Here is a 144,179-nt window from a genome sequence, read left to right on the forward strand (position 1 = left end):
GATTTAGAGCTCCCCTAAAGCCTCATCCCCAGACAGTTATCATTACCTGAATTTTCTGGCCATTCCCTGGAAATCTCCACTCAGAGGTTCCTTATTTGATCTGATGCACAGTGTCCTGGTTTACTGATTGGTCTGACTGATGTCATATAATGGGTAGGCTTAAACAATGGAGATTTATTGTCTCATAACTTTAGAGGCTGAAAGGCTTGTTTATTCTCAGAGTAGAGAATATTCTGGAATCCTTAGAGTTCCTGGCTTTACCATTATATGGCAATGTCCTCTCCTTAGTCTTCCAAATTACATTGTCTTCTGGCTTCTGACTGTCCCCCATAGCTTTCTTTCTCTTAGGGTCTCCAGTAATAGGATTAATGCACATCCTGATCCAGTTTGCCATATTTTAATTTAAAATAACCTCTTTAAAAGGTCCATTTACAGTGGGTTCACAACTATAAGAATGGTATTAAGATCAAGAACCACAGTCCATCCAAAAGAGAGGTGTTATTCTCATATGAAATACATTCCTTAAAAAAAAAAAAAAAATTCCGAGAGCCTTAAATCATGTCAGTAACAACACTAAGTACAAAGTGTCATCAAAATCAGTTATGGGTGTGGCCCATCCTGGGGCAAAATGCATCAGTCTGTGGACGTGTAAAACATAGAAAAAAAAAGTTATTTACTTCTGAAAAAACAAGTGTGGGACAGGCATAGGAGAGACAAAATAGGTTATATACACAAGAAGTACACCACCAGAGGGCACATGTGGTACCCCAGAAACTAAAAGTTTAAAATGATTGTGGCTTGCTAATAAGGACATACAATAGAGAGGCAGTCAGGTTTAGCAGGGCTCCCAGTGCAGACTTCCAAAATGGGGCCTCCAGTCCTGGGGTTCTCAATCCATTCCAAATAATTCAGTTCAGAGGGACTGACAAATGCAGTCGGTTGCAAACAGTTGTGCTTGTCCATGACAGCAGTTTATCCTCCTCCTGAGTATGGAAGTCATCTAAAGATGTTCTATACAGAAAGTTTAGGAGTTGGGTCTACCCACTGCTATTTCTTACTCTAAGTCAGTTGTTCCAGTTTGTATATTTTACGTCCCACAGAACAAGCCAATCTTGTGGGAGCAGATTGATTCATCTTTTTGACTAGGGTGTGACATCTTGATTGGATGTTTCCATGGAGATTTGACCCTGCCCATTCAGGGTAGGTATTGATTAGTTTACTGGAGACCTTTGAAGGGAGCTTGCACAGAGAGCAGAGAAATGAAAATGCCCAGGGAAATGCGAAGCCAGGAGATGCAAATGCTTTGCTGACGCTTTGAGATGCTAGCTCAGAGTTTGCTCCAGAGAAGCTAAGAGAGGACAAAATGCCCAAGAGATGCTTGCTGATTCTTAGAGATGCATGGAGATGCAGAGGAAAGGACATTTGGAGAAGATAGGCTAAGAGAAACCCAGAGACATTTTGGAGAATGCCATTTTGAACTGCAACCTGGGAGCAAAGGAACTACAGACACAAGCCACATGCCTTCCCAGCTGAGAGAGGTGTTTGGACACCATCGACTGTTCTTCAGTGAAGGTATCTTCTTATTGATGCCTTAGTTTGGACCCTTTCATGGCCTCAGGACTATAAATTTGTAACCTAATAAATCCTCTTCATAAAAGCCAATCCATTCTGGTATTTTGCATAATGGCAGCATTAGCAAATCTGAGCAGGTATAATCTAAACTCAGCAGTCAGTTTGAATTCAAAGCTTAGAAAAATAGCCCAGGAAGTTTTCCTTCAGGATCAGGGGAAATCTTGGAGGAATAGTTCTGAAAAACAAAGTTCATTCCTTTCTTCCCTTTTCTTCAACCTTCTCAGGTGCTGGGGATTTGTTTTATTTTGTTTTCTCCCGTATTATGTCCCATCTAGCAAACATATAGCTATATATATTTAAATCATCTTCTACTCTAATCCAGACCTTTCATTTGGAAGAGATGTATGCAGGAGCGACAGCAGCATTTTTATAGAAAAATATCTTTATAAAACTTAAACAGAAAGACACATTATGCTCAGAATTGGTAGAATGAAATACTGGATTTTCAAAAAAAACAAAAAACAAAATGGGTTTACATAACCTCCCAGCCCTTTGGTCATGATCATTTATCCAGTGAGCAAACCCATAAAAGACAATCCCTTTTTGGGAACAGATGCATTAAATAATCAAATTGTCTTACTAAGGTGTATGTACCAGGAGAAAGATAAGGGAAGTAGAGTCAGACTATCAGGCCATTGTTTCAAATGCAACTAAAATAAAAAGTCAAACACAATAAGTCAACAGTTTGTATGTGGGGGTATTTCCAAAAAGGGATGGGGCATTTGGTCTGTCGGGCATGGGTGAAAGGGTGTTTGCAATATCCCTTTCCCCAACTCGCAGCTTTCAACATCAACCATAAATTAGGACTGCAAATTTTTTCTGTATCAGAAATATAGAGCTGATGAGCAGCTCAGTTTTAAATGGTATCATCAGGAAGAAGCCCTCTCCAGTGAACATCTGCAAGTAACCCAGATAGCCCAGCCAGCATCCATGATTTCATAGTTTGGGGCTTCACAGAGCAGTGACTTATATCTGCAATGATCTGAGGAGAAGTCCTCTTTATTTAACCTGTGCCTGTTTTCGGTTTAGCACAGGTCATGCTGCAGCCAAAGCAGCTGACAACAGACAGTATCAAGGCAATCTGTGGATTTAGAATTCTGAAAGAAGCCAGTGGCTTTTCTTAAGTGACAACAAAGCCAACACATGTCAGGACCAGACATCTATATTCTAAGTCCAAGTGAAAAGCAAGGCTTTCCTAAGCTCATTTTGTCATGGCAGTGTTCGAGTCCAAATTGAACCACTCAGAAATATGCATCTCAGGCTGGAAAAATCATCAGCCTCTAAGGGTCAGCCAACTGATTTCAAAAGATGTCATTGCAACTGGAAACTGCTTAGTTTTGGCACTTAAAAACTCCAAAAGTGTATCTCTATTTAGAGAGAGCCTCTATTTTCAGGTTGCCTTCCCTTTCCACTTTTTTCCTTTTGTTTTAGCCAGCCAAAAGCAGCCAAGGGATCTAACAAGTCAAATCTCATGAAGTTATGCCATAATTTTAAAATCCATGGTTAACTTTTACCTCTCACAATAGAAAACAGCTCATACATGTATGACTCCTTAGCCACTCAGGCACTGAAAGTTATCATTCCACTGCCCCTTCATTTTTCCTTTTCTCAAATAATAGTTTCACCATGTTTTAAGTGAGTCTATAATATCATTCTAGAAAATCCCACTTCTGACAAGACTACCTCAAGTTTCAATGAGTTGTTAGGAAGACTCAGAAGACTCCGCATGTAGTTGTATGCATGGCTATCATTTATTATAACAAAATTTATGTCTTTATTAAATCAGAAAATGGAAAAAGTGCATGGGGTAAGTCTGAGGGAGCCCAGACACAAGATTCCAAACGTTCTTTTTCTAGTAGAGTCACACAGCTTAATTCCCCCAGCAATGAGTGGAGACAACAGGTGAGAAATGTTTCCAACCGGGGAAGCTGTTGGATGCCGTGCCCAGGTTTTTTATTGGAGGCTGCTCATATGGTCACCCCCTTCCTGACACAAGACTAAATTCCAGACTCTCAGAATGAAAACAGATATTTAACATAAACCATATTTTTTGTACAAGCAGTATAGGCACACTGATCCATTCTTATCAAGGAATGGTGAGAACCGTCTCAAAATCCAAGTTTCCAGGGACCAGTGAAGGGCAAACCTTATAAGCTGGCCTTTCAAAGATAGCAGTCAGGGCTGCTAGTAACTTTTCTGCAGAAGTAAAACCAAGCCCCCAAATATATGAAGCCCAAACTGACAGAACTGAAAGGAGAAATAGAGACTTCAACAACAATATTTTGAGACTTCAATATCTCACTTTCGATATGGATGAAAAAATGAGGCAGAAGATCAACAAGTAAATAGTAGACTTGAACAATACTATAAACCAATAGGCCTGACATCTACAGAATACACTCCCCAACAACAACTTAATACACATTTTTCTCAAGTGTACATGGAACATTCTCCAGAGTATATTCTATTGTAGGCCACAAAAAAGTCTCAATATATTTAAAGTGATTAAAGTGATTATACAGTATGTTCTTCTACTACAATAGAATGAAATTTTAAATAATTAACAGTTGAAATTTTGAGAATTTAAACATAATGTATAGAGCTCCTATTTGGAATGTTGGTAGTGTTTTGATAATCAATGGTAATGATGGTAGCACAACATTGTGAACATAGTTACCACCAAGGAAATACATATCTGAATGTGATTAAAAGGGTAAATGCTAGATTGTATATATGGTAACAGAATAAATGTTAAAAAGAAATACATGTAACTACGCTACATAAAGAGTGAACCTAAGTTAAACTGTGGTATAGTTAATAGTACAATTATAAAAGTGTGCTATAATCAATTATAACAAATATTCTACACCACTACAAGGTGTTAATAATAGAATGGTATATGGTCATCCTGTATTTTATGCGTGATTGTTCTGTAAATTCACAACTTCTATTATAAAGAAAAAAAGAGTTGGGCAGTGGGAGGGAGTAGGGGAGGTGAGGGAGTATGTTGGAATTTTCTGTATGGGGTTTGTATTATTTTTTAACTGTTTTGCAAGTTTGAAAATATTTCAAAATAAAAAGTTAGAAAACAACAACAAAATAATGTGACAATTAACACATTCCTAAATTACCAATTGGTCAATGAAAAAATCATGAGGGACATTATAACATACTTTGAAATAAATGAAAACAAAACACAATGTTTCAAAATTTATAGGCTGCTGCTAAAGCAGTGTTTAGAGGGATATTTATAATTGTAATAACCTATATTTAAAAAGAAGAAAGACCTCAAATTAGTAACTTGGACTTTTGTCTCAAGGAAACAGAAAGTGAAGAACAAACTAAAACAGAAGCAAGGAAAGGGGAAGTAAATAATAAAGACTATAGCTCAAATAAATGAAATAGAGAATAGAGAAACAATAGTGAAAAATCAATGACACAAAAAGTTGGTGTTTTGAAAAGATGAATAAAAATTGATAAAGGTTTAGCTAGGCTAACCAAGAAAAAAGACAGAAGACTCAAACTAATAAAATCAGAAATGAAAGAGGAAAACTCACTACTATATTTATGGAAATTAAGTAACTATTTTAAGGGAATATGATGAACAACTGTTTGCTTGCCAACAAATTAGATCACTTAGATGAAATGGCCAATTTCCTAGAAAGACAAAAGCCATGGAAACTCATGCAAAATGAACTAGAAAATCTGAGTAGACCTATAATAAACTGAGACTGATTCAGCAATTTAATATATATATTAATATATATTATATATATATATACACATACAAAAGCCCAGACCCAGATGGCTTTTCTGGTGAAGTCTCTCAAAATTTTAAAGTTTAAAGAAGAATTAACATCAACCTTTTACAAAATATTCCAAAAATTAGAAGAAGGGAACACTTCACAAAGCATTCTCTGAAGCTAGTATTATCTAGATACCAAAAAAAACAGACAAGATATCACAAGGAAAGGATTCTACAGGCCAATATCACGTATGAATATAGATGCAACAATCCCCAACAAAATACTAACAAAACTAATCAGCAACACATTGAAAGAACTGGACACCAAGACCCAATGGGAATTTTCCCAGAATTGCAGGGTTAGTCTACTAGTTTTCTATCGCTGATATAATAGATTATCATATACTTAGTGGCATAAAACAACACAAATTTATTATCTTCCAGTTCTGTGGTTTAGAAGTCCGACATGGTGTTTTATTAGGCTAACATAAAACAGGCTTCATTCTTTTCTGGAGGCTCTAGGGGGGAATCCATTTTTTTACAATATCTAGTTAGGTTTCTTTATTCATTCATTAATTCAAACATATTTCCTCGGTTAGTAACCATGCCAAAGAGTGTTTTGGGTACTTGACGTAACTGAGGGACCAAATCTTACAGAGTTTTTATGCTTGTTGGAAGACTTAAACAGCAAACAATAAACCTAAAAATAAATAATAATTTTTCATTGTTGTTGTTGGAAGGTAGAGAGTGCAGTGGCAAAGGAAAATGGAGAACAGGGTAAATGGATCACTAATGCCTCAGCCTGGTGTGTGAGCAGTTTTAAATTTGTTTTTTTATTTTTTATTTTTTTAAATTGAAGACAGATTCATTGGGAAAGTGGCGTTTGATCCAAGACTTGAAAGAGATAAGAGAGTCAGACATACGTCAGGAGATAAGAATTCTATGCAGAGGGAACAACCAGTTTCCAACTCCATACATGGGAGGATACACAGTGTACTTATGGAGTACCAGGGTGTCAGTATGCCTGGTGCAGGCTGGGTAAGACTGGGAAATAAAGAAATGAGGTCAAGAGAAGTAATGGGGCAGGACAATATAGAGTTTATACATTTATTGTAAGAGTTTTGACTTTACTCTGAGTGATATAGGAAACCATCACAGGATTATGAGCAGAGAAGTGATGTGATCTGACAGTCTTAATAGAATCACTCAGTGTGCTATATTGAGAATAGGCTGCAATAGACTCCTAACCGGCCTTTTCTCCTTTTACTAATTTCTTCTTTCAATTTATTCTTCACCTTTTTACTAGAATGGACTTTATAAAACATTAGGTAATTCCAGTTTCTACTTTTTGGTGGCTTCCCATTGAAATGAAATCCCAAAAACTCATTTCCTATGAAGTCCTGTTAACCAGCTCTTGCCTCTCTCTTTAGCATCATCTAGGGTCACTGGCCCTTCTCTCATTATACTCCACCCACAAGGATATTTCTTTGTTAGGAAATTCAGATATTTCATACAGATATTTCATAAAGACTTTTCCTCTGTCAGAGAGCAATTATCCCTACTCTTTTCCTGATGAAATCTTACAATCTCTTCAAGTCTTTGCCAATGCCACACTCTCAAAAAGGCCTTCTCTGAATGCCTTACTTGAGTTAGGTCTCCTGGTACAATTGTTTAATATTGGTCTTCTCCGCTGCGGCATAAGTGCCATGAGAGGAAGCTTTATGCTTGATAGTTTTATCACAGTAGCTGCACCTGTCATCTACTTAGAAACTAAGCTGTTAGTTTCTCCTTTATCCAGGGACAGTATTCCAGCACAACTTACTCTCACACTCTACACCTACATGAATCGGTGGCTTCACAAGAACGAGGAATGGATGGAGTTTTGCTCATTTTATCAAGACTCATTGAAGTGTACTTTAGGGATGTCACTCAATTGTTCTGAAAATTTTGGTTCACTTTTCAGTAGTATATGACATGCTTTTGTGAAGAGTACTTGGTTTTTACATAAAAGATGTGTTTGAAAGGTGAGAACATATGATAAACGTCAAAGTATCACATTAAGTTGGTTTTAATACCATTTCATTCTACATTTATATGGTGATTGACTTGACTTTCTCTAAGAATAGTCAGTACTGGGCAAAGCCTTTCATAATTTTATGGGCCTACTTATATGTTCTTTTTCCTGGAAAGGCTTGTAAAGAATGCAGGCTAAATAATATCAAAAAGCATGCCTTTCTATTTTATGAATATAATTGAAATATAACTGCATCTCACAAGTGATAGGAAGGATGAGTCACTATAAATCTGTTTTTGCATATTATAGATACAATTTTATTGAAAATGACCAGAGTGTTGCAGATACTCATACATGCATCTTGAATTAAATTTGTTTCCATGTGGACAGGATTTTAGAAAGTTTGTGGGCTTTGAATATCATGTTCAATGACTGTTCTCTTTTGACACATATATTTTAAAGGATTATGCTATACAATTTTTTAATCAATAAGTAATCATCATGGTTCTTTCCAATCAATACATATTGACTGAGAAGGAGACATATGCTTTTTATCTATTTCTGAGAAAGAATGCTGCTATTGCTGTTTGCAGTCATTTAACATTATATAAACTCATATATTTGTTAAATGGAGTGATACAAAGCATTTAAAAGAGATGCACACTGAATTTATAGTGCTTTACTGGGAGTTATAACATAGATTATTCTGGTTCTTTTCTACCTGTTTTTTTTGCATATCAGTCTGTAAGAGATATATTTGAGCAATATATTAGTGTGTTTATTAGAGGCATTAATACCAAAGCCTGGCAGCATTATTTCTAGAGTTTATATGACTATAAAATTGTTTTATGGGGATACAATTAGTAATGTTAAGCCTGGTTATTATAAGGAATACTGCTGATTGTTCCACAGTAAAGTTCACTTTATAGTGACATAAATGAACAATATTTGTGCCATCATGCTTTATGGCATTAAGTAATTGCACTGTAAGAAAATAACAGTTATCCTGAATATCTTAATCTCACAACTGAACTTTGCATTCATGGTACATTTTAATCTGTTATGATGATTCACAGGCTTTTTGATCTAATAAAACTATGATTTTTTTAGCAAAGTAATCATGAGCTATTTACTTTGAAATATTTTATGTAAATAGAATTAATTTTAAAATATATTTTTATTATTCTGAATACTACTTAGATATATTCTGGTTAGCATGTAAGTATACAGCATGAGCACTTTAGACTTGAGGATTTTGTTTTGTGTATAAGCCATTGTGTGATGATATTGTAACCTGCATTTAAAATGCATACAAGGTTAACAATTGAAGTTATGGATGTCTAATTACTTATAATAAATCAACTTGTACTTACCAAAGCATAATGATGATTAAATAACAAATGGGTTGATTTACTATTTTTCTATTGTACTAGTCAGGATTCTATAGGACATGCCTCGTTATTAAACAATTCCCAAATACCACTGCCACAGCAGGACAAAGATTATTTCTTGTTCATACAATTCCAGGAAAATCCTTGGACATATGTCCTCCGTCTGGCAATAATGGGACCTTGGAACGCCTTCATCATTCTGTCACATCATCATGTTGAACAAGTGTCCTTCTCAGTCAATGTAGCAGGGTACAGCATTCTGGAGGCTCTCAAACTAGCAAATACATGCTTTGGCTAGGAAGCATTTATTTCTGTTAACAACCCATTGGCTAACACTTGTTCACATGCTATTCCCAACTGCATAAAACTGGTAGATGCAGTTTTCCCCATGCCCCGAAGATGTGTATAGATGGTATTGTATTAGAAATATCAGCTATCCAAGAAAGCATCATTCTATGATATGTTGAAATGGGCATATATCTCTCCATCATTATTTGTTATAAAACAAGAACCCATTACAAGAACCCATTATTACATAACTAAATTATCATCTTATAAATTGAATATGAACACTTAACTGATTTTTCAATTCTTTCTAGACAAAAGATGCCATTATATTTATTGCATTATTTATGAGTAAACGGAACAAACACATTTAGAAAGAATTAATTTACTAAAAAAGACCCCAGCATATTCACACACCTGGTAGCATGTCACCCATTAAATTAAATTACATTAAAGTGTTTTTTTAAATGAGGAAAAAATCATATATCTAAAATTTGGCATTAATTCACTCAGATAAGGAACAGTAACTATAATCTGAATCATATATTAGTTGCACTAATTTCTTTTATTGTTGATTCAACCCTTTCATTACTTTTTCTTTATAGTAATGATTTTATTGCTCTTAGGCCCTTTTGTTCCAAAGCCATAAATTATCTATTTCATTTTGGTGTAACTATGGTACCAATAAATTGAAAAATCAGAGAGACTGTGTTCTGATTTTAGCTGGCTAAATTGGGAGAGAGAGATCTATTTGGTAGTGAACTGGACTACATAAACATCAACAGAACTCCTTAAGATTACCCAAGGACAGAAGAAAATTTAAGACCAACATGTTTAATATTCTGTTCAGTGTCAAGCCTGGATTAAAAAAAAAAAGACTCATGGAGAAATTTACATATGTCCTTCTTGTAAATGATCTGATAGAAGGAAAAAAAAGAGAAAAATTGTGGACAGGCCATGGAAGGCAGTTTCCTAGCTGTTCATACAAGCCTCAGAAAACTTCCCTTCTGTTCTGTGCCATGTACTCCTAGGCTGATAGGAATGGGGGAATAAATGCCTGTTTTGTCAACTCTTTCATAATATAAATTCTATGGGAAGGTTATGAGGAATGAAAATGTTCAAAGTTTGTTCTCAATAAGTAAAGAAATGTCTAGTTTTTCTTTTCATATATTCCATCTGACTTGTGTTTAACCCAAGAAGCAACTTATTCAAATTGTACAAAATATTCCACTTGTTCATTAAATCCCTTATGTGTTTCTGAATGCAGTTCTTACTGAGTTTTTCTTATGATAATATTCATTTTGCACAAGTTCATTTTTTACTTTACATTCTCTGGTTCTTTCAACTTTAATTTCTGCACTGAATACAGCTGTCCTGAGGAGCAAAAGATAATTCATGAGTGCGAAATGTCCTAATGTTGATGCTAATCATCCTACCATTTGGTGGATAAAGAGGTGCTTGAGTTTTATCTAGTACTTTTTAAAAATTCTGTTCAAATTATTTTTAAAGATAAAAAGCAATGTTCCATGATATTTTCAACACAATTCTAGAGACAGGAACCCATTTATTCCCATTTTATGTTCTTATTGATGTTATTTATTATGTTTTATAAATTTGTAAGATATTTAGCTGTTGACACATAATCACAAATAAAGCTCTGATATTTTCATGAGTAAGTATAATTATAAGTCTTGAAGTTTGCTCACAATTATGCCAAAACTAATTACGTGACCTTGAAATAAGTCACATATTTTCTACGGAATTCACTTTTTTATCTGAAAAGTGAAAATAAAATTGCAATATTATCTCCAAGAGTTCTTATAATTCCATTATTTAATTCATATTCCAGTGAATGGATGTTTTCTTCAACATGTCTCTGAACAAAATTTCAGCTTTAATTGCACCTGATTAGAGCAATGCCACAGGAGTCAGCATAGATTATCAGCTAACAATCAATGAAAGATGTAATCTGTGCTGGTTTGGATATATTATGTCTCCCAAGAAACAGCCATGATCTTTTAACCCAATCTTGTGAGATATTTGGATTTGGTTGTTTCCATGGAGATGTGACTGACTCACCCAACTGTAGGTGATAACTTTGATTAGATTATTTTCATGGATGTGTGGCTCTGCCCATGTCTTGATTAGTTTACAAGAGTCCTTTAAAAAGAGCTCCAGACCCAGAAGCTGACTCTGATGCTTAGAAGTGCTTGACGAGAAGACAGAAGGAGCTCAGTGCTGCAGCTGAGAGAGACATTTTGGAGGAGGCTGTTGAAAGCAGAGTTTTGCTGACGCTTTGGAGAAACTAGCCCTGAGTGTTGCCTGAAGAAGCTAAGCCTAGAGACATTTTGAAGAATGCAATTTTGAAACCCAACCTGGGAGCAAGCAGATACCAGCCATGTGCCTTCCAAGCTAACAGAGGTTTTCTGGACAACAAAGGCCTTTCTTCAGTGACAGTATATTCGTGTTTATGCCTTGGTTTGGACACTTTTATGACTGTAGAACTATAAATTTGTAACCAAATAAATCCCCTTTATAAAAGCCAACCTATTTCCAGTAGTTTGCATAATGGCAGCATTAGCAAACCAGAACATAATCATATATGAGAATTTTTATTATCCATCCTAGAAGATGCTAGAAGGAATTATTAACATATTTATAAGGGGAACATAGAGCAGAATATAAAATAAAGCTTGAATTTAATTCTCAGAATAGGTAGCATTTTCTTCAAACATATCCCTGTTTCCTGTGGTGTTGATTTGGTATTTATTTTTAATTTCCTTATGACTAACAATTTTGTTATTTGTATTATGAAAGTTGTACAGGTTGCGTAGCTCTTCTTGGTAAGTTCACCTTTGGTCAAAAAGCAAATTTGAGTTGATTGGAAAGCATGGAAATCTGAACATGAATTCTGATGAGTGTAGAACAAAGGAAGAGGGTGATGGTGCTAGAGGGCTTTTTGTGTTGTCTTTTCCTTTTTGGAAGGACTAAAACATTATATTCAGGAAAAGACATTTATCACTTTCTTGATTCTCCACACAATTTTCAAATAGATTTTTAGAATCTCTCTCTCTCTCTCTCTCACACACACACACACACACACACACACACACACAGAGTCGGTGGAGAAAATAAGAGAAACCAGTGTGCATACCATTCACTTTATTTTCTTGTTTAATAAGACCACTAAGTGAATGGATGAAAGTGAGACTGTAACCATGTTACATATATATTTTACAGAGAAATTTGCAAAACCCATCATTACTTTCCCAACTGAGGATGTGTGAGATATGGTATGATAACCAACTTGATGGGGAAGCTGAAAAGATTCCATGGTATATGGACATGGAAGGTCTGCTAAAAGTGTCTTCCACCTCTGAGATTCTGTAACAGACTTTTTTTTTTTTTTTTTTTTTGGTGGCTAGTTGAACCCTGAAGTCTATACTTCACTCATAATTTCCACCTATCAAAAATCTTACCATAAGAAAGCCAGTTACTTTCACAGCAAAATATATTGACATAAACTAAAGGGCCTTGTTGAAAGTCTTTCTTTCTGAAATTTTACTCTGAAAATATCTATATGACTATATCCTCTCCACAGGACCTCACAAAGGGAGCCCCAATTTTCATCTGGTAATTTCAACCTCAGTCTGAAGTATCACATTTGTGTTTACATACCTTTTAAATTTTGCATTTAATTTTATTTCTTATTTGGATATAATAAATTATTACATGTATTTGAAATTAATATGCTTTTCTAAATGTTAAAATATTGGTTTATGATTTGGTTTGTTTTATCTCACTAAATGCATGTTCTTAATCTTTGACTTGGTATTTTATGTTATTCTCATACAATGTTCAACTTATTAGGTTGATTTTTTTAAAATATTATTTTTAAGATAAACTTTATTTTTAGAACAATATTAGATTTATATAAAATTTGTGAGGATAATACAGAAAGTTGCCATACACTACATACTCAGTTTCCACTCTTATTAACCAATTACATTAGTATGGTACATTTGTTATAATTAATGAACCGATATTGATACATTTTATTAACTATTAAGTACATAGTTTATTCAGATTTCCTTAGGTTTTACTTACTGACCTTTTTCTGTGCCAGGATTCCACACAGAATACCATATTATTTGTTGTTTCTCTTTAGACTCCTTTTGGCTGTGAGATTCTCAGACTTTGCTTTTATTTTAATGACCTTGACAATTTTGAGAAGTACAAGTCAAGTATTTTGTAGGATGTTCCTTTACTGGGATTGCTCTGAAATTTTACTCATGATTGTACTGGGATTATGGGTTATGGGTTTTGAGGAGGAAGATTACAGAGGTAAAGATCCATTTTGATCACATCCTGCAATGGTACATACAATCAACATGACTTATCACTATTGACATTGACCTTGAACACTTGTCTAGGATAGTGTTTGTCAGTTTTCTCCTCTATAAAGTTACTTTTTTTAACCCCTTTAGCTTGTCTTTATATTGTCTTATTTCCCTTTTCCTTTTAGTAATCTATTTCTATATAGGATATTGCCTTAGGTTTATTATCACTTATTTTATATCTGTTTCCCTTTCTGAAGAAATGCTGTGGAATATGTAATCATATGAATTTTAATCTGGATTATGTCTTCTCCACATAGATGCTTTAGCCTGATAAACTTATGTAAGAGTAGGGAAAGCATAAAGCTCTGATTTCAAAGTTTCACATATATAATTTTTGTAAAGAAAATACATATTAGATTTCACATTATGGATTTTACATAAATAAAAATTTGCTAATATACAGGATATATTATACTAAATCAGTTCTCAAACTAACAGTCTAAAGATCATCTTTAAAATACCGACTCCCTGGCCCTCACTTCAGATAGTTAAGTTCAGTAAACCTTGTGCAGGCTCTGGAAACAGACATTTTAATGGGAAATTCAGCTGACGTTGTATAGTAGACGATATTATTATTTTCAATGTTAAATTCCATGCCTCTCAAAACTCAATAATAGTGATCATAAAATGTTTCCTCTAATATATGACAATAAGGGTACACATTTTAATAATACTAAAAAATATTTGGAATAATATTTTCTTCACACATCCTTTAACAATCAGTATTTCTACAAGGGAATATGATTTTACTAATTAAACAATCAAAGCTGTGTGTTGTAAAGACAACCTTCTAAATAACATTGTCCCAAGTCATTGCATATCCCTTAAAGTGAGGTAGTACAAAGTCTCTGTTCTCTATGACAATAACATTACCTGATATCATTTAATGTCAGTGTTGTGGGTTGATTTGCGCCCCTCAAAAAAGTGTGTTGAAGGCCTAACTCTTGGTACCTTTGAATGTGACCTTATTGGGAAACAGGGTGTTTGCAGATATAGTCAAGTAAAGATGAAGTCATATCATATTTGAGTAAACACTAAATCCAGTGACTGGTGTACTTATAAGGAGAGGAAAATTTGGGGACACAAAGGCATACATGCACACCCTTACAGACACACACATACACACACACACAGGGAAGGAGGTCATAGGATGACTGAGGCAGAGATGAAGTGGTCAGCTGCAAGCCAAGGAAAACCAAGGATTGCCAGCAAGCACAAGAAGCGAGGAAAAGGCAAGGAAGAATTCTGAGAGCATGACCCTGAGGACACATTGATTTCAGAATTCTAGCTTCAGAACTCTGAGAGAATAAATTTCTGTTGTTTTAAACCACCTAGTTTGTGGTATTTTGTTATGTCAGCTATAAGAAAATAAAAGAGCCAAGAAGAGAGAATACCCATTTTTCTTTTTCCTTTTTTTATTCAATTTTATTGAAATATATTCACATACCATACAATCATCCAAAGTGTGCAATCAGTTGTTCACAGTACCATCATATGGTTGTGAGTTCATCACCACAATCAATTTCTGAACATTTTCATTATTGTATGCAAAATAAAATAAGAATAAAAATAAAAGTAAAAGTAACAAAGAACACCCAAAATATCCCATCCTCCCATCCCCCTCTATTATTCATTTAACTTTTGTCCGCATTTTTCTACTCGTCTCTTTAGTCTGGTAACAGAGAATGGTGATATCATTAATTAAAATACTCTGGTCAAGAGACGCAATTTGGGGGAAAGTACAATAAGCTCGATTTTATGATTTTATGTTTGGACATTATTAATTTGAAGTGAATCTGGCATATCCACATTATTACTTCTTAGTATTTTCCTTTGCCTTTGGCTTTATTACATACAATGAAAATTTTAGAAAATAATGGATTGCTGTAATAATCCATGGATTATAGTATTGATAATAATGCATTATAGTAATGAAACATAAGTATTGATGTTGATTTATAATTTACCTAAGTGTATTTGAAAAATGCTTTCTTAACTTTGAGATTTATTTCTTTTTTTTTCTATTTTGAAATTTCATTCACATTGCATAAAATTTTTATTGTGAATCTCATTTTGGCCTTAGTAATAACCTCCTGAAATACATTATTAAAATACTAATTTGCAAGGTTGAAAATATTTTATTTATGCTCTCTTCCATGGAAATATATTGATATTTACAAATATTTGCATTTTAAACAAATTGAGATATTTTATATAGGGAGATATTTTGAAGTATAGTTTTAAATATCAATATTTCTAAATATAGATGTAATGTAGATTATAGGTAAAATGATGTGGCTTCCAGGTAAGATTTTATATTTTATTATTTTTTATTTTTTTAGTTTTTTAGGACAGATCTACTTTTGCAATGTCCCTCTGTAGAGCAAGTTGCCACAATGGTACATCGTAGGAACACAGGTTCAGGCATAACAGAAACTTTCAGCAAATGATTCCTTTATTTCTTGCCCAGGATAAAGAGTATAGAAAGGGCAAATAATCTCCTTGTCACTTAAGTGAGACAAAGAGATCAAAAGATCAGGGTAAGAAGTCCCATCATAGTCTCCTGGGATGGCCAAAACTGCTCTGTGTCAGAATCCATAGGGGGCAGCTCTGCACAACCCCATTTCACATCAGAGAAGAGACACCAATCTATACTGAATGCGATTTTTATCCACCTTGTCAGAATTCCTGTTCTGATAAGCTTCTGGGTTTAAGGTCTGGCAGGGCCTTTTTATTAGGCTTAACAGCTCCCTCAGGTCATGGAATGGCACACAATAGAAAAGGAGGCGGGGGTAGTGAAGACCAGAGGAAGGCTGCTTGGAGTGTGTTCATGACTTCCACTGAGAAGATGGCCGGGTGAGTGAGATCTAGGCATGAAGTTTCTGTGATTTCCTTAATATCCTCTATCCTTTGCCAATATGCTGTTATGATCTGCTAATATGAAACAGCATTTCTTAGTTTGTTTTTCATATTTTGGGATGCACTTTAGAAATATAAACTCTCATTTGTTAACATTTATTTTCATGTTATGTTTTCCCTAACCTCTATTAAGACAAAGGAAGGATATACTATGATTGGTTTTGGAAGTAGCATAATACAATGAAACTGCCTATCTGAGTTATAATTTTGGCAGCTAATATTCTGATAACTATGTGATATGTGTTAGCTTAAGAAAAGGTTTGGAAACTTGACCAAGTGTATGGTCAAGTCAATGTTTTGAAAAAATACAAGCCTGGGATTTCACTGTGTTCACTACGGCCTCCACCACTCCCCAATAATACTCAGGCATTAGGTGTCTCACAGTTATTTTCCCAGATTAGCTACAACAGAATTTTGAATTTTCTACACCTAGTTTGGAATCTCTAAATCAATGGATTCTCTAAATTTTCTCTAAATACTGCAAAATTTTCTCAGATAGTTTGAAGGGCTAACATTCCTTCTAGATTTCACTTTTACTTAATTGCTTTATAATTAGTAAATGGAGAAAAATATTTGAAAATTATTAATTATTTCAAATTTCAAAAATATTTTAAGTATTGAGTTGAATTTTATTCAAAATTGCTCCACTCAGACTTGAATTTTATTATGTGAATGATTGGCCTATATAATAAAGTGTTCTCAGTCATTCTTATTATACACTTACCTTTCCCCTTTTCCTGTCACTTCAATAGTACCATCACCAACATGCTTTAGAATGTTCTCTACAGCTATTCGCGGTAAATTAATAACTTTTCAAAGATATTAATGCCGTCATTAATATGAACTGCTTATTTAGTCAGTGCTTCTTACTGTGAATACAAGAAACTAGTTTTCTTTCCCATATCTCTCTAATAATACTTCCAGATCACTTATATTGAATACCTCTGAAAGAAGGAAAAATAACGAAGCTCATTCTTCCATCTTTAAATCTTCTTAACACACACACACACACACACATACATATCAAGGTCAATAATATTGTCCACATGCTAGGTTTGCTATGGGGATTAATACATGTAACATATTTGGAAAAGACCTAGAATATAGTAAGCTATGTAACAATAGTAAGGCTATAATCAACAAGCAATCATTTTTCTCTCTAACAGTGTATAATATTTTTCTGAGTGATTTCTAAATGTTAGTTGAAAAAGCATATAATTTTCAGCTCTCAAATTTTGGACATCCACATGCACAGTTTCATTTACTTATACGCATAATGACCTGTTCTCACAATGGCTAAATTCTGAACTTGGCCATCAGCTGTAATTGCTTAGTGGTAAAGATTTAATGTTGAATATCTCACTCTCTAACATCTTATTTTTCCAGAAACTTTTGCACTCTCTCACTCTCTTTCAACTCTCATCTCTCTTCCTTTCTCTTCTTCATTATCCCAAATGGTCCAGTTCTCTGTTCTACCTTGTCAGGAGCACATTGCAAAGCACATATTTTACTCTCTCCATTATCCTCAATTTATGCAACTTTGCATTTTCATTTTATACTGTAGAGAACTAAAATACTGAATCATGAATGTCAATGTGGGCAAAAAAATGCGAAGAAAATTGAAATCTTCGTAAGTTGCAGACACCCTAAGCTTAGGATTTCTGAACTAATTTGAATGCTTCTCAACCACCCTATTGTTAACTTATTGCTTCAACTTTTATTTACTCTGATTTTCCTTTCACAGTTTTTACCTCTTCCTGTTCTAGAACCATCCCTAATCCCTTTACTCTAGACAAAACCCTTTTTCCTACTTCCTGATTATTACTTTTCCATGAAACAATTTCTCATATCCCACATATAAACTTATACCCATCCTCCATTGCTGTCTCAGAGAAAGTCCTTAATTCAATAAAAATATCTTCTTTCTACTCCATAAACTTAACCTGACAATTATCCACTTTCAAACAAAATTATTCCATCTTTTCCTTCCCTTAAACATTTAAAGGACATGCTTAAAGTAATTTTTAAAAATATGCTGGCCAAAATCAGCTTTAAAATCAGTATTAAAGTCAGTAAAATGCATACTGGGGATTATTTGTGTTGTCAGAATAAAATTCTTGTTCTATGTACCTCCTTCTTATTTTTGAAAAAATTAAGCAATTATACAGTTCATTAATAAAATTCATTAAAGGGAGCACTGATCCAAATGCTTATTTTCTTATCAGGAAGTACATATATATATATATATATATATATATATATATATATATATATATATATATATATAATTAGCACATGCATACATAATATCTAATTTATATAATTTATATTTAAAGAAGTTTTAGGTTTACTGAAAATTGCACAGGGATTACAGAGAATTCCCAAATACTACCCCTCCCCTTTTACAATTTTGAATCAATATTGATTAGTAACTAATGTATATAGTTTATATTAGGACTCATTTTTAGGTTGTTTAGTTCTATGGGCTTTGACAAATGCGTAATATCTTGTATTCATCATTACAAGACAATGCAATTTAGTTTCACTGCTTTAAAAATTCCCTTTCCTCCACTTATTTGTCCCTCATCCCTCCCTCTGAATCCACAATAACTACTGATATTTTTATTATTGCTATAGTTTTTCCTTTTCCAGGATGTAATATAGTGGGAATCATATAGTATGCAGCCTTTTCTGACTCACTCCTTTCAATTAGCAATATGCATTTAAAGTTCCTCCATCATTTTCATGACTTGATAGCTCCTTTCTTTTTTTCATGGCTTGATAGCTCCATTGTAGGGATTTATTTACTGAGGGTTATCTTGGTTACTTATAGTTTAGGGCAATTATGAATAAAACTGCTATAAACATTCACATGCAAATTATTGTGTGGACATAGCCTTTCAACTCCTTTAGGTAAGTTCCTAAGAGTACAATTGCTCAATCACATGGCAAGCACAGGTTTAGCTTTGTAAAAACTGCCAAACTGTCTTCCAAAGTGGATATACCTCTAGCATTCCCAACAGCAATGGATGGCAGTTCCTATTGCTCCACATTCTTCTTTGCATTTGGTGTTTTTGATGTTTTGGATTTCAGCCATTCTAATAGGTGAGTAGTGTTACCTCATAGTTACTTTACTTTCCAACTCCCTAACAACATATACTGTTGAAAATCTTTTCATGTGCTTTTCATCTGTATATCTTCTTTGGTAAGGTATCTTTTCAGCTTTCTTGACATTTTTAAATCAAGTTGTTTGTTTTCTTATTATTGAGTTTTAAGATTTCTTTGTACACTTTGGATGCAAGATCTTTGTCATATATGTGTTTTGAACTATTTTCTCCCCGTCAGCACCTTGTCATTCCATCCTCTTAACCATGTCCTTCACAGAGCAGAAGTTTTTAATCTTAATGAAGTCCAACTTATCAACTTTTCTTTCATGGTTATGTTTCAATTGTATTGATGAAATCATTGCCAGATCCAAGGTCACCTAGATTATCTTCCATGTTATGTTCTACAAGTTTTATAGTAGGGAGTTTTACATTTAGGTCCATGATTCATTTTGAGTTGATTTTTGTGAAAGGGGTAAGGTCTATGTATAGATTAATTTTTTTTTTTTTGCATGTAGATGTTTGTTCAAAAGTGTGTGTTTTCTCCATTGAATTGCTTTTACTCTCTTGTCAAAGATCTGTTGGCTATATTTTGTGGGTCCATTTCTGGACCCTCTATTCTGTTCCATTGGTCTATTTGTCCATTATTGATCACAATAGCTTTATAGTAAGTCTCGAACTTGAGCAGTTAGTCCTCTGATTTTGTTCTTCAGTATTGTGTCGGCTATTCTGGGTCTTTTGCCTTTCTATCTAAAATTTAGAATCAATTTGCCAATATCCACAAAATAACTTGCTGGTATTTTGATGAGAATTGCATTGAATCTATAGATCAATTTGGGAATAACTGATATCTTAATAATATTTTCTTTCTATACATGAACATGGAATATCTCTCCATTTATTTAGATCTTATTTGAATTCTTTTATCAGAGCTCTATAGTTTACTTCTTTTAGATTTTGTGTATATTTTATTGTATTTATACATAATTTCATGATGGAAAGTGCTGTTGTAAATGGTGGTGTGTGTTTAATTTCAAATTCCAATTATTCATTGTTTGAATATAGGAAATCAATTAATTAACCTTGTATCCTATACAAAATTGCTCCAATTGCTTTTTAGTTCCAGGAATGTTTTTGTCAAGTCTTTTGCAATTTTTATATAGATAGTCATATCATCTCTGAGAAAACATGGTTTAATTTCTACCTTCCCAATCTGTATACTTTCATTTCCTTTTCTTGTCATATTGCATTAGCTATGACTGACTTCTAACTTGATATTAAATAGGATTGATGAGAGGGGACATCTTATCTTCTTCCCGATATTAGAGGGAAAGCACCTAGCTTCTCACCTTTAAGCATGATGTTGGCTGTAAGCTTTTATCAGATGTTCTTTATGATGTTGGAGAGGTTCTATTCTACTCCTAATTTACTGTGAGTATTTTTTTCTTATTTTATCCTAAATAAGTGATGAATTTTGTCAAATGATTTTTCTACATCTATTTTTAAGATTATATGTTTTGTCTTCCTTACTCTTTTGATATAATGGATTTTATTTATTAATTTTTGTGGCTGAACCAACCCTGAATACCTGGAATAAATCCCACTTGGTTGAGATGTGTAATTCTTTCCAATACTATATTGAATTCAATTTGGTAACATTTTGTTGAGGAAATTTTGCATGTATGTTCATGAGAAATATTGGCCTACAATTTTCTTTTCTTGTAATGACTTTATCTGCTTTTGGTTTTAGTGTTATGCTGACCTCAAAAAAATGAGTTAGAAAGTGTTTCTTCTACTTTTATTTTCTGGAGGACATTGTAGAGAATTGGTAAAATATCTTCTTTAAATAGTTGATAGAATTCTCCAGTGAAGTTATCTGGACCTGGTGTTTTCTGTTTTGGAAATTTATTAATAATTGATTCTATTTCTTTAATAGATATATTATTATTTCTCCTTGTGTAAGCATTAGAGATGGTGTTTTTCAAGGAATTTGTCCATTTTATCTAAGTTGTCAAATTTGTAGATATAAAGGTGTTCATGATATTCTTTACTACCCTTTAAATGTTTATGTACTCAGAAGTGAGGGTCCTTCTTTCATTTCTGATATTAGTAATTTTTATCTTCTCTCTTTTTTTGTTGTTTATACTGGCTAGTGATTTATCAAATTTATTGATATTTTAAATGAAATAGCTTTTGGTTTTTGGTTTTATTGATTTTCTTTATTATTTTCCAGATTCTGATTTCTTAATTTCTGCTCTAACTTTATTATTCCTTTTTTCTTATTATTTTGGATTTAATTTGCTCTTTTTTTCTAGTTTCTTAAGGTATAAACTTAGATTATTGATTTTAGATCTTTTTCTAGTATATTATTTCAATGCTATAATTTTCCTTTTAAGAACTGATTTTTGCAGCATCCCACAATTTTTCATAAGTTGTATTTACATTTTCATTTTGTTCAGAATATTTTTAAATTCTTTTGAGATTTCCTTAATTACCCTTGTGTTATTTGAAACATGTTTTTCAATGTCAAAATATTTGGGATTTGATAGCTTTCTTTCTGTTACCAATTTCTAGGTTGATTCTATTATGATCTGAGGGCACACTTTGTTTAATTTCTATTCTTTTAAATTTGTAGAGATGTGTCTTATGGCCCAGAATTTGATCTATCTTGGTAAATGTTCTAGGTAAGCTTAATAAAGAATGGATACTCTGCTGTTGTTGGATGTAGTATTTTATATCTCTCAATTAGATGCAGTTAATGATAGTGCTATTCAGTTCAACTATAATCTCAATTTTCTGCCTACCGAATATGTCAATTACTGACATAGGGATGTTGAAATGTTAAATACTTATAGTGGATTTGTCTATCTCTCCCTGTAGTTCTATCAGTTTTGCCTCATGTATATCAATGGTCTTTAGATAGTCATATGCACATTATGGACTATAGAATTGTCTCCTTTACCATAATTTAATCTCCCTCTTTATCTCTGATAATTTTCCTTACTTGGAGATCTGCTTTAACTAAGCTTAATATAATTACTCCATATATTTTTCTTTTTTGTTAATATGATTATGTTTCTCCATTCCTTTAAGTTTATTCTATCTTATTTTTATATCCACTCTGATAGTCTGCCTTTGAATTGGTGTATTTTAGAACATTCACATACAAAGTGATTATTGATATAGAGTAATATCTATAATATCTATCATAATTTCTATTCCTTACCCTTGTCCTTTGTTTCTCTGTCTTCTTCTTCTATCTCTCCTCCTCCTTCTCTTTCTCCATTTCATCTTCTTTGATTTTCCCCTTTTTGCTCCCTTCTCTGGTTTCAGTCAAGCATTTTATATGATTCTATATTCTCTTATCTCTTAGCATAAATATTATACCTCTTTAAAAAGTTCTTTTAGAGTTGCTCTATATTTTTCCATATTAATTTATAGCTAATCAATCCTCTTTTAAATAACATTATACTGCTTTACAGATAGTTAGGGAAATTATAATACAGTATACATAATTCCACCCTCCTATTCCATGTACCTATCACTGTCATTTATTTCACTTGTCCATAAGTTATAACCATCCAGTATATTATTGTTTTTACGATTTTAAACAAACTTATTTGTTAGATCAGCTGAGAATGAGAAAAATAAAATATTGTATTTTTCATTCAATCCTTCAGTTGCTTCCTTTATATAGATCTACATTTCTGACCCATATCATTTTACTTCTTTATGAACCTATTTTTTATATTTCTTTCACAGCAAGTTTCCTGGTAACAAATTCCCTCTTTTTTTTTTTTTTTAATGTCAGAAAATCTTTGTTTCTCTTTCACTTTTGGAGGAATATGTCACTGGATACAGAATTCTGGGTTTTTTTTTTTTTCCCAACACTTTATATATTTTACTCCACTCTCTTCTTGCTCATATGCTTTTGAAGACAGGTGTTCTTTAATTGTTTTGCATCTTCCTCCATAGGTAAGTTGTTTGTTGTCATTGTTTTTGTTTTTAGTTTTCTCTGAATTCTTTCAAGGTTTTCTCTTTCTATTTCATTTTCTACAATTTGCTTATGATATCCTGAGGCGTAGTTGTTTTTTGTTTGTTTGTTTTTCCATATTCATCTTGCCTGGTGTTCTTTGCACATCCTTGCAGTTCATTTCAGTTGTAATTGCTTGTTCTCATACAGGAGCCCTATTGATGTCATGGTAATATGTGGGAGGCAGGGAAGTGTTCTATAACCATAAGATTTGTTCTCAGTCTTTTAGTGAGACTGTGCCTCTGGGCGTCACCTTCAACAAGTGCTTCTCAGGTATTTTCTTTTTCCTCCTACTCTCTTAACTGAGACAAGAAAGCTGGAAGGGACTGGTATTGTATTTCCCTTATGAACATCAAAGGCTAAAGGGGGCTGGAGTTCAGTATTTCCTTTCTCCCATGTAACATGGACTCAAAAAATACTTTCTTCTGAGAGCAGTCCTTTGTTAAGGGAAACAGACCAGTCTGGGCATATTTCAAATTGTTTACTTGTCCTCTAAACCTGCTGTAAGCATGAAGGAAATTTTTATATAAGTAGCATGTATATAGATGCTTAGGAAAACATCTGAATGACACATCAAATTGTTAAGATTGATTATTTCTTAAATTGATATTGGTGGCTAGAACTTTTAAGACAAATCAAATATTAGTTGCAAAAGCAGGCAGTAAATGTGACCTTGCCATGCTTGGCTTTTTAATACTTTCTAATATTTCTTTTAATACAAATTTGAAAATTTTTAATGATTTTCTAATTTATATAACTATTCAAATTTCAACTCCTGCTTCTAGGTAATTTTATCTCTTTCATACCCCTGTTTTATATATACATACATATATATATATATATATATATATATATATATATATATGTTCAATATATATGTATGTATTTTTCATCTCTTGAGTAAATTAGTCAACTTACTGGTATTTTTGAACCAATAGGTAAATTATAAATATTAGTAAAATTTATTTTTGAGATTTGCATTTACTTTTATAATCAAATACACAAAATCCATGTATTACTCTTTGGCTAGAAAGGTCTTCAATTTTATTCCTCAAGATTCAAAATTATATACCACCTCAGGGCCCTTGCCCTTTCCTCTCCTGTTATGTGTAATGCCCCAGTTCACCTAGCCAGCTTCTTTCCATCATTCAGATCTCTCCTTCAAGAATAGACCATACAAGATTACTGTATATAAGTTACTTACTTTGTCCTCTGGCTCAACATCAATCATGATCAGATACTTAGTTGTATTTTTTACCTAACATTTATCATTACCTATTCATTAGCTTCTTTATATTTATTTTTTGCTATATATTAATACATTATTTATTTGCTTGTTTTCTTATTTCATGTCTTCTCCCATTTAAATGTAAGGCATACAGAGCAGTGTCTTTCCATATCTTGTACATTCCTTTATGCCTTATTTTTTAGAATTTAACTTGATATTTGATGAAGCAATCAATATTTTGAATTAATGTCTAAGCTATTTTGAGATTGCTATTTTTTTAGAATCTAGTCTTTTTGTAGCATGATTTAATTTTACTGATTTTCTTAATTGTTTGATGAAACATGTTAAGTTTTATATACAAAATGAGAATTTTTTACTTTTTCTTAATGCAGGAGGCTCTTTTCCTTTTTTGCTCTTTTCCCAATTACATTCCTTTCCTCTTATCTTCTTGAATTAATGTGTGAATATTTGAATCCATAGTTTCTTGGAAATTTTTGAAAGATAATTTAGATTCTACCTAGAATTTACTATTACTTCTTTCAGGTGATCTTTCATTTTGCAGTGATCAACATACAGCCCTCTTATCCAAACAATTTAATAAATTTGAAATAATTGTACATGAGCATCTGTATGCCCACTGTCTAGGCTCCACCACTTCCATTTTACCATAAATGTTTTATCACATATCTACCTATTCCAAGAACCATATATTAATCTATATCATTTTTAAAATCATTTCAAAAATAAGTTACAAACATTAGTATCCATTTACCTATAAATATCAGCATGAATATCCTAAACAAGAATTCAATATTTGTTTGAAGTAATATCCCCCTGTTGTATGTAAAATTTGTACAGAATAAAGTACACACACTGTAGGTATACTTTTTCTGGCTTTGAAAAATGCACACACTTTTGTAAAACAAACTCTTATCCAGTTATAGAATGTTATAATCACTCCAGAAAATTTCCTCATTTCCTTCCTAGTCAATTCCTGCTCCCATTCCCCAGAGCAACCACTATTCTCATTCCTTTTCTACCACAGAATAGCTTTGCCTCTTCTAAAATTTCAAATAAATAGAACCATATTTTATGTAAGACATTTTTACTCGCAACATAATGTTTTTGAAGGTTCATCCATGTCATTGCATATTGATAGCTTGTTCCTTTCTATTGTAGAGTACTAATTCATAGCATGAATATGGCACCCTTTGTTAGTCCATTCTTGTATTGATGGACCCTTGGTCTGTCCCCACTTTGGGGTTGTTGTAAACAAAGCTTCTATAAGCATTCTTGTATATGTCTTTTTGTAGCATACATTTTCATTTTTCTTTGGCAAATACCTAATAGTGGAATTGCTGGATTCTCAGGGTTGTTCTGTATTTAGTATTATAAAACATCACCAGAAAATTTCCCAACAAGCTTGTTAAATTTTGCATTCTCAACAACAGTTTTTAAGAGTTCCAATTGTTCCACATATTCACAAGCATTTGCAAAAGGCTTCTTAATTTGAAACATTTTTGATGGTGTGAAGTATTATGTGACTAATGGTGTTGGACTCTTTTTTCATATGCGTATTTGTATATTTTATTTTGTGAAGTTTCTGTTTAAACCTGCATCTCATTTTAATTGGATTTTCTTACTTTTTTATTGACTGTATGGGTTCTTTATATATGACAAATACTATCCTTTTGTCATATGTATATACTGCAAATACTTTCCCCTATGTGTGATTTGTCTATTCTTTTGTGTTTTTTGATGAATAGAAAATTGTAATTTTGTTCAAGTCCATTTTATCCACTTTTTAATTTATTGTTACTGTTTATTGTGACCTGTCTACAAAAGGTTTTTCTAATCCCCATTCAGGAAAATACTTTACTGATTTATTTTAAGTATTTTATGGTTTTAATTTGGGTTGCTTTGGCACCATTGATGAAAATCTAATGACTGTATTAATTTGGGCCTATTTCCCAGATCTCTATTCTAAAATCTTACTGATCTAACTGTTTATCATTATTCTAATTCCACATTACCTTAATTGATGTAGGTTTTTTTTTATTAAGTAGTGAAATAAGTCAGTGCAAATCTTATAACATTTTTCTTCTTTTCAAAGATGAATTTGTATATTCTAAGCCCTGGCTTTTCTGCATAAACTTTATAAATAGCTTGCAAAAGCCAACAAAAACTAGTGCTGCAATTATATTTAGGATTTTATTGGATTTATATATTACTTTGCAAAGAATCAATATTATAGCAAGAGTGAATGCTCTAATCCAATAAATATTCCATTCATTTGGGTCTTTTTAATATCTCTCAATAGGAGAGGCCTTAATAAACACCTTAGAATTTCAGTAAAAAGACCACAAAATCATGCCTTAGGAGTCGAGATCATACCTAGGCTGAAAGTTCACCCTAGAATTAAGTCATCACTTGAGGAATAAAGTAACACTCTAGGAGTAATGGCAAACTGAAATAGACAAGCCATGTAGTATCTAAAGCTCACGGTAAACAAGAGGATTGGCTTTAAACTCAAATTAGGTAGATCAAGTGTTGGCAAGTAAGGGGAGCTACCGTGCTTTGGTGGCAAGGATATAAACCATTATAGCTGCTCTAGAAAACTCTTTGTCAGGATCTAATAAAACATATGTATTCTGAATCTAAAAAGCATATTCATACACTATGAAGACAAAATTCTTATTCTGGATATATAACCCAAAGACATATATTCATATGACCATCAAAATGTAAGTGCAAGAATGATAGAGTTTTATTCAAAAAAGCCCCAAGTTCAAAAAAGGACCAAATGTCCATCAACAGGAAAATGGATGAATATGATTTAGAACATTCATACATTGTCATACTATAAAGCAGTGAAAAAGAATGAATTACTGCTACACAGAAAAGAATGGCTTATTTTAACAAAATTAATGTTGATTGAGAGAAACCAGATGTATTAGTTGGGGTTCTCCAGAGAAACAGACTATATATATATGAATTTAAATATTAAATTATTTATTATATGACTGCCTCATGCAACCGGGGATTGCCAAGTCTGAATTTCTTAGGGTACACCACATTTTGGAAACTTCAGTGAGGTGAACGTGAAGATGAATTCCATTGGAGAAACTGAATGACTGAAGTACACTTAGGAATTCTTCTTTCTGATTTCTGAAATCCTCAGTTTTGGCTTTTAGGCCTCAAAATGGTTGGATGAGGAAACTGCCCTCATTGCTGAGGACAACCTCCTTTGTTGATTGTAGATGCATTCAGTTGTGGATGCAACCAACTAACTCTATGTGCAAATCCATCTATGAAATAACTCAGAGTAACAAACAGGCCAGAGCTTGCTTAACCAAACAACTGGATACCATAAGCTATACAAGTTGGCACGTGATCTTAGTCATCGCAACAGGCATAAAAGTATATATTGTATAATTGCTTTTATATTATATACAAAAAGGCAAAACTAGCCTATGGACATAGAAGTCAAAAAAGTGGCTAGAGTGATAAATTGCTTCGAAAAAGATATGAGGGAGCCAGCTTGAGTACTGAAAACATTCTTGATGGTGAATATATGAGTATATAGATATATAAAATTTTATTGTGTTCTACAGTCAAGTATACATAAGTTAAACAGAAAATCATGTAGAATGGATTATCTTATCTTCCACCCCATCCAGAAAATAAGTAGTACTTTCCTGAGTACTTTCCTAAGCAAGTGATCATATGATTCTTACGAGTATGAAAAGTACCCTAGAGAAAAAATCTTCCATCTACTGAAATCTAGGAGGTCCCCATTAAAATAGTTAATGTTTCAGCAATTATTGTGAAATCAACTCAGCCAGTTAACTGGTTTTATGCACAGGTGCAGAGCTTTGATTTTCATTGTAGTACTTTCCTCTTTTCCTTACTATAAAGAGCTAAATGAGGATCATATATAATACAAGAGAAATCCTCCAAACATGAAAATCTTCAAAATGCAGAATAAATGATTCCTTAGGAAACAATGCTATTTGAAAAAGCAGGAGAAAATTTTTTAAACATCCTGTTAATATTCTCAGTATGACAAAGGAAAGTATTATATCAGTCTTAGAGAAAATAAAGTTTTCTGTTAAAAAAAGGAAAAGGAATAATAGAAAGCTAAAAGATGCTCCCAGGGGGAAACAAAAGTGATAATGAAAATAGACAAACCTTTTCAATATAAAGATTGAAAGACAATGTCAAGTTAAGCTCCCCAAAGATAAGGAATAGTAAAAGACAAGTAGAAAATATAAGATAATTAGAAACTGATTCCAAGAGTTCTAGTATCTCACTGATAGGTAGAACCATAAAATAAGAGAGAGAAAAAAAATATATCAAAGTAGTAGTATAGCAAATCTTTACACGTATCTCATGGAAAAATGACCTTCACTGGAAGATGGAAAGCAAAGGAGGCACTCTGGTAAAGAGATTTTCTGACTAGAACTTAATATCTAGTTATACTCTGCAAGTGTAAAGGCAAAATAGACCTGGAATGATTCAGGAAATTGACCTCCGTACATTACTTCCTTAGGAAAAGAAGAATGTAGTCTAATAAAAGATGGAAACATAAAATAAAAAGTTCAGTAGACAGTTGTCCTAACAAATCACAGCAGATTAGAGAAATTCCAAGGTCACAGCTGTTCTTCAGCCATAGAGAGTAAAGCAGCCATATGAGAGCAGGAGACTCTAGCTTGATTCCAAAATGCCAACTACGCACCATTGATTCACTGACTGATATGCTAGACAAGTTCAGCCATAAATTTACATCAGCAGGATATACATGGCATACCAAAGCCCAGGCCTGTCTGCTGCCACTTAAAAGGATGTATTTGTATAGCAATCTGGAAAATGAAAAGCTTCAAGGAAATAAATCCCTGCTCTACGGTTTATTAACTATGATTCTGCTATATTGTAAATCTTAACAAAAATTATCAACATTTAAGTAGGCATTACTTTAGTAATATGATCAAAATAAACAAAAATGAAACACAAATCCTACTCTAAAACTTCACCTTTGACTTCATTTAATAGAACATTTGTAACTGTAATACAAAATAGTGGCAGTGGAGAAAAATAGAATAAGAAATAAAAATTTTAAAAATATTTAAAGTTTCAAAGGTAACTTAAGGGGAGAAATGAAAAGACGATATATTGTTGAAAGATGGGATTTTGAGCACAGGGAAGTTGACAAATCAACAAATAGATGTTTAAGCATATTATTTGGGAATATGTAGGTGACTACCTGAAGTACTACAAACTTTGCTTTAAGTGGTTGCTCTGAAAAAGAAGTCTGCTATGAGATATTTGGTTCACTTTGCTGATTTGGATTGTAATCAATTCATACAGTGACTTGTAAAATAATCTGTGTGCACTGTAATTAGATTTTTTAAAATAAACAAAAAATATCATGTTAGTGGTAGAGTCTTACAGAAGGGTGCAAAGGTTGCCTTTATTTTATAATTGTATATTTATGTAATATTTGAATTTTGTGATTTATGTAATTTATTACTTAAACTGTTAAAAATTAAACTTATATAGTGCCCCCTTGTCTTTTAGCATGGATCACAAACTACAGCTTAAGGGCCAGATCTGAACTACTGCCAGTTTATATACGGCCTGCAGGCTACATTTTTTTTTTTACATTTTTAAAAGTTTGAGAAAAATAAAAAGATTAATAACATTTGTGATAATTATATGAAATTAAAGGTTTCAGTGCATGTAAGTTTTATTGGAATATATCCACTCATTCGTTTACATATATTCTATGTCCGCTTTTATACTATAATGGCAAATTTGAGTAATTGCAACAGATGCCAAATAGTTAAAACACATTTAAAATATTTAGTATAAAGTTTTCTAGCCCTATCTTAGAGGATATTTCCTTCTAAGTTTAAATAAAATCACCTTTTGAAAATAATGGTACACAATGAATAAATTCAGAACTCAATATTTAGAGGAGAAAAGATGGTGGCATAGAGAGAAGTGGAAGACTGTTAGTCCCCCCAGGAACAATTCATAAATGACAGAAAAACTAATAAATAACCAGGAATAACTGTGGGGAGACAAACGTGACGGTCCACTCATCATCCACCAACCTGAATTGGGAGGAATGCCCGAGATCGCAGCATAAAATCTGTAAGTAAAACTGCACACCAGCACTGAGAGCGGAGAGCCCAGAGCCCCTCCCTCATGGAAGCTGCGCAGTATTAGAGAGCAGCACTCTCCAAACAAGCTAGTGTACCGCAGCCCAGCTCCATCTGGGATTTTAATGTTAACTGCTAAATACAGACAGTGAATCCTCAGCAAGCAGACAGAGGCTTTTGGGGACAACTGACCTTGGGAGAGTCGGGGGACACATCTGTCTCAGGACAAGGAGCCCAGAGGCTGAGGAGTGAACCTGGGAGCTTTTCTGTCCCTTTTGCTTTCTGTGAAAAAAACTGCTGCCACTTTCAGCCCACAGCACTTTGCAGTAAAGACAGACTCAGCTATTTTAAAATCAAAACACTTTGATCAGCAGAGTCATAGAAACAAAGAACTTCCTGATAGGCAGTGACCTCTTTGAAGGTGGCATAGCTTCCCAAAGGAAAGGGAGGGGCCCAGCTTTACCGCCCGCCTTTCCAGAACCAGACCCCAAAGCCTGGGGGAGGAGAACCACAGGCCACACCCCCTTGCACAGGCGGTGACAGACTGCACCTGCCACACAGAAAAGCACAAGTGTATTAATCCTCTAAGAAAAACCATCAGGGGAATGAGATACTGAATATTTCCTCCTTCTGTGACCTGAACCTGTTCTCATCTGGGAAAACCTGATTGGGGTGGCCTGGGAGGTCAGATGCCTAGACAACAGAAAACTACAACCTACACTAACAAAAATGAAGCTATGACCCAGTCAAAGGAACAAATATACACTTCAACTGAGATACAGGAATTTAAACAACTAATGCTAAATCAATTCAAAAACTTTAGAGTATATTTCACAAAAGAGATAGAGGCTGTAAAAAAAACACTGGGCATACATACGGCAGAAATTGAAAGTTCAAAAAAACAACTAGTACAATCCATGGAAATGAAAGACACAACACAAGAGAGGAAAGACACAATGGAAACATAAAAATAGCAGACATCAAGAGGCAGAAGAAAACACTCAAGAACTGGAGAACAAAACACCTGAAAGCCTACAGGCAAAAGAGCAGATGGAGAAAAGAATGAAAAAATATGAGCAACATCTCTGGGAACTTAAAGATGAAACAAAGTACAAGAATCTATGTATCATTGGTATCCCAGAAGGAGAAGAGAAGGGAAAAGGGGTAGAGGCAATAATAGAGGAAATAATCAATGAAAAGTTCCCATCTCTTATGAAAGACATAAAATTACAGATCCAAGAAGTACAGCATACTCCAAACAGAATAGATCTGAATAGGCCTATACCAAGACACTTAATAATAAGATTATCAAATGTCAAAGACAGGAAGAGAATCCTGAAAGCAGCAAGAGAAAAGCAATCCATCACATACAAAGGAAGCTTAATAAGACTATGTGTGGATCTCTCAGCAGAAACCATGGAGGCAAGAAGGAAGTGGTGTGATATATTTAAGACATTGAAAGAGAAAAACCTCCAACCAAGAATCCTATATCCAGCAAAGCTGCCCTTCAAATATGAGGGAGAGCTCAAAATATTTTCTGACAAGCAGACAATGAGAGACTTTGTGAACAAGACACCTGCGCTACAGGAATTACTAAAGGGAGCACTGCAGAGTGATAGGAGAAGATGGGAGTGTATGGTTCAGAATACAATTTTGGGAGATGGTAGCACAGCAATGTAAATACACTGAACAAAGATAGCTATATATACGGTTGAAGAGAGGAAGGTTGAGAGCATGTGAGACACCAGAAGAAAGGAGGAAAGATAAAGAATGGGACTGTGTAACTTGGTGAAATCTAGAGTGTTCAACAATTGTGATAAAATGTACAAACATGTTATTTTACAAGTGAGAACAAGCAAATGTCAAACTTGCAAGGTGTTAAAAGTGGAGAGGCATTGGGGGAGGGATGCAATCAATGTAAACTAGAGACTGTAACTAATAGAATCACTGTATTATGCTTCCTTTAATGTAACAAAGGTGATATACCAAGGTAAATGCAGATAAGAAGAGGGGATAGGGGAGGCATGATAGACACTTGACATTGGTGGTGGTGTCTGACTCTTTACCCTACTTTGATTTAAGATTAGTTTTCCTTTTCCTACTTCCTAGCTGTCATTTTTTTCCTCTTTCTTTTCCCTTTCTACCTTCTTTGATGCTCCCTCCTGCCATGTGGAAGAAATGTAGATGTCTTTTTATAGATAGTGGTGAAGGTGGTGAACACATAAATATGTGACCATACAGAGAACAATTGATTGTTTACTTAGGATGGAATGTATGGGGTGTGAACAAAACCATCTTAAAAAAAAATGAGTTGAAGTCAAAACCTCAAGGGCAATATACTGAGTGAAATAAGCCAGCCACATATGGACAAATATTGCAGGGTCTCACTGATAAGAACTAATTATAATACGTAAACTCATAGACATGAAATATAAAGTACCAAGATAGAGGACAAGGCTTAAGAATGGGGAGTGGTTGCTTAGTATGAGCTGAATGTTCAACTAGGATGAACTTAAATGTTTGGAAATAAACAGAGGTATAGGTAGCAAGATGTGAGAATAACTAACAGTGCTGAATGGAAACAGGAAGCTCAGAGTCATATATGTCACCAGAAGGAAAGTTAGAGATCAAAAAATGGGAATGTATAAAACTGAATCCTATGGTGGGCAATATCCATGATTAACTGTACAAATATTAGAAAACTCTTCCATGAACCAGAACAAATGTATGACAATACAACTAGAAGTTAACAACAGAGGGACATATAGGGAAGAAATATATACCTATTGCAAACTATATACTACAGTTTGTAGTATTTCAACATTCTTTCATAAACAGTAACCAATGTACGATACCAACACTACGAGTCAGTAATTGAGGGGGATTGGTTAGGGATACGGGAGGATTCGAGTTACCTTTTCTTTTCCTTTTTTTTTTTTTCCCCTATCTTTCACTTTATTTGTTGCCTGGAGTAGTGAAAAGGTTCTAAAAATTGAACAAAAATTAAGTGTGGTGATGGATGCACAGCTATAAGAGGGTACCAGGGGCAACTGATTATACACTTTGGATCTTTGGATAATTGTGTGGTATCTGAACAATCCCAATAAAAATTAAAAAAAAAACTCAATATTTATATAATTGAATCTTCAATTAAAAATAATGATGTAAAAGAGCATGAAAATAACACAAATGATGCAGTGTGAAATAAGGAGAAAATTAAAGCTACTAGAGCCAATTGTACAAGGTGAAGACCACATGGCTCCTAAACCTTGGGGATCACTCAAATCTATGGGGAGTGTAAAAGCTAAAAGCTAACTTGGTGCTCATGAAAGAGATGAAATGACTAATGAGCCAAAGGAGGGATAGTTGACTATCCAAGGGTATATATATTGAAGCATGTTAAGAAGTACATACACATATGTTCTGGTTTGCTAATGCTGCAGCTATGGACTGGCTTTTATAAAGGGAATTTATTAGGTTACAAATAACTTAAGTTCTAAGGCCATAAAGATGTCTGAACTAAGGCATCAAGAAGAGGATGCCTTCACTGAAGAACTGTCAATGGTGTCCTGAACAACTCTGTTAGCTGGGAAGACGTGGCTCGCATCTGCTGATCCTTTGTTCCTGGGTTCTGGTTTCAAAATGGCTTTCTCTGAAATGTCTTTGGGATCCTCTTCTCTCAGCTCCTCTGCATCTTTACTTTTTTCTCCTAGCGCATTTCTCTCAAAATGTCTGTGGGTCCTCTTTCAGCTTCTCCGGGGCAAACTCTGGGCTTCATGTCTTAGCTTAACATCTCCAAACATTCTTCTGCCTGCATCTCCAAGCATCTCCAAGTGTCAGCAAGTGTCTGGGTCTGTGTTGGCTCCAGTGAACTAATGAAGACACACCCTGAATAGTCAGGGCCCACACTTCCATGGAAATAATTTAGTCAGAAGTTCCACTCTAATCAACAGACTAATCAGTCTGCCCCCACAAGTTTGCATTAAAGAATATGACTTTTCTGGGGGGCATAATATATCTAAACTGGTACAGCATGTATCCTTATTACTGTCCTGGGCAGCAAACCATGTTATAACCATATTATAGTTATTCTACTTTAGGCATTATGCATGTGGGTTTTAAGGAGAATAGGGAAAGATGTTGAAAAAAGAAAAGTTTCAAGATTTGCATTTATTTTAGTGATAACTATTATGTTACTGTTTATGCCTTTTTTGTTCCTTTCAATATTTTTGTTTGTTTTCTGGGTAGTACTTTTATGACTTGTTTTGTTTCCTTAACAACATCTAATTTTATACTAAGAAATTCAGGAGTTAAAGGTATGCATTAGTGCATATACAATTAAAGAAAACAATGTGCAGTTTTTGTAAGATGAAACTGGTTTTATTCACATTTTATCATGAAGCATTCTCTATTAACTGGCACCTTCAAACTTCTATATTGTAGAGAAAATTAAACTTCATGATAATGATGCCAATGTTCTGTAAATTTTGGATGTACCTTCAGAGGCACTACATTCTCTTAAAAATACACCCTAGAGCTTGCCTATTACAGCAAAAGACCACTGTAAGTAAGGATCTAAACAGAACAATGAAAACATTAAAAAATAAAAGTAAACAGATTTATAAAAGCAGCATTCCTCTAATTGTAGATATCATTACCTTGAAAGTCCTGAATGGCTTCTCATCATATAAGGAGCAGTGAGAGGGAGAGGTCATGTGTGCATAGATGTAGTAATGAATAGTTTACTGGAAATAGCATTGAGCTTGCATCAAACTCCCATGTGATTTATCCAATTAAATGCTGAGTATGTTTCTATTATAAGTATCTTTTATTACCATCTAATTATTTGATCAAAATTCAAATATAACAATATGATAATTTTATATCACTGAAATAATTGATTTACTGGATATCTCATGTTTCAATAATTTCTGATAGCAAAGCATTTATACAACAATGTATTGGACATAATGTTGGTATCATAACACAATGTTGGTATGTGGCAATGCTATCCTTTCCCTGTGGCTTCAAGTTTCGTAAGTATGCCATAGAACTAATTCACAAACTCTCAGAAACCAACTGCATCAGGGCTCTCCAAAGAAATAGAACTAACAGGATATTAGTTATGAGCACATGACTCAGCTTTATCATTAAGAGCTTTTCATCTCCAAGGCCATGGCAATTGGGTTCATTAAGACCAATGCCCAAAGCTATCAGGAAGAATCTGCATGTAGAGACTTATGTGGGACATATGGGAAAGAGAAGCCCCCATCTCCCACAATACATTTGTCAACTATAGGAATGATATAAGCATAGGGTTGTCAGAAGTCCTCAAATGCCTGAGAATCAAGCCAACAGAGATGAACATTGGGAGCAAGAAACATATTTCTGATGATATTGAGTATGAGGTCCTCAAGCAAGGCCTGGAGTCAGCCATTTCTAAACTTGTGCCCCTATACCTTTCAACCGAAAGATCCAAACATAAGGGTTTCTGGAAGTGGAGAGTGCCATTAACAGCTTTCAAAATGTGGAATTGGCTGAATTAGGAAAGTAGACTGCAGTATCAGTGTACACATTTCAAGCTGTGAAAGTAACAATAAATTTTACATGGAAGCCAAAGAACATAGAAAACGTTTATACCTGTTCTACCCTGGGATTTATATTCTTAAAGCTCTTATCAGGTAAGTATTAGAATTTTGGAGATTCTTACTAATTGTTGAGTTTTTCAGTAAGGTCTTAAAATAAATAGACAAGTTTTGATTGAAAGTGGCCATGTGAATGCAGAGGGAGCACATTTAGTTTTACTAATTTTTACTGAGAGTCTATTGTAAAGTTTTATGATGAGCTTGCAGGGCCTCAAGCTAAAATTGAAAGGAGGAAAACTGGGTAGGTTAGAAACAGCATGCAGTAAAACTGGAAGCTGAGAGAAGCTTGACAACACTATGTATAATACTTTTCTTCATTCTACTTTCAGCCTGACCAAAACAATGACTATTAGGCTCACTGTAAGGGCCCATCAACATGGGAGAGATTCCCTAATTGCTCAAAATTGTTCACATTGAATAGCTACTGTTTGCATTGTTTTTATGTAGGGGCCAAACAGGAGAGCATTAAAACTGGAGATAAGGGGGCAAGTTAAGCAGATAGGCTTGTTGTTAAGAGAAAACAACGGCAACAACAACAAAAAACCCACGGTTCTAATCTAATTTCAAAGACCATGAACCTTGAAATCTCCACATTATTTGATATCTCAAGTAATTGACTTGATGTAAATGAATCAAAAATCTAATAAACCTTAAGATACATTTGATCCAGAAAATGTCAGTGTGTATCAAGCAGAAAGCAGCATTGGTTTCTAAGCATTCAAGTACAAGATTCACCCCTTAGAAAGGCCATCTGCCAAATGTCCATCTCAGATGTAGCCACGGAAAACGATGGATAAAGGAGATTCCTCTGGAGAGAAGAAGAAAATGCAGGCAATTCTGTGGCCCTGGGCACTCTCTACACACCCAGGGCAGGAATCTTTGCCATTCATATGGATCCAATTTACAATATGGGTAAGTTACCACTGCACATTATTTTTTCCTCAAATAGAAGTTTTTATTCAACCATTATGCATCATACCTAATGAAGACAGTTAAATTGCTCACTTAACATACAGATAGCCAGACTGGATAAGAGAAATGTGCAACAGCCAGCTGGATAATTTCTAAGAACTAGACAAAAGTGTGGATTATATCACTTTGGGAAAGTTGAGTATGGTTTTCACTTGACTATGTTATAGTAATGTAATGAAAGGCAGATTTGAAATTTTAAATAGGAAGATTGTATAAGGGTTTTGGGTAGCTTAGGGTATTAAGGTTTCCTTGCAAGCATGATAGACAGTTCTCCTTTTCCTGGTAACAGTATCCCAGTTTTAGGCTGATATCTTCCTAAAAATTCTTATTGAAGAGACAGAGAGGAGACTCAGGCTCAGAAACAACATATTCCATCAACTTGAGCACTGGCCATACTTACCAGTTTGTGATCCAAGATATTCCAGTAAAGCATGACCCCAGTTGAAACTCTTTTTCCACAGGGATTGCTAGATATAATAATGAGGGTAGCATAGGTCTACTGGACAAAAACCTGTGTGTGAGCATTGGCTGATGGCTTCCTTTCATTATGTAAATCAACTATGTTTGAAACTAGATATACCACTTATTTTTAGTTAAATTGGCAATAAATTCCATTTTGGGCTTGAACCATTATAATTTTTTTCACTTACAAGCAAGGGTTTTCAGTATTACAATTTTTAAGGCATAATTGTTGAATAAATGACACAAATTTGGTGGTTACTAAATTCTTGCAGGATAAATAAACTTGTAATAAAAATTATATAGAATTCAACATGTAGTGAGATTCTATTCTGGGGAAAATGTTAAATTAAGTTTTATAATATTAAAAAGTTACAATGAAAAAGTTATGTTCCTGTTCTCCAATAATTTCATGTAAATATATATGTAATTGTTCATAATGTAAAGGATATTACTATCATTGAAAAAGTAAATTTTATAATAGAAATAATGTGACTTGAAGTGTTATAAGATACTAATTTAAGTTCCATACATAGGTTTGTCCCTTATCTATACGGCATTTGACAAGTCAATTAATTCATTGTATTTCAGTTTACACACTATTAAGTTATGTATAAAACATATACCTCACAATATTGTTATGCATATGAAAATGAATAACATTACATTGTATTCTAAATAGTTCTATAAACATGGAAATCACTTATATTATATGGATTTTGGAGTCATAATAAAGGTACAGACTGGGGGTGTAGAGAATGGAAAGATTCATAAGTGTATTAGGTATTGTAGAAAGCTCAATTGAAGGTGTGGGACTTTATCTGGGTCTTAAAGATGGGTATGATTTTAATAGGAGAAAAAAAAATGGAAGAAGAAAGAAAATTCCCTAAAGGTAGGTGAAAAAATTTAATGGCATTTAAAGCACAAGTATATATATATCTACCTGTGAATGGTGTTGTGAGGAAAGGGAGGATCTAGAGAAAAGGATGGCCCACAAAGACTTTCTTCAATAATTAAATTCCCCTAGTTTCTGGACACAAGAATTAATCATTGATTTTAGAGATTCCCTCATCATGCTTATTTATTAACATTTCCTGAGAAGCTATTCAGGACTTCAGTGAAGAAAAGGCTAAGCATTTTCCCCAAAATTTCACTTGTAGCATTTAATATCCTAAGTTCCTAAGATAACTCTATCAAAAAATGTTTCTCTTGATAGAACATTTAGACAGAAGATCAACAAGGAAATAGAGGACCTGAAAACACTATAAACAACTGATATCTAACTTGCATATATAGAATGTTTAGCCCAACAACAGCAGAACACTCGTTATTTTCAATTGCACATGGAACTCTTGCCCATAAGAGAAGCCTCAGTAAATTTAAAAAATATTGAAATTATATACTTCTCTGATAACATTGAAGTGAAGCTGGAAATCAATAACAAAAGGAAAATGTATTAAAGTGCTTAAATTAAATAGCATATTCTTAAACACAAATGGGTTAGGGAAAAAATTACAAGCAAACTTAGGAAATATTTAGAAATGAATGAAAATGAGGACACAACAAAATGTATGAGAAGCAGCAAAGGCAGTGCCCAGAGAGAAATTTATAACTATGAATGTTTATATTAAAGAAAAGAAGAAAGAACTCAAATTAATAACTTAATTTCACATCTTGAGGAACACTTAAAGTAAAGCAAATGCTTACAAAAGGAAGGAAATAAAATTAGAGTGGAGATAAGTGAAATGGAGAGTAGGAAAACAACTGAGGAAATCAACAAAACAAAAAGTTTATTCACTGAAAAATTCAATACAATTGTTGAACTTTTAACCAGACTGACAAAGGAAAATTAGAAGATACAAATAAAATAAGAAATAAAAATGATGATAACACTACCGTTCTTACAGAAATTAAAAGAATTGTAAGAGAATACCATGGAAAACTAATTAGATAATTTAGATGAAGTGGAAAAATTCCTAGAAATACACAAATTACCTGAGTTGACCCAAGAAGAAGTAGAAAACCTTGGAAAACCTCTACCAAGTACAGAGATTAAATCAATAATCAACAACCTTTCAGTAAAGAAAAGTCCAGGACCAGATGGATTCAATGGTGAATTCAACCAAACTGTTAAAGAAGAATTAACACCAATCCTTCTCAAATCTTTCTAAGAATCCAAGAGGAGGGAGCATTGCTAATTCATTCTATAAGGGAAGCATTGCCCTGATATCAAAGCCTGACAAATACATCACAAGAAAATAAAATCACACACCAATTACCCTTATAGATGTATATGCAAAAATACTTCAGAAAAATACAAGCAAACTAGAGTGACATCACCAACATGTGACATAACACATTCCCTGAAAAAGTGTCCCCTCTGGACCAGCAAATAACAGGACAAATCCCACTTGGTTAGAGGTCTGGTGGATGATGGTGACTGAAGAAGGACTCCACAAATGTTGAATTCAAGAAAAAGAAAAAATAATCTCACAGATCAGTTAAAATTTTTCTATCCTGGATATATCAGTCTAGACTCCTCCTACTCACTTGGTCTCACATAGAGGCAGCACAGGCAGGGCCTGCCCTGGCACAGAAGAAGATGATAGAACCATTCACAGTAGGAGTTGGAACCCCATACATATCCAGGCACAAAGATGCAAGTCCAAAAGGGTCCTGAGAGGAACACAAGACACTGAGGCATGTTGCACACAAAAGGGCACCAAGAGAAAAAAAGAGAGGCACTGTATTAATCATGGTTCTCTAGGGAAACAGAAACAACAGGAGATAGCTGTAAATATGAGATTTTATAAAAGTGTCTCACAAAGGGATACATGAATCCAAAATACATATTGGCAGAGTCCAAATTCTATAGGGCAGGCTGTGAGCTGGCAACTCTGATGAAGGTTTTTGATGAACTTCTCAGCATAGGCTAGCTGTCTGAAGAAGAAATGAAAGTTTTCTCTTGTCCCTTAAGAGTCTTCAAATGATTGGATTTAATCTGACTGATTGGATTCCCTCATTACAGAAGAAACTCCCTTAGCTGAGTGTAGATGTAATCAGTCACAGATGCAATCAATTGCTAATTTAATAAACCAGCTTTCTGGTTTATTAACCAGCCATGAAATGTCCTTGCAGTAATGGTCAGTCCATTGCTTGCTTGACCAGACAACAGGGCACCATCACCTGGCCAAACTGATGCATCAACCCAACCATCACACATGCCATGGCAAAACTTTGGCAAGAAGTGTGCACACTCAATCCAGTTTCTGTTGGCTGGATTGCCTAAACACAAAATAGACATTTTTGGATTAACCCACCTTATTGGATCAACTCTATCTGGGTCCCTGGGTTAGGATACACTCACTGAGATGAAACCAAAGACAGAAAAACCTCACAGAAAAAAAAAAAAAAAAAAGGAAAACCTGAACTGTTGTAAGACATGACAAGACCCAGAACTGAAAAGCATAAGGAAAAGTGGGCAATGATTGAGAGAAAGAGTATCAACAAATCATAGGAGCTGGTGAGAAAATTCTGTCTGCATATACACACAAACAGATAAAGATAACCAGAGAAGGGGCAAAGGAAAGGAAGTTTTCTCCTGGAGGTGAAACAATTGTTCCCAAAGTGCACTCTTAAAAATTCTACTGCATATCCAGAGTAAGAATTAGATGATGAAAAGCTGAATAAATCTTAACAGTTAAACATGGGCTCCTCTAAAAGTCCAGAATAAGTTGGAACAAGCATTAAAAAAGAGCCTTAACACAGAACCAATCAACAATAAAACCCTATGCAAAAGGGAGGAACAGACGAACAGAGTTAACTCATCAAGATAATCAGAATCACAGACATCAACAAAAATTACATGACACGCTAAGAAACAGGAAGATATAGCTCAATCAAGGGAACAAATTAAAATTCCAGAGGATATACAAAATTTGGAACAACTAATCAAAGAAGTTCAAACAAATTTCCTAAATCAATTCAAGGAGATAAAAGAAAATATGAATATAGAGCTAAAGGATATTAAGAAGATAATGTATGGGCATAAAGAAGAATTTGGAAGTATAAAAAGTAAAATAACAGAAATTATGGGGGAAAAGCACACTAATGAAATTAAAAATGCACTAGAGGCATTCAACAGCAGACTTAAATTGGAAGAAGAAAGTATCAGTGAATTAGAAGATAGGACAACTGAAATAATGCATTCAGAAGAATAGATAGAGAAAAGAATAGAAAAGAATGATTAGTGATTCAGACTTTGAGAGACAGCATGAAGTGCACAAACATGTATATATATATATATATATATCATGTATGTCCCAGAAAGAGTTAAGAAAGGAAAAGGGGAAGAAAGTATATCTGAGGAAACAATGGCTGAAAATTTCCCAACTTTTAGGAAAGATATAAATATATAGGTCCAAAGAGTACAACATATGCCAAATAAAATAAATCCTAATAGACCTTCAGAACACATACTAATCAGAATGTCAGATGCCAAAGATTAAGAGAGAATTCTGAAAGAAGCAACAGAAAAGCGATCTGTCACGTATAAGGGATCCTCAGTAAGACTAAGTTCTGATTTCTCATCAGAAACCATGGAGACAAGAAGGCAGTAGTATGAAATAATTAAGTTACTGAAATAGAAAAACTGCCTACCAAAAACCCTTTATCTGATAAAACTGTCCTTCAAAAATGAGGGAAACTTTAAAATATTCACAGAAAAAACAAAACTGAGAGTTCATCAACAAAAGACCTGCATTACAAGATCTATGAAAGGAAGTTCTGAAGTTTGAAATGAAAAAAAAAAAAATGAGATAGTGGGTTGGAGTGGTATGAAGAAATGAAGATCTTCAGGAAGAGTATAACTAAAATGGTAAATATAAAACCCAATAGTACTGTATCCTCAGTATACAACCCTAATCCTTAATTCCTATAAGAGTCAGAATGCAATTGAACAAGAAAAAGATGTATTTATGGACATGCAAAATAGAAAAATGTAATATGGGAAAAATCAACATAAAGAGGGGAAACAGATCATATGGGAACAGATAATGTGTATGTTATGGAAACTATGTGGATATCTTTTAAAATTAGTGGGTTATGGATGTAGGTTGTGCAAGATAAATCCAAGGGTATCCACAAAGTATTTTGAAAATATACAGAAAGAGAAATGAGAAAGGGATCAGTCGACACATCACAGAAGAGTAACTGTACAGAAAAGGAAGTTGCAATAAAGGAAAAGAATATATACAACATATACAAAAAATATATACAACACATAAAAACAGAAAGGCAAATAGCTGAAATAAATATTGCCTTTATGGTAATAACACTGAATGCTAATGGATTAAGTTTCCCAATCAAAATATACAAATTGGCAAAACAGATTTTAAAAAGCATGATCCAATTATGTGTCATTTACAAGACACTCACCTAAGACCTAAAAACACATATAGTTTGAAAGTGAATGGATGGAAAAAGATACTCCATGCAAGTAGTAACCACAAAAGGACTGGGGTTTCAGATAATATTAGATAAAATAGACTTTAGGTCAGAAGCTATTGGTAGGGCATATGCATTCATAAAAGTGGCAATCCACCAAGAAGAAATAACAATCATAAATATTTATGCACATCAACACAGTGCCCCAAAATACATGAGGCAAACACTAGCAAAACTGAAGGAAGAAATAGACACCCCCACAAAATATTTGGAGATTTCAATACACCACTCTCATCAAAAGACAAAACATCTAGAAAGATCAACAAGCAGAGAACTTGAATAATAAGATAAATGTACTAGGCCTAACAGATATAAACAGAACAGTGCACACCAAAACAACAGATATATGCTCTTCTCAAGTGCACATGGATTCGTTACCCAGGATAGGCCACATTCAGGACCACAAAATAAGTCTCAATAAATTTAAAAAGACTGAAATTATACAAAGTATCTTCTCTGACAATACTGGAATGAAGCTGGAAATAAATAACAGGCAGAGAACTGGAAAATCAACAAATATATGGAAGTTAAATAACAGCCTCTTAATCAGTGGGTCAAAGAAGAAATTGCAAGGGAAATCAGTAACTATCTTGAGACAAATGAAAACGAGAATATATATCATAACTTAAGCAAATGCAGTGCTTAAAGGGAAATTTATAACCCTAAACACTTACATTAACAAAAGAAGAAAGAGCTAAAATCAAAGACCTAACTGCACACCTGGAGGAACTAGAAAAAGAAGAGCAAACTAAACCCAAAGTAAGCAGCAGGAAAGAGAGAACAAGTATTAGAGCAAAAATAAATGAAATTGAGAATACAAAAACAGTAGAGCACAATTACAAAATCTAAAGTTGGTTCTTCAAAAGGATCAATAAAATTGACAAACATTTAGGTAGACTGATAAAGGAAAAAGAGCAAAGACACAAAAAAAATCAGAAAAAGAGGGCAAACATTACTACCGACTCTACAGAAATTAAAAGGATCCTGAGATAATACAAAGAACATCTGTATGGCAGCAAATTAGAAAATCTAGAGGAAATGGAAACATTCCTAGAAATACATAAAAAACCTACACTGACTCTAGAAAAAATATATCAACAGACCAATTACAAGTAAAGAGATTGAAAGAGATCACCATAATCCTTCCAACAAAAAAAAGCCCAGGACTTGATGGCTAGGTGAATTCTACCAATCATTCCAAGAAGTATTAATATTAATACTGTCAAACACTTCCAAAAATTGAACAGGAGGGAATGCTATACACTCATTTTATGAGGACATTACCACCTTCTTACCAAAAAAACAGATGAAGATAATACAAGGTAAATTAATCTTATGAATGTAGATCTAAAAATCCTCAGCACAATACTGACAAATTGAACCCAATATGTGTGGTCAAGTGGGTTTTATCATGGGTATGCCAGAGTGGTTTCACACAAGAAAATCAATTAATGTGACACACCATATTATCTAAACAAAGTAGAAGACCCACATGACCATCTTAATTGATGCAGAAAAAGCATTTGACAAAATCCAGCACCCATTCTTGATATAAACTCATAGAAAAAGAATAGAGGAAAATTTTGTCAACATGATAAAGAGCATAGTTGAAAAACACACATCAAACATCATATGTTAAGGTGAAAAGCTGAAAGCTTTTCCTCTAAAATCTGGAACAATACATCATGTCCATTGTCACCACTGTTATTCAACATTGTGTTGGAGATTCTAGCCAGAGTAGTTAAGAAAAGAAATAAAAGATGTCCATATTGAAAAGGAAGATGTAAAACTTTCACTATTTACAGATGACATGATCCTATGTAGAGAATCCAGTCAAAAGGCAGAGATTGGCAGAATGGGTAAAAGAATGATCCAACTCTGTGCTGTTTACAAGATACACCTTACATTCAAAGACACAAGACAGTTGAAAGTGAAAGGATGGAAATATATACTATGGGAATAGTATCAAAAAGATATCTGGAGTAGATATACCTATGTCACATAAAATATATTTTGATTCAAAAATTGTAACAAGGTTATTTCTCAATAAGAACAATAGCAAAGGTGGAAGCAATCCTACTTTCCATCAACAAATGAATGGATAAACAAAATGTGGTACATGTGTACAATGGAATACTATTCAGCCATAAAAATGAATGGAGTTATGAGAGATATGCTGCAAGATGGATGAACCTTGAAAACATTATGCTCAGTGAAATAAACAAGACACATAAGTACAAATATTGCCTGATGTCACTTATCAGAGATGTCTATAATTAGCAAATCTGCAGAGATAGAAATTAGCTTATTAAATGTCTAATTTTATACAAGAAAGATATTTGTCTACAAACACTTTAATATACTTGTTTTATGTTGTTTTAATAACATATAAGTTGTAATAATTTGGTTAGATGAGGTACTACAGATGGCTAATCTACATCAGATAAGTACTACTGATTTAGTTAATGTATTGCCACATATTGTATTGTCTTTCATTTTCCTCGTTCCAATGACATATCACATAACTTTTCAAGACCTTATTTAAAAAATTATATGAAGGATTGTTGGAACCTAGAAGAAAGAATGAGTATTTGATATTCTCTATGAGCTAATGTAATAACCCAATACAACCCAGAATATTTTGGGCAGAAGGTAAAAATGTATTTGCAAAGCCCCCTTGAAGGACTGGGAAAATGTGGAACTATTAAACTTCCCCTACTGGAGAATTCCTGCTATTCTCTTAAGCAGTTAGGTCTTCCAGTTTGGTAGGCTAAGCCCTTGACCTGAAGGCTTGCCCTTATGAAACTTCTCGCTACAATAGTAAAACTAACCTTACTTATAACAATGCATGAGTCACCTCCAGAAAACCTCTTTTGCCATCTCTAACCCAACTCTGCACATTAACTTGTTGTCCTCCCTTCTACATGGGACATAACTCCCAGGGGTCTAAGTTTCCCTAGCAGCATGGGACATGACTCCTGGGGATGAGCCTGGCTCTGGCATCATCAGATGGAGAATGGTTTCTTGACCCAAGGGGGAAACCTAAATGAAACAAAGTTTCAGTGGCTAAGAGATTTCAAATGGAGTCAAGAGGTCATTCTGGAGGTTATTCTTATACATTATATAGGTATTCCTTTTTAAGTTCTAGTGCATTAGAATAGCTGGAGGGAAGTACCTGGAGCTATTGAATTGTAATGCAGTAGTCCTCATTCTCAATGATGAGTGCATGGCTATATAGCTTTTATTGTGTGACTGTGTGATTATGAAAACCTTGTGACTGACACTCTCTTTATCAAGTGTATGGGCAGATGAGTAATAAAATAAAGACAAAATATGTAAATAATGGGGGTGATGGGTGTGGGTTGTTTTGGGTGTTCCTTTTTACTTATTTTATTTTTATTTGGGAATAATGAAACATTCTGAAATTGATTGTGATGATGAATACACAACTATATGATGACTTGATTGTATACTTTGGATGGATTATACGGTGTTGAATATATCTCAAAGAAATTGCATTAAAAATAAAAAAAAATAATATGGAGGATTGGACTGTGGAAAGATGGCAGAATAGGAAGCTCTAGGAATCAGTCCTTCCACCACAACATTGAGAAAATATGAAAAGACTGTCTAAATCAACTATTTTGAAACTCCAGATCCAGCAGAACACTATACAGTATCCATGGAAGAGCAGGAGGAAGATGCTGATAAATTATGGTAAATTCCAGTAAACTGCTTTCTCTCTGTGGTGGTTACTGTCATTCAGCCCCCAGCTTGCAACAGCCAACAGGGGAGTCTCACATCTTCTGTAGCATGCTTTTGTCAGAAAGGGATATAGAAATACACTTCCTCATGATCTGGGGTGGGCACTGGTCAATCACAGATCACAGCTTTTGATTAGCTACTTTGGATTGGAGGGGGCACCACTCTGAGGGCAACCAATGTTTCAGCCAGCCCTTGTGAACAAGAACAAAGGTGGTAGAGATTTAAAAATGGGTTGCTTCCTCAGAGCTGTGGTGTATAGTGTAAGGGCTTCATTTGCTTGGCAGATAAAGAAAGCACAGATTCAGGGAGCTATGGAAAAAGTTCCTGGCATTTTCCCTGTCCTTTCCCTCAGTTGGCACTTCCTTTCTGATTTCCTGACCTTGTTCCAGCTAGGAAAGACTGACTTGAGAAATTCTTCTCCAGTGTGCTCCCTCTCCTGGAATTTACCCTCCAGACATAAGCAACTTGAAATAATGAAATCAGTGTAAGAAAGAGTTGAGGCCAATTATGGCCTGGGAAAAAAGACTACATGCTTTAAGTCAGGCAGTGGAAATCAGCTGAAAGGAGAAGGACTGCCTACTAGGAAGTAGAGGAGGTAAACTCCAATAAACAAGAGAAATTGTGAGGCTACTAGCAGGCATAAGCCCAGGACAAGACACAGGCTCAGAAAAGACAGGGAAGAACCTGCATTTTGCATTCACCTTGGTTGGACCTTCATGAGAGAAGACCTGTCACCCAAGAAAGTCTGTGTTATTAATACTTGGTTATAAACTGTAGAAACAGATATATCAGGGAATGAAACCCAGAGTTAACATTTAAAAATACTAAAATATACAGTGTGCAACAAAACATTACAGTACAAAGAAAAAGGAAATGATGGCCCATCCAAAGGAAGATGAAAATATCCAGAAAACATCAATGAAAAAGACCAGATTGTGGACATATCAGACAACATTTAAACAAATGATCTTCAGCATGCTCAAGGAGCAAATACTGAAAATAAAGGATAACAGGAGAACAATGAATGAACAACATAAGAGTCTCAATAATGAGATAGAGTTTTTGAAAACTAATAAAATGGAACTACTGGTGTTGAAGGCCACAATAACTGACCAAAATAACTGAAAAATTCACAAAAGGGTTTCAACAGCAGATTGGAGCTGAAAGGAGAAAGAATCAATGAACTTGAAAACAAGACAATTAAAATGAGTCAGGTAAATGAACAGAAAGAATAAGAATAATAGAAAGCAAAATTCACCTAAGAGACATCTGGGACACTATCAATAACACCAGTATACACATTATGTGACTCCCACAAGGAAAAGAAAGAGATAAAGGAATATCCATAAAAATGGATAGAAAACTTCCCAAACATAGCAAAAAACACAAATATGCACACCCCAATGCCCAGAGAATGCCAAACAGGATAAACATGAAGAAAATGCACCCTGTAACATAGAGATCACACTGTTGAGTGCAAAGGATAAAGAGAGAATTCTGAAAGCTGCAGTGAAAAACAACATGTTATGTACTAGGAAGTCGAATTAGATAAAGTTCCAATTGCTGGATGAAAGACCATGGTTGAATACTTAAAGTACTGAAAGAAAATTATTGCTAACCAAGAATTCTATATCCACTGAGACATTCTTTTAAAAAATGAGGGGGAGATTAAGACATTCCAAGATAAACAAAAGTTGAGAGAGTTTATCTTCACTAGACCTGCCCTACAAGCAAAGCTAAAGGGAGTTATTCTGATGGAATGGAAAGGACATGAGATAGTGGTTAAAAGCAACACAATGCAATGTAGACTCCTGGTAAAGGTAACCATGTGGGTAATTATGAGTGCCAAGATTAAAGTATCTTATTTTTTGGTATGTTGACCCCACTTCTTACTTCCCACAGGTGCTAAGAAGTAAATGCACAAAACTAATGAGAAATCTATGTTTTTAGACATTTGCCTCATACCAAAGCCAGGTAAAGTTACAAGAAAAGAACATGATATACCAATAGTTCTTATGAATATAGATACAAATAATCCCAACAAACTACTAGCAAAACTGATCTAATGGCACATTACAAGAATTACACAATATTATCAAATGGGATCTATCCCAAGTATGCAAGCATGGTTCAATGTAAGAAAATCAATTAATACTATACACTGTATTAAAAGAATGAAGGAAAAATAACATCACTACTGTTATTCAACATTGTACTGGAAGTCCTATCCAGAAAAATTAGGCAAGAGAAATAAATAAAAGGCATCAAATTGGAAAGTAAGAAGTAAAACTTTCCCTATTTGCTGGTAACATAATCTTATATACTGATAATCTTGAAACATCTACAAACCTCCTAGAGCTAATAAAGGAATTCTGTAAAGTGGTGGAATACAGTATTAACACCCCCAAATTAGTAGTGTTTCTGTGCACTAGTAATGAACAATCAGGAGAAGAAATCAAGAAAAAAAAATTGATTTACAAAACAACAAAAAATCAAATATAGGATAAATATAACCAATGACATGTGTAGAGAAAACTGCAAATCATTACCCAAAGAAACTAAAAATACATAATTTATTGGAAAGACAGCCCATATTCATGGATTAGAAGACTAAATATTGCTAAAGATATCAGTTCTATCCAAAATGATTATCAGTGTCAACACAATTCCAATAAAAATTCCAAAAATGTTTTCTAAAGATAAAAGAAACTCAATTATCAAATATGGAAGGCTAAGAATCCCCAATATGCCAAAGCCATCTCAAAAAAGAGTAAAGTTGGGGGACTTACATGTCATGATCCTAAAACTTATTATAAAGCCACAGTAATTAAAATAGCATCATAGCGGAACAAAGTCAGACACATAGACTAAAGGAATTGAATTGAGAGGTCAGAAATCAACCCTTACATTTATGGCCTATTGATTTTTGTTAATGGGGCAAAGACCACTCAATTGGGAAAGAATTGTTCCTTCAGCAAATCGTTCTGGGACAACTGGCTTTCCATTTGCAAAATGATGAAGATGGACTCCTACCTCACACCATATACAAAAATCAGTTCAAAATTAACCAGACCTAATTATAAGAGACTGAGTTATGAAATTCTTAGAAGAAAACATAGGGAAATAGCTTCAGGACTTTCATTAGGCAATGAAGGTAATCTTAGAATTTATACCTAATATACAAGCAAAAAAAATTAAAAACATACATAATGGGACTGCATCAGAATTAAAACTTTTCACCTAAAGGACTTGATCATGAAATTAAAATGACAATTTACTCAATGGGAGAAAATATTTGGAAACCACAAATTTGATAAGGGTTTAATATCCATAATACATAAATAAATCTTATAATACAACAATAAAAAAAGAAACCACTCAATTAAAAAAGGAACAAAAGACTTGAAAAGATATTCTCCAAAGAAGACATAAAAATGGCCAAAAATCACATGAAAAGATGCTCAACATCAGTAGCTATTAGGGAAATGCAAATCAAAATCATGAGATACCATTTTAAACCTACTAGAATGGCCACTATTTTTTTTTTTAAATGGAAAATTTCAAATGTTTAAGAGGATGTGGAGAAATAAGAATACTCATTCATTGTTGGTGGGAATGTAAAATGGTCAGCCACCATGTAAGAGAGCTTTGTGTTTGCTCAGAAAGTTAAGTATAGAATTATCATATGACCTGGCAATCCCACTTCTAGGTATACACCAAAAGGAATTAAAAGCAGGTATTTCAGTTTGCTAAAGCCACCAGAATAAAATATTCCAGAAATGGATTGGCTTTTTCAAAGGGGATTTATTAGGTTGTAAATTAACAATTCTAAGGCCATAAAAATGTCTAAATTAAGACATCAAGAGGTGAATACTTTTTCTGAGGAAAGGTCGATGGCATCCGGGCTTCCTCTGTCACATGGGAAAGTACATGGCTGGCTCTGCTGATCTTTCTTTCCCAGGTTTAGCTTCTGGTTTCCATGGCTTTCTCCAAAGTGTCTCTAGGCTTCTGTCCCAGCTTCTCTTGTGGGAGCTTCTTGCTTCTCCTGGGGGTGTTTTGGTTTCTTTTGTTTGTTTGTTTGTTTGCTTTGTTTTTTTCTCTCTCTCTTAAAAGTTCTCTTAAAGGACTCCAGTAATGAATTAAGACTCCCCTTGAATTGGGTGGGTCACATCCCATGGAAACAACCTAATCAAAAAGTCCTACCCACAGTAGGTTTGCCCCCATAAGACTGGGTTAAAAGAAAATGGTCTTTTCTGGGACACATAACAGATCTAAACCAGCACAGTGGGGCCTTGAATAGATATTTGCACACTGATATTCATATTCACATTATTCACAGTTGCCAAAAGAGGGAAGCAACCCAAATGCCCATCAACTGATGAATGGATGAAGAAAATGTATATATACACCCTGTAATATTGTTCAGCTATGAAAAGGAATAGTATGTGAATATATCTCTATAAAACTGAATTGAAGAAAAAAAAAGGAATGAAGACCTATTACATGTGACAACATATATGAAGCTTGAATACATCATGTGGAATGTAATAAGCCAGACACAAAAGAATAAATATGGTATGATCTCACTGATATGAAATAATGAGAAAAAGCAAATTCATCGAGTCAGAATATAGAATATAAGTTATCAGTGGACATTATGGGGGTAGTAGATAGGAAGTTAGGACCTAAAATCTACAGAGTTCCTATTTGGGATGACGGAAAACTCTTGGTAAAGGATGGTGGGGATGGTAGCACAACATTGTAATAAACAGTATACTATATTATGTATTCAAATGTGGTTAAAAGGGTAAATTTTAGGTTGTATATATGTTACTAGAATAAAAATTAAAAAAAAATAAACATGTAACTGCATAACAGAAACAGTGAACTCTAAGTTAAACCATGGACTATAGTCAACAGTACAATTATAAAAATGTGCTTTTATCAATTGAAACAAATATTCCATACCAATGAGAGGGTTAATATAGGACTTTATATAAAATTCCTGTATTTTATGCATGATTGTTCTGTTAACCTGCAAAATTTCTAATAAAAAGTAATAATATGGGGGCATTGTAACCTAAATATTTGAAAATATTAATGTTGGGTGCCCTTTTGAAGAAAAATAAATAAGCAAAATCGATGCTTGTCTGTGCTACACATGACTAAACAGAGCAAATGACTATCTGCAAGTTTCTTATAAGGGATTTTCTGTTCGGTTCTTGATGGATGATAGGTGGATAAACAACTGGATTTATCTGTTCCACTTACTTAAATGCCTGCATATATGAAAATTCATTTTTGTTATCTCCTGGGGAGAAATTACATCTCTCAATCTCCCTATATTGAGGCCTCTCCAACTGAATGTCAGATGTGTTATGGACAACTTCCAAGCCTGGCCAATAAAATGCTATTGTATACTCTCTTCTGTAACTTTCCCTCCTCTTTCCTTTGAACTAAAAAACTAATGGAGAATGAAAGATACTTGGAAAGCTATGTCTTGAGATAGAAGCCATTATCAGCCAGGGTTACTGAGTAAATTCATGGAGCAGAACTCCTTTCTGCTCTAACTTCTGCAATCCTGGGTAGTCATTACATTTTGGGTTTATGTATTAGAAAAGTTTAGTCTAGCTAATATAAGCTGGAGTACTGAAGTTTCAGTTCTGGTTAATATGGAATAAGCATATTCTAACCTGTCTCTTACACTTATTGTAAGTATTATTCCTGAATTGGTGATCAGAAATAAATTCCAATATGACACAGATGTTGAAATTATCAGAAAAAATCTTTAAAGCAGCTATTAAAACCATGTGCCATGGTGTAAAGAAACATACATTTGAAAGGAAGAGAAAGAAATTCTTAGTAAAAAAGAGAGAGAGAATCTATAAAAAGAACAAAATGGAAATTTTAGAATTGAAAAATATAATAATGGGAATAAAATATTCACTAAAGATGATCATGAGCAGAATGGAGGTAGCAGAGGAAAAGGTCAGAGAGGTTTGAAATAGATTAATAGAAATTATCTAATATGAGCAGTGGAGGGAAAAAAGATTGAAAAATTAGAACAGAGAACATGAAGGAAATCTTTTCCTGCTGAACTAAAAGAGATCTTTGAGGTTAAGCTGTCTTGAATTCTAATACAGTATAAGACGTAATCTCCAAAAGTCCTAGAAACACTGTGGTTTATTTCTGGGTTCATAAAGGACCTAGCTATGTTGTCAAAATTATTTTGTAAATAGTCATAAAAACTTGAATTACGATAGAATGTCTCTCTTCCTTGAATCCAAAGAATTAGACAAAAATGGCGGTAAATGTTAAAGAAAAAGGTAATTCTCATTTTATCTATACAATTTGCAATACTTACCTCTGTGGCATAATGAATTTATGGAACTGCTTCAATTGTCTCATTCCTGAATGGAGGCATTGTGTCTTTTGTTTAGATGGTGAATTCTTGCTTATCAGAAAAATGTAACCTGGATGGCTATGATTCCAATTGGTTGATATGAGAATATGTTATAAGCTATGGTTGTTGATATAATTCATTTGAATATGTGCAGAATTCATTATATGCTCATTCCTAACACAGAAAACAGGCTCTTTTCAGAAGAATGTCAATATTCTGGCTGCATTTCAAAACCGGCTAGGAGATCATGAGTGTTCAGTCTACCACTTATCTTTCCTTTAAACTCCTACTGTGCTAAATGGGACTTTTGTGCCTTAGCAAGCAGTGAATTAGGTTTCCAATGATGTGAAGAGAGGAGGGCAGACAGTTCCAGATGGCTGGTGTCACAGAAGATAACGGTCAGTATTGGCAGAGGAGGGAGTGGGTATAATATACAATCTCAATTATTAAAAGTCAGTAGACAGGAAAGCAACCAAAATGGTAACAGATGAATGAAATAACTCTGTTGGCATGAGCACTACTACAAGCTTGATAACAGCTCCCAAGGGCACATGCATTATTAGCAGGTTTGTATCTATTAGGGACATGCCATGGGATTATGTGCTAAATGGGCTTTTCTTTATTCTTTCTTTCCATCTTCTATTTTTTAAAGGTTGAAGTAGCAGAACTTTGTAGTTAACCCATCTTTCATTACTTGAATGTAATGTTCTATAAGAATTGGTTTTAAGTTCCACTGAATGTAGCTTTTTACCTTTACACTTTTTCCTAATTATACTGCACTGCATTAATACCATTAGAATAGAAATAATATTACTTTTCTTTCCAAAGTAACTGAAATTATCCAACATTGCTTGCAGTGTAACTTTTTCCCCCATTGACTATTTATAATACAATAGATATCAGCTTTGTTTCCAGAATTCTATTGTTAATGCTTCATGCAGGATTCATGCATGATTATATCAATTTAGTGTTTTTAATTTAACACAAACATTAGCAAGAAGAGCCAATTCACCAAACCTAATGACTGGTCATAATGCAATACAATAAAATGTTATTTGTACACCAATTTTTAGGCAAAATTCATATAAAACACATTTTAAAGTTAAATGATGTCATTATAGAATTAAATATCATCTCATCACATAACCTAAAAAACAAAAGCAGAAAAAGAGAAATTAACTTATCTACAAATCATCAGTTGAAAGGTTTAGGGATTTGTATTTCAGTTGGGTGCTGAGAGATTATAGAGGAGTGATAAAGAATGAAACCACTGGGAAGTCTCTGGGAGCCACGGTTGGGAGCTTTATGAGACAGAGGTTGTAGTTTTTGTGTTTTTGCTTCATGAACTCTGAATTGCCTCGTGAACTTGGGTAAGATACTTAATTGTCTTTAACCTAGGTTTGCCTGGCCATTAAATGAGAACAGAGCCCCACTTCAGAAGGAGGGCTGCTCCTATTAAAAAGGAGTGAATTGCTGTGTTTTAGGAAGACTTTTTTATCTTTTACTGGGCAATAATGTTCCAGTAGGAACCATCATAATCAATTTTTTTTAAAAAAATAGATGAATGCTTGAAAAGAGAACAGGGTATTCCCTCATCTGAAAACCAAACTACTGTAAAACTTATGTTCTATGTTATTGATGTATGCCTATATGGGTAATTGGGCTTTTTTAAAAAAACAATGTTATCTAACATTAATTACAAAAATAATGTTCTCCTCACTGTACTAATATTAGAAAATTACTGAATTTCAGAAATTCAGAATGTCACCCTGTCAAGTTGTTTGAATAAAATTTGTATGCGTATCCTGGCCAAGGCACCTCATGAAAATAGAATGAATGACAATAGGAGGAAGCACGACGAAGGATTTTATATATATTTGTATACACACACACACACACACACACACACACACACACACACACACACACACACTAGAAGACTTCTATTCTATCCTTCTCTACCACCATCCTCCTTTGTGACTTTACCTGTCCTTAACTGTAATTTTATTCTACTTTCTCACTTGTGAAATTAAAGGATTGGTTTGAACTTGAATCATAGATTCAAATATCCACAGGGGCAACAGATAATTTAAATTAATTAAATTTATCAAGTAAAAATTTCAGCAAACTGAAGAGTGACTATCCCTTCTAGAAATAATCTCTCACAATTATTACCATGCATGAATTTGGGCCAGTAGAGGAAGTTTTCCAATTTTTCGCAAGTATAGAATTTTTAATTTACGATATCTAATTTTTAAATGTAATTCCATGTATATTTTAGACAACCAATCTAAATATTTATGTGGTACAAACTTAGACTGAAACCCATCATTTTATAATTACTACAATAGATGAAATTATATATTTCTCCTAGTTCTTAACAATATATTATTTTATAAATTATAATGTAGGAGTGATAGAGATGAATAGGAAATTTCATGTTAAATGAGCATAAGTGAAAGCTTGCACTTATAATGTACAAATAAGTTAGTCAGTAAAGTTTGTACAAAAAGTAATTACTATTTAGAGGAACATATTTTTTCCTCTCTTATATTCCCAATTTTTGCCTTTCTAACATCTCCTTTTAATCCAAGGAAAATGTTTCCAAATAGTGTTTCTAACCTATACTCGGGTATAAACTGGATACTAAGCTGTTAATTAATGTTGATTTCAATCATAACCGTGTCTTCTTTTATTAATAAAGAATTATTGATGATTAAGTTCTTCATTAATCTCCATCCCACCCTCATACCCAAAGAGGGATTGGTATGAATCTGGAATAAAAATTTTGAAATGTAGGAGTAACTCACCTGGTAAACCTTTCCCCAGAGGATATCAACATCTTGAGGTTCTCTCAAAACTCCAGGATCTGTTCTTTACCATTGGAGGATTAGAAAATCAACTATTATTTCACCAAGAGGGAAAGAAGCTCCCAAATGCCTCTCATGGTAGCTGGACCCACTATGAAAAATATGCAGTTTAAAAAGGAATGCATTTTTCTATTTAAAAAGAAATGTCCTAAGCAAATAAAAAATTTGTGCTCATTTCTTAGCATATCTTATCTTTGAATGTAAATCTGACTGCCTGAAAAGCCAATTTACAATCAGAATGTTGCTCGAGTTTTGAAGTAGCTAATTCGAAGTACTTTGATGATTGTTGTCAAAAGGCTAACATATACAGATATATTCATCTTCACTGTAATGATAACTCTACCACAATGACTAAACAGCCAAGCCATGATGGGGCATAATGGATTCTCAGGTAAATCACTCCAGAGCTATGCTATCAATATGAGCTTCTCCCTCTTGGACCCTGACATTTAAACTCTAAAAATTATAAGACCACAGATGCAAAAAGTTGATTAAATCACAAACCTCAGAATATTTACTATCATTTACATATGCAAAGTTCATTTATTCAGTTATTTTTTTCTTTCATTCCTAGAACCAATTCCCATATCCATCTACACGTAACACCTACTTTGACCTATTTAAGATGTGGCCATAAGACATAAAAGTCTTCTAAAAGTATGGTTTGAATTACATTTTCATTTCATAGCCAGTATTGTATTATGAATCACATTATTTTTCATATATTTTAACTCAACACTAAATTTTACTATTTTTCTACACACATCTAGTTAGCTATTTTTGACAGTTGCATGGTATTCTAGGACATATATATATATCTAGGACACTTTATTTTTCACTATACTCCAATTTATAGACACTTATGTTTTGTCCAAATTGCTGCTACCACTCTCAATACTTCCATGAAAACATGTTACTATCTAATCCTATAAAGATCTATTATCAAATTTCTTAGTGATGAAAACACAATTTTGAGATTGCTAGAATGTAGAGAATTCACATTAATGTTGATGTATATTACCAAATTCCAGGTAGCTCTACTCATACCAACCCAGGAAAAGTGTTCTCAAATCCCCATATCATTGAACGTATTTGGTGTTACTAAACTTTCTAATTTCTGCCAATCTAACATGACTGGAATGCTATGTTTGTGTTTGTGTTGCTTAAGTTTGTATTTCTCAAATCATTAAGACTATTGCTAGCCATCTCTTTTTATACTTGTTTGCGTTCTATGAATTGTCCATTTATATACTTGAGATATTTTTCTAGCATTCTTCCTCTCTTTCCTTAGTTAATTTTTAGGATTTACCTGTTTATTATGGATAGTAATATCTTATTAGGTTTATACATTGCACACATTATTCCCTAGTCTCTTACAAAATATTAATGCATGCTGTCATATGCAGACTTTTCTTAGCTTTTTTGTTAAATGCAATTTTATTGAGATATGTTCACATACCAAATAATCATACAAAGTGTACAATCAGTGGTTCATGGAATCATCATATATATTTGCATTCATCACCATAATCAATTTTTGAACATTTTCATTTCTCCAAAAAAATTTTTTTTAAAAAAATAAAAATAAAAATAAAAAGGAACATCTAAAGCATCCCATACCTCTTATCCTCCCCATTATTTATTTATTTTTTCATCTTTGTTTCTTACTTATCTGTCCATACACTGGATAAAGAGAGTGACAGTGACAAGGTTTTCACAATACACAGTCACACCATAAAAGCTATATAGTTACACAATCATCTTTAAGAATCAAGGCTACTAGATTACAGTTGAATAGTTTCAGATATTTCCTTCTAGATATTTTAATACACTAAAAACTAAAAAGGGGTATCTATATAAGGCATAAGGATAACCTCCAGATTGACCTCTCAACTCTACTTGAAATCTCTCAGCCACTGAAAACTATATATTTTTATCACTTCTCTTCCCTCTTTTGGTTCTTGAAACCTTCTCAATCAAATGATGTCAGAGCCAGGCTCATCCCCTGGAGTCAGTACCACATTGCTAGTGAGATTTATACTCCTGGGAGTCATGTCCCATGTTGGGGGAGGGCAGTGAGATTACCTGCAGAGTCAGCTTAGAGACAGAAGCCACATTTGAGCAACAAAAGAGGTTCTCTGGGGGCGACTCTCAGGCATTATTATAAGTAGCTTTAGCTTCTCTTCTGCTGGAAAAAGTTTCATAAGTGCAAGCCCCCAGATCGAGGTCTTGGCCTATTAAATTGGTAGTCCCCAGTACTTGCAAGAATATCAGGAATTCCCCAGGTTGGGATGTTTAATATTTCCATATTTTTCTCCAGTCTCTCAAAGAGACTTTGCAAATATTTTTATATTCTCTGCCCAAATTACTCTAGGATTTATCAGGGCATCACAGTATCCTATACAAACCAAGAAGATTTCACTCCTTATTCAAGGTCCCATGTAATTATGGTGTTCAAATAAACTGACCATTCAAGTTAAATTAAATAGTGTGCTAAAGAAAATATAAATTTTGTACAAAATAAACATCTTGTTCTTTGGTCTCACACAAAAGTTGAAGTTTTAAAACACAGTCAATATCATCCTTTACCCTTTAGTCTAATTTGCCTTAGTCCTAACCAGATCCTCTTCATTCGTATCTCTAATTGAAGTCAGATGCCTTTTACAGGTTTTTTAATGGTTGCTGTATGGGGTAATGTTTACTTTCATATCTGCAGAACTGTAGCTATGAGTCTCAGAAACCCTAAAATTTACCCTCCTGGATAGGAGGCTGACTGAATAATAAGCTCCAGAATGCAGAAATGGACATCTCTTCTTGGAGCAAAGCAACACACAATTACCCAAGCCCTCCAAAAGAAGCTGTCTTGAAATGGCAGCAAAAGATGCTTGCTGAACCAGATAACAGAAAAGGAATAACTTTCTGAGCATACCAGGGAACATACACCAGAGGCCCCTCCCTCTCAGCTTGGTCAGGAACCAGCCTCCAGGTTTACCTCCTCCTCAACCTGAGCTCAACTCCATTTGCTCAGCTGTAAAAACAAACAATCAAAAAAACAACCCCCCCACCGAAAAAAAACTAAAAATCTCAGGAATAGATGTGACTGCTGTAAGAGCTTACAATCTAGGTACCTTTACAATAAACTTTCCCCTGATAACCTTTGCTCTCAAATTCAATCATCAGTTTGCACATTATAGTTAGTCATTATTACTGAGGTCTTATAATACTTGTCTTTTTGTTTCTGGCTTATTTCACTCAACATATTGTCCTCAAGGTTCATTCACCTAGTTGCATACCTCACAACTTCTTTCCTTCTTGCAGCCATTCAATATTCCATTGTATGTATATGCCACATTTCACCCCTCCATTCATCAATTGATGTACCCTTAGGCCCCCTCAGTCCATTGCAAACCATGAATACTGCAGCCATAAACACTAGTGTGCAAATGTTCGTTCATGTCTCTGCTTTAAGTTCTTCCAAGTGTATACCTAACAATGGGGTTGCAGGATCATATGACCACCCTATATTTAGTCTCCTGTGGAACCACCACACTGCCCTCCAGATGGGCTGCACCCTTCTACTTCCATACCGAGAGTAATAAGTACATTCCTCTCCACATTTTCTCCAGCAGTTTATTTTTCTGTTTATTTTTAAACAATTTGATTCAAACACCATACAGTCCATCCCAAGTAAACAATCACTGGTTCCTGGTATAATCACATAGTTATGTGTTCACCACCTCAATCTATATGAAACATTTCCATATCTTCCAGAAAGAAAAAAGAAAAAAAAATGAAGAATAAAAATAAAATAAAATGAAAAGGAGAAACAATTACAATAACATCAAGAATCCCACAACCCTCCCTATATCCCCCTCATTGATATTCAGCTTTTGTATATTGCCTTTGTTACATTTCATGGAAGTATATTACACTGTTACTATTAACTATAGACTAATTTACATTGATTGTATTTTTCCATATACCATTCCATTTTCAACACCTTGCAATGTTGACATTTATTTGTTCTTTATCTAAAAATATTCTTATATTTATACATTTAATCACCATCATTGTCCACTCTTCAGTTTCACTAAGTTATACAGTCCCAGTCCTTATCTTCTCTCTTTTCTTCTGGTGTCATATATGCCCCAAGCCTTCCTCTTTCAACCATACTCTCACTCAGATTTTTTTGTTTACTTCCAGTATTGTGCTACTATCAGGTATTGCGCTATCTATTTTTGGATCTTTACAGTCAATCCTGTTGAACATTCTTTAAACCTTCAGCATCAAATGCCCAATCTCTACCTTCTTTCTAACTCCTGGCAACCTGTATTCTCAACTTTATTTCTCAAAGTTCTCTTATTAATGTTAGTTCATATTAGTGAGAACATGCAGTATTTATCCCTTTGTTTCTAGATAATTTCACTCAATTTACATGTGGCATTTCCTTAGGAAGCTAAGTACAGAATTGCCATATGATCCAGCAATCCCATTACTAGGTTGTTATTCAGAGGAACTGAAGACAGAGACATGAAAAGACATTTGCACACCAATGTTTATAGCAGCATTATTCATGATTGCCAAGACTTAGAAATAGTACAAATGTCCATCAATGGATGAGTGGATAAACAAACTGTGTTATATACGTATGATGGAATATTATACAGCTGGAAGACAGAATAAAGTCATGAAGCATATAACATGGATGAACCTTGTACAAATAATTTTTAACATGTCATGTCCAATAAATATTTTTCCTTATGATTTCATTGTTTCATTCATCATTAATTTATTGACTCTATAAATACTTGTTAAGTGTTATTATGGCCAGACCCAATTTGAGGCAGTAAGTTCATGAAAATGAGAATAACTAATGATAAATAAATAAATAAAAAGTAAATAAAAATAAGTAACAAGGAGAAAACCTTGTTTTCCATAGTGCTTACACACTTGTAAGGAAATAAGCTATTACTAAGCACATGAACTTATAAAATATCATGTTGTTGTAAGTGTATGGCAGAAAATATACACAGTAAATTATAGTGAGTGATACTGGAGTGTGATAATTCATAAAGGGAGATAAAACAAGGTGACATTTCAGCAGAAAACTGTAAGAGGGTAATACACACATTTTACCCCAGATAATATGAGGCTATCTGGGGTAAAAATAATTCCAAACCAAAAGAAAAGTATGGACAAAGCTCAAACTTTTGGCATTTAAAAATATTATTTAATAAATTCTCCCTTATCCTAAAATGGCCTGCTATTATTTTAATCTATCTTAATAAAGTTCAAAGTCCACATTGCTTTTTAATTCATTTGACTATTGTGTGTTGCTTTATTAAAGGTTACAGTTATACATTCATAACATAGAGGCAATTTTGTCACACAATCTACTATAATCTTTATTCCTCTATTTAATGACCTACAATATGGTATTATGAATCAGGATACCATATATACATTTCTGGATCATGTATGCTACAATGTTGATTTACTTGGGTGCTTCTATATTAACAGCACATTACATTTCTCAATAAATCTTGTAACCTGTGTCTTAATATCAGAATTGTAACTTCATTATTGCTCTTTTTTAAAGAAATTTTCAGCTGCTATTCTGTTCATGTAAATTTAAAAAATGAGTTAGATATATTTACCAAAAAGCCCTACTGTACACAATAGAATTGTAGATATTATTGGATAGTTTAATTTCAAGAAAGAATATATCTTTTTACATTTTCCCATTCTTGAATAATCTATATGTATTCATATAATCAATTATTTTAAAAATAAAGAGATATAAAATATACTACATAAACATTCAATGCTTACACTGGGAAAGAAGAAAGTTTTCATACCAATTATATAAGGTTACACAGTAAAGATCTATACAGAGATGAGCAAATTAAACAGAACACAATGAGAAGGAAGGAAATAATAATACCCTGTAAGAGGGTATTATTCAGAAAGCAAGACAATTGAAAACAGAAAAACAATAGAGAAATTCAATTAACCCAAGTTTTATGAGTATCTAAATAAATTGAGGGATATATTTTCATGGATGGGAAGATTCAATATTTTTAAGACATCAATTCTTCTTTATCTATAGATCCAAGAGAATCACAATCAAAATACCAGCAGGAAGTTTTAGAAATCAACAAGCTGATTCTAAAATTTATATAAATAGGTAAAAGAACAAGAGAAGTCAAATAATCTTGAAAAAGAAAAACAAAGAAGGAAGACATTGATTTATATAAGATTTTCTATAAATCTGCAGTTTTCAAGGAAGTTTGATTATCAGCAGAGGATAGATTTAAAATAACAGACCAAAACAGAACCTCTAGAAACTGAGCCACACATTTTTGGCCAATTGATTTTTAACGAAGTTACAAAGGCAACTTGATGGAAATAGGATAGCCTTTTCAATAAATGATGCAGGGATCTTCGGACATCTACATAAAAAGGTATAATGTGACTCATGATTTTTATCATATAAAAATTAATTGAAAATGGTATAACTCTACAGTTGGTTTGTTCAAACACCACAATTACATGGAACTCTGAATAGGAAGTGAGATACAGTAGGTTAGTATAGGTAAGAGTGAAATAGTGACACATCCCAAAGTAATTTGGGCAGAGAATAAAAAATATATTTACAGCCTCCCTCCCTCCACCCGGAGGAGCTGGGGGAAGATGCAGAAGTGTTGGACTTCCTCACCTGGAATGGTGTTGATATCACAAACATTGGGACTGGCGGTTTGATGTGCAGAGCCCTCAATCATGGGACTTGCCCTTATGAAGCTCGTTACTGCAAAGGAGAGGCTAAACTTGTATATAATTGTGCCTAAGAGTCTCCCCCTGAGTACCTCTTTGTTGCTCAGATGTGGCCTTCTCCCTCTCTAACTGAGCCACCTTGGCAGGTGAACTCACTGCCCTCCCCCATATGTGGGACCCGACTCCCAGGGGTGTAAATCTCCCTGGCAACACAGGATATGACTCCCTGGGATGAATCTGGACCCAGCATCATGGGATTGAGAATATCTTCTTGATGAAAAGGGGGATGCAAAATAAGATGAAATAGTTTCAATGGCTGAGAGATTTCAAATGTTGTCAGGAGGTCACACTGGTGGACATTCTTATGCACTATATAGATAACACCTCTTAGGTTTTAATGTATTGGAATAGCTAGAAATAAATACCTGAAACTACCAAACTCCAAACCAGTAGTCTGGACTCCTGAAGATGATTATATAATAATGCAGATTACAAGGGGTGACAGTGTGATTGTGAAAACCTTGTAGATCACATGCCCTTAATCTAGTATATGGATGGATGAGTAGAAAAATGGGGATAAAAACTAAAGGACAAATAGGGTGGGATGGGGGAGATGGTTTGGGTGCTCTTTTTTTTTTTTTTTCTTTTATTTTTTATTCTTATTCTGATTCTTTCTTATGTGAGGAAAATGTTCAGAAATAGATTGTGGTGATGAATGCATAACTATGATCATACTGTGAACAGTTGATTGTATACCATGGATGATTGTATGGTTATGTGAATATATTTCAATAAACCTGAATTTAAAAAAAAATTAATTGAAAATGGATCATAGACCAAATGCAAAACTGAAAAGAAGAAAAAGGAGGAGGAGGTGGTGGAGGAAGGGAGGAAGAGAAGAGGAGAGAGAGGATGAAGAGGAGGAAAAAATCTTTGTGATCTTGGACAATTAGGCAAAGATATCTTACATATGACAGCAAATGCATGTTCCACAAACAGAAAACTAAAACCATCTGGTATTCAAAAGACATTCTTAAATAACTGAAAAGTCACATTTATATTGGAGGACATATTTTTATAGCACATATATGATAAATTACTTAGATCAAGAATACATTAAAACCTATAACACATTCAATATTAAGAAAACAAATATCCAATGAAAAACAATGGACCAAAATTCTGAACAGGTACATTACCAAAAAAAGCTATATGGATGGCAAATAAACACATACAAAGCTACTCAATATTATTAGTTATTACAGAAATGCCAATTAAAAGCACAATGAGATAGTATTACATCCCTATTAAAATGTACAAAATTTAAAAAAGAATGAATGTATGGTTTCAATAATAATAATACCAAGTGCTGGTGTGGATGTAGAGAAACTGACTTCTCATGTGCTGCTGATGCACATGCAAAATAGTACAACTACTTAGGCAAACAGTCTGATGGTTTTTTTATAAATGTAGACATACACTTACCATGAGGTCCAGTAATCCTTCTCCTAGGTATTTACCCAAAGGAAATAAAAATGCATGTTAATGCAAAAAACTGCATATAAACATTTATAGAGTCACCTCTATAATCATCACCAAAATTAAACACACTTTTATTTCAAGCTATTGCTATATTCTCATCACACAAACTGGGGAGATGGTATTTTTCCCTTGCTATCTTCAGATGGTACTGGTCTGATTTTGCTGATTTTCTACTCTTTAATAAATGTGGAATAGACAGTGGCTCAAGGGAATAAGGAAAAAATAAAGTGATTCAAACTAGAAAATTATCTTTGAGCATATCTATTAGTTTGGGACTTCTGATAGTTTTCTCCTTAGGCTGATGCTCATCTGCCCCAATGACATGCCCCTCCCCACACACACAAGCCCACACTACAGCTCCACCACCTTCTCCCTATCCACATTTTGTCACAGCTTCTGAATTATACATAGGCTTGAATTTATGCATGAATATCTGAGAATAAAGGGTTCTAGACTTGGAGTAAGCTTTGATTCTGGCAAAATGTGGAGTAGTTGTTCTGAACAGAAACACTGGGTTGAAGTTTCAGTTCTGAATGTAAGCCCATCATGTAGAGATACTAAGAATTAAGTAATAAGATGTATTTAAGGACACTTTATCAATTATCATATTATTGGTGATACTGTTAATGGAAACTTTCCCAACATTTTCTGTATAAAGAAAACCTTTAAATTTCCTTTTCAACTTCAAAATATAATGCCACAAACATCACTTTGTCAATATCTTTATGCTGAAAATATACTCTAAATGACAGATGCATTACATTGGTACCTAGTGACTGAAGCAATACGCATTTCACATATGAATAATATTGTCAGCATTGCTCTTTGAAGGAGTTGCAGATAATATACCAAGTCTTGGTGCCTAGATATATCCTGTTCTTTCTTTTATTTTCACAATTCCATGAGCACATTTTAACACTCTTTTAGTTTTTAAATGTTTAAATTTTTCTGACTTGGATGAATTATACTAAGCTCAAAAATTCCTCCCGTCAATATTATAAAGCCTAGTAGCCCTTTTGGCTCATGTTCCCAAAGACACAGTCTAATACTTTGACTCTATATAATAATACTTCACTACTAAAATAGGAGCAAGGAAAGGGAATTCCAGGGAAAATATTCCAAAAAAACATAATTTCTCTCTAAAATTCAAGAGTAAATCAGCTATATATCTTCTGCATCCAGACCATCCCAGGACAACATTTTGGGTAGCAGCTGCAGGATAATTTTACAACTACAGCATTTTTAAAGAAACTGATCCCAATATGCTATATTATTTCAAAAGTTTTAACTCCCTTGCCACCAACCTCATCTGATAAAGTCCTTGATTCTTAGTATAACACCTATCAGTTCTTCTCATTAATGAAAAAAATTTGTTGGGAAGCAAGAATTCAAGAGGATGTAAATAGAGAAGAGTCCAAATGTCTGACTGTGGCTGAAGATTGTCCTATGAGTCATAAAGTTTAATTTGTTCAGCAAATGACATAATTCAGCATTTTCACTGAAGGAATTTATTGACTATGTTAGTTATATTGACTATTAAAAAAAAAGATAAGAACAGAAACTGGAAGTTTCATATTCTCTTTTGCCTAAGAAGTATACTTTAGTAGTATCAGTGAAGATAAAGAATTTTAACATGAGTCCCTATTTAGTTGAAAGAGCATTCAACCCAATTTTAAAGAGAAATTCTTATCTTAGAATGAATGAATTCCATACATATTTAGAGTTTTCAGGTGTTTTCTTTCTTTTTTTTTTATTTCAGGGGTTAATATTGTTTCCCGTGCAGACAGCCCAATTTTGCTTTCTCTGTTGTTCTACTTATTTAGCAATGATGTCACTATTAATAGGACTAGGGGCTTGAAATCACCAAATTTAAATTATTTGAATTAACTCCTATGCTTGAATTTGTTCTCCTGGAAATTGACTCATATCGCCACAGGAATAGTCTTGGTAATTTGTATTTATTAGGTTCAGTGTTGAATATGGAAGAAGGTTACAAATGTGCCCATAGATTGGACTGGAAAAAACATATATATATATATATATATATATATATATATATATATATATATACACACACCACATAACAGAGAAGAAAAGAATTATGCTTATAATTCACCAATGTAGTATATACTTTTACTAGATAAAATGTGATTTAAAATATGCTCCCTAAATCAAAGGAGACCTAAATAAGTGGAAATACACCTCATACTCATGAACTGGAAGACTGCATATTGTTAAGATTTCAATTCTACTCAAAAGGATTTACAGATTCAATGCAATTCCATTTAAAATTCCAACTACCTTCTTTGCAGAAATGGAAGACAATCATCAAATTTATTTGGAAGGGTAAGGGGCCCCAAATAGCCAAAAATGCCTTGTAAAAGAACAAAGTTGGAAGACTCATACTCTCTACTTTAACTTGTACAAAGCTACAGTGCTCAAAACAGCATGGTACCACACAAGGATAGGTATAGACCAACAGAATTGAATGGAAAGTTCAGAAATAGATACTCATTTTCATGGCCAATCATTTTTTGAAATGAATGCCACCTCCACTCTATTGGGAAAGGATAGTCGCTTCAACAATTGGTGTAGGGAGAACTGGATACAAATGGTGTATGGAGAACTGGATATCTACATGCACAAGAATGAAGGGGACCCCTATCTCACACTATAAACAAAAATTAACTCAAAGTTGATCCAAAGACCTAAATATATGAACCAGGGATATAAAACTCACAGAAGGAAATGAGGGGAAACATCTTTTGGACATTGTGTTAGACAGTGGTATCTTAGACATTACACTCAAAGCACAAGCAACAAAAGTAAAAAAAAAAAAAAAATAGACAAATGAGGCCTAATCAAAATTAAAACTTTTCTGCATCAAAGAATCTTTTCATGAAAATGAAAAGACAACCTATTCAATAGGAGAAAATATTTGAAAACTACCTGTCTAACAAAGGTTCAAGAACCATAATACATGAAGAAATCCTGTAACTTAATAATAAAAAGACAAACAACCCAATTAAATAATGGACAAAAGACTTGAATAAACATTATCCAAAGAGCATATACAAATGGCTGAAAAGCACATGAAAAGATGCTTAACATCATTAGCTATTAGAAAATGCAAATCAAAACCACAATACAGCATTTCACACCTACTAGAATGGCTACTATATAGAAAAATACAGTGTAGGATTGGATGTGGGGAAATAGGTGGGAATGTCAAATGGTACAGCCACTGTGGAAGACAGTTTGGCAGCTCCTTGGAAAGTTAGATATAGAATTACCATATGAACCATAAAACCCACTTTTAGATTTATACTTGGGCTGGTTTGAATCTATTATGTACCCCAGAAAAGCCATGGGACAGACCTATTGTGGGTGGGATCTTTTAATTAGGTTTTTCCATGGATATGTGACCTAACTGCAGATAGGACCTGTTGATTATATTATTTCCATGGAGATGTGTCCCTTCCCATTCAAGGTGTGTCTTGATTAGTTTACTTGAGTCCTTAAGAGAGCTCAGGGAGAGAGAGAGGACTCAGAGTCAACACAGACACAGAAGCTTGGAGATGCAGACAGAAAGATGTTTGCAGATGCTAAGCTAAGACACAAAGCCCAGAGTTTGCCCTGGAGAAGCTAAGTGAGAACCCATAGGTTCTTAAAGAGAAAGACACTGAAATCAGAAGCTGAAAGCAATGTAACCCAGTAACAAAGGACCAGCAGACACCAGCCATGTGCCTTCCCAGATGACAGCAGTGTTCCAGATGCCATCAGCCTTTCTTCAGTGAAGTTATCCTCCGGTTGATGCCTTAGCTGGGACTCCTTTATGGCCTTAGAAGAGTATATTTTTAACATAATAAATCCTCTTTATAAAAGCCAATCCATTTCTGGTATATTGCATTTGGCAACTTTAGCAAACCAGAAAAAATACCCAAAAGATTTGAAAGCAGGGGCTTGAACAGATATTTTCCCTCCAATGTTTATAGAGACATTAGTCATAAGTGCCAAAAAGTGGAAGCAACCCAATGTCCATCAACCAATGAATGGATAAATAAAATGTAATATATATATACACAATGGAATATTATTCAGCCATAAAAAGGAATGAAGTTCTGATACATTGTGACAACATAGATGAAACTTTAAGACATCATGTTAAGTGATATAAGCCAGACAAACAAGGAAAAATATTGCATGATCCCCATGATTTGAAAGAAGTAGCATAAGCAAACTCATAGAGTCAGAATCTAGAGTATAGGTAACCAGGGTTGGGGTGGAAAGTAGGAAATTGGGATTTAGTGCTTAAATTGTACAGAGTTTCTATTTGGTTTAATTTTTAAATTTAATTTTTAAATTTTGGTAATGGATGATGGTGACAGTAGTGCAAATTGTGAATGTAATTAACAGCACTGAATTATATATTTGAATGTGGTTAAAATGGGTTATTTTCAGTTGCATATATGTCATCAGAATAAAAACTAAACAAACAAGTACACAAACATAGGACTGTAAAACACAAAAAGTGAAATGTTCTTTCATGAATTGTAGCAGATGCACTACATTAATGCAAGGTGTTAATAAATAATAGGATGAAGGCAGGGCAAGATGGTGGAGAGGTGAGGTGTAGGTTTTAGTTACTCCTCCAGGGCAGTAGGTAGAAAGCCAGGAACTGTGTGGACTGGACACTGCAGAGCAATTTGACTTTGGGCATACTTCATAAAATACTCACAGATGCATGGAACAGCTGAGGTCAGTGAAATCTGTAAGTTCTTGTGGCCAGGGAACCCATGCCCCTCCCTGCCAGGCTCAACCCTGCGGGAGGAGGGGATATCTGTACTTAGAATGAGGTGGGAGAACTGCAGTTGTGGCTCTGATTGAAAACTCAGGCTGCTGATCAAAACTCCAAACATAGATAGATTGAGACCAGACACCAGAGAATAGCAAAAACAGCAAAAAAAAATTTAAAAATAAAAAAATAAAAAATAAAAAAATAAAAAAAATAAAAACAGAGACTTTTTGGAGTTCTGGTAAACATAAAACAGAGAAGAGCAGGGCTCAGGCAGAGTCAGACTCGTATGCAAATCTAGAGAGCAAGGTCCTTGGTCTGAAGAGCTGGTTTCTCTGCTTTCTTGATTGTTCCTTAATGGCCCCAATCTCCTTGTCTCTTAGCATTTCAATAGCCCATTAGATTTGCAAGGAGGGCCCTTTTTTTTTAATTTTATCTTTTTCTCTTTTTCTAAACAATTACTCTAAAAGCCCATTACAGAAAGCCTCAAAGACTTGCAAGAGCAGAGCTATGATAGCTCTGAGAGACAAAGCAATAAGTCTAGTGGCTGAGAAAATGCACTAAATATCACAACTCCCAAGAAAAGGGGGGCGTCCCCTTACAGACTTCTTCCCAGAGGGCTGGGAATGCTCCTGCCCAGTGCCAGTGCCACAGCCCAGAGCTACCCCAAATAACCCAGTGTGATGGGAATGTTTCCAACAACCACAAACACACACACCACAACATAGGGCATGGACAAGAGACTTTGGTGCACCTGCAGCTAATTGTCCCAGAGCTTGGAAGGTGGAGCTGTGTGAAAAGGGAGAAATTAACACATCCCATTCAGCCATCCTTTCAGCAGACTGGGAACACCCCTACACAGACCTGCAACCCAGAACTTCCCTTGGGGGATGGTGCTCACCTGTGATGTAGCACAGTCTTCCCTCAGCAGGGTACCTAGGAGGGCATGGCTTGGAAGAGGGCCCCACATGCAAGTCCCAGGGACTGTACTCCAATACCAAGGACCTGTGGGTCAGCAGCAGAGACAAACTGGTGAGACTGAACTGAAGGATGAGACTACTGCAACAGCTTTAAACCTCCAGGAACACCTGGGAGATTTGATTATTTTAAAGCTACCCTCCCTCACTAACCGCTTAGACATATGCACAACATTCATGGCAGGAAGCACCAACTACACATACAAACTTGGTGCACCAATTGGACCCCACAAGACTTACACCCCCACTCACCACAAAGACAAAGTTAGGGAGAACAGGCTTGAGGGGAATAAGTGGCTCATGGATGCAACCTGCTGGTTAGAGAAAGTGTATTTCAGGAAGCTGTAGATCTGACAAACTGAAGATAAGTGTTTGAATCAGTCAGTGCATCCTAAAAGAATCCTATCAAGCAAATGCCAAGAGACTAAAAACAACACAGAATTTTAAAACATATTAAAAAACCAGATGATATGGATAACACAAACCCAAACACCCAAATTCAAAGATCAGAGGAGACACAGTACTTGGAGCAATTAATCAAAAAAAATAAAGACAAACAATGAGAGCATGGCACAGGAAATGAAGACATGAAGAAGAGCATGGAACAGAATATAAAGGACATGAAGAAGACCCTAGAAGAGCATAAAGAAGAAATTGCAGGAGTAAATTAAAAAATAGATTATCTTATGGAAATAAAAGAAACTGTTGACCAAATTAAAAAGATTCTGGATACTCATAGTACAAGATTAGAGGAAGCCAGACAATGAATCAGTGACCTTGAGGGCCACAGAATGGAAAAGGAAAGAACAAAAGAAAGAATGGGGAAAAAAATCAAAACAATAGAAATGGACTTCAGGGATATGATAGATAAAATAAAACATCCAAATAAAGGACTCATTGGTGTCCCAGAAGGGGAAAATAAGGGTAAAGTTCTAGAAAGTGTATTCAAAGAAACTGTTGGGGAAAACTTCCCAAACCTTATACACAATACAATACACAAAGCATAAATGCCCAGCAAACTCCAAATATAATAAATCCAAATAAACACACTCCAAGATATATTCTGATCAGATTTTCAAATACTGAAGAGAAGGAGCAAGTTCTGAAAGCAGCAAGAGAAAAGCAATTCACTACTTACAAGGGAAACAGCATAAGACTAAGTAGTGACTACTCAGCACCCACCATGGAGGCAAGAAGGCAGTGGCATGACATATTTAAAATTCTAAGAGACAAAATTTCCAACCAAGAATTCTTTATCCAGCAAAGCTCTCCTTCAAATTTGAGGGAGAGCTTAAATTTTTCACAGACAAACAAATGCTGAGAGAATTTGCTAACAGGAGACCTGCCCTACTTTAGATACTAAAGGAGCCCTACTGACACAGAAACAAAGAAAGGAGAGAGAGATATGGAGAAATGTTCAGTACTGAAGAGATTCAGTATGATTACATTAAAGGACATTAATAGAAAGAGGGAAAAAATATATATGACAAACATAAACCAAAGGATAGTATGGCTAATTCAAGAAATGCCTACACAGCAATAGCATTGAATGTAAATGCATTAAACTTCCCAAATAAAAGATATATATTGGCAGAATGGATTAAAAAAAAAAAATGAACCATCAATATGTTGCGTACGAGACTCATCTTAGACACAGGGACACAAAGAAATTGAAAGTTAAAGGATGGGAAAAAATATTTCATGCAAGCTACAGCCAAAAGAAAGCAGGAGTAGCAATATTAATCTCAGATAAAATAGATGTTAAATGCAAGAATGTTATGAGAGACAAAGGCCACTACATACTAATAAAAGGGGCAATTCAACAAGAGTAAATAAGAATCATAAAAGTTTATGCACCCAATGAAGGTGCCGCAAAATACATGAGACAAACACTGGCCAAACTAAAGAAAGCAATTGATGTTCCCACAATGATTGTGGGAGACTTCAACACATCACTCTCTACTATAGATAGATCAACCACACAGAAGACCAATAAGGAAATTGAAAACTTAAGCAAACTGATAAATGAATATGATTTAACAGACATATATAGAACATTGCATCCCAAATCACCAGGATACACATTCTTCTCTAGTGCTCATGGAGCTTTCTCCTGAATAGATCATATGCTGGGACATAAAACAAGCCTCAATAAATTTAAAAAATATTGAAATTATTCAAACACATTCTCTGACCACAATGGAATACAATGAGAAGTCAATAACCATCAGAGACATAGAAAATTCACAAACACCTGGAGGTTAAACAACATGCTCCAAAACAATCAGTGGGTTAAAGAAAAAATAGCAAGAGAAATTGTTAAATATAGAGAGATGAATGAAAATGAGAATACAACATATCAAAACCTATGGGATGCATCAAAAGTGGTACTAAGGGGGAAATTTATAGCAATAATTGCATACTTTTAAAAGTAAGAAAGACCTAAAATCAAAGAACTAATGGATCAACTGAAGAAGCTAGAAAATGAACAGCAAACTAATCCTAAACGAAGTAGAAGAAAACAAATAACAAGCATTAAAGCAGAAATAAATGACATAGAGAACAGCAAAAAAAAATAAATAAATAAAATAGAGAGAATAAATAACACCAAAAGTTGGTTCTTTGAGAAGATCAACAAGATTGACAAGCTCTAGCTAGATTGGCAAAATCAAAAAGAGGGAGGACCCATATAAACAAAGTAATGAATTAAAAAGGTGACCTTACTGCAGAACCTGAAGAAATTTTAAAAAATTATAACAGGATACTATGTATGCCTGCAAACTGGATAATGTAGAGGAAATGGACATTTTTCTGGAGCCATATGAACAATCAAGACTGACCAGAGAAGAAATAGAAGACCTCAACCATCCAATCACAAGCAAAGAGATCCAATCAGTCATCACAAATCTTCCCACAAATAAATGCCCAGGGCCAGATGGCTTCACAGGGGAATTCTACCAAACTTTCCAAAAAGAACTGACACCAATCTTACTTAAACTCTTTCAAAACATTGAAGAAAATGGAACACTACCTAACACATTTTATGAAGCTAACATCAGTCTAATACCAAAACCAAGAAAAGATGCTATAAAAAAGGAAAACTACAGGCCAATCTCCCTAATGAATATAGATGCAAAAATTCTCAACAGAATACTTGCAAATTGAATACAAAGACACATTAAAAAAATCATACACCCTGACCAAGTGGGGTTCATTCCAGGCATGCAAGGATGGTTCAACATAAGAAAATCAATGTATTACACCACATTAACAAATCAAAAGAGAAAAATCAAATGACCCTCTCGATAGTTGCGGAAGAAGCATTCAACAAAATCCAACAATGCTTTCCAATAAGACTACTTCAAAAGGTAGAAATTGAAGGAAAATTCCTCAATATGATAAACAGCACATAAGAAAAACACACAGCCAGCATTGTACTCAATGGTGAGTGACTGAAAGTCTTCCCCCTAAGATCAGGAATGAGACAAGGATGCCTTCTGTCACCACTATTACTTTACATTGTGCTGGAAGTGCTAGCCAGGACCATCCAGCAAGACAAAGAAGTAAAAGGCTTCCAAATTGGAAAGGAAGAAGTAAAGCTGTCATTATTTGCAGATGATATGATCTTATATCTGGAAAACCCTGAGAAATCGATGATACAGCTACTAGAGCTAATAAACAAATTTAGCAAAGTAGCAGGATACAAGATTAATGCACATAAGTCAGTAATGTTTCTATATGCTAGAATGAACAAAGTGAAGAGACATTCAAGAAAAAGATACCATTTTCAATAGCAACTAAAAGAATCAACTACCTAGGAATAAACTTAACCAAAGATGTAAAAAACCTATACAGAAAACCACATAACTGTACTAAAAGAAATAGAAGAGGACCTTAAAAGATGGAAAAATATTCCATGTTCATGGATAGGAAGGCTAAATGTCATTAAGATGTTAATTTAACCCAAACTCATCTACAGATTCAATGCAATCCCAATCAAAATTCCAACAACCTACTTTGCAGTCTTGGAAAAGCTAGTAATCAAATTTATTTGGAAAGGGAAAATGCCTTGAATTGCTAAAACCCTCTAAAAAAGAAAAACAAAATGGGAGGACTTACACACCCTGTCTTTGAAGCTTATTATAAAACCACAGTTGTCAAAACAGCATGGTACTGGCACAAAGATAGGCATATTGATCAATGGACTTGAATGGAGAATTCAGAGATAGACCCCCAGATCTATGGCTGACTGATTCTTCAATAAGGCCCCCAAAGCCACTGAATTGAGACATAAGAGTCTTCAACAAATGGGGCTGGGAGAGCTGGATATCCTTATCCAAAAGAATGAAAGAGGACCCCTACCTCACACCCTACACAAAAATTAACACAAAGTGGATCAAAGATCTCAATATAAAAGACAGTACCATAAAACTCCTAGAAGATAATGTAGGGAAACATGTTCAAGATCTTGTATTAGGTGGCCACTTCCTAGACCTTACACCCAAAGCACAAGCAACAAAAGGAAAAAATAGATAAATGGGAAGTCTTCAAGCTTAGAAGTTTCTGTACCTCAAAGGAATTTGTCAAATAGGTAAAGAGGCACCCAACTCAATGGGAAAAAATTTAGAAACCATGTATCTGACAAAAGACTGATACCTTGCATATATAAAGAAATCCTGCAACTCAATGACAATAGTGCAGACAGCCCAAGTATAAAATGGGCAAAAGATATGAAAAGACAGTTCTCTGAAGAGGAAATACAAATGGCCAAGAAACACATGAAAAAATGTTCAGCCTCACTAGTTATTAGAGAGATGCAAATTAAGACCACAATGAGATACCATCTCACACCAATTAGAATGGCTGCCATTAAACAAACAGGAAACTACAAATGCTGGAGAGGATGTGGAGAAAATGGAACTCTTATTCATTGTTGGTGGGACTGTATAATGGTTCAGCCATTCTGGAAGTCAGTCTGGCAGTTCCTTAGAAAACTAGATATAGAGTTACCCTTCGATCCAGTGATTGCACTTCTCAGTATATACCCAGAAGATCTGAAAGCAGTGACACAAACAGATATCTGCATGCCAATTTTTATAGCAGCATTATTCACAATTGCCAAGAGATGGAAACAACCCAAATGTCCTTCAGCAGATGAGTGGATAAATAAAATGTGATAAATACCCACAATGGAATACTACAAGGCAGTAAAAAGGAAAGATGTTGTGAAACATATGACAACATAGATGAACCTTGAAGACATAATGCTGAGTGAAATAAGCCAGGCACAAAAAAGAGAAATATTATATGCTACCACTAATGTGAACATTGAAAAATGTAAAATAAATGATTTATAATGTAGATTGTAGGGGAACAAGCAATAGAGAACAATTAAGGATGGGGAATGATAATCCAATAAGAACAGATAAGCTATCGTGGGTAAATTTAACATTCTGGGAATGCCCAGAAATGAGTGTGGTTTGTTAACTGCTGATGGGTATGGTAGGAACAGGTTCACAGAAATGTTGCTGTACCTGGTTATTTTCTTGGGGTAGAATAGGAACATGTTGGAAGTAAAGTATTTATGTTAGGTTAGTTTTCTTTTTCTGACTCCCTTATGTTATGGTTTGTTTGAAGTATTTTTTTATTGTATGTTTTTTTTTTAATTTTTTTTTGTTACAGTTAATTTAAAAAAAGTTAATAAAAAAATGAAAAAATTATGCAGAGCCCTCTTGAGGAGCTGGTGGAGAATTCACGGGTGTTTGACTTCCCTACCTTGATGGTTGCTGATGTGCTCACAGACATAGGGGACTGGTGGTTTGTTGGGCTCAGCCCTCTACCACAGGTCTTGCCCTTGGCAAGACTGTTGCTGCAAAGGAGAGGCTAGGCATGCTTATAATTGTGCCTAAGTGTCTCCTCCTGGGTGCCTCTTTGTTGCTCAGATGTGGCCCTCTGTCTTTGACTAGGCCAACTTGGCAGGTGAAATCACTGCCCTCCTGTCTACATGGGATCTGACACCCAGGGTGTAAATCCCCTTGGCAACATGGGATATGACTCCTGAGGAGGAATCTAGACCCATCATCATGGGATGGAGAACATCTTCTCAACCAAAAGGGGGATGTGAAAGGAAATGAAATAAGTTTCAGTGGCTGAGAGATTCCAAAAGGAGCTGAGAGCTCACTCTGTTAGGCACTCTTATGCACAATATAGACAACTCTTTTTAGGTTCTAAGGAATTGGAATAGCTAGCAGTAAATACCTGAAGATATCAAACTACAACCCAGAACCCATGAATCTTGAAGATGTTTGTATAAAAATGTAGCTTATGAGGGGTGACAATATGATTGGGAAAGCTGTAGTGACCACACTCCCCTTTGTCCAGCGTATGGATGAATGAGTAGAAAAATGGAGGCAAAAAAAAAAAAAAAGGCACCCAGTGTTCTTTTTTACTTTAATTGCTCTTTTTCACTTTAATTTTTATTCTTATTATTTTTGTGTGTGTGGTAATGAAAATGTCATAAATTAATTTTGGTGATGAACACACAACTATATAATGGTACTCTGAACAATTGAATGTACGCTTTGTTTGCATGGTATGTGAATATATCTCAATAAAAATGAATTAAAAAATAAATAATAGGATGGCATGTGGGAGCTCTATATTTTGTGCATGATTTTTCTGTAAACCTACAAATGCTCTAATTTGAAAAAAGCAAAAAATTTCCCTAAAGAAAAATTAGTTTTGTTTTTCTCAATGTAATGAATTATAAATAAAAACAACAAATTGATAAATTGTGGTGGTGGTGGTGGGTTCTTGAATTTATTTAATTTCATTTATATCCTAGGAACTTTTAATATTTTTGTACATTTATTTTCTAGGTGGTACTTTGTGGGTTCTTGGGAAAGCATGTTGACTCAAAAGCAATCCTCTATATTTCTCTCTCTTCCAATTTTTATTTTCTTGAATTCTAGGAGTTTCATTTAATCCTAACTTTTCAACTACCTGCCACTGTGATATCCTCCATTATTTTTGCTCCATGCAGTCTTGATATAAAATAGTAGAAATGCAGACAATTCCACTGTATTTTTACTCATTGCTCATTTTCAAATGGTTGTATAGTGAAGTCAGCTAGATGTCATCATAAACATATTGATTTTGAAGTTTTTGCTTCAGGACTTCATAGTGTATGTGAGCTAGAATAAATTTAGTCATCCATTCAATCTGCATATTGGTGATTTTCTATTTTATTTCCACTGGGAAAACAGAGTAAAAACAAAATACACACATACAATTCCTGCCACTATGATTAGGTATACTTGGAGATAGGTATATAACTAAATATATATTATAAAGACTTACAGGTTCACATCTGTGGTCTTAGATGCAGGTAGTATAAAATGTCTCTCCTGCAGATGGCATTACCACTAATATTTGGCCCCTTTGTCCTCATGATTCTGAGTTAGTCTCTGCATAAAACCTTTTTAAGAAGACTCTCATTGAATTGTTTATCAATAAAAATTTTAACTCTTTAGTAAGACTGACAAAGAAAAATATGAGAAAGAAGATAAAAATTACCAATTCCAGGAATAAGGAATGAAAGGGGTTATATCACTACAGATCCCACAGACCTTAAAAAGACAATTATAGAATAATACAAGCAAATTTGCATGCAAACATTTGAAAATGTAAACAAAACCCTCAAACTACCAATATTCAGACAGGATGGAGATATAAAATAATATAACTCCTAAAGTAATTGAATCTGTAATTAGAAGGCATCTGAAAAAGAAATCTCCAGGATTTCCTGGAGAATTATACCAAACATTTAAGGAAAAATGAATATGAATCTACACAAAGTCTTCAAAAATCAGAAGACAATGTAAAATGCATGTAATTTCTTATGAGGCTGCTATTACAGTTATGTCATATCCAGAAAACACCAAAAATCAAATTATAGACCAGTATACCTAAAGAACAGAGACACAAAAATCCTCAATGAAACAAAATATTATCAAAATGTATATAGATATATGTAACCAAAGCAAGTGGTGTTTATTCCAGAAGTGCAAGTCAGATTCAATATTCAAAAATCATCAATGTCAGATATATCATTTGACAAAATCCAATATCTATTCCTGATTTAAAAAAAAAAAAAAACTATCAATAAACAACTAATAGAAGGGAACTCCCATGGTATTGAAGAACATCTCTTAAAAGCCTACAGTTAACATCATATTCAATGGTCAAGATAAGTTATATGAGAGTAAAAGGGAGTATAGTTTGCAAAGCAACTATAAATAATTGACTGGCATGGGGAAAATAGCTAATATGGGAAATGAGAAAGAACAGGATGAACCATGGTCAAATAACAAAAAATGTAAGAGTCATCTCTCTCAGAAGTCAAAGGAGAAAAGTAAGAAAGAGTTTCAAGAAGAAATAGGAGAAAAGTCTTCAAATATCACAGAGTTCAATTAAGTCAAGAACTGAAAAGAGCCTAGTGTATTTGACAAAGAGAATGTAATTGTGACATCAGCTAGGGCAGTTTTGTAAAAGGAGCAAACAGAAGTATATTTCCATGGATTGAGGAATGAATGGGAAGTGGTCAAAGTGAAAAGATATAAAGATTATATTCTGTTGAAAACCTTGACAAAGGAGATATTTAGAGTGAAAGAGGGAGAAGCAGACTCTCTGATTCATTTTTTAAATTAAATACAGTTTTATTGAAATACATTCACATACCATACAGTCATGCATGGTGTACAATCAACTGTTCACAGTACCATCATATACTTATGCATTCATCACCACAATCTATTTCTGAACATTTTCCTTAGCTCAGAAAGAATCAGAATAAGAATAAAAAATAAAAATTAAAAAAAAAAAACCACCCAAATCATCCCCCCATCCCATCTTATTTTTCATTTAGTTTTTGTCCCCATTTTTCTACTCATCCAGCCATACACTAGATAAAGGGAGTCTGATCCACAAGGTATTGTGATGCATTTTTAAGATGGGAAATTTGGTGTGGCTAAACATGTTAAAAAAGAATATCATGATTCATATGCCATTTTTCCATGAAAAGGAGATGATACACACACCTACTAAAGATGCAAGAGGTTTGTAAATGGTTTTAGGAACTCAAAGAGAATGTGATAGACTTGAAAACTTATTTGAAATTGAATTCATTTATTCTATCAGTTAACTCAAAGAAACTTCTTATGGTTTGATTTGTTTTCTTCATATAGATTTTTTTTTTCAAGAGTTGAAAATATAGCATAGCATGTACCAAACGGAAGCTGTGGAAGAAAATCTCACCTTTACTGTTGAGATTAGAAGAGAAAATTTTGAAATAGTGGAATAGGGAGACATTTCTTTTGTAATTGAAATTCTTCATTCGAAGTGGGGTGTGAATCAGAAAAATCCATCACTAGAAGAGTATTTCTGTGATGTCAGTTTAAAGTTTCATTTGTAGAACTAATAGTCATGAAAAATGATCAGAAATCATTCATTACATGTAATCATTCATCAGTGACATATCTATGTTTGATGAAATTCAAAAATCTTACTTGCTTTACTGATTTAAAGTATGATCTAAGGCTGTTGAAAGATGTCATTGCTGTATTCTCATAAAGTGTAGCAAAGTAGGAAAGAAAAGAAAAAAGAAAAGAGTGGGTTCAGTGTCTCAAAGTGATTTTCAGTTTTCTATTCCTTTTAATTTTTTTGATCCAAAAGGAGTATGTATCAAATAGAGTTGCAACATAGTCGAAGATAAAACTGGGGGCTTTTTATAACTATTTAATGAATATTTCAAGGTATTTTTTTTGGTAGATGTTAGCATTAACTTCCTACATATAACATATACATTTAATAAGTTACAAAAGTATATCACCAGTCTATTAATCTTCAATTTTAAGAGAACCTGTTATATTAATAGTATGGTGATTCTTACTTATGCACACACATTACAAAATTAAGTTTCAAGTATATGTATGTGTGTTGCATGCCTTATGTGCTTTTATATGTCACAAAGTTTAAAATTTATTTAGTTTTCTCAAATAATATACAGAATGCATACATGCATAATATGTGTGATAAATAATATTTTTAAACCTTAATAAATCAACCCATTTAACAGATATTCTGTTATTAATATATTTGAAATATCTTTTGTTTTCTCTGATTATATCAACACCCCACCATCCCCTGCATGGTAAACACTCCTGAATTCATATTTGTGGGTCTTTTTGTTACATTTTTTTATTCTACCTAACTAAATTATAAATTATTGTATATATAATCTGTGATACTTTCTTATTTTTGTGAGCACATTATCTTTGTACACTCTTAATACACAAGCATGAATATTTAAGAGCAACTATAGGGCATGTATGTAGTTGTGGAACTGCAGGATGGTAAGGAAGAATATTTTCAGAATCACTATTTTTGGCCAATAAATCTCCAAAGAGCTTTCATTGATTTGTACTCCTAAGAGCTTTAGAATGCACTCTTTGCCCCATTTCCTTGCAAATATTTATTATTACTCAATTTATTTTTGTTTTTATTTTTAAATATGTGGTGATTGTAAGTTACCACATTAGGACATTGATTTGAATTTTAGACAAATAATTTTGCTGAACATCTTTTCATATTATTATTTGTCATTTGTGTTATCTTTTTTGTACATTCCTTATACATGTTTTGCCCAATTTTTTATTGGATGGTTTGTAGTTCTTAATGAATTTTAGGAGTTCATTATATAGTTTGTATATTAATGTGGCATAAATACCATTTCCCAGTTGATGTTTACAATTTATGATGTTTTTATAAATATAAATGTTTAGTTTTCATGTAGTAGAATTCAGCACCATTTTCTTTTAAAGCAGTGGCTCTCAAAACTCTTTGCTTATGTGTTTTACCAGGGTAACTTTAACAAAAATAATGTTCCCTCCCCATAGAACTATCCTTAAAGTTTTGTCTATTTTACTAGTCTTTTCAATGCAAAGCATATTTGCTTTACTTATCTCTCTGTTGGAAAATATACCTTATTTCATTAATTTTTGATCTTATGTTTATTTCCTTACTATTGCTTATTTTATATTTTCTTATTCTCTTCCATCACTATTTTGGATGCTTAATACATTAAATATTAGGCTTTAATATATTTTAAGCATTAGACATTATAAATTGCCTTCTTAAACATATGTGGTAAACTTGTCCCACAATAATTGATATACAAAATTTTCATTATTGTTCATATTTAGGTATTCTTAAACTTTTACCCATTACTAATTAGATTTTTAGAAATAATCAAATGTATGGATAATATTAGATGTAATATAGCTAAATGCATTTTTATTTAATTCTTAAATGCAGTTCCATATAGCCAGAATTTTTTTTTTTCTCACAGCAATTTGATGAAGGCCAAATAGTAACTTCATTGTTAATAGACACTAATCTGGAGGATATAATTTGGTATGAGAGCCAAATAGGACAGCTTGTAGGTCAGCATGTAGACCCTCAAATTAGAACAACCTATGTACCTATGTTAAATTAACCACAAGAAAACAGAGCACAATGTGTTTGCTCAGTGCACCAGCTGGTTCCGAAGGGAAAAAAAAAATGATAGAGTTGAGTTAAGCATGCCCAGTCAACCATCCAAAATTTCTGAATCAGTTCAATCACTCTATCTCCCATCAAGTTCCCTTCTCAGGAAGTTTTCAGCAGTAGAGAAGAAATGTTTTCTAATAATGTTCCCCAAAGTTTTATTTAACCCATTGGACATAAATTTTAAGAGGAGAACTTGGCTCTACATGTTAAGGTATGATATCAATACCAACAGTCTACAGGACCAGTTCAGCTCCAACCTTCATGAACACATCTCAATATCCATCACTGCTTTTTTAGGCATTTTCCTGGGGCTGCTAGTACAAATTTTGATGCCAGCATACAAAACCCATAAGTGAGTCATAATAGTGTGTTAATTAATTCAAAATGAAATCCACGCTTACTTTCCTGATATTAATTTAATCACATTTCTACATTGCATCCCAAATTAAGATCAGCTAAACTGCTCAGCATAACATATAAGAGGGTCTGCAAGATTTAAGACATAAAAATGAATGCACAGAGAACACTCCAATAATAAAATGCCAACAACATAAATATGTTCCAATTTGAAAATAATCTCCTATTATCAAATTTTCAAGGAGAATTAAAGCAGGATTAATTCAGGAGAATTAAAGCACAGAAACACCAACTTTCAAAGTATTAAAATCCAAAATTGAATTCTCTTGCTCTTGTTAAAAGTGCAAAATCCATGATTTAAAGCTCAAAAATTTATTTCAAGTATTCCTAGTTTCAGTGTCAGTCATATGTATTTTCAATATCTAGACTGGTTTGCGATTTTCCGCAACTGCACGTAGGTTGTTTTTCATTAAAATGGGAGTTGTCATTTCAAGGTTCCAGAATGTGTAATGCCAAATTTTGATGTACCTTACATTTTGAAAAGTTCCTGAGCCTTCCATTTACATCTTTCCTTCCCTCCGCCTCCCTTCCCTTCATTCTCTTCTGTCCTGTTCCCTTGCTTTTCTTTTCCTTCCTTTCCATTCCCTTCTTCCTTTCCTTCTTTTCACTTCTCTTTCATTCTTTCCTCTGTTCTCTTCTTGTTCCTTATCTTCCAAGCACAGAGGAGTCATCAACATATCTAAGGATTTGGGCAGTGGACCAGGGTTGGACAGCCATGTTCAGGTATTGGCCGGTAGATCTGGAGGCCAAGGCTATAGGTTGAAGATGTGACTGGCAGAAGAGACAGCTGGTATATTTGGGAGATGATGGAGAGAAAATCAGTAAATTGATTGAGCAACTCAGTAAACAAAGGAAAATTTGAGCAAAGTTTTCACTGCTAGAAAGATATTTACAAACATAGAAAAGGAGGATAGCAGGGAAAACCCTAAATGGTTAGGTTAGAATTATAGGTTTCAGTGTGAAATCATAAAGATTGATGCACAGATGTTAAATAGATGGTAGATAGATAGATAGATAGATAGATAGATAGATAGATAGATAGATAGATGGTAGATATTTTATACTTAGAGATGTATACATTTGTGTATCTGTAGATTTAATATACCTATAAAATATTTCCTAACTCTACTCACTCATAAGGTTTGAAGCCATTATTCCTCAGTAGCCATGAGAACATCTAATAACAAGATCTTGTGTTCTTTGGAGAAATGGCTACATTCCAGGACTGGGAAACTGAAAGTACAAAGTGAGTCTAGAATAAATATTTTTGGCAAAATTAAATGAAATACTAAAAAAAAGTGACAGACTATATCAAACACACACAGATGGGACTCAGACTGAAGGGGCTCCATAACTAAATCTAGTTCATTTTGAACATCAAAATATTTATAGCAGTATGAATTCATGGATTTCCCATTTGTTCAATAGACTGCATTTACTTTATACTTACTCCTTATTATCATTAATGTATAATATTTCTTAAGGCTAACAAGAACTCTTGGAAAGAAGTAATATCATCACTGTTTTACAAATGAGGAAACAGGTTCATTTTAAGCATCAAAATATTTATTGCAGTATGGATTCATGGATATTTCATTTGTTCAATTGATTGTATTTATTTTGTACTACACTATTAGCTACCTACTCCTTATTATCATTTATGTCTATAATATTTTTAATGCTCAAAAGGCCCTTTGAAAGAAGTAATATTATTACTGTTTTATAAATGAGGAAACAGAGGCCCACCAGAGGTCATTGAAGCTGGTAAATGGTAAATCTGGGATTCAAGCCCAGGGCTGTCTCCAAAGCCCATTTGCTCAAATATAAATAGTGCTGTACTATGAATCTTTGTGGAAAAAAAAATCAGAGGAGAAGAAGAAACTACTTTCCCTTGTTAGAAAAAAATGATTTAAAAAGGGAATCTACTCAAATCCTGTTTTTTTAGGATTCCTTTTTTAAATAAAATTTAGATGTCTAGAAACTCTTACACTTCTTCATTTTTTTTCCTGTGACAATTTCCTTCCCTTCCTCTGATTTTGGTGCTGTAACTACTGGATCAATCTTCTAATTTTGTAATTTTTTTTTTCTGTCTTTATAATAATTCCTTTAACTATTTGGCCTTTTGGATTGTTTAATTTTATCTTCCAATATTTTTATTGAAATTTTATTTTTTTTGTTCAGATTGTTTGTTTGTTACTTGATTGGTAAACCAGTCATCCCTAATTGCCTCCAGGAAAAAAAAAAGGAAATTATTCATAATATAACTTACTAGAATACTGATAGAATGGTAAGCTGGGGAAAGCAGTATCTCTGGAAACCCTCCGCTAAAACAGCTATGAGAATATAGCAACAATCATTTAATTTTTCCCAAGCATAATCCAGGAAAACCTTTCTGTAGCTCTTGAGGACATTTTCCCTTTCCAACTGGACCTTTTGAAAGTTGACAATTGAAATTTATTTAATTATCCCATCCCAAGTCAATAAAATATGTTTTAATGATTTGTATATACTTCCATTGGGCTGAAGCCTTTCCCAGCAGACATGCTACTGCTGCTACTGTCTCAAAGGTATGATTAGAAAAAATAATTCTGAATTTGGAAATTTACTCAGAACTTAACAGTGATTGAGAAAACCACTTTAAAGGACAAATTTTGAAAATTATGCAAAATATGGTCTATTTTGCAAAATTTTCATTGTGCCTATAACCTTCAATACTCAGGCTTAATAGAAAGAGCAAATGGTATAATTAAAACTCATTTGGGGGGAGGAGCAAGATGGTAGCATAGAGAGATGTGGAATTTAGTTAGTCCCTGGGAGAACTAATAAACAACCAGGAACAACTAGTAAATAATCTGGAACAACTGCTAGATGGGTGGAATGGCTGAGATTGTAGCATAAAAGGTGTAGGTAAAAGCTGTGGAACTGTGCTGGAAGCCCCCTCACTCCATAGCAGGCTGAGCTACAAGACCATGCTGTGGGAGGAAGCAGCATTCCTGGAACAAATATAGCTCAGCCTAGCACCAATTGGGGTTTTCATTCACAAATGTGGACTGCTGAACACAAGCTACAAACAAGCAAATCCTTAATAAGCATCAAAGTCCCTGAGGTTGCTCCCAGTGGAGAGGAGTTGGGGCTGATGGAAAAAATAAATAAATAAATAAAAATACAGAGACAGCTGACCTTAGAGAGCCAGGAAACTCCTGTGTCCTGGGAAAGGGAGCCCAGAAGACCAGGTGCTATCTCTGGCTGATGTGTGAAATTGAGGGTCATGGACTGGCTCTGAAAAGGTGCTTTCTTTCTCTTTTTCTCTCTCTCAACCTGAGTGGCTCAGTGGAGAAATCTCCAGCCATTTTCTGTTCACAGTGCGCTGACCCAGACAGGGGTGGAGTTAACAGAGTCAGAGAGACAAAGGAGTAATTCAAGTGCAAAATATTACACTCTATGGGGTGTATCTTCCCTAAGAAGAAGGAGATGGGGCCCAGCTCTGGTGCCTACCCTCCCTTCAGAATTCAGACCCCAGAACCTGGGGGAAAATCAGTCCAAACAGAAACAACTTAAGTTGAGAATTAAAGGGACCATACCTCTTTACACCAGTGGGGAGTAACAGGCTGACAGGCACCAACTGCTTGGCAGGTTAGGAAAAGCACAGCAGCTAGAGGCCTGTTCCAATTTGCAATGCTGCCATTTTGTGAAATACTAGAAATGGATTGATTTTATAAAGAGGGTTTATTTGATTACAACATTACATTCTTAAGGCCATAAAATGTCCAAGGTAATGCATCAACAAAGGGTAACTTCACTGAAGGATGGCTGATGGCGTCTAAAAACCTCTGTTAGCTGGGAAGGCATGTGGCTGTCATCTGCTGATCCCAGACTGTGTTCCAGCTTCTCTCTCAGCTCCTGTGCATTCTTCAAAGTGTCCCTCTTGGCTGTAGCAAGTTCATTCCTTCTGTCCAAGCTTTTATAGGGCTCTACTGAACTAATCAAGGACCACACTGAATGGGTGGGGCCACAACTCCATGGAAATTATCCAATCAGAGTTATCACCTACAGTTGGGTGGGCTGCCTCTCCATCGAAAAACTCAATCAAAGATTTACAATCTAATCAACATTAATACATCAACCCACACAAGATTGCATCAAAGATAATGGCATTTTGGGGGACATAATACATTCAAACTGGCACATTCCACCCCCTGAACCCCAAAATGACATGATCTTTCCATATCAAATATACATTCATCCCCACACAATATCAAAAAAGTTTAAATCATTTCAGTAACAATAGGTAAGTACAAGATCCCATCAAAATCAGTTAAGGCATAGTCTGTCATAAGGCAAATTTCTCTTCTAGCTGGGAACCTAAGAAACTTAGAACAAGTTATCTGCTTCCAATATACAAAGCAGGGACAGTCATAGAGTAAACATTCCCATTGCCATAAGGAGAAACTGAAAAGAAAACAGGGTTTAAGGGACAACAATAATTCCTAAAATCTGCAGGGCAAACTTCATTAGATTTCAAAGTTTGAGAGTCATTTAGGGACTGGCATTTTATCCTCAGTGCTTGAGGGAGTGGGGGTCCAACCCTTTCCAAGGGCCTATGCAGCAGTCTTTTTTTCTCCAAATGCTATTGTGAGTGCTCCAACATATCCACACATTGGGGAGACCACCTTCTTAGCCCGATCCTCCTCAAACATTGGGGCAGCTCCTGGGTTCTCTTCCATCTCTGTGACACATACTCAACCTCTTCAGAACAGTGGAGTGGTGGCCATGCTCTCCCCAATCCCCTGGGAATGTGCTCCACCCTCTTTGGGGCCTGGAGTGGCAGAACTCTTCCTGATCATCGAGGCAGAAGGCCAACACTTGACCTCTGGGGCAAATGCACCCTTTGCATGTGTGTGGGCCACTCTGCTCTCCAGGCACAAGACCTCTTGACTCTAGACCTCAACCTCCATGGCTCTGTCTTTGAAGAAATGTTTCCTTCAATTTGTTCCTTGTCTGTCTTCTCCAGTCCAGACTGGCAGTGGCTCTGTCTATAAAGATCTCACAAAAATTCTGTTGGCTTTGCATGAAGCACACAGGGGTCAAAGCCATTAGACAAAAGGACTTTCCACAAGTCCTTTCTGGATAACTCCATCTTCAATCTTGGCTTGTATTGAAATGGCAGCTGGTTTCCATGTTTGATTAAATCCTTACATTGGGCTGTAGCTTCTGGGGTTCAGCCCCCTGGAAGCCCAAAATTTTTCAAACCATCAGTTTTTGGTGTCTTTGAACTCAAGAGTTCTTTTCTAAGTTTATCCCTCTCTGCTCACATTTTACTATAAGCTGCAAGGAGAAGCCATCCTATATCTACAAATTTTAGTTTTGAAATCTCATCAGCCAAGTATCACAGCTCATCACTCTCAAATTCTTCCTTCCATCTGACATCAGGACTCAATTTTGCCAAATTCTTTGCCCCTTTAAAACAAGGATTGCCTTTCTTCCAGTTCGCAAAACATTCATCATTTCTATTTGAGGCTTTATCATAAGTACCTTTGGAGTCCATATTTCCACAAGCAGTCTCTTCAAAACAGTTTACGCCTTTTCTACCAAGCTTCTCACAATTCTTCCAGAATCTTCCCCTTATCCATTTAAAAGCTGCTCCAACATATTTGGTGTTTGCAAACTCAGCAGCACCCCACTCATCTGGTGTCAAAATCTGTTCCTATTTTCTAATGCTGTCCTTTTGCAAAACATAATAAATGTATTGGCTTTTATAAACAGGGTTTATTTGGTCACACAGTTACAATCACAAGGCCATAAAGTGTCCAAGGCAATGCATCAACAAAGGGTACCTTCCCTGAAGGATGGCTGATGGCATCTGAAAACCTCTGTAAGTTGGGAAGGCATGCGGCTGGCATGTGCTGACCCCAGACTGTGTATCAGCTTCTTTCTCTGTTCCCGTGCATTCTTCAAAGTGTCCCTCTTGGCTGTAGCAAGCTTGATCTTTCTGTCTGAGTTTTTATAGGGCTCTAGGGAACTAATCAAGGCCCCTGAAGGATGGGTGGAGCCATGCCTCCATGGAAATTTTCCAACCATAGTTATCACCTACAGTTGATGGGTTGCATCTCTGTGGAAACAAAGAATTACAATCTAATCAACACTAATACATCAGCCCACACAAGATTGCATCAAAGATAATGGTGTTTTGGGGGGACATAATACATTCAGACTGGCACAGGACCACACTCACAGGGAAGCCTGATACTGAATATAGGCCCCTTCTGAGACCTGAACCACTTCTGGTTTGGGAAAATCTGATTGGGGTAAACAAGGAAACCAGATGTGTAGACAACAGAAAACTACATATCACACAAGGAAAAATGAAGATATTACCCATTCAAAGGAACAAACTTACACCTCAATTGAGAAACAGTTGAGATACTGTTTCACTTTAATGAAACAATCAAATATTTTCAAATAAATATGCTAAATCAAAAAAAAAACAAAAACAAAACAAACAAACAAACAAAAAACAAGCCAATGAGTTTAGGGAAGATATGGCAAAAGAGATGAAGGATATAAAGAAAATACTGGTCAAACATAAGGTAGAAATTGAAAGTTTGAAAAACAACTGGCAGAATCTATGGAAATGAAAGGGACAACACAAGAGATGAAAAACACAATGGAGACATACAACAGCCAAGTTCAAGAAGCAGAAGAAAACATTCAGGAACTGGAGAACAAGACACCTGAAATCCTACACACAAAAGAACAGATAAGGAAATGAAGGGAAAAATATGAGCAACATCTCAGTGAACTGAATGATGACATGAAGCACATGAATGTGCATTTCATGGGTGTCCCAGGAGGAGGAGAGAAGAGAAATGGGGCAGAAGCAATAATAGAGGAAATAATCAATGAAAATTTCCCATCTCTTGTGAAAGACATAAAATTACAGATCCAAGAAGCACAGTGTACCCCAAAAAGAAAAGATCTGTATAGACCTACATCAAGACAGTTAATAATCAGGTTATCAAATGTCAAAGACAAAGAGAGAATCGTGAAAGCAGCAAGAGAAAAGCAATCCCTCACCTAAAATAGAAGCTTGATAAGACTATGTGTGAATTTCTCAGTAGAAATCATGGAAGCAAGAAGGAAGTGGTGTGATATTTTTAAGATACTTAAAGAGCAAAACCACCAACCAGAAATCCTATATCTGGCAAAACATCCTTCAAATATGTGGGAGAGTTCAAAACATTCTCTGACCAACAGACAATGAGAGAATTTGTGAACAAGATACCTGCTCTACAGGAAATACTAATGGGAGCACTACAGACAGATGGGAAAAGACAGCAGTGAGAGGTTTGGAACACAATTTTTGGTGATGGCAGTACAACAATGTAAGTTCACTGAAAAAAGATGACTGTGAGTATGGTTGAAGGAAGAAGGTTAGGGGCATTTGGGACACCAGAAGGAAAGAGGGAAAATAAAGTTGGGGACTGTATAAACTAGTGAAATCTAGAGTGCTCAACAATGGTGATAAAATGTACAAACATGCTTTTACATGAGGGAGAACAAATTAATGTCAACCTTGCAAAGTGTTAAAAATGGGGTAGTATAGGGGGAAAAAAGAAATCAATGCAAACTAGAGAGTATAGCTGGTAGAAGTATTGTATTATGCTTCCTTTGATGTGGCAAGGGCAGTGTACTAAAGCTGGATGCCTGTGAGAGGGGGATATAAGGGAGGGGTCTTGGCATTGGTGAGGTTGTCTGACTCTTTTATTATACTTTATTTTAATTCTATCTTTCATTTTGTTGCTTTTTAGCTGCCATTTTTCCCTTTCTTCTCCTTTTTCTTTTGTCTCTCCACTTTCTTTGACTCTTCTTCTTTCTTTGTGGAAAAAAATGGAAATGTCCTTATGTAGATAGTAGTGATGGTGGTGAATGCATAAATACGTGATTATGCTGGGAACCACTGATTGTTTACTTAGGATGGAATGGATGGTGTACAAACAAAACAATCTTAAAAATAATGGGTTATTGTAGAAACCTGGAGGGCATTATATTGAATAAAATGTGTACATATTTCAATATATTGAAATATATATATACACATATATATGTGTATATATATATATACACACACAAATTGAGTGAAATATGTCAGACATGAAAGGGCAAATACTGGATGGTCTTGCTGCTATGAACTAATTATAATATGCAAATTCATAGACATGAAATACAGGTTACAAGCATATAGAACAAGGCTAAAGAATGGGGAGTTGTTGCTTATTATGAGCAGAATGTTAAACTAGGTTGAACTTAAGTGTTTGGAAATGGGCAGAGGTGATCGTAGCTCATTAATGTGAGAATAACTAACAGTGCTGAATGGTGTGTGAATGTGTTAGGAAGGGAAACTTTGAGTCACATATATCACCAAAAAGAAAGTTGGAGGTTAAAATATCGAATGTATAAAACAGTGAATCTTGTGGTGGACAATGTCTGTGATTAACTGCACAAATATTTGAAATCTCTTTCATGAACTAGAACAAATGTATGGCACTCTAACTAGAAGTTAATAATAGAGGGCTATATAGGGAAAACTATACCTATTGCAAATTATGTACTACAGTTAGTAGTATTTTAACATTCTTTCAACAGTAACAAATGTACTATACCAATACTGTGAATCAATAATGGTGGGGAGAATATAGGGAGGTGGGAGGATTTGAGTTTTCTTTTTTATTTTCTTTCTTTTCTGGAGTAATGAAAATGTTCTAAAAATTGAAAAAAAAATTAATTGTGGTGATGAATGCACAACTATGTAATGGTACTGTGAACAATTGATTTGCACTTTGGATGATTGTATGGTATGTGAACAATCTCAATAAATTTGAATCAAAATAAAAACCTGAATTAGCTAAGTTCATGGAATCCCTCATTTGCCATGGCCAAAAGACTTACATATAGTCTTATCAAATTTAAGACCACTCCTTTTGGAAGACATAAGTTATCTCCATTTGAAATTTTAACAGGGATACTGTTTCAGTTTGCTAAGGCTGCTAGAATGCAATATACCAGAAATGGGTTGGCTTTCAATAATGGGGATTTATTAAGCTACAAGTTACAGTTCTAAGGCTGTGAAAATATCCACAGGCATCAACAAGAGGAAACCTTCTTGGAGGAGAGGCTGCTGGAATCTGGTTTCCTCTATCACCTGGGAAGGCACATGGTGACATCTGGTCCTTCTCTGCTGGGCTCTGCTTTCAAAATGGCACTATTTCCAAACATCTCTGGACATTTCTCTCAGTCCTGAGCTCTCTCCAAGATGTCTCTTCCTTAAAGGACCCCAGCAACTGGATTAAGATCCACCTTGAAAGGACAGGGTCACATCTTCATGGAAACAACCTAAACAGAAGGTCCCACCCAACAATAGGTCTGCCTCCACAAGATTGGATTAAAACAACATAGGCTTTTCTGGGGTACCTAACTGATTCAAACCAGCACACTCCATCCTCTGGATCCCAAAAAGACATGTTCTTTCCTTATGCAAAATACATTCATTCCATCATAATATCACAAATGCCTTAAATCATTTCCATGCAATGTTGAGTACAATGACTTATCAAAATTAGTTACAGGTGTGGTTTGTCCTAAGGCAAAGTTCTTCTCTGGCTGTGGACCTGTGAAACTTAGGACAAGTTATCTGCTTCTGATAAATTTCTGATTGCCACAGGCAAAAATTGGAAGGAAAACAAGAGTCACTAGATACAAACAGTTCTGAAACTCTGCAGGTCATTCTCCATGAGATTTCAGTCTTAGAGTCATCTACAGAAAGATGTTTTATCTTCTAGGCTTGAGAATGTGGCAGTTTCACCATCTCCACAGGCTTGCACAGCAGCCCTGCTTTTTCCAAACTTTGGGGAGAGGGTTTCAACATCTCCAAGCACTGGGATAACAACCATGTTCTTAGCTCCACCCTCTTCAAGCATTGGGGTGGCACCTGGACTCACTATCATCTCTGGGCATATGTTCAACCCCTTCAGAATAGTGGAGTGATGGCCAGGCTCTCCCCAATCCTCAAGGAATGTGCTCCACTCTCTTTGAGGCCTGGGACGGCAACACTTTTCCTGATCAACAAAGTGGCCAGCTTCCCTCAGTTCCCCAGGCATCTGAGAGCCCTGGGGTGGAAACATTCTTCCTAAACAATGAGGCAGAAGGCCCACCCTCTGCACACTCACCCTTTCCACAAGAATGGGTGGGTCCATTCTCCTGGTCCAAGGTTTCTTGGTTCCAGACCTTCATTCCATAGTTCTGCCCTTGAATTTGTTTTTCCTTTAATCCATCCCTTTTCTGTCCCTTTTAATCCAGGCTGGCAGTGGTTCTATTCACAGAGATCTTTAAAAAATCTTGTCAGTTTTGCATGCAGCATAGAGGGGTCCATTCTGTCAGGCAATAGGACCTTCCACAAAGGAAGCTGGATAGCTGTATTTCCAATCCTGCATTGCACTGACATGGCTGACTAGTTCTTCCATCTTCATTTAAATACTCACTTTAAAGGATTTTTTGATCTCATTTTCTGAAAGTCCAGAATTTTTCAGACCATCAATTTCTAGTCTCCCTGTACGCAACAGTTCAGTTCTCAGCTTATCCCTTACCTCTTGTATTTTACTTTAAGCTGCAAGGAGAAGCCAGGCTGCATTTTCCACATTTAGTTTAGAAATATCTTCAGCTAAGTATCCTGACTCATTGCTTTCAAATTCTCCCCTCCAAACAACACCAGTACTCAAGTTTGCCAAATTCTCTACCACTTTAAAACAAGCATCACCTTTGTTCCAGTTGACAATGACACACTTATCATTTCTGTCTAAGGCCTCAGTGGAAATGCATTTAGCATCCATATTTCTGCCAAAAGTCTTTTCAAAGCAACCTATGCTTTTCCTATCAAGCATGTAACAGTTCTTCCAGAATCTTCCCCTTATGCATTTATAAAGCCATTCCATCATTTTTTTGGTATTTGAAAATTGCAGCACCCCACTTCTAGTATCAAAATCTGCTTTGGTTTACTAAGGCTGCTGGAACAAAATATACCAGAAATGGTTTGGCTTTTAATAATAGGGATTTATTAAGTTACAAGTTACAATTCTAAGGCAATGAAAATGTCCAAATTAAACCTCAACAGGAGGATACCTTCTCAGAGGAAAGGCTGTTGTCATCTGGTGTTCCTCTGTCATGTGGGAAGGCAGATGATACTCTCTGCTCATCCTTCTCAGCTGGGATCTGATTTCAAAATGGCTCTCTCTCTCCAAATGTCTCTGGGAATTTCTCTCTTAGCTTCTCTTAGCTTTGAGCTTTCTCCAAAGTGTCTCTCCCTTAAAGAACTACAGCAACTGGATTAAGACCACCTTGAGTGGGCAGGATCACATCTCCATGTAAAAAACCTAATCCAAAGGTCCCAGCCAACAATAGGTCTTCCCCTACAAGATTGGATTAAAAGAACATAGGCTTTTCTGGGGTACATAACAAATTCAAACCAGCACAGAGACTTACAAAAATAAAATCTGGAATATATGATCCCTGCCTTACAAAAGGAAATATGCTAATCTATTGTCAGAAACTGATCAAAACCTTAAAGAAAAATGAAGCCTTGGTAGAACAATCCTTTTACAATGCAGTCCCAGGAGACAATGATATTTAAAATCACAGTCTTCTGCCTGGTGACTTTGTATATTGGAAAAGACATCTCCATAAAGACACAATCCAACCTCACTGGAGAGGAACATATCAGATACTTTAAACTAACTCCCATTCCTGCCTGGAAATCCATTCTTACTGGGGTCCTAAATCTCTAAAGTGTAAGGATCAGGTAGAAACTGAGGTAGAGTGCTAACCCAAGACCTGGCACCAGGCCTGAATAATTAATACTTACTGGTGATCTTAGACTTAAGTTACTCAGAAATAGACATTATCTGTTGTAGACAGCTAACCCAAGAAGCAGGAATAAACACAATTTTCATCAGTTTATGATGAATTCAATGCTTGCTATAATATTTTTGTACTATTACTTCTCTTATTCGTATTTTTGTTCCTTCCTCATCCCTTCTTTTGAATCCCAGTCCATCTCTGTCTTCCTACAATGAATCCTATCCCTTTTAAACTCCTTAATATCATCCTTACCCTGTCTTCCTTCTCCTTTGCCATTCACTATACCCTTTTGCCCAGCCATATAAAGGGCTAGTGACCCAGGCAATCTATCAAATTGCTGGGTTTGTGCTAGTTTAGACTCCACAGAAGGGCCCCAGTTACTGGCTGTACCTATAGGCATTCAAAACTGGATAAACATTAAAGATATCAGAGATCAAGTTCAAATATTCCATAATTAGGGAACCCTGAAGCTTGAGACTTATTCAGTTGGCTAAATCTTGGATTTGGGGAGACCAGATTTGTGGCATATTTTAAACCTTGCCAATCCTTTTTCTTAATATAGTCATTGTGATGTCTGTTATTTGCTGTCTTATCTCCAGAAAAAAACAGCTGCAACTATCTTCTGAGTCATGATAATATCAAGCCCTTGTTTTTGAATTTTGTACTGATGAAACTTCTGTGATGATGAAACTAAGCTTAATTATGATTAATGCTTAAGTGTCACACCCTGAAAACCTCCTTGTTGCTCTAATGTGGCCCCTCTTTTAATCAAACTATGCAACATGGTGCCAAGAGATTAATATTAAATGTTGATAAGCAATGCTTTCAGAGAAAGAAAATGAAAAAAGATTGAGTTACTATGGCTAAAATGATTTGAAATGGAGTCAGGCAGTCTTTCAGGAGGTTACTCTCATGCAAATCTCAGTCAGATATCCCAAACTGCCTGAGTATGCAAAGCCTCAAGCAACCAACATTCCTCAAAACCCTAGGGACATCTGGAAATTATAAACAACGTAAAAGATAAAATTATGATCTTATTTGAACATATGGTTTTTGAAGATGTGATTAGTTACAATGAGAGCAAACTGGATTAGAGTAGGCCCTGATCCATTATGAAGGGTGTCCTCGTAAGAAGAGGAAAATTGGACAAACACAGACAAACACAGAAAGAAAACCATGTGGAGATAGAGTTGGCAGACATTGGAGTGATGCATCTACACGCCAAAGAAATGCCAAAGATTGCTGGAAAACACTAGAAGCTAAAAGAGGCAATGGAGGATTCTCCACCACAGATTTCAGATGGACAGCATGGCTCTAACAACACCGTGACTTCAGACTCTTTGCCTCCAGATCTGTAAGACAATAAATTTCAGGCTTTTTGTGTCACTTAGTTTGTGGTGCTTTGTTACAGTAGGCCCCAGGAAACTACAGAACATGTAAATTGACTTCTACAACATGCACTGTTTTAATCTGGTTTTTTGCAAAGCAAAATGTTTTCAATAAGTATCCATGGTGTGAAAATCAGTACTTTATCAGCCAAAGCCATTAAAAAATATTTAGAGATCCTTTCCATGCCATTAATATAGGGGTAGATGTTGGAATATTTGCACTTCCTGCCCTCCCTCCACTCTATAAACAATTTCTAAGATCCTAAAAAGGAGTTAATCTTCTAGGGAAATAAAGAATATTAGATTATATTGCTACTTAACAAATTCTGGGATTGGTTCCAAAATGAGATAAGATATCAAAAAGTTTGTCTAACATGCTAAATTTTGTAATGAGTCTGAGTATGGTTGATATATTTCAAAGGGATATATTTGAATGGGTATTAAAGTTATCTTTTCATCAGATAAGTAATTATAATTTGTAAATTCACTGTAATTTTATTCTGACCCAGTATTGAAAATTCTTAAAAATTTAATACTCAGTGCATGAGAAAAAGAATTTGGTGAGAAATCTATTTTGGCAGATTTCATTGGGCACTATTTTAGGGAGACACAGATGGAGTCACTGTCTTTCAAGTGATGAGATCCTGGGTATTTTATATTCCTGGGATTTTTTGTGTATAGTGTTTTATATGCCTAGAAAATGGATGACTTGGATTCTAGACCAGTTTTTCTAATATTTACTTACTAGATGAAACTGAAAAAGCCTGATAGTTAACCTCTCTAGCTTTAAATTAAAAAAAAAAAAAAAAAAAAGTAGAAGAAAACTTTAAATTATATGGGCCATGCAAAAGGTAAAGGACAATACTTAGTGCATTTTCAAACTTCAAATTCTATGTGAGACCAAGGGAAGAGATGTTTAGTTGGTGCAAGAGCTATATTTCCTAAACAATTTAACTCATACAGTTTGTCAAATATCATAATTACATGGAATTTTTAATAGGAAGTGAGACCTGGTAGGTTTGCATAGGTTACTGTGAAATAGTGACACATCCCAAAGTAATTTGGACAGAGAATAAAAATATATATGCAGGGCCCCTCTGAGGAGCTGGGGAAAATGCAGAGGTGTTGGGCTTCCTCACCTGGATTGTTGCTGATGTTCTCACAAACATTGAGGACTGGTGGTTTGATGTGCTGAGCCCTCTATCATGGGGCTTTCCCTTATGAAGCTTGTTACTTCAAAAGAGAGGCTAAATCTGCTTATAATTGTGCCTAAGAGTCTCCCCCTGAGTACTTCTTTGTTAGCTCAGATATGGCCCTCTCTCTCTAGCTAAGCCAACTTGGTGGGTGAATTCACTGCCCTCCCCACTACAGGGGATCTGACACCCAGGGGTGTAAATCTCCCTGGCAACATGGGATATGACTCCAATGAATGAATCTGGACCTGACATCATGGGATTGAGAACATCTTCCTGACCAAAAGGGGGATGCGAAATGAAACCAAATAAAGTTTCAGTGGCTGAGATATTCCAAATGGAGTCAAGAGTCACTCTGGTGGACATTCTTATGCACTATATAGCTAACACTTTTTAGGTTTTAATGTATTGGAATAGCTAGAAGTAAATACCTGAAACTATCAAACTGCAGCCCAGTAGCCGCGACTCTTGAAGATGATTGTATAGCAAAGTAGCTTACAAGGGGTGACAGTGTGGTTGTGAAAGCCTTGGGGATCACACTCCCTTTATCCAGTGTGTCGGAAATAAAGTGGTACCTGTAAGGGAATAAACGCTCTCTCGGTTCTGGAGGAGAAAAGAATTTATTTATGATCTTGCAAGATGGGGCGTCCAGCCAAACACGCGGAAGGCTGGCGCGCCAGAGGAAGAGAATGGCGATGTTTAAATCTCCTACTCCTAATTCGCAAGTCCCTCCCCTGTTTTCCCATTGACTGGGTACTACAGAGGTTACAGCCTATCCGAGAACACTAACTAATTCATCTTTTGAGATTTTAATTTGTACAGCCAATCCCAGAGAGCCAACTAGCTCATTATTGAGATTTTGAACTGATTAGCCAATCCCCCCCAAATTTTTATTTTTTTGCTGTGAGTTCCCGCCTCTGATACTACCTCATGTCTCTTTACATCAGGCAGATTCTCTCTTCTCTTTGTCTGGGGCTTGTTTAAACTGGTTTTGCCTCCATTTCCCTTATTCCATGCTGTCTCTATGTGAAAACGAAACTTATTCCTTTCTTACAGATTCCCTCCTCCTTTTTTTTAAACACTTTTAGTTTTCACATTTTAGATTCTCAAATTTGCTAAGGGCTTTTTTACATTCCTCATCATACGGATCTTTCTTATTTTTGATTCTAGTCGTTTTGATGGGTTTTTGAACTAGCCTTTGAGCACACGGGATTATGTAGCACCCAGCTGTTATAAACATTTTGGCTGGAATGATAAGGAAAATTAAAATAGATGTTGCAATTCCTTTCCATTTCTCAAACCAATTTTCCAACCATTCTATGAGTGGGTTGTTAATGCTAGAATTCTTTTCTAGTTTCTGAAATAAGGCTGTTAAGCCTTGTAGGTCTTCAGTGATAGTTCCATTAGGTGCGGTATTATTGGGGATGAATGTGCGACAATTTCCCCCAACTGTAGCACAGACGCCTCCTTTTTCAGCTAGCATCATGTCTAGGGCCATTCTGTTTTCCCATGCCATTCGGCTAGTGGCATCTAACTGTTCTGCTATTTCTTTAATGACATTCCTGGTATAGTTGATAAATTTTAGCTGATGATTGACATTTTTATTGATGGTGACCCACCAGAATAAGGATGATTTAAATTTTGCAGCTAATTGATTTTTAGCTTTAAACTCATTAGGAACTTTCTGGGGAACCCCTATACTATCTACAAACATTTTTTTTTATTGAAGGAACTAGGTACACTTTGTACATTTTTCTTTTCTCCTTTGCCTTGGGTTGGTACTTTATTACTTTCAAATGCCAGGGTGAATGAGATAGCCAATTGAACCAGAGCACAGGTTTCTCCCCACCTTTCAGGTAGTGCTGGCCAGAGGATGCCCTTCCCACAGTACCACCAGAGGTCTGCTCGGGGTATAGTTAGGCTGGAGAAGTTGCCAGTACTATCCTTGCTCACATTCCACACCTGTGTACACAAAGCCATGGTACCAAGATCCTGGAGCCCTTCTTCCCATCTGGAGAGACAGGCAGAGTGGTTTCCGGGACCAAGGTGAGACGCTGGTATGGCTTTGACACTTCCCTCCTGGACTGGAGGGAAAAGGGAGGACAACGTACTACAACTTTCACCAGGAGTAGCATTTTGAAAGAGGAGTGTTATACATTTAAACTCCCTTTCATGCTTTTTCATCCCCAAGGGGAAGGGCATAATCTGAACAGTGGGTTGTTTGGTTGTACAAGCATAACAGTCACTTCTGTTTAGACTCTGGATGGTATGTTTGCCCCATTCTACCCAGGCATTTGTATTTCCATAACCTGTCTCTATTTCTGTGGTTTGCTTTAAGTCTTTGGTCTTAAGTATTCTAATGACCTTGGGGTCAATTTGTACTGGAGAGTTAAATTCCAGCCAAGTTTCCCTTAATGGTTTTTCCTCCAACCTGGGTAAGACCCATCCCTCATACTGTGTGGTCCACCAAGCAGTGTTCCAAGAATAACAGGGGTTAGGTGTCTCATAAGTTATACTCTCAAATGTTCGCCCCCCAACAATCTTGCTTTCTATTTGAACAGTCTGCTTACATAAATGCTTATATTCCTCCCTCAGTTGTTGCTGATGTTTTAGATTTTTACAGCTCATTACTTGACAAACATCAAATTGTACAGTTTGAGACTTTAAGCCTTTGACTACACTTATAACCAGCTTAGCAGAACCTGTTACTCCTTGAATATAGAACATTATGATCAGCATAAGCAATTTCATCATTAAGCTATACACAGAGCACAATGCAAACATAGGGTTTAATCCAGCCCTTCCTCCCTTCTAATATGTTCCTTTAACTGTTGCCTATTTAAAGTGATCCTTAGGGGATCTGAGGTAGGAGTCACTTTCCAGGATTCAGGTTGAGTTGCTGGATACTTATCGTCTGGTTCAGGCACTGGTCCCTTCACTTGTGTGTAATGAGTCCAGCCTCTTTTTGCCATTCGGACTGCCGTCTCAGTTGTCAGCAAGACTTGATAGGGTCCTTCCCAGATCGGTTGAAGTTTGGATTCTTTCCACGACTGGATCAGAACCCAGCTGCCAGGCTGATGTCGATGGGCAGCAAATTCAAGAGGCGGGGTCTGAGCCAGCAGTCCATGGTGCCTGAGAGATGATAAAGTAGAAGACAAGGCCAGTATATAATTCTTAAGAAAAAGATCCTTTGTGTCTAGGGAGGGGAGCTCTCCAGTCCTCCTGGGGAAAGGCAAACCAAAAACCAAAGGCCTACACCTTGTAATTGCCTAAGTACTAAATTACACATGGCTTGCACCCCTCTAATGACTCCCCTAGTGTAAAACTGCTAATACCTGCTTTAGGTACAGACACTCTTGAAGTCATGTGCATGAAGAGCAGCAAGAACTTACCAACATTTCGTGCTGGAACATTTAGACTAAAGGACAACAATAATTTACAATAACCTAAGGTTAATGAACATAAAAAGGCTTACCACTCTTAAATGCTAACTTAAAATTCAGTTTTTAGTACACCTAGTTTAGTGATGCTTGAATATACGTGATTCACATATATGCATACCCTGAACATACACACAAGTTTTGCTGTTAGATGAGTAAAAACCCACTCTCCAGGGAGAGGAGGATAAGCCTTGGTGTGTAGTATTTGACAATATATGTGGTGTCTTTATTTCTATTAGACTTAATGTTAAGATAGCAACCTGGCATTACCAAATGGAGACCTGGGAAGAGATATGAACCATTCACTGTTCTAAGTTTGTTTAATTCAGCTTTAGTGAACCTTAAACCCTTTTATAGGAACATTTACTTGCACTTTGAGTATGGACCTTTTGCTTTTGCCCAAAATATATCAGAAAAATTATTTTGCTTTTTTACAAGAATACACAGTCTCATATATCTGGAATACAGACACATATAACTTATATACACACTCATAACCATACGAAACAGACATACATTCCCATTTACAAGCATGTATAGCCAATATACTACTGTTACACATACATAGAAAACTTTTACACAGTTTTTCTCACTTTTTTTCATTTTTCACACTATTGTGAAACTGCACACAATTGCCCAGCTTTAGAGTACACACAAACTAGTATACGCTATAAAGACACAAAGAAATAGCTTCAGTTTACTATAGATGAGTACACAGGAAATTTTTGCCAAGTTTTAAATTACACACTGACAAACTTTAACAGTTTGAAAGACTCCTACGTAATTATATTACATGCTTTTATTACATACAAATACAACTATCCCACATTCCTGTGTAAACATACAACTTAAACTCCCATTAGATTCATGAAGTTTTAACTCTCAGAATGCATCCAAATACAGTCCTAAAAAATGTGCATATAACTTTCTATATACCCTGATACACACATTAAGGGACTTTAAATGTAGCTTCCACATGCCTTAGACTTAATTACACAGCACACTAAAATATGTAAATGTATTTATTAATACCTGTTTAGCCCCACATAAGTATATGAATAGAGAATCACACAAACCCCATGCTACAAATTTCCTTCCTCCTTTCTTTTTTTTTTTTAAACTGCTCCAATTACTTCTCTGTCTTACTTTTGTCTGTTTCCTCCCTGGCTTGTTGACTCTGAATATTTCCTCTAATGGCTTATTCAGCCATTCATCGATTTTTGGATCTTCTCTGAATATTAGGCTAAAATTCCTTTATATAGCTGACCTTTTAAAGTCTGAGTTATTAACAGAATGACATTGTATTCTTGGGGCTTGAGGGAGTGGGAGTCCAACCCTTTTTAGAGGCTTTTGTGGCAGCCCTTTTCTTTTCAAAGTCTGGGGTGATGGGGGAGATTACCTTTTTGGCCCCACCCTTCTTAAACATCGGGGTGCCACCCAGACTCTGCCTCTTCCGGGTAAAGGCTCTACCTTCTCTGAACAGTGGGGTGGCAGCCAGGCTTTTCCCATTCCCCTGGGAATGTGCTCCACCCTCTGGGTCCTGAGGCGGCAAAACTTTTCTAGAGCATTGAGGCGGAACACTCACCCTCAACCCCCAGGGCAAACTCACCCTTTTCATGCATGTGGGCCACTCCACTCTCCCAGCCTGAGACCACTTGACTTCAGACCCCAACTTTTATCGTTCTTTGGGGATATGGGTACAGCCAATTTTATTTTAGGTGGATGCAGTCTCTCTCTTTCTCTCATAGCCGCCCTCTTTCCCATTTCCCTTTCTTCTCCCAAGAAAGGGATATTTACATAAACCAGATTTTAAGAATCAAGTTAATTGTTATTCAGCTAGCCTTGCTAGGCTTTTTATTAATGATTCTTACCTTCCTTTTGTAAGAAAGGAATAAGTTTCGTTTTCACATAGAGACAGCATGGAATAAGGGAAATGGAGGCAAAACCAGTTTAAACAAGCCCCAGACAAAGAGAAGAGAGAATCTGCCTGATGTAAAGAGACATGAGGTAGTATCAGAGGCGGGAACTCACAGCAAAAAATAAAAATTTGGGGGGGCATTGGCTAATCAGTTCAAAATCTCAATAATGAGCTAGTTGGCTCTCTGGGATTGGCTGTACAAATTAAAATCTCAAAAGATGAATTAGTTAGTGTTCTCGGATAGGCTGTAACCTCTGTAGTACCCAGTCAATGGGGAAACAGGGGAGGGACTTGCGAATTAGGAGTAGGGGATTTAAACATCGCCATTCTCTTCCTCTGGCGCGCCAGCCTCCCGCGTGTTTGGCTGGACGCCCCATCTTGCAAGATTGTAAATAAATTCTTTTCTCCTCCAGAACCGAGAGAGCGTTTATTCCCTTACAGGCACCGCTTTATTTCCGACACCTTTCTTTAAGAGCCTTTAGAAACAGAAACTTTTGGAAATCTCTCCATTTTTTTTTTTTAACTTTTGGTGGGTTGTAATTACTGGAGCAGTCAGCATTAACTGGCTCTCCAATTGCCTGGGGGCATAGACTGCTTCCACCAAAACCTCAGGCTTTAATGGTTCCCGCCCCAGTGGGGGAGGGGAAACCATAAGGTGGGGGAATGCTTATCCCAGGTTTTAGTTTCTTTTTTTCCCTGCAGCCACCACATGGCACAGTTCAATTCTGCCTTGGAAAAAGATTTTTATTAACATGACACACGAGGTCAGCACAAAGCCAACTCTTATCTGCCTTATATTTTGGCCAGAATATATTTGGCAGCAAAATGCCTTTTTTTTTTTTTTTGTCTAAACATAACAATAATATTTGATCATTTTCTTTTACCCTTTCCCTTGGTCCAATTACTTTTAGCCCAATGTTTTAACATGTTTCCCAATGGATTATTTAGAGGAATGTTCCCTGGGGACCCTAAAGGTACCCCCTTCCCTTTATTCCCAGCCGGCAGACTGCCTCTATTCCCCATTCTGAGTCTTGCCTGAGCATCTTTCCCTTAGGGTCAGCTCTAGGCTCATCAGAATGTCCCCATTCTGAGTCTTGTTTGGGCATCTTTCCCTCAGGATCAGCCCCAGACTCTCAGAATGCTTTAATCACCAAGGTAATATAATATTTCTTTCCTTACCTTGGTCCGTGCACGGAGTTGCCTGGTTAACCAGAGGCAGGCCTTTTCTTTTCCCCCTTTTCTCATCCACAACCGGCAGATCCAAGCATCTGGTCTCGGGCCCTTTAGCTGCCGGAGATGGGCCCCCAATGGCGGAGTCCGAGACCACTCAATCAGCGGGGCGCACCTTCCCTTTGTCCACCTCGGGGGTCCCCCTCCGAAGCTTTGGATCCCGGACGAGCCCCCAAGTTGTCGGAAATAAAGTGGTACCTGTAAGGGAATAAACGCTCTCTCGGTTCTGGAGGAGAAAAGAATTTATTTACGATCTTGCAAGATGGGGCGTCCAGCCAAACACACGGAAGGCTGGCGCGCCAGAGGAAGAGAATGGCGATGTTTAAATCTCCTACTCCTAATTCGCAAGTCCCTCCCCTGTTTTCCCATTGACTGGGTACTACAGAGGTTACAGCCTATCCGAGAACACTAACTAATTCATCTTTTGAGATTTTAATTTGTACAGCCAATCCCAGAGAGCCAACTAGCTCATTATTGAGATTTTGAACTGATTAGCCAATCCCCCCCAAATTTTTATTTTTTTGCTGTGAGTTCCCGCCTCTGATACTACCTCATGTCTCTTTACATCAGGCAGATTCTCTCTTCTCTTTGTCTGGGGCTTGTTTAAACTGGTTTTGCCTCCATTTCCCTTATTCCATGCTGTCTCTATGTGAAAACGAAACTTATTCCTTTCTTACAAGTGTATGGATAGATGAGTAGAAAAATGGGAACAAAAAGCTAAATGAAAAATAGGGTGAGAGTAGAGGGATGATTTGGGTATTTTTTTTTCTTTTACTTTTTATTCTTATTTTCACTTTTTCTGGTACAAGGAAAATGTTCAAAAAATAGACTGGGGTGGTGAATGCACAGCTATGTGATGGTACTGTGAGCAATTGATTGTACACTTTGGATGATTGTATGGTATGTGAATATATCTCAATAAAATTGAATTAAAAAATGTATGTGGGTCATGAATTTTGATCCTTCAGAGTTTTTATTTTGAATTTTCTGGTTTTGATCCAGTTCTTGGCTCAGGAGATCTTTGCATAGAGATGCAGGTATTTTCTTGACCGAAAAAGTTGGCTTTAGATGAGGAGTGATTACTTCACAGATAAAAATTTTACAATTTTATATGTGGTGAGTACCAACAAAATGGACTTAAGAGAACTGGATAGGTAGGACTTCTTGTTTAACTGGAAATGACTATGCATTTCTTTTTACCATTAAAGTAGTTTTCAAGCTTATTAATAGAACACAAATAATTTGAAAATATAAGGAACTTTATTTGGTGTTCCTTACTCTGCTTCAGTTATGCAGAATATTATTGAAATAATAGGATGCATTGATAGGTAAAATTTAGACAGAAATTTTAAGAAGTTGGAAGATTACTGTCTGGCTATAAGATCAATTTTTTAACATTCAATGTTTTTAAAGTTCACATTATACCCAATAGTTAAGTCAGATTTAAAATGAGTCTACAAATTCATTTTATTTTGAGGACAATTTCTTTTGGTTGGAAGCTGCAAGTGTTTCCTGCATAAAATTCTTTTTTCCTAACAGAATAAAAAAGTATCTTATTCTGCTTAAATTGCCATAGGGCCACTTGTTTATGTATTGACTTTTACATTTTCTTGCAGTATTTTGTTTTTTTAATTGTTAGTATATTATGAATAAGTAATGAAATCATCTCATAAAACTTACATATAAACTTATTACCCCTAAGTAGGCTAAATTTGCATTTTTTAAATTATTCAGTTTGCTTACAAATGTAAATGACATTTTAAGTATTAATGATATTGATGTGATTACTGTGCATTTTTTTCTGAAAGAAAACATCCTATTTATTTGCAGGATAAAAAAATTGAAGGCTCTCAGAGCATTTGTTGGTGTTTTGAAAGTAAAGATCTAAAGAGCACATGTGAAAGATTCATCAAGTATGTCTTGCAATAGATGGATGCACAAGCACTTCATAAAGAATGATTCACTTGAATAGTTGTTGCTCTCTTTATTTCAATAAATTAAAACTGTTTTCTCTCATGATGGCATTCCCTTAGAAAGACAATTTGACCATTGAAGGAATATTTGCATAACAAAGAAATAGCTTTATTAGAGTAATTTAAAATACTCCCAACTGTGATTTCCTCATACAGCTTTGTAATTTAACATTTCACTCTAGCTGCTGTCTGTAAAGAAAAAAGTACATCAGGCAAGATTATTTGAGTGGATATCAGTTAGGAGACTATTACACTGGTACAGTTAAGAGATAATGATAACTTGAACTATGATTGCGACAGTACAAATAGCAAGATGTGCTTAGGTTAAAGAAATGAACAGGGAACAAAGCCTCACTACTTGCCTGATAAGAGGAGAGAAAAAGAAAGCCAGATTTCTGGCTTGTAAAATGGGATACTATCATTCACTGGAATAGTAAACATGAAAAAATACTAGGTTTAGAGGATACATGAATAATTTTGATTTAAGTCTTGTTAAATCTGAAGTGTTTTTGAGACAACACGGAAATGGGTCTATTTTCTAGAGACAAGTGTGGACCCAGTGATGTACATTCAAGAAAGAGAATTTAAAGTGTTAAAAATAAGTTTTACAGAAGTATTTTGAGGAAACAACTGTAATAATGTGAAGTATTACAATAATTGGGGAAGTATGATCAGGCAAAGAAGACTGAGGATAAATAGAAGGAGAGTAAAAAAGGCAGTTCAAGAATTCAAAACCTTATTTGGTAGAAATACAGACAGAAGATAAAAATGTAAATCTTTTAATAAAGGCATGGATGAGGTACTAAAAGATCATCAAAGCAAGAGAAATAATTATCCCTCTGTAGTGAGGGAAGACTAGGATGAAAAGGTTACATTTGACCCTGGGTGGTAAAAATGAATACGAGTTTGCCTGTCTGATAAGGTGGAAAAGCAATTAAGGAAGAAAGCACAGCATGCACAAGGGCAGAGACTGAACAAGGACAAGATATGTATCAAGAGACCAGAGAAGTGGCTTGAAGGTAGGTCATGAGAAACTAGGAAGCCAGCAGAAGTTAAGTATCATAAAGTCACCAAAGTGACCAGACCAATATTTGGTATCTGAATCTATTATCGCCTTCTTTGTCTCCCACGACAAAGTATGCAATTAAATGGGCAATGGCTCCCACTTTGTTGTGTGTTTTTAAACACAAGTTCCAAGTTCCTTTCAAATATAGGATCTGTGAAATTAAAATCAGTAAATAAGTATATAAATAAATAAGTAAATAAATCAGGTATTACATATAGCCTCGTAGATTGCTATGCATAATCTGACTGTCATTGGAAAATTTAGTAGTGTCATATATCTTCAAAGAAGGCCAGATATAGGCTCCTGATATCCTCATCTCCACTGCAGTATATTAAAGACCATTTTTTATCTTCTAGCTTGCAGAGTAAATTGTCTTCAATCCATTGTTTCCTATTTAGCATGAAACCCAGCAGTTTACATGTGTTTCTACAAATTATTTTCAAATCCACTGACAAGAAATAAAGATCAAATCTGTAGTTTATATATATTAAAAATACATACAAAATATATGTAATAATTAGTTACCAACATATGAAGAAATAGCTCATTAAATAGCTGCTAGAAAACAACCTCCTCAGAAATAATTCACTTTAATATATTACGGATTTTTAAAATGTTTTCTCTCTCATTCTCTATTAATGGAGACATTTGCATTCAAATAGAGATCATTTGCTTCTAGGAACTCATCTGCTCCTGCTGTTTATTCTCCACCTACTATTTAATCCTCGGTTTATAGCACAACCATGGGTTGCAGTGAAAATGATTAGGATGTCACTAAAGCTATGCCTTCAGGTAAGAAATATGGTACATTTTGAGAGCAGAATAGCTGGGACATTAATGTTTTGTATTCATTCAAATTGCTTTAAATTAAAATAAGCAAGGGCTGAAAAATTTAAAGGAAATGATACATTGCTTTACACTAACTAAAGTATCTCTGCATGGTATATAGTTTTTCACATGTCACCTGTTCTCCAGAAATGTAATAGCAATATGATAGACATGATAAAATAATTGTTTTAGAAAACCCCCAACTTGCAGTTATAAGATCAACATGTAGAGGATACCTTACTACTGCCCTATTGCACATGTAAATCCCTGTTTATGAGATTGGGAATTAATATTTATGACACATGTATGTAAAGTATTCAAAGTAATTCTTCATAGCATTGATATATGGAAACTTTACATATTACGTATTTGTCACGATGTAGGCTATTACACATCTTGTGTTTGTAATCAGTGGAGATTTAAGTTCATGGAGAGAAAATGTGACTAGAGCTTTATGTTGTATTGGCTTATGACACAGCCAAAAGTCACAATGGTTTCCATTTCAAGTGCAAAGCTACTAATGTAATGAAAATGTTATAGTCCAAGGCATTAGGTTCTTAGTATTATTGTAGAATATATTGGAAATGCTTGCATTAAATATTATTTGGCAAGAGAAATAACAGTCAAATAATTTAAAATTCTGATAAAGTGTGATGCTCAGACAGAAAATCAACAAGAACAAAATGGGTTTCTGTTAGGCTGAATAGAAAGTACTAGTAGCTAGAGAGAAACTGAAATAAGAAAGGCTATGGAGTAGATCAGAAAGGTCTTCAGGTTTAGATAAAGAGGGTATTTTTAAGGCTAGAAAAAAAAAGGAGTTATGCTGTGGTCAATCCTCAAATTTTGGTATAACTGGTTAAAGTAGGAAGAAAGTAAGGAATAAAAACCACCAAGTTTACTTCAGCATGATCAGGACATGAACATTAGATCCATTTGGTTTGGTTGTACAAGTCATGCATTTGGCATTAAATTATTATTTTTTTTCTTTTTCTTGGCAATAGCTGGTTCTTCCTTAGGAATAAAATTCTTTACTTTTCTAACAATGGAGGAATTTGTAAATAGATTTCTTCTCTTTTGGGGTGTACTTTAAGACTTGGCAATTTCTCTTCTAAGTTTACTCTTACAGCAATATTTTTTCAAACTATAATTTATGACCTCATCGTTGGGTTAGTTATAAAATCAAATTAATGGGTTTTGTCCAGCATAATAGCAATGAAATTGAATGAAATAAAATAAAAAGAACATAGGATATACCATGAGTAATAGGGAATATTTCTCCATGAATATTTTGTGTCAATGTGTGCATTTGACTGAGTTTGTGTGTGTGTGTGGAAATAACATCATGTGAATTTCTTATTATAGTTAACATCAAAAAGTTTGAAGGTCACTGTAAAGAAAATCATACACATGTGTAGAACGTGGTATATCTGAGAATTGTCTGACGTGGCAAAAATTAGAAACAACCTAAATATCTATCAACCAAGTGTTTGGCAAACATATTTTTGTATAACCATATAAAGCTATTACACAGAACTAGATAAACTATATTTGCATGTTTTAAAGAGTATAGAACTCCATAATATAATATTAAGTGAGAAAAAAAGGAGAAAACTTATATTTAATACTATTTATCTAAACTTTAATACCAGCATAATGGCAACATGTATTGCATTCATGTGTATACATATAGTAACCTGAATATAAATGCAAATTTTGTTATCTAAAATAATTAGTTCAAAATAGTGGTTTACTCTGGGAAAAAAATGAGCAGCAATGGAATCAGGGGAATGCAGACAGGGCTTCAACTTTAATAAAATAAAAATTAAGGTAAAATACTGAGATTGGCAGATTGGGTGCTACAAACACTGCTTGTATTATTCAATATATTTTTCTGCTCGAACCATTTCACAAGAAAAAATGCGGTGGAGACACAGTGGAGACTAATAGTTGTTGGCAAAGTTATGTGGCATTCACCACTTAAGTTATGCCCTTCAACACACAATCTTAACTCCTATTGACTTCCAGAAGGAGCATGTATTCGCAGTTCAAGGAAAGTTTTATTTCTAGGGAGTAAGATTCTTCTGCCAAATAATAGAAATTTTTTTCTCTTACCGAATAGCATAGAAATCAGAATGACAGTTGAATAGCCTACTATTTGTTTTCTAACAGATTTTGAGATTACACTAGCCATCTATATTTTTAGAGACTAAAAATTTAGATAAACTGTGTGTTACCTCCTAGGGAATAATCAGCAGTAGAAGTGATATATGGAGCACATTTAAAGAGGTTGGCTCTGACTGCAATTAAGTTGAAATAGTTTCATTTCAGGGCAAATGTGAAGATACCAGAAAATCATATATTGTTTTATACTTTTCAAGTTTTACACTTTACAATTTGAGTGAGAAGATTATTGGGGGAGAGAGGGAGAATAAAATAGTGACTTATTAATTAAATTTATCCCCTTATTTTCTCTACTAACCTCCAAGAAGTGATTCTGCACACAAGGGAAACACAAAAGAGAATATAATTTGTACAAATGTAAGGAAAAGCTTGGAACAAAGCACCTGAGAAATTAAATCCAATGTTCAGTGAATTTATGTATTAAAAGTATACAGGGCCACACACAGATTTTTACAAAACTGGTGTTACTTAAGGTTTTCAAAATGGCTGACTCTAGTTTTAGTAAAGGGAAAGAAGGGCAAATAGAATGCATCTTAAAACTTCTTTTCTCTAGAAAGCTTTTTATAATTTCAAGAATCTAAGTAAACATTTATTTGCCCTGTATTTGTCTTCCTGATCAGTTAATGGCAGGAAAATTTATCAAGCAAGGTAGGAATATATTCCAACTGGGATATGGATCCTTTCATCAATAAATGTCCCCAGACCAGATGAGTCTGCTCTCTTTAGTAAATAAATGCACAGAGAATCTCAGAAATGAGACAGTCTTACAAAGTCTTACAGAGGAAATTTGGTTTTGTGCAGGTTAAAACTGTATTGTCTGCTAAAAATCAGTGAACTATAATCTTGATATCTGAAATTAACCTTTTTAAACTGTTTTTCATATGAATCCAATGACCAGTGAACTAGATCCATCACACATTCCTTTTAAAATATGAAAATTTTCACTTTTACTATTAGATATCAAGCAAATGGGTTGCAGGAGATGGGGGATGTTCCAATTCTTAAAGGCCTTATATAGAAATAGTTATGGAAAGTTATAATTCAATTTTAGATATAAAATGCCCTGAAAGAGAAAAATTCAAGAACTGAAGACTATTGTGAATATTAAATACCCCCACAGTGTCTCAAGGGTCACAAATGTCTCCTCGTTCAGGCTGTTCACAGGCCCCAAATGCAAGTGTTTCAGAGTCCACAAGGCACATTTGGGAAGTGCTAACAGAGTCCCTTGGGTCACTTTGAGGGCTGTTAGCTGATCTTATGGGGCATTTTTGCAGCCATGCCTATAAGTCTGGAAATATACCAGTGGAAGCCACAGGGCACTGAAAGAAAATTGCAGCAGAGTTTGTATATAAGCGTTGAGATTCCGAGTAGGAGCATTGGTCATTTTGTTTAGGGCCTTACTCCTGACAGAGCTTGCTTGCCAGGTATGTCAGATTACAATCTAACAGAGGAGTTTGAGGAAGGCTAGGATGGCAGTTGCCTAGCCGGTGCCTGTGGCTCTGCAACAGCAGGACCAGAGACAAGACCAAGAGTGGCTCACAAGCTGAATGACTACAGACAGGTTCTTGGTGCTGACAGACACTTTGCTGCCCAAAAAATTGTTGAAACTTTAAATAAATAAATAAATAAATAAGAATGAATGAATGAATGAATGAATGCATAGAGCCCTTTGGGTTACTTTGCCAGGGCCATGAAGAGACCTGAGAGACTTGGGTAATTTACTTCTACAATACAGGAGGTAATCTGGTTAAAGTTAGTGAGAAAAAAATGCCACATTGAGGAGGGAAAATTACACTGTCCCTTTGGAGCCCTGAGGGGGACTCCTTCCAAGATAGCAATGGAGGCCACAATGGCCACAGGAAAAGTGCTTGCCCCCATATTGTCCTGAGGTTGAGGAACCTGCCACATTCACTTACACAGTGTTTGCAACAGCAGTGGTCATGGTTACAGAGTGATCCCACATTGGTGTTGTCAAGGGGCCCAAACTATGAGCACTGGACTCCACAGTCGGTTAATGGTGCGGCCCCTCATGTGTGCACTATTAAGGCAACTGGCCTCCTGCCTCCAAGTTTAGAGAGAGGGAAAGAGAGAGAAGACGAGCAGGGCAAGGATGGCCACAACCTTTTCCCCAGCTCCAAGGTGCTATGCTGCATGAAGCTGGCACACCAAGGGTGCAAACTTGCTGGGCTGCAGCTTTCCTTGGGCTGCCCCTCCTTTCAAGGGAAGCCTGGGCTCTTCTTAAGCCTGAATATACCACCCTGGGGTCCTGGCCAGAGAAAATCTCTTCTGGTCTCTCTGGTCCCTCTGCGAAACAAACCTGGTTGCCTCGCTGGGTTGGCACATGACAGCCCCTGTGACCCACAGGCACTTACGGGCCTTGGGATGAGTTGGAGGGCTCCACAGACTTCTTTTTACCTGGGCTTGTCCACTGAGCTCCCTCAGAAACCAGAAGAAAAAGAGGCCCCATGTAAAGAATGGAAGTGGTTGGGGAGATGGGAGAGGATTTCACTTTTGGGGCCTTTTGGATACCAGTGCATAGGTGATCCCTGCAACCCCTGGCAGATGGGGAACAACAAATAATGCTGTCTGGATTTAGGGCTGAGGCCACCACCTCCAGGGCTCTTGCAGAAACCATCTATAGGTGGGGCCCACAGGATTTGATCAGGCCCCTATCAAGCTCTGGACTAGGCATATAAAACAATCCCTCTGTGGGAATGAGAGATTTGGATAAAAATCAGTTCTCTTAATAAGCTTTTTGCTACCCACGTGGATGCTCCCCAGAAAGTCCCCTATGCTGATGAAGGAAAACAGAACCAATGAGCAGGCAGTTGTTGTCAACCAAATGAAGAGACTGATCTCCACCAGAACAGGCAGATGTGTGACTGACAACTGCCTGTGTCTACAAGAGGAGGGCCGTCGACCTTCAGATACCATCCTATACTGGCTCTGCACTCATGCACTAATGGACTGTAATCAGAAGATGCTGGATCAGTATGGAATAGCTGATCCACATAACATACCCTGACCTACCCTAAAAATACTACCCAGGAACAGCTAAGCAAAGATGAAGTGTGCATAATATGGTACCTGGCCAATCCCACTGCTATATCTCTTCTCAGCAGGGAGGGAATGGTGTCCTTTCAGTACAGCACAAGCACAAGAAGGGTGTGCATAGATTATCTGCCTGCATCGGCCACAGATCAAAACCCACTGGCCATAGGGGACCAATACAAAGAGTGAAGCTGACCTTGCTGTCTTTTTTTGTTTGTTTGTTTGTTTGTTTTTTTTGTTTTTTTTTTGTGAATGAACATTTTTCCATCCAGTGTCATGAGTTGTGCTTTTAGTGGTGACCCTGACCCCTGCAAACCATGGATTGGATGGGGATACTAGGACAGCTGTTGGTGATGGCAGGCATTTTTATGGTCTTTGTTACCCTCTGTGCAGTCAGGCTTCTCCCTTGCAGGTGGTAGATGTCTCTCTCTTCTGACTGATATAGCCCATCAGTAAGTTCATGTTAAGTCTAACTGTAAAAATAAGTTCAACTCCACCGCAGCTTGTCAATTCCTTTGTCATATCCTTAGAACTAGAAATCACCCTATCTCCCCTAGAATAAAGCAATGACTTCTTAATTTATCTTCCCATTTCAATCATTTGACCCCTTTAATTCTTAACATGAACCAGTTATTTTCATAACATATACATCTAATTGAGTCACTACTCCAATTAAAATCCTTAAAATGTCTACCAATGTCACTTGAAACAAACTCCAAACCTTTTACTTTGGCCTATAACACATTGTAAAATCTAGTTTTTGAATCTTCCTGCAACTTCATATTGGGGGAAATTTCCACCTATTTCTCTGTGCTCCCACCTCACTGGTATTTTGTAAGATTTTGCAAACTCTTTAGATCCTCAGAGCTTTTGCAAATGCTTTTCCCCTTTCCCTGGTCATTTATGGCTCCATCTTATCCTTTTAATCTTGACTTCAATATCACCTCCTATATAGGCTTTTCCTAATCATCCTATTTAAATTAAGCCCTTATATTTTTCTAAAACTCATTCCAGCATTTGCATTCATCACAATTTATAATTATCTTATATATCTATTTACATGGTATGTTGTTTCTGCTGTTGTTGTTGTCACCTATTTCTCCCAGAAGAATTAATCTATATAAAGACTGAGGCCATATATCCCATATTTATCCCTGTTTCCAATTCATAACAAAGTTCCTGGCAACAGAGCAGAGGGTTGACAAATATATGTTGATCGGATTAACAAATGTCTTCTTTGATTCATAGTTTAATGACCTTACATCCATTAAAAATTTCAATGAAAAAAAAATGTAAGATTTTATTTCTGGTTATGGTGAGCATCATATTTTACATATAATTATATATTATATAAAAGTATAGCAAATATGGCATACAAAAAGGCAGTATAAATTAATTACTTTAGTTGGAATCTATAAAGAAAAAGTTCACACACGTGTGTAAATGTATGGTACACATGGTAATTCAGAAGACTAGAATTTACCTTGTCCTATTCATCAATATTTCAATATTTTGCATTCCTATGTAGAGTAAACAATTATCTGCCTAGTGCTTAAGGAATGCAAACTAACTATGTTAATGCACAGAGGGTTTTTTAACAATTAGGCAGAATCTGATTAGTGTGATTACAACTTGCCTGTTATTCTCTTTTCCTTGCTTACTTCCCTCAACCCCACACCCTCCCAAATCCTCTCCTCATCAGATACAAATGTGGATCAGCCCAACAGTTTTGGACCACATGGCTGGCAAACAGTACCAATTGTCGGAAATAAAGTGGTACCTGTAAGGGAATAAACGCTCTCTCGGTTCTGGAGGAGAAAAGAATTTATTTACGATCTTGCAAGATGGGGCATCCAGCCAAACACGCGGAAGGCTGGCGCGCCAGAGGAAGAGAATGGCGATGTTTAAATCTCCTACTCCTAATTCGCAAGTCTCTCCCCTGTTTCCCCATTGACTGGGTACTACAGAGGTTACAGCCTATCCGAGAACACTAACTAATTCATCTTTTGAGATTTTAATTTCTACAGCCAATCCCAGAGAGCCAATTAGCTCATTATTGAGATTTTGAACTGATTAGCCAATGCCCCCCCCCAAATTTTTATTTTTTTGCTGTGAGTTCCCGCCTCTGATACTACCTCATGTCTCTTTACATCAGGCAGATTCTCTCTTCTCTTTGTCTGGGGCTTGTTTAAACTGGTTTTGCCTCCATTTCCCTTATTCCATGCTGTCTCTATGTGAAAACGAAACTTATTCCTTTCTTACAGATTCCCTCCTCTTTTTTTTTTAAACACTTTTAGTTTTCACATTTTAGATTCTCAAATTTGCTAAGGGCTTTTTTTACATTCCTCATCATAGGGATCTTTCTTATTTTTGATTCTAGTGGTTTTGATGGCTTTTTGAACTAGCCTTTGAGCACACGGGATTATGTAGCACCCAGCTGTTATAAACATTTTGGCTGGAATGATAAGGAAAATTAAAATAGATGTTGCAATTCCTTTCCATTTCTCGAACCAATTTTCCAACCATTCTATGAGTGGGTTGTTAATGCTAGAATTCTTTTCTAGTTTCTGAAATAAGGCTGTTAAGCCTTGTAGGGCTTTGGTGATAGTTCCATTAGGTGCAGTATTATTGGGGATGAATGTGCGACAATTTCCCCCAACTATAGCACAGATGCCTCCTTTTTCAGCTAGCATTATGTCTAGGGCCATTCTGTTCTCCCATGCCATTCGGCTCGTGGCATCTAACTGTTCTGCTATTTTTTTTAATGACATTCCTGGTATAGTTGATAAATTTTAGCTGATGATTGACATTTTTATTGATGGTGACCCACCAGAATAAGGATGATTTAAATTCTGCAGCTAATTGATTTCTAGCTTTAAACTCATTAGGAACTTTCTGGGGAACCCCTATACTATCTACAAACATTTTTTTATTGAAGGAACTAGGTACACTTTGTACATTTTTCTTTTCTACTTTGCCTTGGGTTGGTACTTTATTACTTTCAAATGCCAGGGTAAATGAGATAGCCAATTGAACCAGAGCACAGGTTCCTCCCCACCTTTCAGGTAGTGTTGGCCAGAGGATGCCCTTCCCACAGTACCACCAGAGGTCTGCTCGGGGTATAGTTAGGCTGGAGAAGTTGCCAGTACTATCCTTGCTCACATTCCACACCTGTGTACACAAAGCCATGGTACCAAGATCCTGGAGCCCTTCTTCCCATCTGGAGAGACAGGCAGAGTGGTTTCCAGGACCAAGGTGAGACGCTGGTATGGCTTTGACACTTCCCTCCTGGACTGGAGGGGAAAGGGAGGACAACGTACTACAACTTTCACCAGGAGTAGCATTTTGAAAGAGGAGTGTTATACATTTAAACTCCCTTTCATGCTTTTTCATCCCCAAGGGGAAGGGCATAATCTGAACAGTGGGTTGTTTGGTTGCACAAGCAAACAGTTACTGCTGTTTAGACTCTGGGTGGTATGTTTGCCCCATTCTACCCAGGCATTTGTATTTCCATAACCTGTCTCTATTTCTGTGGTTTGCTTTAAGTCTTTGGCCTTAAGTATTCTAATGACCTTGGGGTCAATTTGTACTGGAGAGTTAAATTCCAGCCAAGTTTCCCTTAATGGTTTTTCCTCCAACCTGGGTTAAGACCCATCCCTCATACTGTGTGGTCCACCAAGCAGTGTTCCAAGGATAACAGGGGTTAGGTGTCTCATAAGTTATACTCTCAAATGTTCGCCCCCCAACAATCTTGCTTTCTATTTGAACAGTCTGCTTACATAAATGCTTATATTCCTCTCTCAGTTGTTGCTGACGTTTTAGATTTTTACAGCTCATTACTTGACAAACATCAAATTGTACAGTTTGAGACTTTAAGCCTTTGACTACACTTATAACCAGCTTAGCAGAACCTGTTACTCCTTGAATATAGAACATTATGATCAGCATAAGCAATTTCATCATTAAGCTATACACAGAGCACAATGCAAACATAGGGTTTAATCCAGCCCTTTCTCCCTTCTAATATGTTCCTTTAACTGTTGCCTATTTAAAGTGATCCTTAGGGGATCTGAGGTAAGAGTCACTTTCCAGGATTCAGGTTGAGTTGCTGGATACTTATCGTCTGGTTCAGGCACCGGTCCCTTCACTCGTGTGTAATGAGTCCAGCCTCTTTCTGCCGTTCGGACTGCCGTCTTAGTTGTCAGCAAGACTTGATAGGGTCCTTCCCAGATCGGTTGAAGTTTGGATTCTTTCCACGACTGGATCAGAACCCAGCTGCCAGGCTGATGTCAATGGGCAGCAAATTCAAGAGGCAGGGTCTGAGCCAGCAGTCCACGGTGCCTGAGAGATGATAAAGTAGAAGACAAGGCCAGTATATAATTCTTAAGAAAAAGATCTTTTGTGTCTAGGGAGGGGAGCTCTCCAGTCCTCCTGGGGAAAGGCAAACCAAAAACCAAAGGCCTACACCTTGTAATTGCCTAAGTACTAAATTACACATGGCTTGCACCCCTCTAATGACTCCCCTAGTGTAAAACTGCTAATACCTGCTTTAGGTACAGACACTCCTGAAGTCATGTGCATGAAGAGCAGCAAGAACTTACCAACATTTCAGGCTAGAACAATTAGACTAAAGGACAACAATAATTTACAATAACCTAAGATTAATGAACACAAAAAGGCTTACCACTCTTAAATGCTAAATTAAAATTCAGTTTTTAGTACACCTAGTTTAGTGATGCTTGAATATACGTGATTCACATATATGCATACCTTGAACATACACACAAGTTTTGCTGTTAGATGAGTAAAAACCCACTCTCCAGGGAGAGGAGGACAAGCCTTGGTGTGTAGTATTTGACAATATATGTGGTGTCTTTATTCCTATTAGACTTAATGTTAAGATAGCAACCTGGCATTACCAAATGGAGACCTGGGAAGAGATATGAACCATTCACTGTTCTAAGTTTGTTTAATTCAGCTTTAGTGAACCTTAAACCCTTTTATAGGAACATTTACTTGCACTTTGAGTATGGACCTTTTGCTTTTGCCCAAAATATATCAGAAAAATTATTCTGCTTTTTACAAGAATACACAGTCTCATATATCTGGAATACAGACACATATAACTTATATACACACTCATAACCATACGAAACAGACATACATTCCCATTTACAAGCATGTATAGCCAATACACTACTGTTACACATACATAGAAAACTTTTACACAGTTTTTCTCACCTTTTTTTTTTTCATTTTTCACACTATTGTGAAACTGCACACAATTGCCCAGCTTTAGAGTACACACAAACTAGTATACGCTATAAAGACACAAAGAAATAGCTTCAGTTTACTATAGATGAGTACACAGGAAATTTTTGCCAAGCTTTAAATTACACACTGACAAACTTTCACAGTTTGAAAGACTCCTACGTAATTGTATTACATGCTTTTATTACATACAAATACAACTATCCCACATTCCTGTGTAAACATACAACTTAAACTCCCATTAGATTCATGAAGTTTTAACTCTCAGAATGCATCCAAATACAGTCCTAAAAAATGTGCATATAACTTTCTATATACCCTGATACACACATTAAGGGACTTTAAATGTAGCTTCCACATGCCTTAGACTTAATTACACAGCACACTAAAATATGTAAATGTATTTATTAATACCTGTTTAGCCCCATATAAGTATATGAATAGAGAATCACACAAACCCCATGCTACAAATTTCCTTCCTCCTTTTTTTTTTTTTTTTTTAAACTGCTCCAATTACTTCTCTATCTCACTTTTGTCTGTTTCCTCCCTGGCTTGTTGATTCTCTGAATATTTCCTCTAATGGCTTATTCAGCCATTCATCGATTTTTGGATCTTCTCTGAATATTAGGCTAAAATTCCTTTATATAACTGACCTTTTAAAGTCTGAGTTATTAACAGAATGACATTGTATTCTTGGGGCTTGAGGGAGTGGGAGTCCAACCCTTTTTAGAGGCTTTTGTGGCAGCCCTTTTCTTTTCAAAGTCTGGGGTGATGTTGGGGAGATTACCTTTTTAGCCCCACCCTTCTTAAACATCGGGGTGCCACCCAGACTCTGCCTCTTCGGGGTAAAGGCTCTACCTTCTCTGAACAGTGGGGTGGCAGCCAGGCTTTTCACATTCCCCTGGGAATGTGCTCCACCCTCTGGGTCCTGAGGCGGCAAAACTTTTCTAGAGCATTGAGGCGGAAGGCCCACCCTCAACCCCCAGGGCAAACTCACCCTTTTCATGCATGTGGGCCACTCCACTCTCCCAGCCTGAGACCACTTGACTTCAGACCTCAACTTTCATCGTTCTTTGGGGATATGGGTACAGCCAATTTTATTTTAGGTGGATGCAGTCTCTCTCTTTCTCTCATAGCCGCCCTCTTTCCCATTTCCCTTTCTTCTCCCAAGAAAGGGATATTTACATAAACCAGAGTTTAAGAATCAAGTTAATTGTTATTCAGCTAGCCTTGCTAGGCTTTTTATTAATGATTCTTACCTTTCTTTCTTTAAGAGCCTTTAGAAACAGAAACTTTTGGAAATCTCTCCATTTTTTTTTTTTCTTAACTTTTGGTGGGTTGTAATTACTGGAGCAGTCAGCATTAACTGGCTCTCCAATTGCCTGGGGGCATAGACTGCTTCCACCAAAACCCCAGGCTTTAATGGTTCCCGCCCCAGTGGGGGAGGGGAAACCATAAGGTGGGGGAATGCTTATCCCAGGTTTTAGTTTCTTTTTTCCCTGCAGCCACCACATGGCACAGTTCAATTCTGCCTTGGAAAAAGGTTTATTTTTATTAACATGACACACGAGGTCAGCACAAAGCCAACTCTTATCTGCCTTATATTTTGGCCAGAATATATTTGGCAGCAAAATGACTTTTTTTTTTTTTTTTTTTGTCTAAACATAACAATAATATTTGATCATTTTCTTTTACCCTTTCCCTTGGTCCAATTACTTTTAGCCCAATGTTTTAACATGTTTCCCAATGGATTATTTAGAGGAATGTTCCCCGGGGACCCTAAAGGTACCCCCTTCCCTTTATTCCCAGCCGGCTGACTGCCTCTATTCCCCATTCTGAGTCTTGCCTGAGCATCTTTCCCTTAGGATCAGCTCTAGGCTCATCAGAATGTCCCCATTCTGAGTCTTGTTTGGGCATCTTTCCCTCAGGATCAGCCCCAGACTTTCAGAATGCTTTAACCACCAAGGTAATATAATATTTCTTTCCTTACCTTGGTCCGTGCACGGAGTTGCCTGGTTAACCAGAGGCAGGCCTTTTCTTTTTCCCCCTTTTCTCATCCACAACCGGCAGATCCAAGCATCTGGTCTCGGGCCCTTTAGCTGCCGGAGATGGGCCCCCAATGGCGGAGTCCAAGACCGCTCAATCAGCGGGGCGCGCCTTCCCTTTGTCCACCTCGGGGGTCCCCCTCCGAAGCTTTGGATCCCGGACGAGCCCCCAAGTTGTCGGAAATAAAGTGGTACCTGTAAGGGAATAAACGCTCTCTCGGTTCTGGAGGAGAAAAGAATTTATTTACGATCTTGCAAGATGGGGCGTCCAGCCAAACACGCGGAAGGCTGGCGCGCCAGAGGAAGAGAATGGCGATGTTTAAATCTCCTACTCCTAATTCGCAAGTCCCTCCCCTGTTTCCCCATTGACTGGGTACTACAGAGGTTACAGCCTATCCGAGAACACTAACTAATTCATCTTTTGAGATTTTAATTTGTACAGCCAATCCCAGAGAGCCAACTAGCTCATTATTGAGATTTTGAACTGATTAGCCAATGCCCCCCCCCAAATTTTTATTTTTTTTGCTGTGAGTTCCCGCCTCTGATACTACCTCATGTCTCTTTACATCAGGCAGATTCTCTCTTCTCTTTGTCTGGGGCTTGTTTAAACTGGTTTTGCCTCCATTTCCCTTATTCCATGCTGTCTCTATGTGAAAACGAAACTTATTCCTTTCTTACACCAATTAACAGGAGTCTCATTTTTGTCCTGAAATCAATTGCCTGCTAAGGTTTATTCAAGTAATCTTACCCCGAAAAATCAAGAGATTAGCACAATTTTGTTTTAACCATGTTATGGGGTTATAGCTGCCCCTTTCCCACCCCTACTCCTAAATCTAGGTGATTCAGAAACTTTAGAAATACATCAAATACTATTTTGACCAATGGAGAAATCATAACTTCACAGATAAAGGGTAAATTTATAAGCAGTGTTTTCTCATATCCAGAACAATGTTTTTCATGTATTTCCTCTCGAATTACTTATGCTAATCCAAGATCAGCAGTTAAAAAGTCCACCTCAGGAGAATCCTACTTACATCAAATTTTGTGAATTGATACTTACTGAAGGAGATTTTGGGACGTTTCTGGTTTAATTTGTACTCTGCATTTGGACAGAGAGTGATTGCTAATTAAACAAAGCCTTTGGTAATAAAAGATTTAAAAGTGAAAAATTTAAAGAATCCAAGAATTTAAGTAGTTTAATTTGAAAGCCCTTTGAGGGTGTTGTTATTTTTTGGTATTCATAAATATTCATTCAGTGCATTTTAAACTAAGGGGGGAAATTTATCCCTTATATTATGTGCTCCCACTCATGGGAATTCTAGTGCAGCAATGACAACAAAACTTTTCATAATAATAGATGATATTTTTGGAACAGTTATTGTATACTAATTACTCTTTAAGGATTTTGCGTATATTAATTTTGGGCATACATTTTTAAGTGGTAGAGATGCAATTCAAATTTATGCAGTCAAATTCCAGAGTGCATGCTTTTAGCTACTAGACTCTGTTGTTTCAAATTGTAATTAGTAGTTGTTAAACATTGGCTTTTCTCTGTCATATATGTGCTATTATATATTACTATGAATTTCTCATTCCACGATCACATTGTTATTCTTAACCATATTTACCATGGTTATGTATTTAAATATTATGCAGTAGAAGAGTGGTTAATACTCAGCAAACAGAATCAGAGAGACCTGCACTGAAATCCCAGGTTTGCTGGAACCCCAGGGACATTTTTAGCAAACTATCAAACCCTGTCTAATACTCAATTTTTTTTCAATAGGAAAATGGAAAAAATAAGATCTCATTTTGGGTTTCTGGCAAAAATTAAAGAATAGAAGTAAAGTATATTGCATAGTATTAATATATCACACTAATGGCAGTTTAACTGAATTTGAGTTTTCAGATGTATAGCCCCAGAAATTTGTTGATATAAAATATTTCTTAGAACTCAATTTGAATAAAAGAGAGAGAGAGCTAATGGGGAGCTATTGTCGTTGAAGAGGGAGTGGAGGAATACAGAGCGTTGGAACTCATTTCCATATTACCCATTATTCCTCAGCACCATGTACGTTCCAAGGTCCATAAGGCATGTATACTAGGATACCCCCAATGTACAATTTGAAAACAACTGAAATGCATTAGCTCTCATTTTTTGAACAATATATGTCATATTGAGATAGCTACATCAACCTAACATTGGCTCATGATCATGCTTAAATATTCTGGGACTAGTAATATATTAAAGTAGCAGAATATGCAAAGATCTCTTGTTCTAAAAGTCTTCATATTTCATATTTGTCAAATTCAAAGTGAATAGCCAGAGACTAAGGACTCAGAATACGGTTGAATAATGAAATACTGAGATACCATATCTTACATTTCAGTATGAAAATAAAAAGAACAAAATATTGCATTATCTCGCTACCTGTCACAATGTCATCCAACTTTCTCCTCTCCTTCCCATTTATTGCTAGAAAAGTGTTAAAATGTGAGGAAAAAATCATAGAAGTATTATAAGACAGAGAAAATGTATCTCCAAAGTATACAACTCAACCCCATTCCCACACATTAATAATGATATTATTATTATTGGGGAATTATTTTTTTTTATTATTCAAACCAGAATCTTTATTTTTTCTCAGTAGGTACACCAGTTCTGATCACCATATTCATTCAACCACCACATCTTCTTCCCAGTGAACATGAACTGGTAAGGTGATTAGAGCTTTCTTTAGTTTTTAAAATATCCAAGGGTGTCCCGTAACACCAAACTTCTAACTACCCCATCTGCCACTTATTGGTCACTGAATATGGGTCCCCAAATCCAAAAAACATAAGGGCCAAGCACACTGCATTGCAGATTGTTGCTCCTTTTCTTTTAAGGTTCTTTTTTTCTTTTTTTTTTCCATCTTTTTTTGAATTCATTTTATTGAGATATATTCACATACCATACAATCATTCATGATGTACAGTCAATTGTTCACAGTACCATCATATAGTTACGAATTCATCACCCCAAACTATTTTTGAACATTTTCCTTACACCAGAAAGAATCAGAATAAGAATAAAAAATAAAAATAAAAAAAGAACACCCAAATCACCTCCCCCATCTCACAGCTTCACTCTTTCTCGTAGTTGCTCAATATTCCATTGTATGCATGCATTTAGGTTTTGTCCCCATTTTTCTGCTCATCCATCCATACAATGGATAAAGGGAGTGCAATCCACAGGGTTTTCACAATCACACTGTCACCCCTTGTAAGCTATGTTGTTATATAATCGTCTTCAAGAGTCAAGGCTACTGGGCTGGAGTTTGGTAGTTTCAGGTATTCCACTTCTAGCTATTCCAATATATTAAAACCTAAAAAGTGTTATCTATATAGTGCATATGAATTGTCACCAGAGGGACCTCTCAACTCTATTTGAAATCTCTCAGCCACTGAAACTTTATTTCATTTCTTTTCACATCCCCTTTTTGGTCCAGAAGATGTTCTCAATCCCATGATGCCAGGTCCAGATTCATCCCTGGGAGTCATATCCTGCATTGCCAGGGAGTTTTACACCCCTGGGAGTCAGGTCCCACATAGGGGTGTGGGCAGTGAGATCATCTGCCAAGGTGACTTAGTTAGAGAGAGAGAGAGGGCCACATCTGAGCAACAAAGAGGCACTCAGGGGGAGACACTTAGGCACAAAATTATAAGCAGGTTGAGCCTCTCATTGCAGCAACAAGTTTCATAAGGGCCAGCCCCAATACAGAGGGCTCAGCACATCAAGTTATTGGTCCCTAATGTTTGTGAGAACATCAGCAACAATCCAGGTGAAGAAGTCTAACACCTCTGCATTCTCCTCCAGCTCTTCAGGGGGGCCCCGAATATATATTTTCACTCTCCACCCAAATTACTTTAGGATGTGTTGTTATTTCATTCTAATCTATACAGACCTACCATAGCTCACTTCCTATTCAAAGTTCCATGTAATTGTAGTGTTTGAACAACTGTAGAAGTTATATCGTTTAGAAAATATAGATCCTACAGCAAATAAACATCTCTTCACTTGGTCTCACATGGAAGTTGAAGTTTGAACACAAGTCAGTTTCAACCTTTACCCTTTGGCCTGATTTGCTCTAGTCTTAACCAGATCTGCTTTATTCATATCTCTAATTGAAGTCCGGGCTCTGTTTCAGCTTTTTTTTTTTTTTTTTTTCTTTAACAGTTGCTGTATGTGTTAATACTGATATTCATATCTGCTGAGCTCTGGCTCTGAGTTTCAGGTGTAATACATATACCGATGTTCCAGAGACCAATCAGATTATACATTAAGGGATCAACATCTCAGAGTTTGGAGATAGCCATTACAGTTCAGGAGTAGATTTGACTGCTGAAAGAGCTTACAATCTAGGAACCATTACAATAATCATTTCCCTGTTGGGCTGTGCTCTAATATTCAATTCTGAGTTTACACATTGTAATTAGTCCTTATTGGTGAGGCATTATAGTGTTTGCCTTGGTTTCTGGTGTACTTCACTAAACATGCTGTCTACAGGATCTGTTCACCTCATTGCAATGTCTCACAGCTTCACTCCTTCTCATAGTTGCTCAATATTCCATTGTATGCATACACCACAGTTCACCATTCTGTTCCTCAGTCAGTGTACCCTTAGGCCACCTCCACCCATTGCAAATCATGAATACTGCCTCCATAAACACCAATGTGCAAGTGTCCATTTGTGTCTCTGCTCTCAGATCTTCAAATACATAACCCATAATGAGGTTGTAGGACCTTATGGCCAGTTGGGGAAATTTTTAATTAAAATCTGGTGAAAAAAAAAAAACAAATTAGACAAGATTACCTTCATTTCAAATCACAATTTATTTGAACTTGACACCTAAAAAATGATTTCATGCTTTTTTTTTTAACTTTTCAAAATCATTAAAAAGGAATTTTTTAGTGATTTTGTGTGACTGTTTATTTCTGATTTCTGTTCTGAGACAGGTTTGTAGAACTATAAGGACAAATGAATAAAAATGCAAAGTTAATAATTAACTTATTTTTTTCCATGTAAACATTTTCATATTGGGTCAAGATATAGTCAACAGGAATTTATTATTCAATGACTTTGTAACTGTTAAGCTTGATTTTGCTGACAGCTGATAGAAATGGTTATTTCACTGAAATCATTAAGTTGTCAGACATACAACTTATTGTCACATCAGTGATAATGTAAGTGGTACATATAGTTTGCATTCATTTGCTCAAGAGTATATCTAACTACTCTCTCCTAATTTGCACTGATATAAAAAATGTAAGGTTTACATAATAAATCATAGCATTTTGTTTCTGCAAATACAAATCCTTTGTATTTTGACAATAGATTCTTGCTATATTTAGTTTGCTCCTTTTCTGTTATCACCAATTATATTATTCAGAAACAGTTAATGTTTTCTAGCTTATCTTCTATTATCATTATCATAGTCCCTGGTTGATGAAGCTGGCTTATCCTCATGTTTAACCACCTGTGCCAGGTAGAGTTTAATGTAAAGGGTCCAATCTAGTGAGATAAAAGTCTAAAGTATATTAAATTGAATAAATACTATATTCCAGGAAATGCAAGTACCATTTTTAGCAACAAGTATTTTAAAGCATTATGATAGCATCTTATTTCTATGTAAATTTATAGTAAATAGCAAGAATTCTAAGTGGTTTAAAATTAAAGTAGACAGTATATCAGACTCCAGGGATAGAACCACCATTAGAATGGAAGAGATCTGTCCCAAATGAACAGGATTACATTATAGAATATATTTTATCCTTTTATATCATGATGCATAGAAAAAGTCACCAATAAAGGAAGGATATTTTGATGGAAAGAAGAAAAGGAGGAAGGGATGAAAGAAGGTGGGAAGGAAGGAAAGAAGGAAGAAAGGGAGGGAAAGAAGGGAGGGAGGGAAGAAAGGAAGAGAGGAAGGAAAATGAGGAAGGGAAGTAAGGAATGAGGGGGAAAAGAGATTATTTAAATTTTTATTTATCCCATGTTAGATGAAATGCATACCATGAAGACAGAAGATTTGGGTTCAAGTTCAACTCTTTAAATTTTAAATACATGAGACCACAGAAAATACATAGCCTTTTAGCTGAGAGTTCTTATCTCTAAAATGAGTGTAATAATAATAGTTACATCAAAGATGTATTTGCAAGGATCATAGGTCACATATAAAATATTTTATATATATTGGCTAAGGCTTATGGTTCTTTTTTAAAAGCAATCAATCTATTTTACAACTTCTTTAAGCAGTGAGCTAATACAATCTTGTAGAAAAAAGTTCATAAAATTCCCATAACTAATGTGGAGTCACAAAAAAACACAAAACAATAAAGTGACTAAAATAGATAGATGTGTTGTGTGCACTTCTAGTGACTACTTAGTTTTCCTTATTGACATGTAGCTCCTTAGCTCTTTGTAGAATATTTAGCTTTTAATAAATAATAAGATTGCAAACATTGTCAGAGTGTGATAGTCCAAGGAAATGTATATGTTTATGGGCACAAAGACATATAATTTGGGATTAATTGCACAGATCAAATCATCTATTAGAGTAAAATATATGATTATCATAGAAGACCTATTTTCATTAATCTAGTAAAACATCAAACTCTAAAGCTAAGCCTCCAGAATCATTATATAGTGAACTGAAATGACTTCCAATGGTTGTAGTTAGACAATAGCAGTGATAGGGGCATATGATATTATTCACTAGGTAGACTGTCTGTTTGGGACATTCCCACAGACACAGAAATAATCACTTTCATCTGTGAAAAGAATAATGGCTTCCATAATTCAGCTGGTAGCTGCCCAGAGAACAATATGATATTTTAAAGTACATTAGAAGTTTCCTGAGTATTCAGGAAGAGGGATAAATATAGTTTAAAAACATTAATTAGACTTCCAAGAAGATGGTGGATTAGGAGAGACAGAGCGAAATTCTCTTCCATGAAGAACACTAGATAAAGGTCAGAAAGCACTCCAGAACAGCAGTTCCAGGGTTCCACTGGCTGAGCAGAGACTTCTACACCACATAGTGAGTATGTAGCTGGAGAAGCTAAGAGACTTGTTTAAGACTGGTGAGTGTTCAGTCCAGATGCCACTGGAAAACAGGCAGTTGGAGCTGACTGACAAGTGCAGAGGGGAGCAGCCTCCCATGCCCTGTGCACCCTCCTCAGCATGGTTGGGGTGATAACCTTTCACAGACCCATGGCCAAGAGCCCCTGTTCCAGGGACTGGTGGTTGGAGCAGGGAGATGAGCATGGAAGGGGGCAACTTTGTGCAGCCATTTTAGCACTTGGCTGGGGAGATAACCCTTCACAGCCCTGTGTCTCTGGAATTGGGGACTGGCTGTCAAGAATGGATCAAACAGCTTTCTAAGCACTATCTCTTCAGTTGGCTGAGGAGATAACCCTTCATAGCCCTGTGGCCAAGAACTCCCTTGAGGGAATTCAAGATTTGGTGGACTTGTGACAGCATCCACTCTTCCTCCACAGAAGCCAATGGTGCACATAGCCTAGAGGCAAGGACACTACATGGAAGTGCAGGAGTCCACCCCCAATCCCAGGGATTTGCAGGTGCATGACAGACAAGGATTGTGTGGCATTTGAGCTGGAACATGAGACACACAGCCCTGCAGCTGCAGAATACTCCACTTACAGTCCAGGGAATGGCTGGCAGAACTGTGTCCTGGAGCAGACTCTCTATCAAACTATGCAGGGCATGACCCCCCCCCCCCACACACACACACAGGGCTTGCAGTCTCCAGTGCACACAGAAAATTGGTGGACTGGTTGGTTTTCCACATGGTTTGGACCCTAACTAAATGCATAGATGAAGTTGGGGGAGAACAGGTGTGAGGGTAAGAGGTGACTTAATAGTTCTATCTGTTGGTAGGACAGGGAAAGTGCAATCCACCAAGCTGTAGATCTGTCAAATTATAGATAAATGTTCAAATAATCCTGCATATCTTAAAAGAACCCTATCAAGATAAGCAAATGTGAAGATTCCAAAAACAATAGGAAATTATAAAGCATATGAAGAAACCAGAAGATATGGGCAACCCAAACATCCAAATTAAAAAAGTCAGAGAAGACACAGAACTTGGAGCTATTAATTAAAGAGGTATACACAAACATCAGTGTCATGGTGAAGGATATAAAGGATAGCAAGAACACCCTAGAGAAACATAAAGAAGAATTTGCAAGAGTAAATAAAAAAAAAAAAAGATCTTATGGAAATAAAAGATACTGTTGATCAAATTAAAAATATTCTTGAGACACATAGCAGCAAATTTGAAGAGGTAGAGGAAAGAATTAGTGAACTCAAGGACAGGGTGATGGAGGGCAAAAGCACAAAAGAATAAATGGTGAAAAAATTGAAAAATTTGAAATGGATCTCAGAGAAATTGTGGACAACATGAAGCAAACAAATATAAGGATCATTGGTGTTCCAGGAGGTGAAGAGGAGAGTAAAGGGAAAGGAAGATTATTCAAAGACATTGTTGTGGAAAACTTCCCAACTCTTCCAAATAACATAAATAAGCAAATCAAAGATGCACAAAAACTCTAAATAGAATAAATCCAAATAAACCCATTTGGAGTCATATTCTGATCAGATCGTCAAATGCTGAAGAGAAGGAAAATGTTCTGAAAGCAGCAAGGGAGAAGCAATTCACCACATACAAGGGAAACATAAAACTAAGTACTGACTATTCAGTGAGCACCATGTAAGAGAAGACAGTGGTATGACATATTTAAAATTCTGAAAGAAAAAAGTTGCCAGCCAAGATTTCATTATTCAGCAAAGCTCTCCTTCAAAATTGAGGAAGAGCTTAAAATTTTTATGGACAAACAAATTTTGAGAGAATTTGTTAACAAGAGACCTGCCCTACAAGAAATACAAAAGAGAACTCTACAGGCTGAGAAAAATAGACAAGAGAGAAAGGCCTGGAAAAAGACACAGCTCTTAAGAGTATCAGTAATGGTAAATTAAAAGAAATAGAGAGAGAGGGAAAAAATAGATCTGACTACTAAAACCTAAAGAATGAGATGGCCAATTCAAGAACTGCCTTCACAGTAATAAAATTTAATGTGAATGGATTTACCTCCCCAATGGAAAGATATAGACTGGCAAAATGGATTTAAAAACATGAGCCATCAGTACACTGTTTACCAGAGACTCATGTAGAACCAGGGACACAAAGAGATTTAAAGTGAAATGATGGAAAAAAAAATTCCATGCAAGCTACAGTGAAAAGAAGCAGGAATAGGAATACTAATTTCAGATAAAATAGACATTAAATGCAAGTATGTCATAAGGGGCAAAGAAGTACACTATATACTAATAAAAGGTAAAATTCACAAAGAAGAAACAACAATCATAAATATTTAGGCACCCAATCAAGGGGATCCAAAGTACATGAGAGAAACATTGACAAAACTGAAGGAAGCAATAGATGTTTCCACAATAATTGTGGAAGACTTCAATACATCACTCTCTCCTATAGATAGAACAATAAGACACAGCAGAAATAAGGAAATTGAGAACCTAAATAATGTGATAAATGAATTAGACTTAACAGACATATATAGAGCAAAACATCCCAAATTACCAGGATATACAATCTTCTCCAGTGCCCATGGAACTTTTTCCATGATAGATCAGATGCCAGGGCATAAAACAAGCATTAATAAATTTAAAAAGATTGAAATTGTTCAATGCACATTCTCTGACTTCAATGGAATGTTACTAGAAATCAATAACCATCAATGATCGAGAACATTCAAAAATATTGGAGGTTAAACAACACACTCCTAAACAACCAGTGGTTAAAGAAGAAATTACAAAACAAGTTTCTGAATATCTAGAGATGAATGAAAATGGCAACACAACATATCCAAACTTATGGGATACAGTGAAGTTGCTGTTGAGAGGGAAATTTATAGCTCTAAATGTGTAAATTAAAAATTAAGAAAGAGCTAAAATCAAAGAACTAATGGAACAACTGAAGAAGGTTGAAGATGATCAGTAAACTAATCCTAAAGCAAGTAAAGAAGAAAAAAAGAAAAAAAAAAAAAAAAAAAAAAAACAAGGATCAAAACAGAAATAATTGATGTAGAGAAAAAACAAAAAAACAATAGAGAAAATAAATAAAACCAAAAGTTGTTTCTTCCAGAAGATCAAGAATGACAAACCCTTAGCTAGACCAACAAAGTCAAAAAGAGAGAAGACCCAAATAAACAAAGTCATAAATGAGAGAGGGTACATTATTCCAGATCTTGAAGAAATTAAAAAAAAACAAAAACAAAAACATAAGAGGATACTATGAACAACTGTATGCCAACAAACTAAAAAATTTAGAGGAAATTGATAATTTCCTAGAAATACATGACCAACCTAGACTAACCAGAGATGAAACAGAAGACCTCAACAAACCAGTCACAAGTAGAAAGATTCAATCAGTCATCAAAAAGCTTCCTACAAATAAAAACCCAGGGCCAGACGGTTTCACAGGGGAGTTTTACCAAACTTTCCAAAAAGAACTGACACCATTCCAACTGGAACGCTTTCAAAAAATTGAAGAAAATGAAAGACTACCTAACTCATTTTATGAAACCACCATCACTCTAATACTAAAACCAGATAAAGATGCTACGAGAAAGGAAAACTATAGGCCAATTTCCCTACTGAACATAGATGCAAAAATTCTCAACAAATACTTGCAAATCAAATCCAAAAGCACACTGAAAAAATCATACACCATGACAAAGTGGGGTTCATTGCATGCATGCAGTGGTAGTTCAACAGAAGAAAAATCAATCAATGTAATATAAAACTTTAACAACTCAAAAGGGAGAAATCAAATGATCATCTCAATAGATGCTGAAAAAGCATTCAACAAAAGTCGGCATCCTTTTTTGATAAAAACAGTTCAAAAGGTAAGAATTGAAGGAAAATTCCTCAATATGATAAAGGGCATATAAGGAAAACCCATAGCCAGTATAGTACTCAATGATGAGCAACTGAAAACTCCCCTCTAAGTTCAGGAATGAGACAAGGATGCCCTCTGTCACCACTATTATTTGGCATTGTGCTAGAACTTCTAGCCAGAGCAATCTGGCAAGACAAAGAAATAGAAGGCATCCAAATTAGAAAGTAAGAAGCAAAACTGTCATTATTTGCAGATGATATGCTCTTGTATTTTGAAAATCCTGAGTAATCAATGACAAAGCTACTTGAGCTAATAAATTGAGCAAAGTGGCAGGACAAAAGATTAATGCACATGAGTCAGTAATATTCCTATGCATTAGAAATCATCTAACTGAAGAAACACTCAAAAACAAAAAAAAGTTTCCATGCACAATAGCAAGTAAAAAAAATCAGGTACCTAGGATAAACTTAATGAAGTATGTAAAAGACCTCTACACAGAAAATTATATAACTTTACTAAAAGAAATACAAGAGGACATAAGGAGATGGAAAGATATTCCATGTTCGTGAATAAGAAGGAAGGCTAAAGTCATTAAAATGTCAATCCTACCCAAACTAATTTACAGATTCAAGGTAATTCCAATCAAAATTCCAACAATCTACAATTCAGAATTGGAAAAGCTAGTTATCTAATTTATTTGGAAGGAAAGTGGCCTCAAATTGCCCAAAAAATAAAACATTCTAAAAAAGAAAAATAAAGTGGTAGGAATTACACTTCCTGACTTCAAAACCTACTATAAAGCCACAGTAGTCAAAACACCATGGTATTGGCACAAAGATAAATAAATTGATCAATGGACTCAAATTGAGAATTTGGAGATAGACTCCCAGGTCTATGGCTGACTGATCTTTAAGGCCCCCAAAACCATTGAACTGGTACATAACAGTCTATTCAACAAATGGGGCTGGGAGAGCTGGATATCCATATCCAAAAGAATGAAAGAAGACCCCTACCTTGCACCCTATTCAAGAATTAACTCAAAGTGGGTCAAAAACCTCAATATAAGAAACTGTACCATTGAACTCCACAAAAGATAATGTATGGAAACCTCTTAAGACCTAGTATTAGGAGGTTGCTTCTTAGACATTACACCTAAAGCACAAACAATGAAAGGAAAAAATAGATAAACGGGAAGTCCTCAAAATCAAGTCTCTGTATTTCAAAGAAAATTGTCAAAAATGTGAAGAGGCAGCCAATGCAATGGGAGAAAATATTTGGAAACCATTTATCTGATAAGAGACTGATATCTTGCATACATGAAGAAATCCTACAACTCAACAATAGAACAATCAACCAAATTATAAAATGGACAAAAGATATGAAAAAAACATTTCTCCAAAGAGGAAATATGAATGGCTAAAAAACACATGAAAAGATGTTCACCTTCACTAGATGCTAGGGAAATGTAAATCAAGACTACAATGAAATATCATCTCATACCAATAAAAACGGCTACTTTTAAGCAAACAGGAAACTACAAATGCTGGAGAGGTTGTGGAGAAATTGGAACACATTCATTGCTGGTGGGACTGGGTAATGATACAGCCACTGTGGAAGAATTTTGGCAATTCCTCAGAAAACCAGATATCGAGTTATCCCATGATCCAGCAATTTCACTTCTCAATGTTTACTCAGAAGATCTGAAAGCAGTGACATTAACAGGTATTTGCACACCAATGTTCATAGTGGCATTGTTCACAATTGCCAAGAGATGGAAACAATTCAAATGTCCTTCAGATGAGTGGATAAATATGTTGTATATACATACAATGGAACAATACACAGCAGTAAGAAGGAAGGAGGTCATGAAACATATGACAACATGGATGAAACTTGAAGACATAATGCTGAGTAAAATAAGCCAGACAATATCAGACTGTGTGAATTCCATGAAAAATGTAAAATAAATGTTTTATAATGTAGAATATAGGGGAACTGTAGATATAAAGAAGGTAGTGAAGGGGGGATGATAATCTAATATGTGCAGATATAATAATGAGTTTGAACTTAAGGGTATGGGGATGGTCAGGTATGACTGTAGTTCATTAATGGAATTATAAGTATCATTGATGCATTGAAGGCAAACATGTTCATAAATAGCTGTTTAAAGGCATTTATGTAACCCAAAGAATATATATATATATATATAGCACCATATAAAGTATGACACTGGTGCGGAGAGTTAACAACAGAGTGGCATTTGGAAAAAACTACCCAGTATATATTACAGACTATATTTAATAGTAATATCTTACAACACTACACTAATACTAAGGATGAATAATTAGCAGCTGATAAATGCTCTGGGATGTTTAATGTTATGATAATTGTTTAAAGTTGAGAGTGATGATTATTGAACAACTAAGTGAAGATAATGTAAGAAACTGACCATTTACTTTGGGAATTATATTAAGTGAAATAACGAACCCAGTACGTAACAGATCAGGCCCTTGAATGGAGGTTGCTCTTGTGAAACTTAGGTCTGTAAATGGAAGGCTGAGCCTTCCTATAATTATGACTAAGAGGCACCTCCAGGGAACTTCTTTTGTTGCTTAGATGTGGCCTTTCTCTCTCTAAGCCCAACTTGGCAAATAAATTCATTAACTCCCCCACCCATGAGGGATATGACTCCCAGGGGAATGAATCCCCCTGGCAATGTGAGGTATGTCTTCTAGGAATGAGCCTGGCCCTAATAGCAAGGAATTGAAAATGCCTACTTGACTAAAAGGGGGAAAAAAAAAGGTAACAAGCTGAAGTCACAGCGGCTGAGAGATCCTAATTAGAGGCAAGAGGCTGTCCTGTAGTTTTCTCTTATGCAAGCTCCAGCTAGATATTCCAAATGGCCACAGTATGCCGTGCTCTTACCAATAGTATTCTCCAAATACCTAGGTCCCTAACTTAGATTCTATAAAAAATGCACTCACTATGTTTTATTTCTCAGAAACTTAAATTCACCAGAGTGTTCCTATGCCAGACAAGTCCTAAAACCCAGAGGCAACAGCCTGTTTAAGATCAACTATCAGATGCATTCCCCTTCCCCATATTGTCAACACCCCTTTCAATATGAACAAGTTAGGTTGGTCACTGCCCAGACACCACTGAAGAAAGAGAAAGAGATTAAGTGAGAGGAAGGGGTAGCAACAAACAAGATTTAACAAGATAGATAGATAGACAGACAGACAGACAGACAGACAGACAGACAGACAGATAGATGCTGGAGTGTTGGAAGAGCTAGAAAGAAGTAAATGATGTGGTGGAAAAATAACCTCTAACACTCTTTGACATTTACTCTATACCTACTCAATGAATTGTGCTTTGGAAGTCTTCACCCTGTATTTCATAATAAGGAAAGAACTGAAACTGTAACTACAACCATAACAATTTTTGAAATTACCTGTATAACTGCTTGTTGAGCTCTACTTCAAAAGTTACCACTTTTTTTATGTATGTTATATTTTACAATAATGGAAATAGCTGAAGTTGTGGAATTCTGACAAATGACATTCTTTGAAATTTTCTCTCTGCTTGTTAAATTGTACTATAAAAGTTACCACTGTTATGCATATATGTTAAAGTTCACAATAAAAATGCATTAAAACATTAATTAATAGATTAAATAATGTATATACCTTTGATTTATACTACTAATATTAACCCAGGGATATCTTTCTTATGCTTTTGTTAGTCAGTTAAAGAGATATTTTTTAAAAAATAAGAAATGGTTCATTGGAATAATATTTTGCTAATCTCCCTAAATTTACTAGAATGACAACAGATTCAGTACTATCCAATACCAGATTAAGTAAGTCAAAGGGTCACCATTTGGATTTTTTTTTCGTGGCTCCTGGCATTGGTATATTACATTTTTATGCATGACTGCCTCTAAGTATTAGGCACTCTTACTAAATTTCTATGACCCTGGAATCTCAGAATTTGAAAGAATTAAACTGTCTAATGACTTAAATTATTGGTAGTTCAGGAAAAAAATAAGCATTTGGCTTGAAGTGCTGGCCTATTTAATCAGTGTGCTGCACTTTCTTTATACTTTCACAGCTCAGAAATTGCACAAGTCTACAGGCATGTATAAAAGCCCCATGTAGTACTGATTAACTGTTACTATATTATCCTCAGTTTATTCATCTGCAAAATGGACATGCCATTGCCTATTTCCCAGTGTCATTGAGAGGATTAAATGAGAAAATGAACATAAAGTAAGAAAAAAAATCTTAATTTTCCTTTATTCCTACTCCTTTTTTGTTCTTTCTCCATTAAACTAAAATGATATTCAATGGAATAAGGAAATTTGAAACTTGCCCAAATGCATTATAACATATATAATAATGACAACATGTATCAAATGCATCAAGAATTAATGGACCCTATGAAATATCATTACAAGTAATAAAATTCATGCTGTATCATTAAGCATACATGTGCAACATATGTCCCTTGATACTAGCAATATAGAATTATCTCAGCACATATATATTCAATATTCTTGTCTTTCTGCTCAATGAAAATTTTACTGTTTTTTCTTTATTAGAGAATTACGGGTTTGCAAAATAACCAGGCATAAAGTACAGGATTCCCATATATCACCTTAAAAACAACTTACATTTGTGTGGAACATTTGTTACAACTGATGGTAGCACATTTTTATAATTGTACTATTAATTAAAGCCCATGGTGTAAATTAGGGTTGTGTAGTGTAGTGCCATGGATTATTTTAAAATGTTTAATTTGTTACCATATATACAATCTAACGTTTCTGCTTTTAACATATTCAGATACACATTTCAATGCTGCTAATTGCACTGAAAATTTTGTGCCAATGTTACCAATATCTGTTACCAAAATATTTCCATCATTCCAAATGGGAACCCTGTATATTTTAAGCCTAACTTCTCATTCCCTACCCCCAACCCAGCCCCTGGTAATCTATATTCTAGATTCTGACCCTAAGGGTTTTCTTATTCTTATTATTTTATATCAATGAGATCATATAATAGATGTCCTTTTGTGTCTGGCTTATTTCACTCAACATGTCTTCAGGATTCATCCAAGTTGTCACATGTGTCAAGACTTCATTCCCTTTTACAGCTGAATATATTTCACTGTATGTATATAACACATTTTATTTATCCATTCATTGGTTGATGGACACTTGGGTTGCTTTTATCTTTTGGCAATTGTGAATAATGCCACTATAGATGTTGATGTGCAAAAATCTATTTTATGCCCTGCTTTCAATTATTTTGGGTATATACTGAGTACTGGTAGTGTTGGGTCATATAGTAGCTCTATACTTAGCTTTCTGAGAAACTGCCATACTATCTTTCACATCAGCTGCAGCATTTTAATTCCCACCAGCAATGAATATTTCTATTTATCCATGTACTTTCTAATAATATTATTTTCTTTTTTAAAATAGCAACCATTCTAATGGGTGTGAAACTAGATCTCATTGTGCTTTTGATTTGTATTTTCCTGATGTCTAATGATGTCGAGCATCTTTTCATGTGGTTTCTGGACATCTTTAGAGAGATGTCTGTCTCAAGTCTTTTGCCCATTTTTAAATGGGGTTTGACTTTTTGTTTTTAAGTTGAAGGATTTCCTTATATATTCTGGACATTATTTCTTCATTAATACTTTATTGGCTATGTGGTTTGCAAATATTTTCTCTCAAGTAAGATGCCGTTTTATTTTCATGAGGAAATCCTTTGATGCACACAAGGTTTTAATTTTGATGAGGTCCCATTTATCCATTTCTTTCTTTTGTTGCTTGTGCTTTGGGTATAAAGTCTATGAAACCATTGCCTAACCCAAGGTCCTGAAGATGCTTCCCTATATTTTTTTAGTAGTTTGATAACTCTAGCTCTTATATTAAGGTTTTTGAACTACTTTGAATTGATTTTTACATTTGGTGTGAGGTAGGGGTCCTCCTCCTCCATTTTTTTTTCTTTTACAAATGGAGATCCTGTTTTCTAGCACCATTTGTTGAAGGGATTATTCTTTCCTAGTTTCCCAGTTGAGTGGACTTTGCTACCTTGTAAAAAATAAGTAGGCTGTAAATGTAAGGATTGATTTCTGAACTCTCAGTTCAATCCCATTTGTCTATATGTGTATCACTGTGTCAGTACCATGCTGATTTTATTACTTTGGCTTTGTAATAAGTTTTAAGATTTGGAAGTGTGAGCCTCCAAATTCATTCCTCTTTTTCAAGATGGCTTTAGCCATTTAGGGCTGCTTAAATTCCCATATAAATTTGATGACTGGCTTTTCTATTACCACAAAGAAGGTTGTTGGAATTATATTTGGGATTGCATTAACCTATAATTTGCTTTGGTTAGTGTTGCCATCTTAATGATATTTAGTCTTAGTCTTCCAATCCATGAACAAAGAATGTCCTTCCCTTCATTTAGGTCTTCTTTAATTTCTTTTAGTGATGTTTTATAGTTTTCTGTGTACAAGTTCTTTACATCCCTAGTTATATTTATTCCTAGATTTTTGATTCTTTTGTTGCTATTGCAAAAGAATTTTTTCTTAATTTCTTTTTGAAATTGTTCATTAACTGTGTATAGGAAATTACTGATTTTCTTGTGTTGCTCTGTACCCTGCCACTTTATTGACTTCATTTATTAGCCATAAGAGATTTGTTGTGGATTTTTTTAAAGGATTTTATGTATATAGAACATCTTCTGTATATAGGGAATGCTTTCCTTCTTCCTTTCCAATTTGGATGGATTTTATTCATTTTTCTTGCCTAATTTCTCTGGCAAGAACTTCCAGTATAATGGGAATAACAGTGGTGACAGTGGGCATCCTTGTCTTATTCCTGATCTTAGAGGGAAAGCTTTTGGTCTTGCCCCAATACATATGTTGTTAGTTGTGTGCTTTTCACATATGCCTTTTATCATGTTGAGGATGTCTTCTTCTCTTCCTAGTGTTGTAAGTGTGTTTATCAAGAAAGAGTGTTGTATTTAGTCAAATGCCTTTTCTGCATCAATTGAGATGATCATAGGTTACTTATTTCATGCTGTCAATGTGGTCAATTATATTAATTATCTTATGTTGAATCAAGCTGCATAACAGAGATAAATTCCACTTGATAAATGTGTATATTTCTTTTTTAATGCAATTTTATTGAGATATATTCATGTATCATACAATCATCCAAAGTGTACAGTCAGTTTTTCACACTATCATCAAATAGTTGTGCATCCATCACCACAATCTTCTGGACATTTTCATTACTCCAAGAAATAAATGAAAATAAGAATATAAATAATAAAAGTACAAAAGAGCACCCTAAATACCTCATAGTCCTTTCTTCCCTACTACTCATTTGCTTTCTGTCCCCCTTTTTTCTGCTCATCTGTCCATACACTGGATAAAGGGAGTATGAGCCACAATGTTTTCAAAATCACACAGTCACACCATAAAAAATATACAGTTAGCCAATCATCTTCAAGAATCATGGATACTGGATTGCTGTTCAACAGTTTCAGGTATTTCCTTCTAGATATTCTAATACAATAATAATTAAAAAGGGATATCTCTAAAATGCGTAAGAATAACCTCCAGGGTGACCTCTCATCACAGTTTGAAATATCTCAACCACTGAAACTTTATTTTGTTTCATTTCTCTTCCCCATTTTGGTGAAGAAGGCTTTCTCAATTCCACAATGACAGGGCCAGGCTCATCCTAGGGGTCATGTACCATATTGCCAGGGAGATTTATAGCCCTGGGAGTCATGTCCCTTGTGGTGGGGAGGACAGTGAGTTTACCTGCAGAGTTGACTTAGAGAGAGAGGTCATATCTGAGAAATGAAAAGGGTTCTCTGTAGGTGATACTTAGTCACCATTATAAGTAGGCTTAGTCTCTCCTTTGCAGTAACAGGCTTCATAAGGGCAAGCCCCAAGATCAAGGGCTTAGCTTACTACAATTCTTGCAATGCTTGAAGAATTCTAGGAATTCCCCAAGTAGGGAAGTTTAATAATTCCAATTTTTCCCCAGTCCCTCAAGGGGACTTTGCAAATACATTTTTATTCTCTACCCAAATTACTTTCGGATGTATTGGTGGCTTCATTCTAACCTGTACAAACCAACAAGATCTTACCCTGTATTCAAGGTTCATGCAATTATGGTGTTTGGGTAAACTGACCATGCAAGTTAAATTACATAGTCTGCTAAAGAAAATATAGATTTTCTACATAGAAAATGTGTCACATAGAAGTTGAAGTTTTAAAGCACAGTCAATATCATCCTTTTCTGTTTAGTCTGGTTTACCTAGTCCTCACCAAGTCCATTTTGTTCATATCTCTAATTAAAGTCTGATCTCTTTTTCAGCTTCTTTAACATTTGCTGTATGGTGTAATGCTGATATTCATAGCTGCCAAATTCTGGCTCTGAGTCTCAGGTGTCACACAGATACCCAAAGTTCCAGGGACTGATCGGGTTATACACAAACAGCTCATCATCTCAGAATTTAGAAATAACTATTACAACTCATGAATAGATGTGACTTCTGTAAGAGCTTACAATCTATGGACCTTTACCATAAGCCTTCTCCTGATAACCTGTGTTCACAGATTTAATTCTTAAAATTTGCACATTATAGTTCATACATATTAGTGAGGTGTTATAATGTTTGTCTTTTTGATTCTGGCTTATTTCATTCAACATACTGTATTCAATGTCCATTCACCTAATCGCATACCTCACAATTTCAATTCTTCTTACTGCTACTCAATATTCCAGTGAATGTATACACCACAGTTCACCATTCTGTTTCTTGGTTGATATTCCCTTAGGTCACCTCCCTCCATTGTGAATACAGAATACTTCCATCATAAACACCAGTGTGCAATGTCCATTCATGTCCCTGTTCTCAGTTATTCTAAGTCTGTACCAAATAACAGGGTTGCAGGACCATATGGCAACACCATAGTTAGCTTCCTGTTGAATACTGTCCTCCAGATGGGCTGCATCATTCTACTCCTCTACCAACAGTGAACAGGTGCATCCCTCTCTCCAAAATTTCTCCAGCACTTGTATCTCTCTGTTTATTTTGTAAACAGTCTTAATCACACACCATACAATCCTTTCTAATAAACAATGATTCCCAGTGTAGTCACATAATTATGCATTCACCTCCACAACCTACATGAGGACATTTCCATTTCACCTGCAAAGAAAGAGGAAAAGGAGAGAAAAATGAAGAAAAAATATAAAACATAGAAGAAAAAAATAGAGTAAAATAAAATGAAAAGGTCAGACAACAAAACCATCACCAAGAATGCTGTATCACTCCCCTATAACCCCCTCTTATAGACATTTAACTTTGGTATATTGTCTTTGTTACAGTTAATGGAAGCATCTTACAATGTTACCATTAACTATAGATTCTAGTTTGCATTGATTGTATGTTTTCCTTGCACCCTCAAATTTTCAACACCTTGCAATGTTGGCTTTCATTTATTCTCCCTCTTTTAAAAACATTCTTGTATTTGTACATTTAATCACCTTCACTGTCACTCTAGGTTTCACTAAGTTATACAATCCCAGTCTTTATCTTCTATCTTTCCTTCTGGTGTCACACATACCCCTAGCCTTCCTCTTTCCACTGTACTCACACTTATCTTTGTTTAGATTACTTAGAATATTGTGCTACCATCACACAGTATTGTTATCTATTTCTGCTTCTATGCAATCAGTCCTTCTTACCCTTATGTACTCCTTCAGCATCAAATGCCCAATTTCTAACTTCTTTCTATCTCCTGATAACCTGTGTTCTCAACTTTATCCCTCAAATTTCACTCATCAATATTAGTTCATATTAATGAGCCCATACAGTATTTGTCCTCTTGTTTCTGGCAAATTTCACCCAATGTAATGTCTACTGTCTACCATTTTGACTTTTGGAATTTATATGTTGTATCTTATTTATTTTATTTTCTTTCTTCTACTCTCACTGATAGTCTTCATTTCTACTCTCATCTCCCAAACTCTCTATCCTGTCTTTTCCTATCTGCTGGTAGTGCCCACTTTAGTATTTCTTGTAGAGCAGGCATCTTTTTCACAAACTCTCTAAGCGTATATTTGTCTGAAAAATTTTAAACTCTCCCTCAATTTTGAAGGACAGTTTTGCAGAATGTAGTATTCTTGGCTGGCAGTTTTTCTCTTTCAGTATCTTAAATGTATCATGCCACTGCCTTCTTGCTTCCATGGCTTCTACAGAGAAATCTGCCCATAGTCTTATCAAGCTGCCTTTGTATGTGATGGATCACCTCATGTACAAATATCTTTGATGTTGGATAATCTGATTATTAAGCATCTTGGAGTAGGTTTATTTGTGTCTATTCTGTTTGGGTATGCTTCTTGGATAGGAATTTTTAAGTCTTTCATAAGAGATGGGAAATCTTCAGTGATTATTTCCTCCTTCATTGTTTCTGATCCTTTTCCCATCTCTTCTCCTTCTGGGACACCCATGACATATATATTCATGCACCTCATGTTGTCATTCAATTTTCTGGGACCCTGCTAATATTTCCATTCTTTTAACTATCTGTTCTTTTTTTTTTTTTTTTTTTTTTTTGTGAGATTTAAGATGACCTGTCCTCTAGTTCCTGAATCCTTTCTTCTGCTTCTTCAAATCTGCTGTTGTATGTGTCCACTGTGTTTTTCATCTCTTGTATTATGCTTTTCATTCCCTAAGTTCTGCCAATTGTTTTTTTTCAAACTTTCACATTCTTCCTTATGTTTTCCCAATGTCTTCTTTATGTCCTTCATCTCTTTTGCCTTATCATCCCTTAACTGATTTATTTGATTTTTGAATTGATTTAGCATATTTGTTTGAAGGTCTTTAATTTGTCATTTCAACTCCTTTACCTCATTTGAAGTGTAAGTTTGTTCCTTTGACTGGGCCATATCTTCATTTATTTCTATTGTGATTTATATTTTTTGTTGTCTAGGTATCTGGTTTCCTTGGTTACTCTTATTAGATTTTCCCAGGCAAGATGGGCCCTGCTCTCAGGAAGAGGGTGTAATAAGTATCATGTTTCCCTGATGATGAGACCCAGAAAATTGTCAGAATTTCCTGTGAGGCATCTGGATGCTGTGCTTTTTCTATCCTGCTCAGCAGTTGGTGCCTGTCAGCCCACAGATCCTCACTGGCATAAAGAAGTGTGTTACCTTTAATTCTCAGTACACCCTCTCCCTGCCAGGGGCTGAGAGTTTCAGAAGCCAATCTTAAGCCTTTTCTGTTTTCTGTTTTCCCCCAGGCCCTAGTGTCTGAGTTCTTGGAGGGAGGGCAGCCACTTGAGCTGGGCCCCACATCCCCCTCTTCTTAGGGAAGATAAGCTCTTTAGGGATTTATCTCCCAAATTTGACTTTTCCTTTGTCTAACTATCAATTACACCCTTGCCTAGGTCAATGCTGACAATTGAAAGTATCTGAGGCTTTCTCTAATTAGCTACTTAGAATGAGAGAAAAAAGGAAAAAAAAAAAAAAAGAAAGGAATCCACTTTTCATAGCCAGTCTCTATCCCCCCAATTACCAGTCAAGAACAAGAGTTGGTGCCAGATTCTATGTGCCCCCTTTCTTGGCACACAGCCCTTTTCCAGTATTCTGGGCTCAGCTGTCTCCAAAAGCCTCTGTTTTTATTTATTTATGTATTTATTTTTCCAACAGCCCCACCTCCACTCTTCCAGAATTCTCCAGGTTCCTTTCCTTCTTGCTGCAGGTTTATCTGTGCTCATAGCTTAAATTTAGTAGTCCCAGTTTGTTAACTAAAACCACAATTGGAGATGGGATGAGCTGTCTTCCCTTCCTTCCAGAAGAGTGCTTCTTTTTCCCTCAGGGAAGTGTTTCATCTCAGCCTGCCATGCCAGTCTGGGAGGGAGGTGTGCCAGCTCCACAGTTTTTGGAGCTTTACTTACAGTTCTTATGCTGGAACTCAGCTGTTCCACCCATTCCAAGCTGGTGTATGATGTGTGTCCATTCACAGATGTCCCCCAACAGTTGTTCTACACTATTTACTAGTTGTTTTTGGTTATATGCTAGTTGTTCCAGAGGACTAAGTAAATTCCAAACCTCTGTATGCTGCCATCTTGCCCCAGTATACTTCTTTTAATATGTTGTTGGATTCAGTTTGCAAATATTGTGTTAAGTATTATTGCATCTATGTTCATAAGAAATAATGGCCTGTTGTTTTCTTTTCTTATGGTATCATTTTATGATTTTGGTGTAAGGATAATGTTGGCTTTGTAGAATGATTTAGGGAGTGTTTCTTTGTCTTCAATTTTTTAGAACAGTTTGAGCAGAATTGGAGTTAAATCTTCTTGGAGTTGGTTGGTAGAATTCCCTTGTGAAGTCATCTAGACCTAGGCTTTTTTTGATGGGAGATTTTAAATTACTGATGCAGTCTCTTTAATAGCAATTATTTTGGATAGATTTTTGTATATTTTTGAGTCAACATTGGTTGATTGTGTGTTTCTAAGAATTTGTTCATTCATCTAGTTTATCTAATCAATTGGCAAACAATTTTTCATAATAGCCTCTTATAGTCCTTTATTTCAGCAAGGTTGTTAGCAATGTCCCTCTTTTCATTTCTGATTTCCACCATTTGTATCTTATCTATTTTTTTCTTTGTCAGTCTGATAAAGTTTTTCAATTGTATTGATTTTGACAAAGAATCAGCTTTTGGCTTTGGTGACTCTATTGATTTTTGTTTGTTTTCTATTTCATTTATTTTCATTCTAATCATTGTTATTTCCTTCCTTCTCCACACGTTTGCTTTACTTTGCTCTTAATTCTTCTAGTTCTTCCAGTTTGGGGTTTATGTTCCTGATTTGAAGTCTCTCTTTTTTAATATAAACTATAAATTTCCTTCTCAGAACTGCCTTCACTGCATCCCATAAGTTTTGGTATATTGTATTTCCATTGTCATTTGCCACAAGATGTTTCCTAATTTTGGTCTGATTTCTCTTTAACTCACTGGT

The sequence above is a fragment of the Choloepus didactylus genome, chromosome 3 (assembly GCF_015220235.1).
Source record: "Choloepus didactylus isolate mChoDid1 chromosome 3, mChoDid1.pri, whole genome shotgun sequence".
NCBI lineage: Eukaryota > Metazoa > Chordata > Mammalia > Pilosa > Megalonychidae > Choloepus > Choloepus didactylus.